The sequence below is a fragment of the Apteryx mantelli genome, chromosome 1 (genome assembly GCF_036417845.1).
Source record: "Apteryx mantelli isolate bAptMan1 chromosome 1, bAptMan1.hap1, whole genome shotgun sequence".
Classification (NCBI taxonomy): domain Eukaryota; kingdom Metazoa; phylum Chordata; class Aves; order Apterygiformes; family Apterygidae; genus Apteryx; species Apteryx mantelli.
Genome location: NC_089978.1, coordinates 34,512,784 through 34,656,962, shown reverse-complemented (window position 1 = coordinate 34,656,962; position 144,179 = coordinate 34,512,784). Strand labels below are relative to the sequence as shown.

The following is a 144,179-nucleotide window of genomic DNA, read 5'->3' as shown; positions in this document are numbered from 1 at the left end:
CATTCCTGCAAGTATTTGGCGTTTCGCTGAAGTGCAATTTGTAAATGGGGCCATAATCAGAAGTGGGTTTTGGACTGATGCTCCACAGCAGAGAAGGGACGAGGACCCGATGGACCATGGGAGCCGGCCGCGGGAGGGCAGCTGGCAGGCAGATGTGGGGCAGACAGCTTCAAAGGAGCCGCCAGCTGCTTCCCGGGGCCTAGCAGCCACCGCGGCAGCCGGCTGCGCTCCCACGGCAGGCGCCGAAATGGGATGGTGAATGGGAAGTGGGAGGGAAAAGGGCCCTCTGGCAACCAGCCCGCAGAGCTGGGCAAGGCCATAGAGCTGGACCTCCCCCGTGCCGGGTTTTTTCACATATTTCATCCAAAATATAGGACAGCAGGAGGATCAGCTGGCCCCCAGACTGGGGCTTGCCCGTCAGATGCAAGCGAGCACATATAATTGCCCTTTGATGCAAGCCGGCCAGGAAGCGTAGAAATAATGCCAGACCTGCGGACGCGGACAGCGGTGATGTCCAGGCGCTGGGTGAAAGCCTCCTGCCCGAGCGGGGGAAAGGTCCTGCTGAGACAGGGGCGAGCGGTCTATCCGTGGAAGGCAATTCCCCCGCGGAAAGCAGGAGCTCATCGCAGTGTGGTGGCCCGAGCTGTCACCCGTCCCCGCAGGGCTGTGGTACCCAGTGCCCCGGGCTGGCCTGAGCGCAGCCGGCTCTTTGTAGCACATTTCCCTGCTGACACCAGGGACGTGCTCCAAGGGCCGTGTCTTTGGTAAGTATTTTTGCAGCAATAAAACAGCATTTTCACTGGGCAAAGCAGCATTTTAATAGTAAGTGGAGAGGACTGTTAAAAGCTGCAGCAGACCCCATTTGGCGCCAGACATTTCTTTTTTTTTTTTCCCCCCCCCTCCATATGTACCACATATGCAAGTACAGCTGAGAAGCTGACACAGAAATTGTTAAAAAAAACAGAGAGGGAGAGAAATGTCTGAAGCTGCTCTGAGAAAGGATGTTCTGGGCCTTTTAACTCCACTTTCGCATGAGCTGCAGAGACCCCAGAGATCACTCGTGTCTGACACAGAGCCGAAACCCACCCTCAGACCATGTTTTATGGCCCCAGAATAGCCCCAGAAATGGCACAGCAGCCCCCCGCACTGCCAACAGGGAAGTCACATGAACAAGCTCCTTCCTGAGCAGTGGCTGCTGAATTCATCACACTTGGATTCAGCAAAGGTGTTTGGGTGGCCTTATCTGTGTCCTTTTTTCCCTGCTGTTCACAAACGATATTAAATAAGTTCCCTTTCTCATGCACTGATGTGAAATTCTCCCCACAATAAAAAAAGCCATGAAATAAACTCTACACAAGTGCAAACACGCCACAGACTCCTTCCTTTCGGGCCTTGAGCACCCTGGGTGCTCACAGAGTTCAGCTCAGTTTCTAAACCGAGATTTGCTCCCCAAAGAGTGCTCTGCAGAGAGACTCAGATGTGCTGGGGAAACCCACCCACCATCATGCCCTAGGAAGAAATGGGGGGTACATTCCCAACACAAAATGCAGCAAGCTTGCCAAGAGCATTTTATGAGCAGGCAGACCCTATGACACCACCACCCGTTTCTGAATATTCGTCTTTTGGGCATTCACATACAAGATTCTGCAATTAATACTTATAGATTCGTTCCCTCCCCTGCTTGCCAGACTCAGACTTCTTGTTTGCCATATCCTCTAGCTTTTACAACTCCTCTAGCATGGTCTTGCAGGTATCTTAGTATTACTTATATTACAGCAATGTTCAGAGCCATCACTGTGCCAGACACTGTTTACATAGGCACAAATCAGGCAAAGCAAGGTGAGGTGTAGTGTTTTCACCCCCATTTTACAGCTAGGCATAGAGAAATTAAGCAATTTCTTTAAATGGACACATATTGCAGCATGAAAAGCCCTTTGTAAGCTGCTTGGGCTCCTGGATGGACGCAGTGCCTGTTTTTTCCCCAGCAAACATCTTCAGGTTTTGTGACGTTTTGGCCCTTGGTCCGTTGTAGACCCCAGAAGGGTCTGTGACTCTCTGAGCACCATGCAGGAGCAAATGAGGGAGCAGGTTTCTCCAGACTCCCCACCACCTTTCCCAGCAAGTCCCTGACCACCCAGGCTTCCTCCTTGCCCAGTGTCCCATGTCCAAGTGCTCCAAGGCAGCAGCTTCCTGTGACATATCTATGATGGGGTCACCAAGGCCCTGGAGCTGCCGCCCATCCCCTGCCATGCAAGCTGGTACCTATATGCCCCTTCACATGTACAGACACACGCCAGCACATGGCCCAGAGTGCTCCAAGTGTGACATGAAATATGTTGTCACCTGTGCCCACATCTGAGCAGCCACCGGGGCTGGCAGCCCATGGGCTAGAAGGCCACCTCTGCCCCAGGGCGCACTGGCAGGCCGCCCTCCATTTCCTCCTCACAAAAAGTGTCGGGAACGATGACTGGCTGCAGGCTGCTCTCTTTTGCAGTGCATCTTCAAACCTCTCTGCTTGTTGAAACCTAACGGGAGGACCATGACATGGACATGAGCCCTCTTGGCTCATTCCCCAGCTGAGAGAAATGTGGAGATGTGTCACCATGTGGGACAGGGTTGGCTACTGGCTAAGGACAGGACCTGATCCAGGACCTGCTTGTTAGGGGCCAGTTCTCATGAGCATCACCGTCTTGCTCAGCAGCAATGTGGGAGAAGAGGAGCAGATGAGAAAAGAAGATGTATGGAGTAAAGGAGTAGGGAGGGAGTAGGGAGCAGAACCGAGAAGTGATGGATTTTGGCAGTGGGCTGGGACAGGGAAAGGTATTTTTTTCAGGTCTACCTATTACCTACCAAAAAGGATCATTTTTGATCCTTTTTTGACCCTTGTTTACATTTCAGTAGAACAGATAATGATACTGTATGATTCTCTTACAAAGAGTGTGCTTTCTTTATAAAAATACTGCACTATAATAAAAACAATGCTTAATGGTATTTAAGTCACTTTTCTGTGGGGAAAGTTAGGCAAAACACTCAAAAACCTACAGCAATGAATATCTTTTCTGTAGCTTTTAGAATCAGAGATACAATTCACCACAATATTCTATAGGCTAGATGAAGGTAACAATTGTTATTTTCTATTAAATTCTTTAGGGCATTTTCTTCAAAACCTCTTTAAAATGATTTGTCTTTTGGAGATCTGAATATATCTGAGTTTTGTTCTATTGCTTAAAATGAGGTTTTAGACTCACTTCAGTGCTGTTAATGCATGTCTGCCAGACAATGGAGCTGATATGAATTCACCATTAATTGGAGAGTGGGTCTTCACATGTACCAGACTAAGTGATTTACTTTCAAAGTGCTATTATTATGGTTGTAGACTGCATTTGGTTGCTTGGTTACCATCCTTATCGATGATTCAAGTTTTCTCCTGATTGCATGGTAAATGGATAGCACCTTTATTTTTCTTTCAGCAGTTGTCAAGAGAAACTATTTTATAAAAACCACTGCAAAAGGAAGCATCCCCTCATGGATTGGCAATAGTTTAGACAGCAAGATGATTCAGGAAGAAGAGGTGCGTTATTCCAAAAGATTTGAAATGATTTTAGAAATCAGCAGAATATTCAGAGCCTGATTGTTCAGCTGGGGGAAGCAAAAGAAAAAAACTTTCCCATCAAGCAGGAAAACATATCTGACAAACAGCACATCTAACCAGCAACAAATGCTAAGAAGAAGGTCTCTCTGTAATGTGTCATTAGAACCACAGACACATTACCAGTGTGGACTTTAGGCTGCAACTCATTAGTAAATGAATTCTATCTGTGACAGTCCTGTCAAACCCAAGCTTTACCGATTACATTTGGCTTTTAGGCAGTAATCCCCAGGGAAAGTGATTTATTTCAGCACTTGATGAGTTACTCCATAGATGGTGGTGATAATGACATTATCTTGACGTAGGTTAGCATTTATAGGCCTCTTGGAAGAAGTGAGTGTTCAAGGGGGATTTAAATGAAGACAGGAGGGAAGCCAAGCACATCAGCGCGAGAGCACTTAGACATGCTTAGAAAGAGTGGTCCACCTGTAACAGCAAAGCATTTTACAGAGCAGGGTGGACGATTTACCTTTTGCCACCCCAGACACAGCTGCTGGAAAGCCCTCAGTTAGCATAGCGGGAAGTCTTCTCCAGCTTAGAAGAGAAATCAAACAGGGATCTGCAGACACTTGACAGCCCTTTAGCAGATCCAAAATGTGTCTACTAAGATCTGCATCCAGCTGGCCCAGCAAGGCTCCTCCTGTACTAGGAGAAACACAGCGAGCCATCCTGAGCATGCAATGGATATAAAATTGTAGCACTGGCCCATTCGAGGCTGGATGCACTCACAGTCTCTAAGACAACGTGTCACACCCTTGGTTCAGCTACGCCACCTTTACAGAATATATAGCAACAACTTACTCTTCTGTAGCCAAGTCTGCAGGCCTTGTGCAAATTTAGAAGAGTTTAAATCTGCTGAAACTGTTCTGTCAATTTTCACTCAAGAATACATCTCTCTAAGTGCAATGAACGTGCACTACAATATAGTGATCCAATATTGCTGTCGCTGTAACAGTGAAAGCAAGAACAGCTTATCTTTTTTGGTAATTAACTCTAATCTGAGAAGAGATAGGTGAGTAACTGCAAATATAAATGCTACTGCATCTCCAAGAAATAACACTTAAGTTGCTTTTCTCAGCTCCAGTTTTCAGTATGGATCTCAAAGTTGTTTCTGTTACAAATCAGAAATATGATATGATTAAATATCAAATCAGCCATTACTGTTTTTTAAGGCAATAATGCCCTTCAGTATCCCAAGCAACATCAAGTGAGTTTGAGATAGGACCTGCAAACTGCAATTGTATTTTCTGAGAGAGAGTCTAAACCACAGGTAGAAAATGATTTCAGAAAAACATGTTGACTTATTTAGGGAAGATCATTAGAGGGGCAGGACGTTAGACTCATGCATAGTCCTGAGAAGCTGTTTCAAAAACAAGCTGCATGTTAAGTCTTATACGTCTTCTTACACTTGATCAGTGTTGCACATGTTATAAAGGCAAAGGAGTGGCCTTTTATTTGCTGAATGACTAAGGATATCATGATTTGTAATGACTCATTAGCTCAGAGAGATTGGCAAGAAGGAGGAGAGGTGGAGGAAATGCAGAGAAGAGAGGAAGAACTGAAGACAGATTTTCTCTGAAGTATCTGGCTTTGACTGGTATCAGAGGCAGTGTATGCAGCAAACTGGGTACCAGTTGTTCAGTTCCCAGGAATATTGTTTAGAGAACAGCTCAGCTTACACTGTAGTGCTGTGAATGGACTAAAATAAAAGTTATAAGGCTAAGTAGAGTGAGTTGTTTAGCTATGAGGCTAAATTAACAAATAATGATGGGAAAAACACTTTTCACCATGTTGCCCATATTAATATTGATTTCCATGCACCCTCGCGAATGTGAAAATAGCAAGAATAGCAAGCTGGTGGCAAGAGCCACCAGCAATATGTGGCTGCTGTGCTATTCCAAATGGCCTGTCTGGACTGAGGACAAAGCAAAATTTGATTTTATTAATCTTCCATTCCCATTTTGAGGCCCTGTGCAGTGCTTGTGATGAGGCACAATGAGAGGCACAAGTCCAGTGACTGCACTGGCACAGGCCGGGCTTCTTCCATCAACCCCAGCGGAGCTGCCAGATTTACAGCAACTGGAACTGACCCCCAATTTCTGCCACAGAAGGATTAAACCTAATTACTTCTTTATGTTCGACCTACAGCGTGGGGATATCCCATCATCGCAAACCCAAGGATGCTCGAGCTCTCCTCTCAGCAGTAGTAAACATTTTCATCCAAGCAAATCTGACTATGGCGGCATGGCAAAAAGCACAAATATCATGCTATAGGCTCAGACCTATTGCCCTGGGACGATTTTCCTTAAGGCGTTTTATGCCAGGGCTGTCGAAGCAGAGTGGGGCACTGGCAGGGAGGCTTTTGGAGCCAGCCCCATGGGGCTGGCTCAGAGCTGGGCTGTGACACCCTGTCAGCCGGCCCAGTAGGCAAAGAGCTGCTGGCACCCAAAAACAAACCTCAGGAACATGCCCTCCAAGGATGGAGGGTTTTGACCTTTCCAAGTGATTCCCCTTGCACTTGAGGTATTGGTCCCTTCATCTGACACACTTGAAAAGAGCTTGGTTGGGGGATTGCCTACCCACATGGATGTTTGTGTATCATCTCTCCATCCATGTTGCCTTTCTGCCAACCATTTCTGTCTCCATGTTTTTCTAATGTTAAATTGCCCTTCATGAAAGCTAGTAGGGAGAAGGCAGCCTCATGAATATATATCTGCAGGTTTTGCAGTGTGCCCTTAAAATTTCCAAATCTTGGACCAACAGGAGGCAGAGAACACTTTCCAGGGGCCTGTTTAATCCTGGGGTCCCACCACCCAGAGACTGCTGCTGTAGAAAGGCCAGGCCCTCCAAGGACGGCAGAAGTCAAATCATTTGGGGGTCTAGAAGTTAAAACTCACCTGAGATTGCCTCCTTCACCAGAGGCAAACAGCAGCCCAGGTCCCAGCATGATGCATCAACCAGGGGAAACGCTGCTGAACGCGGATACATTGCCACACTGCCCTGCACTCCCTGCAAATTGAGAAGTGCTTGTCAGCAGCATCTTACATAGAGCCCATTGTAGTGATCGTGCCCTAGGGCTGCATCCTTTCTTTCCAAGCAGAAGAGGCTGCAAGCATGCATGGAAACTATTTCTCACTGGGCACACTGGTGTGGAGACATCCAGCAGTCTTTTTCCCTGTGCTTCTCCTCAGCCTGCACACGCTCACTCACACTTCTCTCAGCCTTCTGGCTTTCATGACTATGAAGGCAGTTTACAGCACCTGCTGGCGAGCAATTTGCAGTAGAGGGGCTGTCTTCTGGTCCACAGCTAACCAGATTCCCTGGTGATGGGGCTGTGACCATCAGAATAGAGCAGAGCAGAATGGGAAGAAGACGTGACACAAAATGCGCAGCGTCACCCCTGCACCGCCAAAGGCAAGGCAACATACCGGGGAAACCTTACCTCTGTACATGCTTATGGCTGCCTGCCTCAATAGCATTAGGATTTTGCTTGGATTTCTTTTTTTATATATATGAAACTTGGGTACTCTGTTAAAATGGTGGTGGCTTGGTTTGCATTGTAAAGCATAGCCAGGTATCTCATGATGCTTGCCTTCCATGTAGGCACAACCCAGTGGTTTGGGTGTAATCATTTAAATATCTCCTTCAATTGCTAAACTGTGCCTATGTGGAGCTGATTTTATCATATCCCTTTGACTGAAGACTTGCTGCTATCTCTCAGCATCTCCCTGAAACACAGCTGTTACCCCTAAGGTATTTCTCCTTACATCTCTGAAGAGAATACATTGGTTCATTAATTTTGTCATTTCATCGGGGAAGGACTGAATCTGATTGAATCTGGAAACTTTTTTTTTTTTCCTGTTCTCTTTAAATTGGTAATTACACTGCCTGTGAGAAAACAGAGCAGGAAGGAAATTGCTTCTAAAGGACATGGTAATAAACGTGTCATGTATATCACTTAGCTGGGTTGTGTTTATTATTAACTCAGAATGGGAGAAGATTCAAGCTGAGACGCTGGAGCGCTACGGACTGGTTTCCCCAGGAGTGCAACTCCAGACTGCACTGATTATCCCACATTTGCACCGAAGTGACCCAGTCCTTGTCATCTACCTCTCATTAGCCAAGCTGGGGAACTGGGAATGTGACTGCTGCATACTTTTCTCCACAGTTCAGCAGCAAGGAATTCCCTAACATTTCCCCCTTTGCTAGTTTCCAGCCACTGAGGATCTGATTAATTTTAATTAAACCAGTACGTATTGAGAATATCTTTTCTGACTTCCCATTAATGTCAGCTAATAGAGATCAAAATCTGCCAGCTTGATGAACTTTAGTTGTGAATAGCTGAAACTCTAGCACATATACAGATGAGTCCACAGATCATGGCCTGATGTTGAATCTCAGACATGACTCCTAGGATAGTGGGAGAGAAATCCAAGGAAAAGTCTCTTAAACTTCAGCGTAATCAGGATTTCACATTTATCTCTAAAACCTGCTGTATGCATTCAGGCTAGGTTTGCTGTTCTACTGCTTTAGCTCACTCCCAAGGTGTAAATCAGATTTAAATCTGTTAAACAAGTAGCTATTTAGTCTGGTTTTACTGCTGCTTTGCGTAAGTAGAGTGGCAAAAAGTTGCTAGCATATATAGTTGAATCTGGCCAAAGCTTCCCCAGATTTTTCTATTGGAATAATTTCTTTGATATTAAAATCTTGGAAAGAATGGAAATGCAGCCAAACAGCCATTACTGGTAGCTAGCACTGGAGACACTCCTCACATGGTCAGTGAGAAAAGCAGTGCTCTGAACAGCCCCCAGCAACCGTAGGGTAATTGTGAGGGAACACAATTTAAAGAAAAAAAGTAAGGAAAAAAAAAAATCTCCTGGCATGAGGCGGGTTACAACTTTCTGCCTTATGATCCCAGCAGCAGTCTTGCTTCCACTTTATCTCCACAAATCCCATCTCCGCCCCAATGCTCCTCCCATCCCTTCACAAGCGCAGGACATAAATAACCATATGTACCCACCTATCCTCGTAGCTTATGGGAATACCAGACAACTCATGGCGCTTGCCCCGTGACATGAAATATATTTGCTCAGGGTGCACATTTTGAAAGATGTACATTGGCTCTTGTTTTGCTGAGAAATTGAAATGGTGTAATACATCCCCCAAAACAGATTCTGCTTAATTTAAATTAATAAGCTCCACCAAGGCAGTAATTATTCTCCTCTTTGGTTGATGCCTCTATTCATTATGTGTGTGTCTGTATTATTGTTATTTATCACTAATCTCCTTGGAGCTATACAAAGGCACAAAATGAAGATATTCACTGTTCAGAGAGCTTACTATACCAAACACAATCAAATAATCAGAAAGAACCATAACAAATGAGCCGCTGATCTAAGTCAATCTTGGATCTGTGGTTGGTGATTTGATGGGTCAAAAGGGAGGCTCGGGTCGTCAGGACCCTTCAGTTTCTATACGGTCTGTCAAACTAGCTACTTCACCTAGGACATGTCAGATGCTCATTCTTTGAAGAGTGTTAGGACTTTTTCTGGTTTGGAATTTTTTTTTCCCCACACATGGCACTGGTTTGAAAGTATTTAAGTGGTGATTTTCCCTTATTTTCCTACTTTATTGGCAACAGTGAATCCTGGGGATAAGCAGAATATATGCAATGGTGCAAAAAAATAAAAGCACATTTTTGAGTTAAGAAAATGAACTGTTGAGCAAAGACCACAGTGTGATTACACAAGCTTATTCACTGATGGAAATAAGCGCTGTGGCAGGCAATTATTTCCAGATCTTACCATGCAAGAAAGGCAAACTGTTTGCTGGAGAGCATTCACAAGGGTCAGATGATGGAGGGAAAGGCCAGGAAGACAAGAAGGAAAGCTTTCACATCCCTTTTTCAGGCTGTCACATGAAAGAAATGCCTACAGTAACACTCAGCGAATTTGAACAGGGAGATGTTTGCAAACTGCCAAAATGTCCCTCAGAGAGGCAGAGAGAGGAGGGAGAAGAAAATGATCATTAAATAAAACAATAAGTGAATTGTTGCCATTCATGTTATTTTTGTCATCCAGAGTTGAGTGAAGAGAAATGAGTCATGCCCATCCAAGATGTGTTACCACAATGCTGTAATAGGTACTGCATGGACTTCTCGTGCGCTGTTAGCAAGCGGCAACTTGATGCAGTTGCTGGTTATATGCCTTGAGTATTTAATGACAACCAGGAGGAACCGATCATGGTAAAAACAGAGTCAATAAAGGTCTTGGACTTGATTCAGCACTACGCTAAGAAACACATAAGGAGTACTAAAAGCATGCACTCTGTCCCCAGTCCTAACTGCAAAATCACCTTGGCTTGCTCAAAATTCATACGGGTCCCAGGGGCATGTGTGTACGTTCTGCATGTGCACCATGTGCTCACTGAATTCTGTTGAGCAAGGACTTCTGCTCTGCGATTTTAGGCCCTCTCCCGGGAGGGCTATGGCAGCCTCAGTCCTTACCCCACTGATTTATGAGCATGAATAAGTCACTAAGGCTGGGATTCAGACCAATCTTCACCTACCTGAGTTGGCAGCTCGGTGGCTCCGGGATCCCTCCATGAATGATGGGCAGTGAGATCGGCCCCTTGCAGGCACGGACTTGCCCCTGTTTCCCCTTGAGTGCAGGGGGGACCTAAAGCAAATACGCTTTTACCACAGGTGCCTGAGGGAAGTGTTTAAAGACAGGTGGGATGACTCTGAACCTAAGGGTGCATGTACAGCTGTCCCAGGGTTCGTGTGAGCTTGGACTGGTGCATCTGCGCCTGCGAACAAACCAGCTCCATAGCACAGGGGCGCTACTCGGAAAGAAGTGATGCTGCACATAAAGCTCTTCAGGAGACCCAGCCATTCAGGCATAAGAAAGCAGGTCCTGCTATGTATAGATAACTGGCAAAAAACAGGAAACGGAGGTTAGGAGTAAACTGTCAGTTCTCACAACAGAGGCGTAATAACAGTGATGCTCCACAGAGGTCTATGTAGCAACCTGCCTACTATGTTCATAGATGGCCTGGGAAAGGGGTGATGTGAGGTGACAAAGTTTTCTGGGGATAGCAAACTATTTGAGGACAAGGACATGCTGTAAAGAATGAGCAGTCAGTAAAAGGGCATATGAAATCCCACACAAATAACTGCAAAATGATGTGTTTTATGGGAGAGGAAAGAGTCCTAGACTCATGAGCTCTGCACTGACCGTTGACACTCAGAGCCAGATCCCGTGATTAGTATCCATCAAAGCATGAGCCTGGTACTCAGCAGCACTCAAGGAAGCAAGTCAAATGCTAGGAATTATTAGGAAAGAAACAGAAAACCCAACAGAAAAAAAAGATCTAAATCTGTGGGTTTTTCACCTCCTGAACAGTGTGCACAGCTAGTCTGTTCCTCCCAGAAAGAATATACCAGAATTGGAAAAGGGCAATAAAAAAAGATCAAAAATATGGATCTGTGTGAAGAATGGCTGAGTGGGCTGGTATTTGGAAAAGACGTGCTGGGGTTGCTATGGTCTGTGAACATGTGGGTGGTGTGCAGAGGGTGGATGAGAACTGAGAGTTCCCTGTCTCTTCCAGTTCAAGAAGTAGAGACCATCAAATGGGTCTAGTGGGGGCCAAGTTCAAAACACAGAGAAGGAGGTGGCATTCCAGGCAGCAGGTAGCACCTGGAGGAGTCCTCGCTGAGGGCGTTGTAGGTGCAAGCACCTGCCATGAGTTGAAGGGGAAGCTGGGCAAGCAGCTGGAAGAGAGATCCACCGTGGGTTACTATATTAAATAAACCACAGCAGGCTTAGGAAGTCTCCCAAGCTGAAAACACTCAGAGGCTGGTGGAGGAAGTATCACAGGCATTAGCCCTGTTCTCACTCCTCCCGAAACACCTGCCTCCAGCCACAGCTGGAGACAGAGGCTGGGCTGGAGGGACCACTGGTCCAACCCATGTAGCCATGACCGCAGGTGCAGGACAGGAGGTCTCTGCACCACATGTCATCACAGATGTAGCCTTCCTCTCTTCATGATGAATAAATTGGGGAGATGATAGATACTCAAATAATATGGAAATGAGACCTACAAAGACAGCACAGTATGAATCGATGACTGAGGTTCTTACCAGCCCTAAAAGATGGGGTGTAAAATGCTGACACTGAAAGTAAACATCATAATCCCAACCTTTGGGAATGTCAATCAGTTTATTTGTTTTTTCAACTGAAAATTGATTTAAAGAGCACTTATCAATAGGCTTATGACTTTCTCGTTCTTAATAATTACATATGTATTATTATGGCAGGAGTTACTTGGCCATGCAGCTATGCCATTTGACACACTCTGTCGTTTGTCACACAGGTGATGCATTATTCACGAAGACACTTTGTATTCTTACTTTTATGATACAGATTTTGTTGCAGGGCTACTGCAAGCAGCTGGACAGTTTGCCATGCATTTTCCTTACTACAGCTTGAAATAATTCCTGGGAATGTGTTATATCCTGAAAGCTGAGATAGCTCAGGACCAACGGAGATGGAGAGCCACCAGCTTCACCCACTACCCTCGCCAAAAGATATATAATATGTGAAATAAATAAATAAATATATATATATGTAAATAATAGATATAAAATTTTATACTTGCTTTATACACATATTATATATATTATATATTTCCTCCTATGTACTATATTTTTAGTGGGGTTGTTGGGGGTGTTAGCAGCCTGGCCCCAGGGTTGGGGGAATGGGACCTCAGGCTGCGGTGTCTCCAGGCATGGTCTACTCCCCTTGGGGCTGGAGCAGATGTTGTTCTGCTTGTTTTTGGTTTTGGGTTTGGGTTTTTTTTGCTAGCATCCTTTTTGGAAAGGAGGAAAATACTGCTTGTGCACAGCAAAAAGTGTGTCTGCGTTGGTGAAACTTGCAGACAAAGTGTCAGGCCCAACCCCTGGGGGAAAAAAGTATGTATATGTATATGTATATGTATTTTTTTCATTTTCCTGTTGCTTATTTAAACTGTGGGCAAAGCTGAGGCGCTTACAAGGAAAAGTGATTGGGTGTTGCCTCACAGGGGCTACTTGAGCAAACCTTCAGCTGAGCATTTTTCCAACCCCAAGAAATCCAGTGCATGCTTGAAAGCAGTGGTTGGGGGTAGGGTCTTGTTTTACCACTTGGGGGAAAACCCATTTCTTCTCAAGCACAAAGCGAGTCGCACCCAGCAGGAAAAGCTGAGGTTTTTACAGACTGACGGCTCGGCTGAAATGGACCTGCCGGAGCAATCGCTTGCTGACCAGAGAGGGCAGAAATCTCCTTTTTGAGGGGAGAGAGGCAGAGGCCAGGCGTGAGACTCTGGCATCTCTCTGTTGGCGTGAACCAAGACTGGCCACCAACATCTGAGCTGCCCAAGTCTGAATAGTCAAAAGCTCTAAAAATCTGGCTTATGAAGGATTTTTTTTTTTTTAATTTAAGCCTCGCCTGCCTTTAATTAAGAGTTGTTTACAGCTTGGTCTAAATTCACCAGCCAAAGGAGCTATGTGGAAAATGAGGTGTGGGTTTATTCCTTTCTCTCCTCTGAGCAGCCAGCTCCTCCGCTATTTCGATGAGCTGTTTTTCTAAGGGAGAGCAGTGAAACCCATCGTCGGGATTTTTGCATTGCCCAGCGGCTCCGGGAGCTCTCCCAGTTTCCTGCAGCTCTCCATGCCCCGATTTGGGGTGACCCACTTTGCCCAGAAAGTGGGACTTTTGATCATCTAGGTTTGGCTACACTCTAGTTTTAACAGAAGTGAATCACCCTCATGTCTTCGAAGATGGCCCAAAATGCTCCTTTAAAACAAAACGTATTACAGCCCTTGCTGTTTTCCAGTCCTTAGCAAAATGGGTAGATTTGCTTTTTTCACAAAAAATTACTTTTCAAAGTAAACTATTACAAATATTACAAACTAATTTAACACACAGTGTTTCTAGGCTGTTCTGATAACAAAAAGTGAGGTATATTCTTTTTTATGTTTACTTTAAATCAAGTTAATCTGTTTTTCTCTTTTGTTCCTGCCACTCGGTGATGTGTGAAGCAGCATTTCTGGCTGAAGTGCCCGTGACTAAGAGCAGAAGTTATCTCTAGTGGCATAAACAGTCTCTGATTTTCTTGCATTATTTCGTGGTCTCTTTCTGCCTGCAAGCCCACAGCGCTCAAGATTTCACCCTTGAGGTCAGCAGAAAACTCCCACTGATTTGACTGGTGCATGATTTTGCACTTTCCCTTCCAAAATAGTATTTTAAGCTTGGTAATGCCTCGTTGGTGGAAGTCACCTCCTCCTGCCGTTTCGGCACCGGGGTCCTACCCCTGTCTGGAGGAGACCCGTCACGGTGGAAGTGTTTGAGAGAGCAGGTTGGAGGCCAGGTCCAGCTGGGCCAGCATCACATGTTGCTTTTTTTTCTTTCCTCCTGCAGAACTAGAGATGCCTAAAAAAAAGAAAGAAAAAAAAAAGGTAGCTAAACTACAAGTTCAGTTACTCTTCAGACACTGGGGAAGGAGTTCACCTGTTATATCATGTTAATTCTGCCACTGTTTATGACTAAGCTCTAGCCATTAAACAAGTGTAATGAGTAATTATCAGTATGATATGTAAGCTGTTATTGCAGTCCTGCCAGCATCTGCATTTGGAGAGCATCTATTTTTTTCTGCAGAGTTGTAGATGCTATAGTTAACACGGTTGTACTTAATTCTTTTTTTTTTTAATATTCAGCCTGTTCTGTGAGTACCGTGCCAGCGATACACATCAGAATGAAACTCCAAAATGGCCATAAATTTACAAACTTCTCCTTTCTCTGTTCTTCCCCAGCTTCAGAGCCATATGTTGTGGTGCTTCATTGTACTCACTTAAAATAAATCGAATAGAAGTTGCAACATATTCAGCAAAGTGCTGGAAAAAAAAATATATTTTAATGTGATTTGGGGGAGGGGAGTTTTAACAATTCAGCCGGTTGTTGGAGCAGGAGTCAGGAGGAGGTGCCTACATCAATATCTACTGAAGCATCTCAAGAGAAAAAAGGGAAAATACCTCATGGGAGGGAAATGCTATTTAACTGTTGAAGCTTTCGGGTCTCAGAGCATCCTCTATTATAATTACAACACCTCTGTTACTAAATACTACTTTCCTACTACCTTATTGTTTTTTTTCAGTTGGGCTCCTTATCCTTTCTTTGCAGCAACATGACCACATAGTGAACTGTTTTGCTGGGCTTTTTGAGGACTGTTTGCTGTTTGAGGTTAAAAGCTGAAACCACAAAGTTCTGTATCTTGTCTTTCTGCATCTGTTTTTTAATGAACCAGCAAGGCAAAAGAGCAAACTGCTAACAACCGAAATCTGCTTTTTCCCCTCTCCCCACCCATATTTCAGAGGCCACAGGCGAGGTTCCCCACGGGATGTTGGCCACAGACTCATGTTTTCGCTGCCTGCGGATCAGACACGAGCACGTTTCGGCAGGGTGGGCAGGGAGGGGAGGCAGGGGCTGAGCCGGGAGGTGGGAGATAGGTGAGACCCTGCTGCAGTTTCCACTGAAACTTGGGTTTACTGCTTAGGAAAAACCTGTGTTTGCTGCTCTGTTGCTACCTGGAGGCCTTTCAAACCTTGTCAGTCCTTCAAAAGTGTATTTTGAAGGCATTTGGTTTTTACGAGCTCCAGCAGTCATGCTGGATACATCCCAACATGTGCTTATATTAAGATAGCCATGCCAGTATAAATCAGCTCCTATGGCTATCTCCATGTAACATACTGGCATTGCACGGATTCAGCAAAGACTGGCCAGGATGGCTTTGGTACTGAGTTCTGATTTTTAACAATAGTCATTTTGGAGAACTTTTATGTTTTTATCCTTGCCTTTACCCCTGTGTTCCAAGCAGATTTTCAGCTCCCCTGCCCTGCTCCCCAAAATCACCTCATGACCGTAAGAAATGAGTCTCTTTCCAGTTTGAACAGCGCCGTGGTGGCGACGGCAGCGGGATTGTTAGGGCTGCAGGAAATGCAGTTTCCCCTTTCTGAGCACGCACACACACGCACGCGCAACCCCCAGTGTCACGTAATTTTAGCTAGACTACCAGTCCTTTTCCACTAGAGCATATATCTGAATTTTTGACTGTTTGGTCTTTAGCTAAGAGGAAAAAGAAGGAAAAAAGCAAAATGCTTCTTAGATATTGTCATTATCTTCCCATGACAAGATATTAAGCCATTTTGAACACCCTGAGGCAGAAACACCAAGCGGTACCTCCTGAGCTCCTTCCCGGTGTGTTTATTATCCCACCAGAGGTGGTGCCTGCCGAATTGGATCCGCTGCCATGGCCCTGGAGGAAAAAATAGCACAAAATCTGCCCCTACCTCGGACTGCAGCCAGCACTGAAAGGCTGAAGAAGAAGAGCCCAAGACTGAGGGAACTGAAGTATGTCAGGACTGAAAACAAATCAATCATGCACAGCTGAAAAGGTGGCCTTATTTCCTAAAAATCACCATTGGGTTTGGGAGATAACATGATTGTTCTGGTGGTGAATGATTGCTTTGACTGATGGATTGATTCCTGAATAAAAACATTTGGAGAATTGAACCCAGAGCAGTGTTCTTCATTTTCACCCAGCTGTCAGCGAATTACATGGGGATTTTGCCTGAGAAACAGAATTAACTCCATTATCTTGAGACCCATCTTGAAAACACAGCATTGATAATTACCTTGGTTTAGTTCTGGCTCTCAGAAAATCACACTTCTTGAATAAAATAGCCACGGGGGCTATATTTAGACAAATGTTTCCTGCTTGCAGAGATCATTTTCAAATCACTTGCCAAGCTCAGTGTGATCCCAGACAGCTTTACCTGGGGCCCTGGCTGTTAGAAATCTCAATGCAGTCATGTCTGGAGGGACCCCAAGAGCAGGTCCTCGGTTATAAACCAGTGACGGCTCCTGCCCCCCTCTGAGATGACAGCATGTTGTGTGAGCACAGCTCCTGCTCAAGCCAGGACAGGGCAACGTGGTGCCCTCGGCAACAGCATTCGGGGGCTGCATACAGGGACAAGGGGTCCCTGCACATGGTCAAGCACTGGCAAAGCCAGCTGAGATGGCACGGGCTGATCCTTGAATTTTGCAGGACAAGACACTGCTTATTTCTTCTAAACATCTTGATCTGGAGTCCATCTCCTCTGGGGGTAACTTCGCGTGACTCCTTGGCTTGTTGAGAACTTTTTCTCAAAGCCTAACCTGAATTTTTCTTCTTCTTTAGCTTCAGGCCACTCCTCCTTATCTACCAGCTTCTGAGAGTGTAATAACTCCCTTCCTTCATTTCTGTTACTACACAGAAGGCAATGATGAACTTTTTGCATCCTCTCCCCACAAGCTCTTCCCTGTCCTCTCTCCTCCTGGATATGCTTGTGGGGGACCCTTTTCTGACCCCAGAAGTTACGTGCACAGACCTGTGTCAGTACCCTACATATCTGAGCTTTTTTTTTTTTTTTGTCTTCCCTAAGTACCAAGGGCCAGAAACACAAACTGTATTTCAGGTCCACCTCTACAACTTCATTAACTTCCTAAACTCTACCTGTCATATTTCATATCTGGAACCAGCAATCATGTCTTTTCTCTCAGTTTTTCTCTGCAGTGCTATGGCATTTAACCTAATATTTGCCTTGCTGTTTACTGCTTCCCTCCTATCCCCCAGGGGTCTGGCAGACATATGGTTTCCTGGCTCCATGGTCCTAGTTTATTCTTCCTGTGAGTGTGACTGCAGTGTTCACGGCATTGCCTTTTTGCAATCTGCACCAAAAATAGGGTTTGTGTGACTGGTAGCCTTCCCAAATGGAGGCTCCTGACACGTCATATCTGAATGTAAATCTTCTCGATAGCTACTTGTCTCCTAGGTAATGCAAGATCTGATAGATTTGGTAAATAATGATGCACTGTCACTCTTCCCCTTGTTTTTCAGTACTTTTTTACAGCAAGTTATTTGTATCTCTTCAATATATGTCACTATAGTTAAAATATTGCAGTATACCATGTTAAGATAAATATTCAACATATTTTACAATGTACCTTATTAAGCTAAAGGCCTCACGCACCCAAAAAACTGAGGATGATCTGATCAGGCACTATGAAAAACACCGCCCAGCCAAAACAACTTCCAGTGCAGGAGTCCAGGGAGGATATTGCTGGCTGGGCCAGGGCTTGGCACCAGCACCGAACAGCTGCAATTGGGAGCCTGGGGCAGGCACTGCGCAGCTGGAGCTAGTTGGTGCACAGCCCCCAGGGACGGTGGCAGCCAGAGCTGCAGAGGGAACGGGAACCTGAATGTGGGTTTCGGCTCCACATGTCACCTCTCAGTGATGGTGTGAGCCGACCGGAGGTGGGATAACCCTGCCGGAGCACTGCACACTGCCTGTGCCACCATTGCAGTCATGGGGGGAGAAATGAGGGCAAGGCGTCCCATCCCAAGAGGGACATCTAATGTAAATCAGATCTGGAGGGAGGTGGCTCTTCCTTTCCCCTATCTATTGAAGAAGTTGGGTGACCAGCTTGGCTGTAGCCAACTGTTAAATATCTCTGACTAAAGTCAGCAGATCTCACCCAGGGTTAAACTAAGGTTTGCAAAAGCCCAGGAGTGAAAGCCCCTGAATGTGCAATATCACCATTGCTGAAGGTGTCCTTATCTAGTAGCGCAGGACCTGGACGGTCCTGGGAGATAGAAGTAGGTATATGTGAACTGGAGCTGGTCGGGGAATCCAATGACTTCTCCTTTTCTACATTTTTGCTAATCCACTTGTCACACAAAGAGGCATTAACAGGTTTTATGGCATGTTCTGAATGACGAGTTGAGAAGCATCTTTCCGCTGCGGTTACAGGGGGTACGGCACATTTGGGTGTTGCAGGAGTCAGACAAACAGCCAGGAGCTCGTCTTCTCTCTGCTTTTCTCAGGGCTGCCCTCTTAACGGGCCAGCGGGCAGTGTGCTGTGATTTCCTTGGGCAGGCTGTGGGGATGCTTTGCAGTGCGGTGTGAGGCCTCTTCGTTTTCCCCCTCCAAGACTCGTCGTTAATCTCTGCATTGGCTTCTCCACTGTTTGTCTCTGAGGATGCCCAAAATCTGGTTTGGGCAACAGACGTGTGCTGAAGTGAGCTCAGCTCTCCAGCCCTGCTGATGCTTCTTCCTCGCCTTAGCCTGTCCCATCCCTCTTTATACTCACTTCCTCTGCTTTATTCCCTGTGACAAATTCGCCTTGCCCTGTTTGTGGAAAGTAGCTGGAACAGTTTCATTCCTGTGGTGTTTTTCTCCTTCTTCATCCCTCTCAGCAGGCTTGGAGCTATTCAAATCTCCTTTTTTTTTCTTCTTTTCAGTGCAGCTTCCTTCAGTTTCAGCTTTTTGGCTGATGTGAGGCTTGAAATCTCTCTTTCCTCTTCCCCATTTGCTTTCTGCTACTGTAACCCTTTGCATACTGTAGGCTTGCTTCCTGAAAGCAGGTTTACATGTATTACAGAAGGCATGGTGGGACATTGCTGCCTTTTCAAACTTAGGGCTCCCATCGCTTCAAAATTCATCCTAGACCTCCCAGAGGTGGCATAAGAAGCCGCAGCTGAACCTTGCCAAGTGCTTTGCAAGGCAGATAGGAAAGCACGTGAAAGCACAACCAGGGCATCCAATGTTTCCCGGTTTACATCGCTTCCTGCGCGGTGCAGAGAGCAGCAAGGGGGGCCAGTCGGCAATGCTGCGCCGTCCCTGCAGGATGTCACACATGTACAGGCCGTCGCTGCCCTCCGACACCCGGCCAGCACAGATGCCTGCTGACACATTTCCTGGCACCGTTCCCGTTTAACACGGCTTTGAGACCCACAAAAGCCACATGCGTTTCTGGCCATCTTGTGTCTTTTGGGGTCTCTGAGTCAGGAATGTCACTAGGCAGCTGCGCTTTCATTTGGTGCTTGCAAGCCTGTGTCCCAGTCCAGCCAGTAGCCTGCCACAGGCAGACTGATGGGTGCACTGGGACACCAGTATCGTGCCCTGACACCAACCAGTCATGCTACTGGCAGCTGCCCACACGTGCTCAACGCTCACCTCTGCAAGCCCGGACACAGGTCAGGACAAGTTATTGGTGGAAGATGGGAGCTGTCATCTGGCTCTACCTGATAATAAGGAGCTGGTTTATAGGCAATGCTGTAAGGAGACGGGATTGTTCCCGGGGGAGACTGCCCGGCTCATTAAGCACATGCAGCTATGCGTGACAGCACTGCGCAGCCCCCAGGATGGGGCCGATGCCCCAGGGGATTTACCCGCGTGGTGCCCACCATGCTCGCGGCGGCGCCTGCGCGAGCCCGTCCCAGCAGCAGGTGCAGCTGCCTGCCGCTGGGGCAGCTCCCCGTCCTCCAGTGCCGAGAGCAGCTCACCCTGCCCGCGACGGCGGTGGGTCTCAGCTGCCCGCAGCAGCTCTGATGGGGCATGATGCTTTGGGCAGGGTTGGCAGCGCCCGCGCCAGGCCCCTCCTCTCATCCCCCCTCTTCTGCGCCGCCTCCCGGCCATCTGCAATGGGCAAACCAACCCACCTGTTGGTCTCTGCCTACGTCTATCTTCAGCTGCCACAACAGAAAAGGACATTTTTGCTTTTCTATTGACTTAATGCATTTAACCACCTTGGTTAGCTGGCCCAAAGCTGGTCTGCTGATTTCCCCCTTCTCTTACCCAGTGTATTTACACAATGACTATGTGAGTGCTTGTGTCTGGACTCTGAACCCTATATATTATAAAACAATTCTGCTTGATGCTGGAACTTTTTTTAATACTATTACAAATAAATGCTTATGCACGACTGTACAACTTTTGCACCCACCTTCCTAACAGCCATCTCGTGATGCTTTGAGGCAGATGCAGCTTTCGGTACACTGACTCAGGCGCTTACTGGAATAAATCCTGAGGCACTGCAGTTAATGATCTCAAGTTACGCTCGTAAACACCAGACAGGGCAGTTCTTTTAATTTTCATTTTTTGTTTAAGAAATGCATTCACCAGAAATATGCTCTGGCTCATCTGGAATTTTTTTGGCTGTTCAACAAGGCAACAGCAGCAAAGTGAGACTCCCCCTTGTTGGACTGATGATCCACATCTCTCTCTCCTTACACAAACCCGAAACCCAGCGGCTCCCCACATCTAGCCCCGCTCCTGGAGCGACCTGGCCCCACTGGGGCACCATCAGGCACCACCTTCGGAAAACTCCCTTCCCCGTCTGAAAGCGGAGGAGCAGCATTTCGAAATGCGGCTGCCTGGAATTAGGCTCCCCTAAATCCGTTTGCAGACATCCACACAGGAACCTGCTTATTGGATTTCGGCCTACGCTGAGGCCCTTCCCGGATGAGCAGCTAATCCCCAGCTGCTGCTGGCACCCAGCACAGAGGGAAGGACACTAGGCTGCGGCGCCCACCCTGGGCGCGCGACGTAGGTCCCGCTGGGCAGGGCCGCCCCCATCCCCAGCGTGGTTTTAAGTATTCCAGAAAACAACAAGGCATGGCCAGGAAAAGTGCCCTCTAGAAATGCTCTTTCCTCCTTTCACTGTGTTTTTGCTTTGTGTTATTGTCATGGTATTTCACGGCATTTCATTACTACTACGTATTATTTAAGAGTATCTTACTATTTTCTTATTCCATTTAATTTTAAAACTATTAAAACCATCTGCCATTTAGTAAACACTAACATATTTTCTTTTCTAGATCAAAGTGTCTCCTGCCTGCGTTGTAATGGAAGTTTGACTTTTTTTTTTTTTAAACAAGATAGGCAGGAGACACTTTGATCAAGTGCCAAACTGTTTCACTACAACAAACAGGCAACACTGTGAGCTAGAAATGATAAGATGCTATTATGCACTGCAATGATTTCATGACATGTCAGCAGTAATGTTAAAAAAGACCTGCATTACGTACAGCTTTCAAAATATCATTGTGAAATTCCAGATTTTCTTAAATGAAAAATTTCTGATTTGAAAACATTCCTGTTATATTTTCCCCTACATAACTGTGGCATTTTTTGTTAGAATTTTTGACCATTTTTCGTAAGCCTTTTCATTTTAACAAACCAGTATTTTCTGTCAAAAACGTTTCATTGAGAAAAACTCTGGTGGAGTCAACTTAAAAAGCTTTTCTTGAAAGCTTTTTTTATATATGAAAGATTATTGTCCCTGTTAGAGAACAAAAGAATCACCCACTAGCTTTTTTGTCATACCTAATAAATTAATTGCTCTAGGATTATTTCATCAATGTTTCTCAGACATATCATTCTCCATCAGCTGTCCTTGTATATGTTTTCTTTTTATTCTGTGATGCATAATGCCTCCTCAGAGAGCCCACAGGTTCGGAATAACACAAATACAGCAGCTACACGCAGAAAGGAAAAGCACATACATTATCACTTCTGGCCTAATTTGCATGCTGAAAAGGAGAAGCTTCTTACGTAGCTGCACACGGCCCCAGCTGGCCCTCAGGCACGGTGCCTGAAAAATGCTTTTGGGTGGGACAACCACAGCTGAACAAGGGTTCGCCCTCCCCGATGGTCAGAGGGTTTTGGGGAGGGCAGGTTCGGGAAGCGGTGTCTGCAGCGGAAAGGCGCCCACGTGTGCGCAGAGAGCTGTTCTCACTGGCGAGGAAAGACAGGCACGTCTCATCCTAAACTTGCAATTCATCTCACCCCAAAAGAGGTGCCTGAAATTTGGTTCTCCCGCAAGGACTGTAAAGGAGCCATGACTCTATGACTCTGTCATAGAAATCAGAAAAAAGTTGCATCAAAGAAAAGTCTGACTGGACCTCAAGGAAAAAGGGAAAAAAAAAAAAGAAAAAACCTTCACAGACACTGGCACAGGTTGTCCAGGGGGACTGTGGGATCTCCGTCCTTGGAGGCCTTCAAAACTTGACCGGACGTGGCCCTACTCTAATGTCGAAGTTAGCCCTGGTTTGAGTGGGCAGCTGGAGCAGATGACCTCAGCAGCCCCTTCCAGCTGAAGTTATTCTAGGTCTATGCTACAACATGCCAAAAGCTATGTGGGCTGAACCCCAGCTCAGGGGGCAACAAGTCTCAGACCAGTCTCTGGCCTCAGCCCAGTCTCACCCACAGCCCATTGCAGCAATGACATTTGCTGCGCTCTTGGCCGTGCACATCACCGTGTCCTGCACCCGAGATATGTCCTTTGAGGAACAGCACTCTGCCCTTCTAAGAGAAAGTCCTTGGCTTCCCGGATAACTTCGTTTCAAAACATGAGTTCAAGTCAGTCTGGGTTGAAGGACTTGTATCATGCCGGCCAAGGTCAGGAAGAGACAGCAGGCAGCGGCACTTGCTGGGCGTATCTGCGTTAGGAGTGTTTGTAGCAACAGGGCTACATGCTGGTGCAGTGTCAACACACTGAGCACGTCTGCATCGCAACCCAGGCCGCTGCGCACGGGGGGTTGTGTCAGCACTCCGGCGTGCACGCGCAGTACAAACAGACATCACTTTACATCGAGGTCTCTTTTCCCCCTCTGAGGCCTCGGGTCAGCGGGTGTTACTGTCCTGAGAGTGACTTTCCAGCATCTGCCTAGCAAAGGCTGTCCAAGAAATTACGTAGCCTTAGTTCATCTTCTCCCTTTTTAGGCCCAGACCATTTAAAAATCCAAAGCTGTAGCCTTCTATATACTTGTCATTTCAACCCATTAACAAGTATTTTTTTATTTAGGTAGGAAATCCAAAGATTCAGACTAGATGTTTGGGTTGGGCATAGAAGTAAGCAAGAGGAATAAAAGTCAGGCATTTCATTCCCTAGGACTCCCCCAAAATTCACAAAATTCTTTGGGCTTTTCCTCCCTGAAAGACTCCATTCAAAAGTGTGTAAGCACTAGGGAGAGTTGGTTTCTTATAGAAAAATGAGAATTCACTATTTTCTTCCCTATAAAAGGGGACCTGCTTTCCACAGCTTGTTTATTATTTATTATTACTGTTGTCTATTAGCACTTCTTCCCTTTTCTCCCTCTCTCCTTGCAAAAATCCAAGCATTTCCTATCACCTGTGCTGCTTTAATACCTCTTGGGGTTAGTAACTGGGTTGCACTGTCCCTCCACAGTCCTCTGTGAGGGACACCCCAACTGGACTTCACTGCCCAGGGTGCCCACAGGATGCTTGGGATGAGCCACTGCCCTCTCCACCAAGAGAAGGAAATAATAAGCTCTCAAACCCACAACTCCCAAAGAGCCCGTCTCCTCCCTAACAAAAATATTTTGGGGCTGTGGCCAAAATACAACCGCTGTTTGCCAGTGAGTCAAAAATATCCATGAAAATCTCCCTTCTTGTTCACCATGAGGACTCTGTGGTTCACAGGAGCAGGTGAGCATCACACACCTTTCCGCACAGGTCCCGGGGAACCTAGTCCTGCATCAATCACGTCTTGCTGAGAGATTTCAGTGAAAAAAGACTTTGAATTGGTGTAGCAAAGGCGGGTGGGGGGAGATGTATGCCAGGATAAACAGGGTACATGTGCCGCAGCAAAGACCCTTGGAGAAGGACAGCATAGCCTTCAATAGCATCCAGGCGATCCCACGTTCCTAAGCAGCCATCCAGGTACAAGGCCTAGTGGTGCCTGGCTTCCAAAATCTGATACGATCGGGCACACTCGAGGTGTTATAGCCAGCCTGGGATCTGGAGCCAAAGATGGAAAACATGGTACCCCAAGGGAGCAGGTCTCTGAACTGCACCTTGCTTGAAGTTGTCAGAGAGAGAGCTTGAATCTGACCCTGTCCTGTGGCTCTAATGATCTTACAAGCTTTGCACACGTTTCTGGTTTTTAAATAGCTGGGATCTTTAATGCCGACATTTAAACAGTGTCCCTGTACTCACTGTGCTGCACTTTGTGGTTACCGCCCTATTGATATTTTTTTGTAGAGTAGGGCAGTTGTAAACGCCCTTCATCAACAGGAAGAATTTTAAGATCTTGGAGTTACCATACAGAAGTGCATGATACACTTAATATTCCAGTTCCCAAATGTGTCATTTGCCATGTCTATTCTTAAGACACTTTTTCAAAAGATGTCCAAGCCTTTCCCAGCTCCGAAGACATTCCCAGAAGGACTGATGTATTATTCTGAGATCTGTATTTACCCACTGCAGAAAAGACTGTTGTTTGAGCCTTGTCTGGATGCATCTGCTGGAGCAACAAAGCACTGCATGTGCTACTTCTCTATTTGCAGGGCTTAAGGAAAGGGGCTGCCTCCACAACCCTGTTCCAGATGGACCTGGCCGGTATCAACACTGACCTTTGATAGCAGTTGCCAGACTTACATGGTACATGAGAAATGCCTACATGTAATTTCAGGGTTGCATTGTTTGGCTCCATCATTTTGCAGACAGGAATACAGCTGTCCCCTTAGAAACCTCCCCATCCACACACACCCCAAGGCATTTTTAGGACATTTAAGATAAACTAAATCTCCTAGCAGTCTCACAATAAATAGCAGTTTTATCAAGGATAGGGAACAAAAAAGTTTAACTTCTGTTTCTTCAAAGAATCACTGTCTCTCATTTGATATGCTCCTGATTTAATCCTGTAAGGACTGAAATACATATAAAGGACTTGAGATACGATCATTATTGTGGTTGATTATTTTTGTTGGAAATGGGTGTTGCTTTTTTTCAGTCTCGTTGACTTGACCAGGGATTTCAGGAGAACAAAATAGTCAGTGCTTTCTCTTGACCTTTTATTGCAAAACTCAACCTGAGATTTCAGAAACTTGCTGTCAGAAAGTCCCCATTACTTGGTTCTGCCCTCGCTGCTGATGCTGCTGTGAGAAAATGCTGACAATTGTACAGTATTAACTATTATTGCTTATAGCACAATCTCTAAGAGCCCTTTTTCCAGGGAAGTTATCTAATCCAGAGCAGTTGCTGCCCTACAATGTCCGGTTGTAGGTGCTATAATAAAAGCACTCCAGAGACTCCTTTTGGGTGAATGCACAAATGCCATTGCTTCTGAAGCAAAAGCAAAGTCTAATCTTGTGAGGGTCCATACAATTACAGTATTGTGAGACACCAATTTGAACACTGTTTCTTCCTACCTGTTTACACAGCTAAAAGCCAGAGACCATTTGTCTTTTTCACTTTTGGAAAAAAAAAAAAAAATTGCAGTCTTTAGTCCTTCTTTCAGGAACAGATTGAATTTCTCTTTGCAGTCCAGAACACCGTGACCACTTATTCCCTCTTCAAAGCAATTATTATTTGAGTTTTGTTATTTTTCATATAAATGAGTCACTGGACAAAATATTGTGGGTGAAAAAATGCTCCTAGAGAAATTGATAAAACTTATTTAAGATTAAAGATCCCAAACATTTTTAAATATTAGGAAACTGTCACACATGAATAAAAAACATTCAGCCCCACTTTGTCAACCAGGAAGACTGGGCCTGTATTTGCATCTAACCCCAAACCCTTATTTAACTCATTGCCACATCAGGGCACCGCAACATTGAAGGCATCTGCTGCTGCTGTCACACAGCCCAAGAACAAGGTTCCAACACAGTTTCAGAGCTGCTAAAGCACCCCAAATCTTCATAAGTCAGGCCACAATGTATCATCGACCTTCAGAATTAATTTCAGATTTTTTTTTTTAATTTCTTTTCTGGTTTCTGACTCTGTGTATTGCACCTGGTTGGTATTTTCAGCTCTTTTCCCTAGAAATTGAAAGCTAAAAGCTGTCACATCCTTAATAGGAGGTGAGAGTCTCATAGGAGAAACACGATTTCAAGAGCTTAGACTTTAATAGGAACATTAAACATATCTGGCTTTATGATAAATTTGTGAGAAATCAGCAATACCAAAGGTGTATCCTGGGTGTCCTTCTAACACCGATCATAGCTGATGTATACATCTGTACTGATGTTGTCAATAGTCTCATCAGCAAACTTCACAGCTGACTATACCTAGAAACAATGTTTTGTGAAAATTTAGACCAAAAATAAAAGTTGTTTTTCTTTTCCTTCCTTTTAAAAAGAAAAAAGAAAAGGATGTCTGTGAGATCTGCATGCAACATCTCAAAAGCGGGGACACACTTTCATTTAAACTTTCCCTTAGCTGAGTTTGCATCTCGGCCCTGCCGGGATTAGATTTTCATCAAGGAAAGAGAAAGTAAAACTTTGCACAAAAATGAAAGTGACCCATTTTACGATGTTTTGTCTAATGATTATCCCGTGACAGCAAATAAAGTTAATAAGGGATGCCAACACTCAGAGTCTTCGCTGTTTCAGGAATTGAGGATTACTTCATTTAAGCAATCAGACGGTCAGGAGACAGCGGCAAACACAAGGAGACAAGGTCTGCAGAGGACACCAGGAGAAATTAAAGTGACATAGACAACCTGGGAACACCAATCCGCTCTTCCTCCTTGTACCAGGTGCTAAGGGCACAGAAAGAGAGGTTGAGCTGGCTGAGAGAGCGTTCCTCTGTGCCAGGTAGCACCAAACTGTGGAATTTGTCACAGGATGCTGTGAAGGGCAAGGATGGAGATGAATTTAACCACACGCCTGGAGGACAGGTCTGATGGCAACTGTTAAATGTGGGCAGCCACATGCAGCCTCTGCTTTGGGAAGTCCCTAAATTGTTGGCTGCTGGAAAGTGAGAAGATACTCCAGGGAAAACAGCTCTCTGTCACCCCTTGTGCATCTGCTGCTAGCCACAGTCAGTGGGGATGCTGGGCTGTGCGGTCTGAGTCAGTCCTCACTGATGACATGGGCAAGGACATTATAGATGAACAAAGTATTAAAATGCTTAATGCGTACTGAGCAGAAAGCAACATTTTAAGTGCAGCAACATCAGCATCACAGTATTTATCCTGCATAGGTTAGTAGTAACAGCCATTGCTAAAACATGACAGTGTTCACACTGAGAGGTAACGTGACTCCAGCAGCGTACATGTTCTCTAATGAAACCCCAGCCTTTAAGAACATTGTGGTATTTTTTTGTAGCACCATGGCAACAGCTGTTAAGGGACAAGTCAGCAGACGGTGTTCCAGTATCATGATTTAGTATTTTTATGCCAGGCACTTTATGAAGCTGTATGATTTCCAGTGGTGTCCCTGACTGCCGAGGAAAGCACTTTAGAGGTGCTGCTAGATTATAGGGGTCAGGACCTTTTTTTTTTTTCCTTCCTGTACTGGATGGGGGTAAGATGGATGAGGTTTTCACGACCAAAGCCACAAAAAATTGCCATGTGCAAAAATTCCCTTGCTTTCTGAAGTGTGCTTTTTGTTTATTTTGGGTTCTTGGGTTTGGAGCGTGTGTGTGTATTGCTCATTCTTCCTGATGAATTCAAATAGCTGTCTTAAGTTTGCTTGAGAAAAGGAAAAGCATCCAACTCTCCCAGTCATGAGAACTGTGCTGTAAACAAGAGATTGCAGACATAAGAGCTTTTTCTTCCCTAAGTTAATTAACAACTATTACCTGTATTTTCACACCCCAAAATAAAACTTTTTCAAAAAAAAGATGCATTCATATGCCAAAGCAGCTGATGCGGTGAAACGCAAATGGAGCTGTGGCATGGCTTGATTTTTACCTGAAGGCAAACTGCGAGGGGCCACACTGAGATGAAATAAGAGCGCGTCAGCCCAGTTGGAGTTTTTTGCTCCTGGCTACCCCTGTGCCTCCCTCCTTGCCCTGAGCACCTGCAGCCTGGGAGGCAGCTCTGCGCCTGCTGACTCCATCCTCCCAATTCAGTGCTCAGCTAATACTCACCTCCACCTTCAAGGCCTGGCATAGCTCCTCATGCTGGAGGACGCAAAAGAGCGGCACTAACACCAGCAAAAAATCTGGATAAGGTCACTTTCCCCAGGCTGCACAGAAGCAGTCTCCGATTTCACAGGGCTTTCCAGGCAGCTGGCAATGGAAAGGCTTTGCATAGATACATGGACTGGGAAACATGCCCCATGATTTTCCCAAGATCTCCATCCCTGACAACCATTTGAAACAAGTATGGGCCCAACGTTAGACTGCCTTTCCCCTATAAGATTCCATTTCATTTATTAATAATAATTAGTTAGTAGCATTATAAAATAGGAAATCTAGGAGAGAAAGAGAAAGAGCAAAAATGGGGCGGACATCTCCTGCTGTTCCACTGTCATGTCTGTGAGGACCAGGAGAGTAGAGCTACCCAACACCAGCCCGGGTGCTTCACCCCCTGGTCCTGAGGAACCTCCTCAAGGAGGATGGAGGGTAGCTGGCATCTTCCACTGCCCTGTGCAATATCCACACCAAGAGCTCAGGGCACCACCAAAGCGCTGTAGCAGTCTGGGGCTGGAGTAAATGCACTGTTCAGCTGTGACTTTTCCAACACTGTATTGATATCCAACAGGACTCATCAGAATGATCTCACCCGTAGCTTTCCTGTATCCTAAACTTACCAGAGCACCCCCAGCTCTAACTTTACCTTACCATAGATTGGAGCCACTTTGGTTTTCTCCACATGCCCTGGCAACACAGCTACTGCCATGCCCTGGGAAGCCCAAGTGAGTTTATGGCACTTCAGAAGCAAACAGGAGTAACTGCCTTCCGAGTAAACAGGCTGTCCTGGCTCAGATCCTCTACACAAACCCATTAAGTAAATGAGTAGCTGATGTTCATTAAGAATATCACTGAAGTTGATCCACCACTGTTCTTAACTGGATGTAAAGTTGAAGCCTGTGGAGATGGGGAGAAGAGATAGGGAACTTTTTCCTGTGCCACCTACGAGTACCTGCATTTTAGTCTTATTCTCATCTCACCCTGGTAGACACGAAGCACTTTTATTGCCACAATTGGGTTGGAGCCCTTGTGAATGGCAAAATTTTCAGCGATGGAGCCATTTAGCCATGGCTGTAGAGCATTGCTAAATACCTTCATTCAGTCTCCAGTATGCTCTAATTATAGCAAGCTCCTTGTCTTGTTCTTGAACTGCATTTTGTGGAAAGTCCTAGACAGAGAAGTTTCTATTGTAGCCAAGAGAACTAAGCCCACCATCCCACTTGAAGGAAATTGCAAATACACTCCCAAATTCAAAGCAGCTGTATCTGGCTCCTGGCATACAACTACAGTGTGGGCAATAATCTGTATGCTGCCTCTGATCAAGTTGGCATGTGCAACAGGAGCAGTGCAAACCAAGGGTACGCACAATTACAGCAACCCTGATCCATCCTCAAGCTCTCCCAGCTGACTCCTACAGCCCACTGCGCCACGCTTCTGTCGCTGGGAGGGCTTGCAATGGTGAGAAAAGTTCTGAATCGGACACATTCACCAGGGAAAGAGCAAACAGACTGCACAGAACACAGTACAGAAGCATACAGGAGTTGACCACTGTCAAAAGGTCTTTCCAGGTTTAAAACCAAACACTTTTTTTTTTTTTTGAGACTTTCATAGTCAGCTGCATTGTCCTGATCCCCATTCACTTTTCTCCCAAGTATTAAAGCTGCTTCCCTGCCAACCAAAGGGCATTGCTCCCTGAAAGCAGGAAAGCTTGCAGTGAACTGAAAGCTGCATTCACTCCTAGCTCTCACCTTCACTTTTGCTTGTCTTCTGGTTTGGGGTTTTTGACAATTTTTTTTTTTTTTTTTTCAACATGAGAAACCCCCACACACACACCAAGCCTCCCTTCTAACTGCTTTCACTTGTGGTTTTGTGAGTCTTTACAATCAGCTGTTAAAAATGCTTTAGACAAGAACATTAGAGCACTTTTTAACGTCCTTTAGCAACATGTTTAAAGGAACTTGTGTTATGTTTTGAGACCAGCCTGACAACACTTAGAGGGCACCTTTGCCTCCAGGGCACCAGCTCACACAGATAGTCAGGGAAATACTTCTGAAAAGCTGTTTCTCACTGATGCTTGGCAGTCTCTCCAGAAGGTCTGTGGGCCTGTACCTCTGCCACTGAAAGCGAGTCACCAACAGTGAGAAAGATGGCCCTAGAGGCAGGCAAGGCAGGAGGAGAGGAACAGGAATCTGGACCAGCCCCTGGCAAAAAAGAATATGCATTTACAGCATGGGAGACTGAAAAGAAGTCAGATTTGTTTTGGTATGGAAGTTCCCACCAATTCACTCTTCTGTGCTGATGCAAAAGCTGCAAACAGTTTACCACTGTAGCAACTTCGAGCTTTTCCATGCTGCCTCCCGAGGTAGAAAGATGCAACTCAGCAGGAACCAATTTCCAGATGTAATGGAGAAGATTTTGTGGCTCCCAAATAGCATTGAACTTCTAGCTCATCTTCTCCTGCCTACCAAGCAGGAAGAAAGAAACTTAACAGCTTCCCATGAGGAATGAGTTGCCGCAGCCAGGGCAAGCCCATGGTGCGGAGGGCACAGTGTTCCTGCAGCGACTGGTTTCACAGAGATGAGTTTAAGCACATATTTAATTGAATTGCAGATGTCTTTTCTGATGGCTATCTGGTAGCAAAACTTTGATCAAAGCAGCAGCAGAGAGGCAGAACAGGCTTGTTCCCAGTAATAAAACTAATGGAAGGAAGAATGACCATTTACAGCAGCTCCTCAGGGAGCATAATGCAGGCAGACACTTTAAATGTGATTTTTTGGAGAGCTGAGAGGTCAGAACAAAAAAACAGCTTCCAGCTCCTGGAGACAGAATATACATTGTACTGGAAAGAGGCTGACAGTAATTTAAATAACTCACAAATAAATTCATCTCCCTCCGTCCCAAACTCCCTGATGAACATCAGAGACGCTTTCCTTTCTGATGGTCATGTATGTTTTTTCCTCTTTACTTTGTTTTTAAAAGGCTGACAAATTTTATCCTCTGACCTTTCATTATTCCCAAGAATCAGGTGGATTTGCCCTGAATTTGCACATGCCACATCTCAGCCTTGCCATGTTTTCTGATGCCTTTAGAGCACCAAGGAATGGAGTGGGATCTCTAGAAAAGCTCTCACTCAGTCCATCCAAACTAGAAGGCTCTAAATTGGACTGGTAAGATTTTTTTTTTCCTGGCCTGTAGCCACTTTCTCATGACAACTTGAACCACATCCACTATGTGTTACCACATACCCATTGCTAAAATCCACACGCATCCAATGGAGCTGAAGAGTCAAAGTTAAACTTCGAGATGATCTAAAAACTTGACTTAGCTCAGCAACAAAGTTTTAGAGAACTATTTTCCCTTTCCTCCGCTGGCCATTCCACTCTATCCAAACTGCCATTCTGCTTCATTTTGGGAACTTCTTTGTAATCTTGGGGACTTCCCCTCTTGCATCTGGAGCACTGGCAAAGCCCAGCATGACTCTCCTGTGGACATCTCCATGCTCTACACCAAACTGGGACTTCCTTTTGCTGGAAGACATCACTGTTTCACTCATTTTTCCTCCAAACTGCTGCTCTTTTTCAATGTATTTACAATAAAAGGAAGTCAGTTTATTCGCAGTTTGGCTTTGAACTTTGTTGTTGAGCTTGGCCTTGCTCCTTTTGGAAATTGGGCCCCAATTCAGGAGGGCAGCTGCCAGTGCCTGCTGGAAACTCCCCACCATGGGATTTTCAAATACACCATATCTTGACCTAGCTCAGCACATGCTAAGTGCAGGAAGAAGACTCCCACTTACTCATCTTAGGAAAAGGATCAGGCCAGCAGCAAATGTTTTTCAGAGTATCCTCAAACAAGCACTTAAAACTCTTCAGTTTGTTCCAGACTTCCCAGGAGCTCCCTCCAGCAGTCATCCTCTGTTTAGCTTTGCACGTGAAGTTATGCCAATCACTGACCACCAGTGACCGGAATTGGGCTAATTTCCAGCTTAAAGGTTTGGATTTGTAGCTCGTTTCAAGTTCATCCCAGCAGAAACCTCTCCAGAAAGGTAAAATACATAATCCCTATGGGAGAGGAGAAAAGCACGAAATAATTCAACATCCTTAAAATGTAAACTGTTCCTAAAGTATTCGAAATGCTTAACCAGAGGTTTTTTGAATGGTATATGTTAAGCTAAACAAGTATGCCTTCACACTCAGCTAGCTTGAATGCTGCCATTTCACCCTACAAAGAATGAGCAATAATTAAAATTCTTTATACTAATCTGAATACATTCACTGTAACTACAGATATCAAGGGTGGTAATTCCCAAATTGCATTGCTGTCTTTTTTTCTTCTAGTTGAAAGATGGGAGGCTGCCTCCCAGGCATTGATTTATTCCATAAGAATTAGGGAGAGGCATTCCTCTCAAAGGCACTGCATTTACTCCATTACCACTGGGAGGTTTTGCCTGGATACTCTCTGGAGTCTTCAGACATGCGATGGAAGCATATTTCTCTTTCCCAAGTATTTACAGAGCCTTCAGAATCCGGACAATCTGGATTTGCCTTAGAATTCTTTGTCAAAAATTATTGGTTTAAAAAAAAAAAAAAAGTCACATGAGGAAAAAAAAAAAAAAAAACTTTGTGATAATTTGCCTAGGTCAGTTCATCACATTACTGTTTAGAATAAAGCAAGTGTGCAGTTAAATGTCAACCAGAAAGTAAATGACAAACAATCTGAACACAGCCTGAAGAGTTACTGGATTGGAGATTTGCAGAGAATAGAAAGTCTGTCATATAAAAAGGCAGATCACACTTAATTTTGTTCTCACTCTGGATGAAAACCTGAGCATTTCAGAATTCTTACAAAGAAAAAATTGGGGGGGGGGAAGGGATCACTCTTGGCTATCGAAAACATTTGATTTAAAGTGCTCTGAAAAATGATTTGTTCTAGAACAAAAGCAAAAATCAGAACAATTCATTCCAGAAGTATTACAACATGACAAACTGAAAAGGCAACTCTGTTGTGGTCTCAAGTGAGATTTTAGTCAGTTGGAGTCAACTGCACAGAGAGAAACTTCAGTTTTGACAGAACTATCTCTGAGGTAGTCTTAATGACAAAGTTTCTCTGCTTAGCTTTAGCAATTAATAAACAAGCTTCATAGCTTTAAAAAAAAACAATTCTGCACCAAATAATAAATGATCAGATTTGCTAATATTGAAGCACACTGTACTAAAATTATCAACATATTACCTAATCTAAAACCTTCAAACTTCCAGGCACTGTGTTAAAAAACAGTTTAAAAAAATCCTAGATTTGGAACATGCTCAAGCTGTTCTTCAAACAAAGTAAAAGGAATAAACCCAGAGGTTAAATTTTATGACAAAAAAAAACATCTGTGCAAATTTTGGTAAGTAGGTGAAAAAGCACATCTGCATGGTAAGGTTGACTTTTTAATACAGTGAGCATTATGGCCTGGAAGTGCTAGAGACATTCAGAATATAAAGGCAACTGAAGACAATTAAGCCATTTAAAAAACACCAAAATTAGCATGCCTTTTGTCAGATCCAGATAATTCAAGTGCTGTTCTGTTACAAAGGCTATCATCAATTTCTAGTTTTAGCTTAATCCATCAAAAAGCATCCAGCATTTGTTTCCTCATTAAGAATAGCTTTAAATTATGTACTAAAATATTGAGAACAAACTACAAATTAAGTCCATATTCCCACAGAGACATACTCATTCATTTACTTTGATATACTAATCCCAATAAAGGTAATGCAACTACTTGTGTTGCAATACAGCTAAGCAGTGCCTAGAACTGTTGCATGATCAGAACCCAAAAGCAAGAATCCAGCTATGAATCACACAGAAAAGATTGGTCTTTCTGCCTTCAAACTCTCAGCATCCCAGTTTCCCCTGCTACACCTGATTATTCTCAATACTGTGAAGTTCCACAAGCACCTTATCTCATTCTCATTATATGGAAGAAGCCATCAAATAAAAGACCCTATAAAAACATTGTAATTTACCCTACATTAAGTCAAATCCATTCTTGCATTCAAATCTTAAGACATGCAGTTTCCTCAAGGTAAAAGTACTGTTCTGCTACTCTGTTAGAGGACTGATCATTTTATCTCATCAATTCTGAACGCTGTAAGTAGGATTCATATTCTTTCATATCCACAGTAAAACAGAAAATTCCTTTGCTGCCCCAGTTGCAGGCTATCAGTCATGCTGCATCTATATTCTTTCACAGGTAGATTTATATGTTTAGACTCACTGAAGTTTTTAACCATCATTATTGAAAAGGAAAGAAACATTTTTTCAACCTGAAGGGAAACAGTTTGGGAAACAATTTTATCTTCATACTGAACTGAACAAAAATAAACACTCTCAACAACTTCCCAAGGCAGAATTAACTCTATGACCAAGTTCACATAATTTGAACTCACAAAAGTGAAACAATCAGAGATAAGAGCTGTGGGTGTGAAAGTGAGAAATTCTTAGACATCTAGATTTCAGCCTGGTGTACTCACCAAAAGCTTTAACAAGAACGTGGAGTTAAGACTGACCTATTCAGGAAGCTGTAACGCCCTCAGCATTTGTCACACTTAATTCAAAGTGGTTCGGAGCTGCTGCCCAGCACGGGACTCTCCATGTCCAGGCAAAGGTGCCGTTTGCCACCTGGAAACAACTGTTGCACAAGGCTTATACGTTTACTGCCGACCGTACAACAGAGGTCTGTGCTTCTGCTTATCCGTTATTAAAGGCATAGAAGGCACGCAGCACTCCTGAAGTTTCAGCATTACACAGGATTGGACCAAAACAAGCAGCTTTGCTCCAAGGCTCTGGCCCCCGACATTTCCCCCCCCCCCTTCATTTGACTTTACATTTGCTGCATTTTTAAGAAACTGGGGAAAATAGTAGCTACATTTTTAGCACATTTTTATAAGTCTTCGCAACTTCTACGAAGTTCAAAGGTCAACAAAGAGGACCATGCACAGAAATCTAAGCTTCCTCTAACCTTACTAATCAGGTAAAACTGAATTGCAACATGTTGTAGTTATTGCAGTTAACATTATTACACTATACAAACAGTGATTTATCAACATTGTATGCTTTATTGAAAGTTGACAAGTGCAACAGTTAAATACATTGACGTGTTACAACTGTTTAGAGAACATGCACAAAAACATATGCATACTACTATACAGATCATATGCAAAAATCCATACTGGGAAATCCAATTTTTTTATTCTTTGCTAGCAAGGTCTGATAATTTGAGTGTTTTTTCCTGTCTTAAACCAAACTACAATGAACAAAGATTTACTTCAAGATAATCAGCAGCCAGGGAAATTCAGAAGTTACACAAACAGCATAAATCTGCCAAATTCTGAACAGTTGCGTAGGTGCATTCTTATTTATGTAGCATAAAAAAAAAGACTTTCCAAACTTCTTCAGATCAGCCAATGAAACAACTAAACTTCAATCTGTACAACCTAAATAGTTACAGTTTTCTATTTTACAAAGTAATTACACTAAATACACAAATATACAGTAGGCAAATAACCTTCATTGTAATTATCCTATGACCCAACTGTATGTCACCTACCTGCTTTCTATATATAATACAGCTTTATGCACCTGTCCACTGCTTCAGAAAACGGTGCAAATATATTTGCACTTAAGGTTTCAGGTGACAATTAAGTGTTAAACACTGAATTAACTTTCTCCCTCTTCCTCTTAGATCCTATGCACCAGTCCTCACTTTGGAACCCCAGTGCACTATGGGGGATTGAGCCATCACTTTTTACTCCAGTCTATTTCTTCACATTTCCATGCTTGAAAAGCACTTGTGTCAGTTACATCACTGGATGAGTGGAAGATTTAAAAACAAACAAAAAAAATTCAGACATGCAGCTCCATTTCTCAGCCATTTGCAGAAGCTGCTCAAGTCCCCAGTGTACTTGTGCTAATTCGCTGGAAGAAGTTTATTTTATTAAATCAACCTAAGAACAAAGACTCCTTCAAGCCAAAGAGGGAAGGGAGGGTAAAGAGAGATAGATGAGTGCATAATACTGGGGATTAAAAAAAAAAAAAAAAAACCCTCTTATGGTGATGTATGCAGGGCACGGAGTCCTCAGTCTGGGTTGCAGCGTGCATTGAAATGGATGAAGGGTGGCTGCGGCAGATTCCTGCTAGTCCTTCTCACTCTGGGTGCTCCAGAGAACAGCGACCACGACGGCAGCAACGCCGGAGACTACGCGGAGGGCCCCGACCCCTGTGACGCCGGCTGGGCAGGCTGCTGTGCCGTCCCTTGTGACTGGGAAGAGGAAGGTGGGGAACCAGTCTGCAGCTGCGCCTGGAACTGGGCGAGCTGCTCCGGGCTGGCGAGCGTCTTTAGCAGCGTGTTCTCCTGCTCCAGCTGGGAGTTCTTCTCTATCAGCTCCTTGATCTGCTCTTTGAGGACCTCCACCTCCTCCCTCACCGCGTACATCAGGTGGCTCTTGACCAGATCCTGCAAGGCAGAGGGGAACACGCTATTAGCGAAGGAGATGGGCACCAGGGCCGGACCGCCTAGCGGAGAGCCGCAGCCGAGGAGCCCCGCTCGGGCAGGGGCGCACCCCGCCGAGGGGGCAACCCCCGGCCCCTTCCCAGCACCTGCGGGGCCCGAACGCGGGCCGGGCCGGCGCTGCCCCGGCTGCATCCAGCAGCCCCTCGGCCGAGGGAGCGGGGCCGGGCCGAGCCCACGGCGCCCCTGCCCCGGAGGGCCGGGACGGCCGCCTTGCCTTCCCCCCCGCGCAGGGCCGGGACGGCCGCCTTGCCTCCCCCCCCCGGCGCCGGTGCCTGCCCCGCCGCACACGTGCGCCTCCCGCGCCCGCCGGGCCCCGCCCCCGGCCCCGCCCCCGCCGGGCCCCGCCCCCGGCGCACCGGCTGCAGCCAGTTCTCAGCGCAGGTTGCCGCATTTCCCTCCCTCCCGCCGGCCGTCCGCGACCGCGGGTGACGTCAGAAAGCCTGGCCGACCGCCCCTGGCGCGGCTCCGCCAATGAGCGGCCGCGCTATTTATAGCCGCGAGTTAAAGGTTCGGAGTTCGCCTAGCAACAGCGGGCAGAGGCTCCCGTGAGAGCGGCGCCCGGCACCGCTCCAGCAACAAAGAGCGGCCGGGCGGAAATGGGCGCCGGGCGCCGCCGGCCCGGCTGCCATGGCAGGGCCGAGCGGCTCCGGGCGCCCCCGCCGCAGCGAGCAGCCCGCTGGGGATGCTCCCATTCCGCGGAGATCGCCCCGAGCGGCATGCGTTAGGGGAAGGAAGCAGTGAATCAAAAAAATAAAAATTAATAAAAATTAAAAAGCATACCTCAAAACACCCCCCCCCCCCAAAAAAAAAGCAGCGCCGATTTCCTACTCCGCCCCTCCCCCGCCGCACGGGGCCAGGATCAATGGTTTGGGAAAGTCAGGAGGCAGAAGCGGCGGCGGAGCGGCAGCGACGCGCGCATTCCTCCCCGCAGGAAGCCTTTATCAGTAAAACACGCAAAACCCCCAAACTAACACCATGCCCCCTGCCCCCCCCACTATAAAAACGCGTGCACGCAAGGGTTAACCATCGCCCGCCGCATCCCGATATTGTTTACAGCTTTAAACATTAACAGGATTTCATGCCACCATCGGTACGTACCATCGCTTGCTCGATTTTGTTGTCGATAGCTACCACGCTCGCACCAGAGGAGCTGGAAGAAAGACAGAAAGAAAAAAACAAACACAACATTAGCAGCAGCTGAATTATTTAGGAGACAAGAGACGCGGATATTGGCAGCCCGTGGGCTGCGAAAGTCATCGCCGCGCTGCCGCCGCTCGCCTCGCCGCGATGCTCCAATGCAGCAAAGCAACCTGTAAAGCCGCCCCGAGCCCCCCGCCCGCCGCGAGATCGCATATCCGGACATTTTCCCCTCGTAAACCGCAAAGATGGAGCTTAATGACACCCTGCGGCAGGAGCGGCGCGGAGGGCAGCGGCGCTGCGCGGGGCACGGCAGCGCCCGCGCAGCGGCTCCGCGCCGCCGGACAAAGGAGCTGGCCCGGCCGCCACCTGCCTCCCGCCGCCCCCCGCACAGCGGCCATTTACCTGCTGTCGAGCCTCAGGGAGGAGCTGTCGGTGCCCAGCAAGGACGACAAGAAGGAAATTGAGAAATGTCTTAGTTGATAAACTCCTAGATCCATTGCCACTGGTCTACAACATTGGGCATTCATGCAACCGCGGCCAGAAACGCTCCCCGCAGAAACAAGCCTCCCTCTCTAAGATATATATATATATATAGATATATATATATATATATATAGATATATAGATATATATATAGTGTGTGTATATGGGGGGGCTCGGCGGCGGCGCTAGGCTGCGCGGGGCGGGCGGCGGGCGGCGGCGGGGCGCTGCGGCGGCAACATCGGGGCGGCGGCGGCGCCGGCAGGCTCCGGGTCAGCGCTCCGCCGCGCCGCACAAAACCCGGCCATCCCTGCCCCCCGCATAATCTATGCGCCGCCGCCGCCGCCCATTGGCTGCGCCGCCGCGCGGGGCCACACCCCCGCGGCATCTCATTAGGAGCCCCCCCCCCGCACGCACATACATATGGAGCGGCCGCAGGGACCCCCCTCCCCCCCCGGCGCCCACGCGGGGCGGCCCGGCACGCGGGGCCGGGGGGGAGATGGGGAACAGCCCGGCACGGCCACGACAGCCGCCCTCCTCGCCTCGCGCCGCGGTGGGCGGGGGCGACGGAACGCTTGGAAATGCCGCTTTGCACCCGCAAAAATGATAAATAATAAAAAATAAGGGGAAAAAGGCAAAAAAGAAAAAGAAAAAAAAAGCCCCGAAGCAGCGAGGCGGGCGGGCGCCGCGGGGCCGGCCGTGGCCTCGCCGACACCGCCACCTGTCGGCGCAGCGAGCCCCGCGCCGCCGCGCCGGGCCCCCGCTGCCCTCCCCAAAACGGCGGCCCGGCCCCGGCCCCGCGCAAGAGCCACCTGTAGCGCTGCGGGCTCTGCTCACGCGTTGCTGCTGCTGCTGCTGCTGGAGAGGCAAGTTTTAGCATGGGAGGATGGAAAAAATATATATTGGATAACACGCTGTGCTTAATCCATAAAACAAAGCAAAACCGAGATCCATGTACACACAACGAAGCAAATGAAACAAAATTTTGAAGTCTCACAAGCTTGCTAGACCATCGAGGATCTGTGCTAAACCTTTATATAGACAAAAATGGACTTCCACCTTATAGCCCCATAAAACCATTTATGAAGATGCTCAGCAATCAGATCACTCAGAAAATGCAGGCACAGCATAAACCTGCAAACTTGGAGCAAGCTGTTGGACATCCTTGCACAGCAACAGTGGAAAGGCCTATTCGCTCATCTGCAGATCACACCGCACAGCATCCGTGGTTTTAGAAGCCATCACACACCTTAACTATCAGGGAAAAATTCTCTTCCCACTTGACAGCAATGTATTTCTCAATAAATGTTACGGCTCTACTATCTGCGTTAAGGAACACAGTCACTGTTGTCAGCGTGATTCGAAGCGAGCCTCTTTCTATCGGTAACAGTTGAGCAATAGGCCCAAGGCTGAATTTGAACTGCACAACACCTTCTTAAGAAACAACCAACCCCTGAAAACACTATTTTCTAGACCTGCACCTTCACCCGCCATTGTGGGACCTGAAGGCACAGAATAAAGTCGAAGCCCCAAACCTCTTCGATTCTCTGTAGCAAACCGAAGAGCTGGCAGTCGCAAATATGCCACAGGTGTTGCTCTCACAGAAGCAAGAAGGCTAGGAGGCAAGAAATAATCATCTTAGAGCTAAATTTAGCATTTGCGTATCTGCATCATCCTTCTTAGCTTGTTTTTTTTCTTCTGTTGTCCTAGTTTACTATTCTTTCATTCAACAACGCCAGCTGAGTAGTACAAACAAATTAATCCTATTCACAAGAGAGGTCACATTTAAGGATCCAAGTATCACACACGTTTTCCCAGCACGCCCCAAAAGGGCACAGCTCTCTTCTCGCCCTCTGGGCTACCTGGGGGAGCTGCATACAATACTGCCAAGTGGGCTGGAAAGTAATGGAAGTTTTCAAAAAAAAAAAAAAAAAAAAAAAAAAAACCTGCTTGTTTTGAATTGCGAATTTAATAGCAAGTAAATCAGTGATCAAGCAGGCCCTTTTATACGCAGCTACAAGAAGCACATCAGCTGTATTTGCAACCTGTATCAACTTCTGCCCTAGACTTGATCTAAATTAAACCTTTCATGAAGGGCCCTGAAAGTCAGTAATCTCTCCAATGACTCCTCACCACAGCCGTTGCTCAGGACAGTGGAGTTAACAAAACTGCAGCTGGGCACAAGCCCAGAGGAAATCTTGATCCCCCGAAGCTCTGAATCAGAGAGAAGATTAGGCAGCAAACAGGGAGAAGACCCATCTCTCCTCTCATTAGATCGTTATAAAATAATGCACTCGAAGATGGCAAAGTTATAAAACCCACATGCACGAACAGACACACACCTGAAATGCCCGCTTTGCTTTTGCGGGATAGGAGACAGACATTTCTATCAGAATACACCCCAAAATAAAGCCATGGATGCACTGTAGGATGATTGTTGTTTGCTGCCATAACGATCGAAAAATCACGAAACTATTAAATGCCAGCATTCCTCTTCTGACGGAAAGATGCTATGATTCACAGACTAAATTAACAATAATACTGCCCTCATGTAATCTATATTAATAATGAATAAGAGATACAGATTTGATCCTAAATCCAATTCCCACTAAATTCATTAACCATCTTCCATTAACTTCAGTGGGCTTTTAGCAAATTTCTTCATTTATTTTTAGATGCCTACAAGCCCGAGTTGTGATTCAACAGAAAGCTGTCAGCTCCGTAACTAGGACTGCATGTTAATACAAACATTCTGCTTTGTCCACCCTACAAAAGAAAAACAGAAAGGTCCCTTTATGTCTGAAAAACAAGCAGCCTTGGACCACTGAGCCTTCAGACCATCTAGAAAATAAAACGCATTCTTTCACCTCAAAAATCTCAGCAGGAGACGCTCCTTTTCCAGTGAGCTTGCTACCAGCAGTCTCCACTGAGGTTCTCGCTTCAACATGCCTTCATCTGCCTGACAAGGACAGAGAGGGAGCATCACGTTTAAAGGTTGGGGTTTTGCTGTTGTTTGGGTTTTTTTTTTATACTATTTATGGAATAAAACAGTTTACAGAACAGCTAATGACAACACTCCTTCAAACTCCCTTTCCCCTTTCTTACTCATAGGGTTCTCTCCCCTCTTGCCTCCTCCACACCACAACATTCAAAATGGGCTTCACTTTTGTCAGACTATGTAGCTTTGACTCACTAATTCTCCCCTACAGCACTAGACAGGAGTCCAGGCATGACTACGGTGTTACTTAAAGCAAAGCCTGCAAACGGTCGCTTTAACAGAGCTCTTCAGCACCTTGTTAACAGGCACTACACAGTATTAGACATGATCTCTTCCTGCAAAAGATGCAGTTTTGCATTCCTGGTAGCAGAAGTGTGAAAGGCTGCCCCTACTCATGCAGCAGGACCCCTCATTTGTGTACAGCTGCTTTGGGTCTGGACCACGGTGGCCTAATTCGTATCTGTGTCAGCCCTGAAGTGCAGTGAGCGACATTTCGCCAGAGTCCACTTGCACGTGATATCACGCACTTAGGAAAAGCGTGCGTTTAGGGAGCACCACAGGTGCTTCCAAAAATGCATAAAGTAATACAAAAAGACTAAAGATGGGTTACTGAGAAATGAGCACAGCAAAATACAGCACAATGCTAAACAAGCAGCTCACACACATGCTTTGATCTTCAGAGGTAAATTAAGTTGAAACATATACCATAACTAAAGACTTTCAGCAAGCTTTACCTTTTGAAGGGTTTCAGTTCTTAAATGCTGTTTCTCCTATTAAATAATTTCCTCTTGTCTCAATTTAATGATGCTAAGCACTTTAAAAAGTGCTTTTCATCTTAAGTGCATATCGAGGTAAGCTGCAGCACACAATCATTTTGTCTATATGCAAGTCTGTGGTTTGGCATATTTCTATGTGCCTTTTTAAAAAAAAAAAAGAAGAAGAAATCTTTCATTTCTTCATTTATCTTTCAAATATCTTGTCAATGTATGTTCCCTTTAGATGCCAGCATTAAAAACCCTAGACAAGCATTTCCCAAACTGGAAATACATCTTATCTTTTGACTATGTTACAAAGAGACCACACCAGAAACTGTAACACGAAACAGTAATTTCTGCCACAGCACACTTTAATCTTACACTGTATAGACAGGCTCAGATTCAATAGATTTCAGCTACATTTTTTCAACTATAAAATGTAAGATTGAAGGGGTTAAACTACCACAAATTTGTTAATTGCCCAAGAATTGACAAAAGTGACTGCATTCTACAAAACATCTGATTTCACACCTCACTTGGAATCTAAAAAATGGTCAATAAAATGACAAAATATTATGCTGCCCTAAAATTCATAAATTCAAAATTATTTGCATACTGACAGCAACCTCCACAGTATCAAACTTCCAGAAAATTGCTCAAAACTAATAATCTAAAGGGGAAATGCTGGCTGAAGTTGAAATCAAGGAATAAAACATTATTTATTCAAATAAGTAGTGATTCTTTCCTCATCTCAATAAAGATACAAGATAGACTGAAGTTCCCCCCCCCCACAGTAAACCAAAATTCTCTTATAGACTGAGGACCAAGACAAATCACATTCAGATAGTCTGATAAAGACCCCAGAAACTCCATCAACTTCCTTTTCAAGCCCAAAATGTATAGCTATCATCTTGATTTAAGGACACCAAGCCAATGAGAACTTATGGCTCAGCTCCGAAGGCCAATACGCATTCTATTTCCTGTGTGAATTCTGCAGATTCCAATGTATGTACCTCTGCTTAACCAAAGAACCTCTTGGTACCAGATATTTCTCTAACAGTTTTCTTAATTGTGTGCTTTTCCTCCCTAGTAATAAGGTTATTTGCATCCACAGTTTGGCTTGGTAGGAATTGGTTTTTAATTTTATGAAAAAGCAGAAAAAAGGGAAAGCTATGCAAGACATACTTCTAGTGAAATGAAGTGCTATATTTGTAAATCTATTTTTGCCAGATGCACAAACAGAACTAAATATTCAAAGAAAAGAACACATACACCCTACTAGGGCTCCAGAAATAACTTGACAGTATCTCTAATTGCAATACGTACAGTAGCATCATGCTGTGTATTCGGCACAGGGAACAGAAGGATGGATTTAAAAAGCAAGAAGATAACCATGTATGATCAAAAGAAAAACAAGGAGTTCTCACTGGCTCCTCTGGGGATATCCTCTTTCTCCTTTAGAAGGAACTGTAATTGCTAAGTCAACCTCAGTTGTTTTAATGAGAGAATTATGATTCTACCAGTTTTAATGAAGACAAAATAAAACTTAAGGTCGGTATCAAGTACCTGGATACAGGCCAACAGACAGGATCCACTCCTTACCTGGCTGGGAGCACTCTGCAAGGAAATACGAGCCATCTTAAAACAATCTTGATGTTTGAAGAGGGACCTCTGGCATCTCTTTTCCTGGGATCATCCACAGATGACTATCTAGCAATACAGCTGGGATTAGAGAACCTGGTCTGTGTGTATTGACTGGGTAAAGTTTCCAAGTCTCCTCACAGAGTCAAGTGAGGTTTATAACTCAGCATCTGGATGCAATTCTAGGGACTACACCACCTTAATTTAAAAATTTATACATTTGGAGTAACACCTAGTTTGGAAATTGCAGGCTTCCCTAACTTCATATCCAAGCTTAAAACAAAAAAATATAAAATATTTAGCTTTAACAAAAAGTGAAAGCTCTCCTCAGTACCCTTTAAACCACCCTTGACCAAGGACTGCAAGTGAGAAAGAATCCAACAACTATGTTAGTAGCCTGCACATTTTAAATGAGGTATCTGAATCAGTTGGGAATCAGTTTTCTTGCTTTCAGAAAGCTGTACACAACTTCACTCTCTACGTACTGTTGGTATCGCCAAGATGGCAGGAGGGTAAAGTGTGGAGAAGAGTGCCATAAAGTAGCAGATGTAGAAAAGACTGGCAAAATGTTACTTTTTAAGTTTCACAACACCAAGCACGGAGCTGAAATTTGGTTTTCCCTTCTGTGAAGCTTTAAATCATTTTAGATTTCACTCATAAAATGAACATTCAGCTCCATGGTTTTATCATCTGTAGCTTTAATGTGCACTGCTTTTCTTGAAGCCAAGGAGAATATCTTGGAGTAAAAACCACTTGCACTAAAAATTGATCCCACTTGTTCACCTAACTCCACAGCAGCGGATTTTCTGACTATGTACTCTGAAATTATATGGAGAGAAGAGGAAAGTCAATCACTGGAGCATTTCTAGTTACACCTACCATAACAAAAGAAACACAGCAAGTATAGGAAGTGGTTTGGCACAGTGACACAACATGCATTTGGAAAGTGCAAGTTCTCTATATTAAATAGCATCTCTGATCCACAGAGGGCCACAGAGGCACAGACAGACAGGCCAGGAGGGACTCTGGGACAGTGGCATGCACACACACCAGCTTGCAGAGCACGCGGTGGGATTTCATCCTCAAATGAAAAAATCAGAAGACTTAACCTGTAACTGAGAAGGGTCTTTTATTGCCTATTGCCTTTTTTTTTTTTTTTTTTTTTTTTTAACTCTTATTATTTTCTGACGATTTCCTGAAAAGTCACACGGCTGTAACCAAGTCGCATGAAGTGCAAGCACTACATCTTGCTGCCTGGTGCTAATTGCAGAAGGGGTGGGGGGGAAGTGGGGGACCTTAAATCCTTCCATTTCCCCTATCCTCAGCCCCCTGTAAAGTCTAGGTCTGTCATGCATTTTTTACTGCTAATCCCTTCCTTCCTCTTTTTCCTACACCTCCTCCCCTTTTTCTAATTGTTCCCTGTGAAACACCTTGAATTAGCTAATAATTTAGTCACACTCTCTCTCAAAAAAAAAAAAAAACTATTGGTTTGGCATAACAGCTGGCCTGCTCTTTTAACCGAATACTGTTTTTCCTTTGATGGCCACTCTTTAACACTTGAAATTAAGCCCACATTTCACATGAAAGTATATCACATCAGAAGCCAAATCAGCGCTTCTAGGAACAAAGCTGAAATCCCCTGCAACTAAAAAGCATGACCCTATGGTCTTCAGGAACTTCTGAATGAGGTTCCAAACTCCAACTTCTCCAGAAATGACTGAAAACAGTCAACGATGGTCAAAGGAAAAATAAATAAATAAATAAAGAGGGGGGAAAAAAACATAAGATCACAGTACCACAACGGAGCATGGGGGAAGCGGACTCCAATCTTCCAGGAAGGGTGATGAAGGTAAACCATTGCTCTGCTTGTGAGACAGCAGATCACTTATTACCACTGCATTAGGCAGAACCATTTTAAAGGCCATTCAACTAAATAACAATAAACCCACATCACCACCACTCACTTACATGTGTACTAGAATAAAGCAGACCTAACTTAGAGGTTTGTATTTTATGATAAATTAACTTTGGCCTCATGATGGCACAGATACCAATTAAAACTTTTCCTGCAACTTGTGCATATATAAATACCTCTCTTCTGTGCAGATGCTCTGAAGACAGTAAGGTGTGAGCTCAGATGCCACCTTCCTTCCTCAACAGAGACGCTAATACAGCAGATCTCTCTCCTTTATCCAGTTGTCTATTACACTTCTACAATTTCAGGATCTTTGCAACCACTGGCAAACGACTATTAGACACTATCAATGAACAACCAGCTTGATCTCCTAATGGAGATGCTTTGTAGGAAATAAAGGGTATATTCAGAGTTGGAAAGGATCCTTAATGGAGAAGTGTTATTTTAAACTCTTCTCTGCAATTTCTTCTTATCCTCCTTACAAAGACTTCATTAGGAAAAACTATCGCAGAACACTCATTTAAAACAGGTCTTCATTTCTTAAAGTCTTAAGCTCAAGCACGTATGTTCCAACCACAGGATGCACCTCAATAGCAGTAAGCCATGCCAGAGCAGGCGTTGGCTAGTTGCTGTGAAATTCCCAGCCATTATGAAGAAAAAATTCCTCTAACTTGTGTTTCAGAATATCCCCTGAACTGCGCAGCAAGAGCTTACCAGTTCAGCAAGACACACATGGTAGTGTGCTGCTGTGGTTCCTCCAATGCAAGGAGATAACAGTTCACATCGAGCCTCCAGAAACATGTCCACCTCCTTCTCCTTGCTGGGCCACAAAATCTTAAAGCCCTATCACTGCCTTTAAAAGAGTTTTAATGAAAATGCTTCAAATTAACTCCATCTCCTGACTCTAATGCGTACCCAAGTTTATAATAGCATGTTTGTTCAAGTCACACTAATTGTGCCTGAATGTGTCCTTTATCATATTTTGAAAACTTCTTAGAAAAAAATTTGAGAAAATTCGAGACCTGCTATTCCATCCAAGCAAAAGTACACTTAAACAGGCCAAATTTATTTTTATTCATTCAGTATTAAAAGGTATTTTTATACCTGAACAGAAGTTTTCATTAACAGGAAACAAAGACCAGGTGGCTCCACCCAGCCAGGAGGCTTTGCGGGAATTTCCAGCAGCCTGGTTTACCAGAGTTATTGCACAGCACAGTGCACCCCAAGGTCTTGCTGCTTTTATCCAGGCATTTGCTGAACGATGCCTTTTTCCTGCTCAGCCAGTGCTTTTGTTTTTCCTTCCTGGGGAAATGAGGGTATGAGGGGAATCTGCTGTCTGCCCATGCTTCAGCTCAGTAGGGTGTTGAGAAACAGGTGGCTACAGCTACACTCTTGGGTAGGAAAGTACTCCCAGGTTTCTTAATCTGGGCACAGTTTAAGTGACTTAAGTACACAAATCCCGCTGACTCACGATTGCAAAAATCCCAGTGGAGTATCTGCCATTTAAAACATTTGAGCTTTCTTCACATGAGGAAGAAACTGTAAAGCAATACTGATTAGAAATAGAATGCAAAACACTTAGTGCAGTTTATAAGACTATAAAAGGAGAAGTGCTGAAAGAATTACCTAAAGATATCTAGATATATAGATATATATTTTTAAGATCTGACTTGACTTTTCATTATGGCTTTAAAGACATATTACCCACTTTAACACAACACTTCTTCCTGCAGTCCTGCCACACTGCACACCAAAGAACAGTGGGAGCAGAGATGTGCCAGCTCAGCAAATTTTGAACACGTCCCCAGAGCACCTTCTAGCCCGGAGACTGCAGACGGCTGGCACAGGTCCACACCAGCTAGAGAAAGCCCATATCCCAAAGTCCTTGCTCTCCTCCAAGCAGGATTCGGCCCTCTCTAGCGCTCCACTCCTTTGACTAAAGGAGCCTTGGGCAGCAAAGCATACCGGGTCAGAGGGTCCCCATTTTCCACAGCACCGAATCTTGCTTACGAACAGCAAGTAGTTTGAGATCGCAGCATCTGGGGTGGCCATGCTGGACAGACAGCACTGATATTTAGCTACCCTTGAGCCAGGCATTCTGCAAACAGCAGAAGATACACCCTTAATGTTTTAATATGCAACTTGCGAAGGAAAAATTACAGTGTATTATTTCATTTCTATTCAATGTCTGGGTAATCATCTGTAGAGCACACAGAGCTGGCTAAATTTATGAATGGCGCCCTGTTTACGAAGCAGTCTGAACCATTCCCTTGTACTGCTGGTTTCTGATGAATATCCACCTAAAATACATTTCATGAGCTATTCCAAGAGTCTTTCATACACAACGAAGTTTGAACTTGCATAGTACCTACTGGGTCAGTCACACAACACTTCTCGAAAACTATTATCTCATCATCCAGAAACCGCTGCCTATAAGAAAACACTTCGAGTCTTGATGGCTAAAAAACCCCTAAAAAACAAAAAAAACACCACACACCAGCCAGAAGTCCCAGCCGAGTAACACATTTAGTAATGCATAGGAGTCCAAAACAGCTCCCAGGTACGTTTCCTCATTCTCCAGTGGGGTGTTAGCTTGGGTGCCCAATGGCAACTACTTTCAGCATCCCCGCGGCGAGCAGCCACACCACTGTAAAATTAAAAACACCAGAAAACCTCTGCAACAATATAGCATTTAAAGCGCTGCCTGCAGCTTCACCAGGGGACTAGGATCACAGCACAGGGCCAAGTCTCCTCTCCTCAAAACCTCCCATCTGCAGAGGCTCTGGTTAGGTGCTGGGCAGGGGAATTCCCCTCCGAGTCTTCCCCAGCGCTAAGCACCCAAGGCCTAGGGCAGCTAGATGGTAAGAGCAGTCAGCGGTTCAAGTACAAGCAATCATGACAGCTATAAACAAAAACACTCGTAGGGGAATGTTTAAGTCACATGGCCGCACCGATGCTACTGAGATAGGCCCTGGTGTTTAATTAATTTGCCCAAACCTGTTTCTCAGCCCCACTTCTGAAGGCCTCAGCATTTTAAAACAAGCTGTTGGGAAACTGAAGGGGGGGGAGAAAAGAACCATAAAGGCAATTCAGAGCTTGGGAGGGAAATTACTTACATGGACAGACTGAAAGATGTCAGGCTTGCAAGGTTTACCAAATTTCTGGTTTCTGATTTAACTAGAGTGAACAATTGCCTTTAAAAGGAGAAAATACTAGGTTTAAGTAGCTGTCAGGCTTTGTTTTCATTTTCCATATTAGAGTGTATCTACTTATGATTTGTCTAATGATGAATTAAAGTCTGCCTCCTCCAAAAAAAATCACTAAGAAGGAAAATCCACTATTTTCATGGGCTAGTCCAACTCTTGATATCTTCAAAAAGACACTGGATGCCCTTCCCTATGGCACGTTTTAACAAGCCTGAGTAACTGGACTCAGAATAGGTATAAACTAAACATAATTGCCCAAGACAGAAATATTTGTCCTTGCCTTCAGTACCATTTGTGTATTTTAACCAACTACAACCCACTTTAACCATCCCAGGAGCTGGCACTTGCAGCCAGCGCTGCCTTAACCAACGGCATGTGCCAATGCTCAGGAGCGAATCCCAGGTACCAGATCTCAGGTGAACGCAGCTGCCTTTCCACGGTCTTGACTATGAGAGAAGAAGTAGGAGCTCATTCACACCAATGCCACCGCTACTTCCAGCTGTCTAGCACCGGCTGGGTCCCCAAGAACATACAGGTATTTTTCAGGTCACTTTTCAAAGGCACCATAGAGGAGCCCGAGTACCTAAACTCTAGGTCTTGGACTCCATTCGGGCAGCCAAGCATCTAAAATTTTGCGTGTAGTTAACCTGGAGAAAGTCAAATGCTTCTTTGGATTCAGTAGGATTAGTCTGGGGAAAAAAATAACAACGGCCATATGCTGTATTAGCCAAGGACAGCAGCAAATGAGGTGAAGGGTTTCTCCTTAGTTTACAACCCACGGTGACATGACAATCATCCCATCCTAATTCATAGGGAAGCACCTACAGTAAAACCAAGGTCTTTTCAAGAGAAACCTAAAGCAAACAAAAACAAATGAGAAGTAAACAGGAAGTAGCTGGTTGAAAAAGAGAATATAGAGAAAACATGTGAATCCTCTTCATAAAATGACAGGTGCAGTTTTTGTAGCTGAGGTGTCGTATCTAATAGGGCTACATGTATCAGTAAAAAACAATTAATAGCAAGCTATCTTTCAATGTGCAGAAAGGTTAAATAAAATCCCTCATCCTCTCTACTTCATCATACGTTTTTCATTATATATCTTGTGGAATATATTGGTTCATGATAAGAAACAATCTTCTCACTACTACATTCCTTGTTTGGTTATACATGACGACACAGGACATTGCAGAACACATACGCTACTCAGGTATAAAATGCTTGCTATCTTTCATATATTTCAATTGCAATTATGATAACCATAACCCTGGTTCCTCATTAGAGTGCTCAGATGAATGTGTTTAGTATAACATTTAATATTCACTGGAAAGTTCAAGCATTTTATCAAAAATTGTTGACTGAAGAGAATTAAAAATAATTTTCATTTTGTAAGTCTTCCAATGTATAGCTTATATTATTTTTAAAAGCAGCATTCATAGAGGAAAGTTATTCTTCACAGGCATTACTACAAGCGTAGCGTGAAAACAGTATCAATACCTTAATTACTATTTGTGAGAATTTATGGAACAAGGTTTCTTGACTTTATGGGTGTAGCAAAGCAAATGCAGCAGTTCAGAGATTTGAAGTCTTCAAAAGCAATTAATTCCTTATCATTTACCCCTCATTACACCATCAACACAATGCCTAAGAGAGAAATGTTTCTGCATAAAAAGCAGGAAAACAACTCTTACTTAGATTGAGGGTGTAAGGGAGAAAAGAGTTGGCAAAACCTGTCTCCTGAATTATCTTAGTAGGAAAATACCACATTTCACAGGATCTCTTAAAGAATCCTAAGAGGAAACAGGGGATACTCTGTTACCATGTTTGCTCCCACAGAAGGGTATTTGCCTTTTGAACACAAAACAATAACTACACATGAAGAAGTCAAGGCATGTTTTCCACTGTCATATTTTAACTCAGCTCTGTAATTTTTTTCCATGTTCATCAAGTTATTAGATATTTCTTTTAAACATTAGAAAGGAGCCAAATCAAAATAAAACATACATTTCATATTTCACTGTTTATATGGAAAATGAGATGAATAAACATCGCAACTTGCACTAAGCTGCATTTCAAGGCCTTTCCAAACACACTTAATAACAGTGATGTACTCAACTTTTCTTTAAATGGATGAAAAAGATGGAAGACAGTATTATATCCTGTTGCTTTTTATGTATGGAAAAAATATTTGAATGAATACAAAGTTGTTACCAAATATTTTAGAGGCTCCAAGTTCTGTTAAAATTCTCAGTTTTGGTGTAGAGTTACCTCCCTTAAAATTCGGAATAACAGGAACAACAGTTTTTGAAAAGAGTAAAGAAAAACACTTCAGTGGTAAACAGTTTATAATGGGGGTTATTTTAAATATTGCATTAAAGGTTTAACAGGTGTAGGTTTCAATGAATAAACAAACCAGTACTTGTCTCTGAACCAGTATTATATTCCAAGTTTGAAATGGTTTTAACAAGTACCTCAAGAGAAAGATTTAAGTAGCTGCTCAAAGCAAAATGTTTAGAATCCCCCCAAAGAGGCAAACAAACAAAAAGCCACCCAGAAAAGTAAGTCGAGTACTTAAAAATTAAAGGTTTATAAGTACCTCTTTAGGTGCTATTCCAGTTCCAAGAATAACACTTTCATGGTTATTCCTGCCAGAGCCTCGCTCCTGGAGAAACGTCACTGTCATTGATATATCTATTCAGTACCTGCTGACTCGTTGCTCCAGACCGCGAGCCTGAAGAAATACCCTGCGATCCTCGGCAGCAGCACGACGAGCATTAGCGTGCCACTACCAACCGTGAGGCCTGAGCGCTGCAGCACTTTCCAGCATCGCAAAGCCTTGCCTGCTAAAGATTCCCCCTCACTCCCATTCATAGTTTGCAGAGTTTGACAGCAGTTGGTCACGACCAACACAAACAAGAAGGACAAACACTGACGACACTACAGCTCTCGAGATCACATGATGCTCTGCTACATAAAGCATCAGGAGAGATTAAAAACTTTATGATTAGGTTTTCAAGTCTCAGAAGCAAACGCGACATCTTCTTTCAACAGTGCCAACACTGCCAACTCTAAAGCTAATTCAGCTTGCTCCTGCTTTTGGTGAAGCATATGATAATTGCTATAGGTAGTTGATTCTGCTTAAAAACAGACAGCTGAGTTGTGCCACTTCTCAAATCAAAGATCTGACACTTAATGGCAACAGTTATTAGATACAAAACTGACAGTACTGGGTACGCCAAGAAGTATTTTGCACAGGTAAATCTTATCCCTGACTGCTACTGTCACAAGAAGCAGTGGTGAGAGTTTCAAAGTCATCAGATCCATCTCTCAGCACATCTTCCACAGGTGAGACTGAGGTGACAACATCCTCTGCACTCATTTGTTCTCATAAATCATGTATCAATTCAAAATTCAAGACAAATATTTTATGTTCTTCCTCATAGAAACACATAACACCATAAGAAATTTTTAGTACCTTACAGTATATATGTATCACCAACCTACCTGCATAGGTGCCATTATCCTGCACTGATTTACTGTAAACACATCATGCTTTCCTCTGTCACGGAGAACCCTTTCAGTGAAAACAGAGGTTCACTACTTACAGCATATTGCAGATAAGTGAATGAACAAGATTCCCCTTCCTGGTGTGTACATGGGCTAGACAGCCAGCGATTACCTCTCATCTTGGAAGCAGCAGGCTAACTATAAGCATGTTTGCAAGATCCCCTGTGCTACAGGGCAGTGTGTGTAGCAAGGCGCTGTTCTTACACACTTCCATCAGACCAAGACCACAAAAATTCAGAGACAAAGAAATAAAACCTAGTAAATATTACTTGGGCTTACCTCTACTTACTACCTTACTCCTGAAGTGGTATCAAATATGTTTCCTCAAGCACATTTTTCTTATATGACTATAAAGAAAAGAAACAAAATGGTAGGCCAAACAAGTTGGCTTGGAGCAAAGCCATCTATTATTTAGCTGTATTTCTGTTGCATCTTGCTCAGGTACTTACAAGGTGACTCAGCTGGCAAGAGATCCAGGCTCTGTATGATGGAAAGCAAAGCAGTCTGGCTTTTTTTGAGGGGGCTGATGGTAAAACCACTCTACCTATTCAAACCAGCAAATCTAACATCACAAAAAGGGAATACTGTAATTAAGAGACAGAAAGCAAGCAAAGATAACACATTATTCTTTGGGGGCAGAAGGTTACCTCCCCATTGGCAGAGCCAAGAGAGAATTCAGATGAATTCAGCTGGGCATCAGATCAGCTGCGAAGCAGTGTGGAATATTTCTAACTGCTCTTCACAGAGCCTGGTAAGCCTTGCTTGGGAGGACAGAGCATCATATTGCTTTTAGAGCATCCATAAGGAGATTTGAACAAGTTACACTTTATTATAATTTTTTTCCTCATTCTATCAAGTCCACTTCCCTCAACATAGCATAGAAATAGGCAGTCATGGATCATTTGAGCCTTCTCCTCTCATTCTTACAAGAAAGCCACTGAAGTGGGATCATGTGGATCACAGAGCAGCTGCACTCCAGTATCTTGATCCTTGGAGAAAAGGGAGACGTATACCAGCCCTACGAGACCGACACTGGTTCTGAAAGCAGATCTGCTCTTAAAAGCTTCAAATGGAAACTAACATCATGCAACTACATAAAGAGAAAGAGGATGAGATGATTAGTAAAAGGAAGGGGACTTTCAGAAAGCCTTCAAGGAATAGGAAGCTAGAAACAAAGAGATCAACAACTGTTACGGTGGGTGTGTTTGACCCAGTATTACTGAATGACTTGAATATTCAAAATAAAATATTACTCATGGTTCTTGCTTATTTTAAAGAGCTGAAACTTTAAGCTGGCTACAGAAATGTTCAAAACTGATTCCAGAAAGCTCTACTAAGAGAGAAGTGTCATCCTTACAAACCCTTTCCTAGTCAGAGACCTAGTACAAGAATAATCCCTAGGGAATCCCATTGGTAACATCATTTTATATCATTTATCCTACAACTTCTCATGGCAATTCTGTAAACTATGTGGCTGACCCATAGGATTGCCATCACTAGCAGTCAATCTCAGGCAAGCCTATACCCCACGGGAGTGTGGCAACCGGCCTGAAGGCTTCAGACTTTAAGTTGCCTCTCTCCCAACTCTAACATCCTTTTTGCCAGCTCTGTGTTGTCTATATTCCCCTCTAAAACTGCATTGTCTCTTTAATAATCAATAATTTTTCTCCATAACTATTGTATAAACAGTACAAGCACTGGTCACAGGCATTTTCCAGGGTGCCTAAAACAATGAATAAGCATTAAAAGGATGCTGGGGTGGGAAAGGGATGAAAGCAGCTAAGGACATTAAAATCACACTTGGGCAGTCTTTGCTTTCTCCTTTCCTGCTCCAAAATGCTCCCTGAACAGGAGCTCCCTCGTATTAGGTGCTACGTCAAGACGATTGAAAACAAGGTCCAGTAAGTCGTGCACATCTGACCTATTACCTTACTTAACTCCAGCACTGCTCTGACCCAAATATGAATTTTCTTTATACCCAGAAGAGCCATAAATCTTAGACTATATGGAAGAAAAAACCATTTTTAAGAGACACAAAGATCTATGCACTGAAATTAATTTTTGAAAGAAACAAAAAAGCACTGCCTATCAACTCAAGTGCATGCACATATATAAAAAGATCCTGTAAAAATCAGTTTTTTCCAGCATCCTCCTCAAGAGCTTACACTAAAATCACTGTAATCTGCTCTGCTTATAAACGTAAGTCATGTTAAAGTCAGCATGGAAAAGAAAGGTGAATATACATGTATATATACACATATACACACACACACACATATATATATACACATGCATGCGTGATGCAGGACTACTGAATATATTCAGCTGCATCACTGCAGTGACGCAAGGTCGCTGCTGGGCTCCCAAAGAGGACCCACAGGTAGCCCCCATCTCAGATAATACTATGTGCCTTCCCCATGCTTCAGTTCCAGCTCTGGCAACTTCCTTACTGCAAGGCAGCAATTGCCGACTTCATTTGATGTTAATTCACCAGTTACACTAAATAAAATGGTTTCTATACCACTGATCTAAAAGCACATTTTTGTAATTCCAACCCACCACTTTTTTATTCAGCAGTTCTGTGCCCTAGAGGACACTTATCAGCTCCATCTATCACCTTCATGGAAAACAGTGAAGGACTGAGAAATGTTTGGCAGTTACCAGATTGAGACCAAATTAAAACATAACCACTTCAGAGACAGCTACTCCAGTAATTGTGCAATTTTTCCTGCAAGCATTTCCATAAATTTGCCAATTCTGGTTACAATGTGCTCCAGTAATTAAAAATATTGCTCAGTTATGTGTAGGTCAACAATTTACAGGTAATAGAAACCACAAAGGAATCTTAAATCAAGGACTAAGCAAGTGAAGGAACATTTTTACTGCTTTGAAAAATAGCCTCTAGCTGTAACTGAAAAATGCCTGAAGTACAAGGATCTTCTTTCTTCTCCTGTCACATTCAAGAATTCAGCACCAGGCTATGCTTTCCTTCCTTTGTCCTGAACCATTCTGGCTGTTATATAAAGTGACAGATTGTGCACAGATGAATTATCACTGTGGGTACACTAGAATGTCAGATATGGGTAAGTTTTAGCATTTAATGAAACAAAAAACAACAAGATTTCATGCGTGATAGCATCAGGGTACCTAGTGTTTTTAATTTTTCCCCCCTCCATGGCTCTTATGCCCAAAGGGGAGGAGGGAGAGTATTTTAAGATACTTAACTTGCTGTACTCCTTGACAGTTTTGCATTAAGAAAAATAATAATACAACAACCCCAGTTTGAATTTAACCTGCTAAGTGAATGAAGCTGGCATTCAGCCAACAAAATTTACTGTTTATGTCAGTCTGAATGAAGTCCAGCACTTGGGCATTAACTCCAGAGTGTGTCACACATCACTGAGTGAGCTGCAGTACCCTGCTGGAGTAAATGCTTAGCAGGGTCACTTTCCAGGTACCAGAGTACTTCAAAGACAGCTTCTTGAAGAATCCAGCAAGCCAGTCTTTAGACCACAGACTTAATGAGGTTCAAGCCCTATGGTAAAAGTGTCAATTTTGATGCTGAAGTGACAAACTAGGAATGAATTTAAAATTCTGACGTGAATACCAGTGCTTGACAACGCAGAGCGTATACTGAACAAAACATTCGAGCTCTTCTGGAAGTTTTAAAATTACAAATATACAATCCTTAACATATTTAAGGGTTAAAAAAATTATTAAAACAGTGGTCTGGGACTGATATAAGCCACCAGTACTTAGAATCTCAACGTTTATTTTGTGATTATAGCATGGTCTCCAAAGACTACTACTCGAAGGGGTGGGAAGGAGCAAATACACATTTATATGAAGCTGCAGTGCTGATTGTTATGGGAGATGCCCCAGATAACATTTGCATCCTAATTTATGTATCCTTTTTATGCTTTTCTTATTATTAATTTTAACCTTTATGGTGTACTTCAGCATAGAGTGCTTCACAAGGCTGGTAGTCAGAGATGGCAGCACACAAATTTCACTTCAGAAAAATATTCATTAGAAGTCAGTGGTGGAGCATGCTGGATAATCAAAAGGAAAGCTGACAAAGAAAAAAGTGAACACACACTGACAAGTATGCACATGTCAAGCCCGGGAAGTGCTCCATTCTCAAATACTAGCAGCAGAAGTCACCGCTGCACCTTTGCTATCCTTGTATTTTGAGCCAATGTTATGAAGTACAGTTACCTAAGATAGCTTTATTTCAGTCCATCAAGATCAACTCAAAAGAGGGGAAAAAAAAAATCTTAGCTGTTAGTGCCCCAGCTGGGTGACTTAGGAATATTCCTTTAAATCCTTTATAATCATCACCAAGCAACATATAAGGTAAAAACATGTTCAGTTAAAGATAAAATGAAAATTTCATTTTCAACATTTAAAATTTCACACAGTTAACCTGCTATATACTCATTTTATATTTTCATCTTGGCACTATTACAGATACTGTCAAAATGCAAATTCTCCCTCTACAGATTCTGTGGAAGATAAAGAAATGTGCAAGAATTACATCTGTTACAAGCTCAGAAAAACCCAACCAGCCTGCAGGATCCATCCCTAATCGCAGCCAGAAGCAGAGGCCCAGGGGAGATTAAAAATAAGTAAACAAATAAATGAGGCAGGCAGACAAATGCAACTTCCCCGCAATATCCTCCTACCTGTCAGCAACATGCAGCTTACAGAGTTCCTGCACAAGAAGAGATTTCTTTGAGTTTAATAACTCTTGAGAGATTTCCCCCTTTTCACCGAGAAGAATTGGTCTAATTTTTTTTCTCTTTTACAGAAATTCACATCACATAATTCTGAGTCTTAGTAAAACTCTGGTTGGTAAATTCTGAGTTAATTATCCAGGGAAGAGACAGCTTTCAAACAACCAAATATGAAGCATCATCAGCCTTGGTTGCTAAAGAAGTAGGAATTTGAATCTCTAGGGCAGATCTGATTTAAGAGTACATGTTAGAAGCTTTTGGAAGACACCACAAACATGACAGAAGAGCTACAGGGAGGTAACCCACACAGACAGCCACCGCGAGTGCCTGCACACGGGTGGTTTACATTCCACCAAGGGAAGTCACCGAGCTTGTATCATTAAAACCATGCTGAAGAAGAAAATGCCTCCAAGTTTATCCAAACCATGGAACTATGTTAATATCAGGAGAAAAAAAAATGTTGAAAATTTTGAGTAAATCCCCTCCCCCTCCCATGGGGGGAGGTGATTAAGAGCACTAGGACTGAAGATGCATTGCCAATTAGTATATTTACTGATTAGCACCACTTGCGCTGCAGAGTTCAGTTGCAAGCTGAAAATCAGGTGAAGTCACTAGAAGAAGCAGCTGCTTCTAGGTTAGACATCTTTACCCTTGCTATGCTATGCTATTCTAAAGGAAGTTTGCTTGTCCTTTGCTACAGAATCTAGGAAATCCAAAGGAGCAGAAGCTCTGCTTAATGAGGAGCCTGATTAACTTGGACTGACACAGCACAGCAACAGCAGCTCAGCAGTTTTTGCTGCAAGGGATTGTCAACTTATCTTGCGTGTTTCATCAGCTGAATACAAAACGAATAATGTAGAATTTATGGATATTTGGCTAGAGTGGAGGGGAAGGAAAACTCCACCACACGCATGTATACATTTGGATTTTTTAACCCACGGATGTAAGAAAACTCTAGAGTACTTATGAAGTTGCCAGTCATGTAATCTATGAAACGGAGCCTCACAGGGTAGGTTAATTCCAACAGACAAAGATGACATGAAGCCCTTCTGTTCAGCCTTGCAAGTCTTTTGGTTCAGCAGAGACAGCTTCTTGACCTTTGAAGGACCAGTGGTTGCACCTCAACATCCCAAACCTGCACAGGACAATTCTAAAACTATTTGATGTCCTGCCCAAACAACCACATTTTGAGCTGCATTACTAGATGTGAGCTAACAGCAACCAATTACAGCTACTCTTGGATTCCACTCCTCAGTAATACAGGAACTTTATGAGACTGAATTATAGCTGACATTGCTTGGGCAGTCAATGATATCCTCCTTAAAGGAGCAAGATACAAAGGTTTACAACACTGTGGCTCTAATCATTATCAATGATGGAGTTTTCAGCTCTACAGCTCTCTTTTTCCCAGATTTTTACTTTCTTTCAGATTCCAGAAAGCAGTCTACAACTCCCAATCATACACTCAAGCAGCTGTTCAGCTCAAAAAGCTGTGGACTCTGTGAGGCTAGCATCATACCTGCAACATGCTAACCTGTCTTAAAAAGGAGGCAAGTAGATAGAATAATGCATCGCCACCTCTGAGACACTACCTAAGCACAGACTCCTGCAAGAGAAACCCCTCTTTGATATTGTGAGCACAGCAGGTGTAATATGCCCTTCAATATTCCCAAGCAAGCTGCTGAGATCAGAGAGACTGAAATTTCTCTGCCATTTTCACAGGCCAGTGGTCTCCCCACAAAATTTCACCATCTTGATTCTGTCTTCTTCATATAGGCCAGAGGCTCTGCAAGGCAAGATCTAGCTAAAAATGATTCTGTGATGTTTAGAATGAAGTCCTACTTTTTTCTGGTACCTCCAGGAGCCTAATACTATAAGTGACAAGGCCACATCCCCAGGCCGGAGCAGTCAGCTTCCGGATAAACATGACTGTAGGTATTGCAGCAGGAATTATCATTAAGAGCACACAGCACAATGAAAGCGCTCTGCATGTAGGAGGAGGAAGGGTGTAACTTGCTGCTGAAGCCGAACCTCCAAGTCGGACTATTTTGCACAAAATCTGTACTTATATAAAACAACAACTTTCATGGTTCTATGAACCTTACTAAAATATGCTGATTTCTGCAAACATATGCGAGTTCTTAAAGAGGTTTCATAGGAAAATAACAATAAAATAACACCATGGATAGCAAACTGAGGAGTACCTTGCCATTTCAAGCCCCTGAGACACATTAAATTTATTCCTGCAATGAATCAAATCAGTGGCCCATCATGAATGATTAAACCACATTAGCTGATGTGTCAGCAATACCAATTATTTCTCTTTAAAAGTTTAGCATAACATTAAATATGAGTTACTTTAATAGCTATCAAAACAGTGCTAATCCTATACCTTATTATTTTTACTGTGAACATCTACTTCTTACTCAGCTCTTACCTTGTATCTGGTTTCGGTATTGTTCTAAATTGAATGTGTTCAGCAACATTTATTTCAGAAAGACTGAAAAGTCACAACCTCATATTCTTATGTAACAAAAGCAAGCAATTCTGAAATTAGTTTCTTCTGACAAAGCAATCTCTTCAAAGCCCGCCTGACTCTATGATCATTTCCTCCCTTATCAGTAAGGAACCAGAACTGACAATTTCCAGATATGCTGAAATGCCCCTCTTTTAAACCAGGAATGGGGACTTCAATTCCATAATCATTAAATTAGCAGTAGTTTTCTTGAAATTAATAGCCCTAATCAAGTAAGAGCTATGGGGTTTATTTTGGAGTCCAAAACGCATGGAGATTTGGAAGAGTACTATCTATCTTATAGAGGCAGATGGATTACTTTATATCGACTATTACTAACGAAACTGAGAAGTGAAAGAGAAAGTATTGATAATGAAACTGAATATTAAGTAACAGTATCATAGGAAAACAATCTAACTACAGATTTAGAGACTAGAAAAACACCTCAGTAAACTAAATATGTAAAAATGGGACAGAAGGAAAAAGAAAAAGTAGAAGTGAAAAGGCAAGTAGAAGCAGGGAAGGAACAGGAAGAAAGTAGTCAGAGAAAACAGCAAGGAGAGGAGGGCATTGAAGACAGAAGGGTCAGGAACCACCTGAGGGATAGAAGAGGATAAAAGAATTAAGGTATAAAAATACCCAAGGAAACGTAAGAGCAAGTGTTATTTCCAGTACATTTGAAACATCACCTGAAAAACAGAGAACATTTCTGGAATTTCCAGATTTTTTTAGAGAAAAATTTGAACATTTGGGAAGTGAGAAATATAGGATATGCATAATATAGAAATACAGGGAGGGTGAAAAAACTAAGTCTACTGTGAACCGTTGCCAAAACCCCACAATTTCTATTGACAGACCAAGAATTCAATTCATTACCCAGTGCAGTGACATCACTGTCTTAGGATGACAGCTCTTGGATATATAGGAACATATCCAAGAGAGGTGCCAGACTCAAGTGCTCTCTTCTCTGTATATATGAGCATAAATATCCAGCCTATTATGGCTCCTAGTTCATGCACAGGATATCATGTAGTAGGAAAAACATTTTAACCTGTTGGAGGTACCACAAGTAGCACAGTTACAGTAGCCAAAATCTTTACACAGCTCAGTTTACCCCCCTGGAAAGGGCTAATGCAGCAGTGAGAAGGTAGCTCTTTCCAAAATGATTTATACATCTGTGAACTGTGCTGTCTTGCATTTTGTAGCTGTACAAAGACCTCTCCACCATGCTAATTCTGCTGCCAGAAGCACTGCAGGTCGGTCTCTACACTGGCAGCCCTTGGTTTAACCACTATGGTAGCTGTCCTGCAGTGGAGGTGAGCTAAACACTGCAGTGACTAAAAGCCAAAAGCTTGCACCTGTCCTTGCACTGATTCAGGCACAATAAGCATGAAAATTTTTAAAAGAATGGCACTCTCTGCTAGCTCCAAATAATACAGCATTATTTTCATTCCTGTTTAGAGCACAGAGAGCATGCATGCATGCACGGCAGGAGGGAGGATGGATAGATGGACATAACTCTAGTTAAGATACCTGCATTTCTGCTTTAGTTAATAATGGCTAACATCTAACATGTTCCCTGAAAAATTACATCAAAAGAGGTAAGGATTATAGGTTCTAAATGTATTTAGAAAGGTCTCTGTACTTAAAGACTCAAGAGTTTCCTGAATATCAATTTATCAAGTTATAAGAACTATGAGTTCTTTTTTCTAAGGTGCCTGAAAAAATAAAAGTGTACTATTTTCTCCTTCAGTGAATAGTTTAATATCCCATTAAACATCTGTTGTGATCCCTGTTGGTAGGTACATACTGATCTAAATCCAAAGATACAACCTTCTCAGGCATTCGTGTCAGTAGGCTTTCCACTGACAACCTGAATTTTCCATGTTTTAATAAAAGACACAAACATAGCTAACAATACAAGTTAAATAACGTTCTTTTCCTCTCATCCCATCATATGTATTCCACTATTGTGTGCCACCAGGTGCTCCAATTAACTGCCATGAAAGGTTCTCCTACTTCATCCTGCCCACATGTTGTTGCCTTCTATTTTGCATTGGGTCTGATGGGAAACTAACCTACCAAAAACTATTAACCTGCTGGACCATATGAACAGTACAAAGGTGGAGACAGAAATGAGCGGCTGGCAGAGGGGAAAAACATGAATATATAAGCATTATGCATTCTAGCTGGTTTCCCCTTCCTCACATGCACACACTAACTACGTTATCACCATGAAGTCTTCTAGGAAACACTGGACACACAGCACTAGCACCAAAAAGCAAACAAATGCTCATGCCTTTGTTGTCTGTCTGGGTATTTCCCAGAGGAGAGGAATAAGAAGAACAGATAGGAAGGCAACTTTCAGGCCATCTTCCTGGCTAGTCTTCTTTCCTAATGATATCCATAGCACCATGGCTGTGGGATTGCCCTTTCCCAGTCCACAGCTAAGTGTGTGGCATGCCTGGTTAAAGATTCATTGCACACTGCCAAGGAGAATATGCTCAGTAAATACTGATATAAACAGACTGATATTTGCCTGTGTCAGAAGTGTATCAGAACGGTTGAAGAACCACACTCCAAAGAGGATAAGCAGGCAGGCAGAAAGGACAGCAAGAAACAGAAAGATAGAAAAAATAATAATAATCCAAGCTGTAATATTATGAGACACAACAGAACGTACAATTAATACTCAACCTGTTAAACACCTCAAGCCTCCTTGAAAAGTGGTTTCATCATTTGTGCCTAGGAATGAAGAGGTATTGACACAGATACAGCATTATCCAATTATTTTTTCAAAAAATATATATATATATAAAGTCAGGTCATGGATTGCTCACTTGTGACACTGATCCATTCAAAGGAACCCTCCAAGAAAAGCACATAGTTAGAAAGAAGAAAGTCTGCTTGTAATCTTACCAAAACAATTTGTATTGGATATGAAGAGGTGTTTCCCAAAGCTTCCTTTAGCTAGGGAAGCCTAGATGTCTAGAAAACAGTACCTAGCCTAAGGTACTCTGTCCCTGCCCTTCTCTCCCCTAGTAGGAAAAGCAGCCCAACAAGATTAATTTATCTGTACTAAGGTTAGCCTTTATGAATATCCTCCTCTCCTATAAAGCATTTTTTCCAGTGGCTAGCATAAGAAAACTCAGAAAGGGATGCTCAAAAAGTCAATTCAATGGGCTAAACGAGAATTCTGGTACCTAGAAGCCATAGGTACAGTACCTAATGGTGCTCTCATTTCACAAGGTTACCGAAGATGATGCCCTGACTAGGAAGGAGCTTAGCCACACACCTTTTCTATTTCCGTACTTCATTCTCCTGGTTTCTGAGCCCATCCACTTCTCCGGCCTCGCCTCCCCCAAACTCTTTCCTCTATCATTTCTGCTACTTCCCCTGCTGATTTAGCAGGCTGCCACACAGTAAACTTTCCAGGTGTTCTTTCCACTCCAGCAGAGACACATTTGGCAATCGTCTTACAAGCATGAAGAAATTGTAAAAAGGAGAAGGAGGGAGGGCAACAGATACCAAGTGTGCATAATCCACCTGAGCTACAGATGTCTCTGCAGAGAATGCAGAAAAATTATTTCTTCTAGCATACCCACTGAATAAAAAGATAAAATCCACAGCATAGATAGAAAAGATGAAATACTATAGCATCGCACCTTTAACAAAGTCAAGGGGAGAAAAAAAACAAGAGAAAAATTACGTATTACTCTACACTGTACAGACTAACCCAAAGGGACACGTTAGATTCAGATTGTTTACACTCAACAGCCATCTCAGCAGCTCCAGAAAGTCCCCAAAATCTAGTAACTTCCATTACTCAAGAGGAATAGCTGGATAAAGATATTTTTTAAGATCTGACCCTTTGTTTAATTGCACTACTTGAAAATTTGGAACCTTAATGTCTTACTTCTGTTTCATTATTTGTCTCAATTTTTTGCCCAGAGCTAAAAGAAAACTGGTTAGCTTCCAGTCTCACTTTGGTTCTCATGCACCAATACAGTAGTGTTGTATTCACAGTGGAGCACGCAACATTTTTAAAAAGCTTTTACTGGAATTAAAAGGTATTCCATAAAACACTTTTCCATTTCAACTTTTAAAGTAATTGGTTACTCATGCTGACTTGCAAGACTACCTTTATGCACCAGTTTTGTTTATTTTGGTTTTAAATGCTCATACGATATAATAGTTCAGTTGCCTATAAAACATTTGTGCATCTACACAAAAAAAACATCATTTGAAGATGAAAATTTTCCAGTTTTGCTACAGAAGAACTCTCCTAAATTAATAAAAACAACTTTTTTGGATTTCTTATTCTACTTCTGCATCAACTTAATTTTATAGATAGAGAAAACTGCCACTGATATCAGTACTAGAAGGCAGCTAAAACAGTAATGCAGCTTTTAAAAAAAAACAATTACCATTTGACCACGCATATGATATTTGAAGAAAACCTACAAGATAACATACATTTTTTTGACGCTTCCCATATAGCACACTGCACACACAGTTATAAATCAGAGCTGCACGATGCTTATGGAACCAGAAAGTCACCATTCCTGCCGCAGGAAGGCCAAACATCCCTGTAACTCTGCCTCTGAATGACTCCTCATACTGTGGAAGTCACTTTTACAGTCACACAGAGATAGAAAAGCCTCCTTGACACATGTAAGTAAGGCATGGGAATAAGTACGGAGTAATGAAAATGTATGGAATAAGGTATGGGACCACTCACCTACTTTTCTCCCAAGCATCACATAATTTGAGAGTGTTATTCCACTGCAATAATAATTAAGACTCTTTCCCAAGAGTACCAGAGAGTAATTAAGAACTCTGTTGTAATACACTACATGACTGGTACCATGGCCTTAGCCAGAAATAACCCAGTTACTGATATTTTTGAAGCATTTTCTGCCTTTCCCTCCTTTGCTGCTTCCAGACTTTTGGGATCGATGGGCTTGGAGAGGCAATTACTCCTCTCCTCAGTCTGATATAGCTGGTTCGCAGAGGCTAAGCAAACCACTAATGCCTTCATCTCCCCTTCTTCATCTTCAAAGTGAAAGCTGAATGTATATAAAATTTAAACAGAAAACCCCAGACCAGGACTCTGCGGAATTAATCTATAGAAAAATAAAAAAGTAACTATCATATATAAATGTTAAATATCAAGACTTGCTGTTGGAAAAAAGCAGTATTCATGCCATTAGCTACTTCCACCAAAATCCGCTATAAGAACCCATATATAATCTGATTGGAAAGCTATGTCCAACACACTGTGAGTAACATTTACCAAATTGTCATATGCCAAAGTCTGCACCCATCTCCATCCTGTAAGGAAATGTCACCATCTCTTCCTCTGATCTACCCCTACTAAATCTAATTGTTATTAGTGTGGTCAAATGTGGACACAGCCATATTCCTGACTACCAGTATGTACAAGACAAATTATTCTCGACTCCAAAGCAGGTCTGCTTTTACTGGCTATCAAATAGTCTTCAGATTGAAACTTGCTCTTATTAAAACAAGTAACTTAATATAACCTAAATCAATAGTTAAGAATATTAACATCTTGTGGGGAAAATCAAGACCCCAAACTGTGCAAATGCATCATTTCACTCTGCACTTTCACTGAACTCCATAGTCATTTTTCAGGGAACCAAGGACTTCACCTTCTTCCCCTTTAGAAGGCCTTTCCTCTGATACCACATTTGGTTGTAGTTGAAGTCGCGAGGGCAGCTTCTCATGACTCCTGAGGATGCTGCTTTCACATAAGCATCATTTCTGTTGTTTAGAAAAGGATAATTCTGTTCACGTTACCTTTGCAGAGCTTCTGTTTACAGAAACAAAGTCTCCAAGGCAAAATGTCCTTTTATTGCTCAAATTGCTTATTTAAATATATCAACTACTAACTGCTTATAAATAAGCCACAAATACTTCTCCAAAACGTGTTCTCCAAAAATAACTGTAAAGGCAGAGGTCAGGAGGACTCTATACCCGCACTGCGGTAATTCACTCCTGCCACCTTGTGGTCACTGACAAAGGCAAAACCTGCTTCCTCCACAACTACTCTCCCACCACCTACACAGCGCGTTTTTTTCCAAGTTGGCTAATATTTAGACCTACATCCCTCTTTCACAGCCTTTGCACATTTCTGTACCATACACCATGAGATATTAAACCCTGACCTGTTCTCTGGATAGCCACAGATTTGGGGAAAAAATAACCCTCCAAGATGCTTTAAAGCACACAGCACTGGGCTCTGCAGCAAGTCCTCTGAGCTTGGTTCCACGTATAAATCTGTCGTCCCGTGGGCCCCTGAGGAGCAAGGCACAAATCGGAGCTTTTCGGTGGCACTCAGGGTTGCTCTCAGCTCTGCAACTTGCAATTCAACAGCCAGCACTGCAGAGACCACTAGGTAGCGCTACTAGATAAGCTTCAACACAAGGGTCATGCTAAAAAAAAAAAGACATCCTGACTTGATTTAGTTTATCATTTTCAGCTTTCTTAACCCTAGGAGTTAGGATATCGAACCCTAAAAGTCTTCTTTCAGTGTCAGACAAAAACACTATAGCGTTCAGCATTTCCTACAAACACTCTTTTCAGTAATCTCTTTGTTCAGAGCTACTCTTCTGCATCTCTTAGGCCCACTGAAAACAGTTGCTTTACAAAAAACATTTCCTAAGAAAAGAGATAACTAAATAAAATGGCATGTGTTGGCTTAAGCTCTCACTCATTTCTCCAGAAACTGTTCTGTGTGATTAAAAACAGCTTTTAGACTCAGTTGAAGATAAGGCACAACAGGCCGATTTTGCCACAGGTAATGAAACAGAGGGGAAAGCTCAAAAATATCTCCTCTTACACAGAGGCTGGGGAGACGCATATCAGCATTGGACCACATCACAAACAGTGTTTTTAAATGCTTTAAACAAAACTCAAATTACAGCAGAAACCCATTCTCAGATCGCCTTGGAGCACGCTCCCTGAGATGGGGAACTGAATGACACTTCTTGCACATCTGTCTCCAGACGTGCCTGCGATTCTCCCCCAGTCTGAGACACACATTTCCTATGTTTTTATATGCTTAGAATTAACTCCTCAGTACAGAAGAAACATTTCTGTCCCAACAGAAAACTCACAGGCACAGGCAGGTATCAGTGAACTGCAGAGAAAACCTGAAAGTAACTCCTTGCACTTTGTTGCACTCCTTCAGTCGTCTCCTCTCATTAATCGGTCTGAGAAAGGGGGTATCCCAGCATGCGATGACGACTCCATAAACCAGCCATTTTCCTACGACAACGATCAGAAAGTCGCTCACTATTACTTTCAGCTCTACAAAGAGCTCAGGGCCAAAAACTGTGTTGGTTTTCTCTCTGAGTGAATATTTAAGCCTGTGTGCACACAGGGAAAGCCTGGATAAATTTCACCCTTTCCATAAGCACAGAAAGCAATCGCAGCTCTGATTCCTCAAATCCGCTTGTGAATGAAGGTGGAGAGAGTGATCCGAAACACACTCAGAGCACACTATGTTTTTCGTGAGAGCCTTAACCTCCAAAATGCCACACCACATAGGCCAGAGTACAACCGACTGACAGCTCAGTCAAGCTACCAAAACAAAACATGCTCCTTCAGTCCTCTGAGCGATGGGCAACAGAGCCATAGGCAAGGGTAGGAAGTTCCTGGCGCCACACCAGGACATCAACGACTGATGAAAAAGAAAAAAAGAGCATTTCAATTGACACAGGCATAACTACGTAACAGACATCTATGTCTTCCTTTCAAAGCATTTGAATGACAAAATGATTCTTTCTCCAATGTAAAGCCAATGTCCCTCCTCAGATCAGGGCAACCCCCAAATCAACAGAATTACTAGTTTCCTTCCAGCGCCTTCCTGAAAACTCCTCCAAATTTAATACTTTCCATTGCTAGGGGGTCATTAGTTTAGCCATGGCAAACACAGCTACACATGCCTACCGTGTTGCAGCTTTATGGAGAAGTGACCTTTATCCTTTGTGCCAGATTCACAGGATATTCACACACAAAAAACAACAACAAAAAAACAACAGAAAAACCTCACTTTAAATGGAGGTGTCAAAGGGTCGCTTTGATCTTTCCCCCATCAATAGTGAGTCTGCTCACTGGCAGTTATCTTCAAGCAAATTATTAAAGTAGCAAGACATTGGGCACTGGAGTCCTGATCAGTGGCTGTTGGGAAGAAATAACTCATTGGTGAACACAGCTTAAAAACATACAAAAGCGTATCTGTGTGTGTGTATATACATACATATATACACACACATATACATGAATGAGGCTGTTATGTCAGAACAGATTTTAGAAAGTCTTAACTTCTACCAGTTTTTAACTGCTAGAATACTAGAAAATATTATTTAAGTCAGATCTCATGTTTTTTTTTTCCCCCAAATGCTTCCTTACAAAACCCAGAAAGTTAAAAAAAAGAAAAGAAAAGTAAAATAGCTTATTCAAATGTATCATCATTTTCACCGTACTGGTGAATATCTGTTCAGTGTTTTTCCTTTTTATGAGCAACCAAACACTCGAGGGTATTGTTTTTGGGGTTTTTTCCTTCTTTGTTTTTTTTTCCTGTTTGTTTGTTTTAATAGAGCATTAGCCAACATGGCAAAGACTTGTTCCTCATCTGCCAAAAGCATCACTAGCATAAAAGTGATGTCAGCACTGTTTTGTTAGTGAGTTGGCCTTCTCTCTGAAGAGGCAGAACATACACATTGCCAGGTCAAGCATTAATGGAAACTATTGTTAGTTTACTCAGCCCAGCAGTATGAAAGCCCATAAGACAAGACAGCATCATTTAAAATACACGCACACACACACACACACACACAGGCTCACCTCAAACTTAATCATTCCAACTCATTTCTTTTTGGGATCCACTCGCTCAGAAATCCAACTCACAAAATTCAAAGGACTGAAGATGTAGTGGAAGCCATCACAAAAGTGTGAATAAGACTTTTTTTTGCACGCCTCCTCTACCTTCCCCCCCACCACCAGCAGACTTACCTACACATGCAGTGCAACGTGGTATTCTGTAGAAAACAAGGTGCCTGCAAGATTGCAAACTCAACAGAACAAAAAGCCATTTTATGAAATCTGCTCTCCCAAATTTAGTAATGCATCAGCTTTCATAACAAGATCTGACACAAGAGTCTGAATCTTTTGTTACTGAGCTCAGCTGAAGTTTCATCTACTCCAGTATTTTTAATACTGCATATAGCCTGTGGGAGTATTTTCACTTTTAATAATCAATCTTTTACTCAATTACTTCAATAAATTGCCTTAACCACCTTTTCTTGGTCACTTGCCGAAGTAGATGAGTTCTTACTACTATCGACTTCGTATGAAAATACAAATGAAAATTCATTCCAAAAGTGGACCTCAACTGGAATACGTGGGACCATAAGAGCTCCAAGAAAGAGGAACACTGATGTGCAAATGTTCTTAATTGACTCAGCATCTTTTGCTATGAGTTTGCAACTCGGAGAGAACTCAAGTTTCTACTGTACCCTTCAAAGTACGGGAACAAGTATTGTTAAGGTAGGTCCAACAAAAATGCAATCAAGAAAGCCACCTAAAATTGAAGTTTAGAAGCCAATTAGTAAAGCTAACATACTGTACAACAGGCTGGTACTACCAACCACAGAATCATAGAAAAATTCAGATTGGAAAAGTCCACGGAGTTCATCTAGACCAACCTCCTCCTCAAAAGAGGGCTAATTTCAAAGTTACCTCAAGTTGTTCATGGCCTTTTTAAGCAGTTGAACAAGAACAGACAGAGCTCAGAATTCAAAAGCACCACCCTGACAGATCACCACAATCTGGAAAAAGCCATCTGAAAGACGCAGATGCTAAACATCAGTAAAGAGAAAAATAGTGCAGAGCTTATATGACCCTTGTGATTCAGACCAGCAAAGGCCCCGTGCTTGTCATCACCCACCATCAGCTGCAACAGAGCAAGTTATTCTCCGAACCAGCAGAAAGACCAGAACATCACAGTGACCAGCAATTGGGTCCCCAAGTACCCCAAGCTCCAGGATAGGAGAACCAGAAGGAACTGCCCAGGCCTTCAGGAGCACAGCTCCTGATACACCAGGCACCTTCTCAGAACATCCTTGAATTCAGTGGTATTTTAAAAAGTTACTTCAGCTATTTGGCTTGTGCACTCTTGACTGGAAGCCAAACCAGAATTGCAGCTCTCCAGTGGCCATAGCCTTTAATAGCAGGCACACGTTTTATTTCACTAGTTTTTTACTTTTTGTTTTTCAGGCTAGTGTCATCTCTTAGCTTAAGTAATTCTTCTTCCTCCTGGATGTTTAAGGAGGAAAAAAAAAAAATCACATTCCCCTCAGTCTTCATGCATGTGCATGCACACATACACACACAAAAAAAGACAGGCACAAATTAGAACATCTTGGCCCTAATTTTAGGTTAAAAAAACCTACCTATGAATCTGCATAAGTGTTATGCACCTCATTGCTGTTCTATAACGGTCAAATGGCCACTTTTTACAGAGTTTGACAACCAGCAAAACTTGAGACTATTTCCTTCATAAAGTATTAACTAGATGAAGCACTGTTTCAGTCCAAATGCTCAGATAATGGCAGTTTAATTCAGGCAGCCTTAAACATTTTGTTAAAGTGTGAGGATACATATTTAATGAATGACTCATTGGGTACTGCTCTCTATGGTTGCTTCTGAAATTCAGAAGCAAAATAAAGGAGAAAAAGGGAATAGAAACACTGGAAATTAGAGATGCATCAATGAAAGATTATCCACATCTATAGTTCAGAGGAAAAAAAAGACAGAAGAGAGACTTAGAAGAAAGCAGGAAACGCAGTATATTATTATGCCTACATGAATGAGCTGAAGACATGTCTTAACCCTGTAGCACCACGTTTAACATTCTCAAAACGTCTGTGTTAAGCAACGACCATTCTGAGTATTTTTGTAATCTATGAGTCAGGTACTTTTTGAATCCTAAACTCTTGACCGCACAATACAGCCAATAGTAATCACATACTTAACTGAATTCTGTAGTTTCTACACATCAGAGAAGACCAAAGTTTCTACTGTGACCATCAAGTTATAGGACAAAGTTATGCCGGAACTTTCATCTTTTTTATGCCAGAAATTGTACTCCGGACTGAACTCTAACAGGAAGGTTAGAGATATACTAGAAATATTTGCAATAGATACTTGCTGAAGTTAAGAATAGCCCAAAGATAAGCAGTTGCCTAAACTTGGCAGTTATGAACTGGGACTCTACACAGGCACAAAACAGTCTTCTGATGCTCCGACTCATTCGCTCTCAGACAGACTGTCCAGGCTCCAACCTCATGCAAAAGTTTAATGAGGTGGCAATACCCTGCTGTCACAAAGTTTTGAGAGACTCAGGTCATTGGCACCGGGGGGGAAGGGGGCACCCACACCATAGGTGATTTGACACAACAGGAACTCACTGAAGTGAATTAGACAGGTGCTGGAAGCTGGATTTTTTCCATCATCAAGATAAAAATCCTCCCCCCTCCCCAAAGATCAAATGAGAAGGTTCAGACCTGATATCAGAAAATTTAGGTATATTTAATCCTTAGATCTTGGGAAGGTTTTAAAGAAAAGCTTTGATAACAAATCTACCCTTGTCAGGGAAGTGACTATTCTGAATAGTTTCTTTCCCATGGCTCTCAGGAGCTAGAAACATAATAAAACAGCAATACCTTTATCTGCATCTATATTTAGAACTAAATTTGGAGGGCTTGGTAGGGAAGGCAGAGGGAGTAGTGATGCACATGACCTATGGTCCATGGTGGCGGCATACGCCTGCCTTTCAGCAGCAGAGCCCGGTACCCGGACTCTCCCTTTGCTGGTGGTACAGAACATCCCAGAGCATTTGTGAGAAACACCAGTTTGCACAGATTTAACATTATTTGATCTCATGTGCCATCTTAATCACATAACTACTGGAAAATAATCTAAAGTCATAGCAGCAGTAAATTCTCTCGGCCCATAAAATATCCATTTTGTTCATAGTGAAACATGCATCTTATTTTACATTCTGCTTTCAAAAATGAAGTATACTTAAGGCCTTGTTTATACTAATAGAGACCATCAGATTTATTTAAAACTTGATCTAAAGAACATTCATAGACACCCTGAATACAGACACATTAACAATAATTTAAATAGGAATAATTATACCTACCTGCTCTGCATTAATTTTATTTATTATCAGTTAGCCTAATACGTAAGGATCCATTCAGGTTAGATGTTTCCATATTAAAAAGCTGTTCTGAATCAAAGTCATTTTTCAATTGTGTTTAATTAAAACTCTTTCTAGAAGAGATGATCTAGGCCTCAGTGACAAAGCATTTCATGCACATTTAGTTGGATAGATTCTTCACTTATAAGGTAATCAAATACATTCAAAATTCTTTTAATTTCTTCCCTTTTTTTTTAAAGTAGATTCTTACCAGTAAGTACTCAAGTTTCCATTAGTTTTAAGAAAAAACAAACATCATTTTTTAAACTAAAAAGTGATTTATGAAATGGCGAAGGAGTTTGCTGCTTCACATCAAGATGCGAGAACATTACCTTGGTGTTACATTTCACAATCATTAAGAAAATGGAACTTCCAGATTACCGAGGGATATATCCAGACTGCTGTGCCTGAGTATCCTTATCACATGTAACATAAAAATTAAACGATGAAAATTTCAGAGGCAAGTTCTACCATAACAACTGCCTCTTGACACTCAAACTGAAGATTCTTTTTTCTTCTCTAAAATATTTTCATCTCTGAGAATTAGCTTTCAATGGAAAACTATACTAGTTAGTGATAGATAATACCACTATAGTTACTTCAATTACTTGAAATAAAATGTTGAATTAATTAAGTTAGATGCAAGAATTGTTTTTCTTCCTCAGATTGTTTCACTGTCTTAATTACTCACTGACTCTCAAATACACTTGTTATAATCAACACTATAACTATGATCCTCAAACATTAGTTAATAAAAATGTCAACAGAAAATACAGGAATTCAGAAAATAAAAATTAGCAAAGTTGAAAAGGCAGAGCTAGAAAAAAATTCAATATACACCAAAAGACAGGAAAGCATCACTAACACTAAATAGTTAAAGCCTTATTTATAGCATAAAGGATCTCACTGATTTTTATCCTAAACAGTATAGAAAAGAGCAAGAATCTCATTCAGCTTCTCTTCCCCATCTCATGATACACAAGCTTCATGCTTTCCTCTAGATAATTACAGCTTTTGTCTTTTGTGAATTATAGTGTTAACCATTTCCAAATGAAATCAATGTGTTCATTAACTTAAGAGGGAAGGATTTGGGCTTTAGGTCATTATGTATTTTAGGTCATTATATTTCAGAAATATAGGTTAGGCTATCTGTAATTAGCATTCATGGTGATTTAAACAAGGTTTGATGATTACTAAATTCATCATCTTTAAATAAACACTTCTGACTCAGCATCAGTAGAATAGAGACATTTTCATCAATTAATTTAGCTTAAGACTTTTTGGCAAGCATGAATAGGAAAGAACTGGTAGCTTTTATGAAGATCAGTAAAGGCAGGAATAGGCATGTATGTATGTTAGCAAGTAAAAGGGAAAATATTATCATGAAACTGAATACAGAATCATTGCAGACAATAGTTCCCATACTCCAATGTTTTGCATTTTAAAGTGAGCAATCATTAAGCAGACACTACATAAACAAAAAAGTCCTTATCTAAATATTCAGGTGAGGGATCTACTTTTTTATCATCATGATTAAATACTAACATGCTTTACAAGTCAAGTTACATCTTGCAGAAGCTTGCAGAACATAAAATGGAAACCATTTATTTCAGTACTTAGTGGTCAAAGAGGATGAAGCTAATGACTTCTGAACCATAGATTTAATCCTGTCATGGAGCCACAGCGTTCAATGGCTGGAGATGAGCAAGAGTCATCTCAGCAAGTCACCTGCCAAGCAAGCCAGGAAACAACATAAAAAGAAGATGCCATGTATCCAAAGTACGCACAGAACAAAAACTGAAAGGACATATACCCAGGCAGAACCACGGCAAACGAAATAAGGTATCAGAATTATTTTGCCAGTTCATTATTGTCTAGAACTGAGACCTTCCCAGGGCTCTCAAAGACCTGACCCATATTCAGAAGGGCAGATATAGAAGTTTACAAGTTACCTGCACCACCAAATCATCTTATTTACAATAGTGTCACACATGGCTGAAAAAGCCAAACCTCCTATGTAACCACAAAAAGAGATTTTTCACCAAAGATTCATATAATCATCTAGGCTACTTTGTTGACTATCTATACATACATACATATATATATACACACACACACACACACACATACTCCCCAATAACCACACTAGAACAAGAGCCATTTTGCATCTTGGAGCTTTAAGGTTTTTGTTTTGTCTACAGACTCCTTGGAAACATGGTTTGCATAACACATTCTTTCCAAAAGGCTCCTCTGCTGAAATTAATATATGTTTTCTTTTTCTTTATTAAAGATGGGGCACTTTTCTGTTTTAGTTTCCAAAATTCAATCTCTCTAAATCTATATTTGTCTTAAATTTAGCAATCACCTTTCCATCTTCACAAGGCAGCCAGAAAACACCTTTCCATCCAGCAGATTTTAACTGAACCCAGTTCTTTCCAGATTCAGACTCCACTTTTACATATCTCACTGAGTTACTTATTCCACAGTGCACGTTAAGATAACAGAGACCTTTAACTCTCTTTTCTCGTGTGTTACATCAGTCTTTAGCTACCAGGCTGCACACCATTTCCCAGATGGCAAGAGTCACTCAGGTTTTTCAGCAGCACATAGGCATGAAGCAAACTGAGTCTTCCCCATTTTCCCCTTACATCAGTTGCTTTAAAATAGGTCAGATCTTAAAATAATGCTTGAGCATTCAACTTGGGCTTCTCCAGAGACTTAACCATATTTAAAAAATAAATAAATAAAAATAATAAAGATGCTATAGGTGTATCTGTACTGGGTACAAAAATATGGCTGAATACAATAGCAACCTAATCACACAGCGCTCACGACATTTTGAAGCAGCCTTGCAGCAAAATATCTGAGGACACAGCACAACAACATCAAGCATTTATTCGTGCACTTACTCTGAGCAGCTTTCCACCTTCCACGCTTTTTTGTCTGGTGGTTATTTCCTCCAGCCAAATAAGTGGCTGACAGTATTCACCAAGCAAAGTATTTCTAAAAAAAGATGTCAACTTGCATAAAATTAAACACGATATTACTAAAGAATAAACATCTGGAAGGTTTTATGAATGACAGCTTTTGTTCAGATTAAGATTTTACGTCATTAAGGTGATACTACAGGTTGAATAGGCTTTACCACCTCTGCTTACTAAAGCAAAAGAGAGGGCTATCCCAGGAAATGAAAGCACTTAGTTATATGCTGTTCTTTTTTAGATTTAGTTTTTTCTTGGGGACTGTGGGGAGGGCAGGCTTCAAGGTCAGGATTGAGACCCTGAATTTTGCTCAAATACTTTAAAAACCTAAGTTTAACAATAATAAACAAACAACAATACGCTGCCAAAAAGATTTCATTAATACACTTAGTCTAGCAGGGGAATAAATGACGCTGTTGAACACAGGATGCCCATTTAAAATTTTACTTTAAAACAAACTTTCTTCCAAATTAAGTATGTTCAAAGCAAGTTATTAAAGGTGTCATTTCAGACTTCTGACTTCCTACAAGGCGAGCCACAGCATCTGTAATTCTTTACATTAAAATAATTTTCCATTATTCTATTTACATAACATTTTAAATCACACTATTAAGTTTCTTATTCTCTTTGTGCTTTTCATTATCATAGTATATTTGAAAACCAGAATCAGTATCTTCTGAAGCAGATGATCTCAGATGTCCAATTTGAGATTTTGCAAGAAGGAGCGTGCTTTCACAAAGCCTCAGCGCCTCTTCTCAGCCTCAGGTGCCTTTGCTAGGGGCTGCCAAATCCAGCAGCCCAACAGAGGTGAGGTGCTGCAGCTTCAGCCCCCCAGGTCCAACCAGTAGCAAGGCTGACTGTGTGTTCCCTATAGGCACACACACAAACACATGTATACAATACATACATAGAGATATACACAGCCGGCCACACAGACTGACACATACACACAACACTCACACAAATACAGACAGCACCAGTGGCCTCATCCTTTCCCCCTCTCTGGCTTATCAGGATGAAAGTCCATTAGTGGGAAACATATACATACACACACATATATAAAATATACACACACACACACAGTGTGGATCCCTCCAGCAGCTGGGCTTAGGCACTGTCACCCCAACAGCTGCACCTGGATCCTGGCTCTCCCCAGCCGCTGGCCCCCAGGTGATGCACAAGCCCCCAGGGCCCCTCTCCAGCTGCTGGTGCTCAGAGCCCCTTGCACACACCAGCACATGCAGACACATGCGCTGGGCATCCCACCAGTATCTGGCCTTAGACACCCAGGCTGCCCCACAACTGGCCCTTGCAGCCCTCATCTACCATTACTTCATGCACGCGGGTGTCCGTTGACCCCGGACCTCCCAGCCTCCCCAGGAGGCAGCCTGGACCTCCTGTCCTCTCCAGTAGCCCACTCCTGCAGCTGCCTTAGACACACACAAATTCAGCCCAGACTTACAGCCGCTTAAGACACATGGTTCCCTGGCCCCTGACCCTACCTGCCAGCTAGTCCAGCTTGATATTCGCTAGCCATCACAGCTGCCACACACACCCTCACTCGCTCCCGTTGCTGGCACCCCAGACACACGGCCCCTGTGGCCCACGGTCTGATACCAGCTGCTGGCACTTCAACCTTCACACACACTCATCTACGCACAAGAGCACCCCTCACGCTGGAAACCAGTTAGAAACGGAGTTTAAATGAGATGATGCAGCAAGTCCCATGCCTGTAGGCAGTAACAGCTCTCGGTCTGTAAGGCGAGCTGGAGCACCGTCCTGTTCAGCCATCAGGCAGGCGTCCCCCCAGTCCACGGGGCTGATGCTCTCCCAGGCCGGGGCTTATGTCTCTGATGAGGTTAGTGGGGTTCCCCCGCCTGCCACTGTGCCTCTGGGCTCCTTCGCGCGTGTGTGGGGAGGGGGTCTTTTAATCACATAACCCACACCTTTAACATTTTCAGACTGAGCATCCAAAGCCATTCCAAGAGTATTTATCAAAACCATGAAAATAACACTTCACGATTCAAAGCAAATGCTTTGGAAAACCACCATGGACACACATGTCCTGCATTGTGGGGCTTTAGATTTAATAATAAAAATTAATAAACAGAGAACAAAAGCACATCTTTTATCAGATTTACTTACTCAAGTTGCTGCTCTTAAGTGTCAGGTGCTTGCTCATGTCTAATTCTACTAAACACTTTTCAATAGTTATCGGGACACTTAAGTAATACAAAAAGCACCACATACCTTGTTGAGCATATCATATTATATTTGTTTTATAAGCAATCAAGACTGTTAACGTTATTGCTAAGCAACTGAACTATCTGCCATACAGTATTTGCATAGTGCTGTGTCTGTCAGCAAACACATGATTTTGAACTGCTTTAATACATGATTCACACCAGAGAATTACACAGTGTAATTAATATTAAACTTTGATTTTTGTCATCAGATGATTTAGCAGAAGTTAAAAAATACTCTTGTTCACCCTTTACATTTAAAGGGTTGACACCGTGAAGAGATTAAAAAGCGCAGAATGTTTGGGTTGTGTGGGAGATGACAAGCAAGCTGAAGTTTTAATCACATAGTAACTTTGCAAGGCAAAGAAAACTAAACCAAAAACATTATTTGGAATTTGCAAAGTGGTGCTTTATGTCTAGAAGGTGAGGGGACTCGGCCTTCCTTACTAGCTGTTATAGCAGCTGCAAAGATGCAAATGTCTTCATGCACAAAAGCAAAAAAAAAAAAAAAAAAAAGTCATCCAGAAAATGGAAGAGGAACAGACAGGGAGGAATGCGGGCAGCATTCCCTGTCTTAGAACTGAAAAGCTACTCTCTTCCCTTGCCTCCCACACACCGTCTTCTCCGGTCACCCTCAGTCTGTGCATCTTTGCTAGCACGTGGGGTGACAGTTCTTTCAGATCCCTCTTCCTTTCCAAATTTTTATTTCTGAATAGCAGAGGGATTATTTTGTTTGTTTTCTTGAAATTAAAACCCCAGTGTTTCCAAATTATTTGATCCCAAAGACAATTTACAATCTGGCAAGACAGCTATTATGGAACCATAACACCCCCCTCCTCAAGTTTCATTGATGTTAAAAGATATATTCCCTTGGTCAACAAATACTATAATAATTTATATTCAGAGAGAAGCGAGTTTGACCAGCCATGCTGAATGAAGAAGCGTGGCCAGCCAGTCCCACCAAAGGCAAGCACACCAGGGTCTTATAGGGTTTTTACAGGGAGCAAGCTCTTAATGGCTGGATTTTAGTCCAAATCCAACTCTGACAATATCTGACATAAAAGCTGTGCTCTTATCTCTGAAACCCTGTCAGTCACAGCTATGGTAAGGTCAATACACAGGAAGAGCCAGCACAGCCTTTTAAATGCTCCATTCTTCTGTGCAAAAGTATCATCTCTGATAAATGGTGTGAGCATTGATATGCTGGCTGAAGAGCAGCAGGAGCAGCTCACGTATTACTGTTAAGTCAGGTCAAAACAGTAAGAAATTTTAAAATTACTCCATGAGAGATATATGAAACAGACAGATGAATGATATGCATCCTGAGCGGTGAATGAGACTACAAAAATTTCTCATTACCAACCGTCTGGAACTGAGTGCTCTACTCACTAGAGATTAACCCAAATATTAGTTAGGCAGGTTTTCTAAGCATGGAGCTTCAGAAAGTCTATGGCCACCCACACAACCATATGCTTAGTTTATACCAGACATTCCCAACACAACACACTGCCTTATTTTTGGTTTGATCTTTCCCTCATCATTATTGGTTTTCCATCTATACTATTATCATAGGAAGTGTTGCATCACTCTTAGCACCCTGCAGCTCAACATGGACATAAGCGCAGTAAAAAATCATGCACAAGAGGAAGTTATATACAGCATATTTAAGCCACTTTTGTGCAGACATTGACTTGTTAGCATTGCTTCTGTAAAGTTTCTAGGACAGAGACTATCTTTTCTGCATTGAATATGAGAAAGGAAGTTCTAATTTATTTATAAAGTTAACATCACAACAGTTGGATATAGGGAAGAAGTGACAAGAGGGATGTCATACCCACCAAGTGGAAGTGGGTACCCAAAACAGAAGCATCATTACCCCTTTAAAAGGCAAGCAAAAAGCTTGCGAAAAGAAATTTAAAAACACAAAACTAAAAGCAATAATTAGTACTAAACAGAGGAAGAAAAGGGCTGAGGAGAAAGCACACAAATCCCTACTTCTCCAGTCTTAAAAACAGTAAGTCTACTTAACATGTAATATCATAATAACAGTAGAAGACTCTAGTAGAAGAAATAACTTGCTTCTATTAGAAGAAATAAATAACTGCTCCTTCAAATTTTAGAGAGTCTTATGTAACAGTATGTATTTAATATTTATACCACCACAGTATCTGAAGTCCCCAAACAGGATCGAAATCTCTATTTACAAAGCACCTACACATCAACTCTGTATTTTCCTAAGTACACATGTAATGTATTATGAAGGCTACGGCTCTGAACTTTTCCAACATGAGTGGGGGAAACAGGCGCAAGACAGAACACAGAAAGACCATTTGAAATGATTTATATATGCTGGCACAGATCAACAGAGCCATAGCTTTTGAAATCATCATTATCATAAACCCATGTTATTTTTCAATAACCCAATAAGAAAGAAAGGAGAAAGGAAAAAAGTGCACATCAGTATCAATGTAGAGCTACATGTACTGATGTACAGGACACTTTCAGTATTAGAATGTAATCATGTCAAATCTCTACTGGTTTAATTCCATTGCCAAAGAAGGTTAAATTGGGTCCAACTTGTCAAGTCCTGGCACATCCCACTATGTTAGAACTTGAGTATCACAGTAATTGTAGCAACATGAAGGCAAGAAAACTGTCAAATAGGTATCTTTAGATTTACAGAACAGTTATACTTGGCCTAAAATTCTCAGAATGAAATATTACAGAAATAATTAAAAGAATGTCATTATCTTCAGCACTGTTCATCAGAGAAATGTGACCTTAAGTCAAAGTGTTATGGTTTCACCACTCAGGTTGCAGGGAAACTGAGTAATTTAATGCAACTAAGTATCTGACATACTTGCATCAACATTCTTTTAATTCATCTGAATGCAGATTCTCCTTCCACATAAAATCACAAGTACAGTACTCAGTCCAAAGTCTATGTATGATGGAAGGAAAACAAAGGCTTTGTGACTCAAAGACCACTTCTTATTCACACTTTCAGTCCTATTTTAAAAGCCAGTGACATCAACAAGCACACCTAAGTAAATTTTGGTGTCTTTATTGAAAGAATTAATTCACTAAGAATTTTTACTCAGTCTATATAGCATCAAAATAAGTTCCAGAAAAAGGAATAAGAAAGAACAAAAACTCCAGCCCCAGCTTTTGTTAGTGCAATTAAAAAGTTACAATTTTTCCAGTATGAGATGCTCCCAAACTAATGGATCTGCACAAGCAGAAAGCAAGTATTTCTGCACACTAAGCACCATCTGCAAGCAATAAACTTTTCTATCTTATTTTGGCCTCCAGGAACATGAATAATGGCCTTTCACACCAGAGATACAGGCGCGGGGGGAGATAAACCTGGAGTACTTGTGTTTGCTGTATCAAGTCCTGTGCAATCATGAAGAGTCCTCAGGAATATTCTCTCCATGAAGCCTCAGTCCCTCTTCTCCCTACACAGGCCACAAACTGCACTGCCCTTCTGGCACTCTGTAACAAAGTAATACTCTTTTATAAATCAAAATCTCTAATATGCCCCAGGAAGAGAGGAGAGCCCAAGGACCTCCACTTGAGGAGAGACCAAGACAGCTCCCCGCAATGGCATGGGCGGGAAGGCTGCTTAACACAGCACTGGGGAAAACATGGGGCAGGTCAAAGAGCTGCTGCCCTACCCGCTGTCATCCTGCTAACAGCAGCAACGGCAAATAAACCCGCTCAGAGTTCAGAAGGTACTCTAGTTTACAGGACAAATATAACAGGCAACCAAGTCTACCAGAAGTCTCGATAAGCCCTTCAAGGGCACATCAGCTCACAGAGCACAAATCTTAAGACAAAGATTCCTAAAAGATAAGATACCACAAGCTGGTAACAGTACTAGATGGTGCCTGCTAATCCATAAGGACCACAATTTGCCTACGAAAATTCAGCAGCCACGTCTCAAACAGTGGCTCTATTGCAGCAATGGGCCCTCTGTTAATGCTATACCAAGAATTAGAGGTTTAACTGTTCTTATGCCCTCCCCATGCACAGGAAATTAAAATGGTATTAATGAATCCTCTTGAGTTCCTAGCTGAACGAAAGGTCTCCATACGAAAGTCTTTTTATAGATGGCTTCAGGACTCAAAAGCATCTCCTCAAACAGAAATCCTGAACTGATGTTCCTGTAACATCAATTCTGTAACAACATCAAACTGTAATGACATAAAGGAGCAAGAGAGTCATTTTGGCATTCAAATCCACTTTTAAAGTCAACAAGTTTAAATAAATCTCTTGGTTTGGGGGAGGAGGGGGGGAAGAAGGGCTGTTTACTGGGGATCTTTGGTCTTATATACAACCAGGGTTGTGACTGACAAATAATCAAGTCCATCATATCAGAACTTTAAAAACTTCCAAAATATTAAGTTGTGGCTCATGTTATTTACTTCACTACCTTTCCTAAAGGCCATAATTCCACCATCTTCAAGTCTTAGTCGACTTCACTCCAAGATGCAGTGGGCTAGCCCACTCAGGTGCTAAGTGACCAGAGTGGCAAAGTCACCTCTCGGTAAATAAACCTTGTGTTGTTACATAACCAAAGAAGTCCCTTACGTAAAAGAAAAATTCGCAAATTCTTGTTTTGAACCAAGCTTGCGCACTTTTGCTTAGTCACTCATGACACCGAGTTTTGTCTTTAAACCAGTTAGTAAAATATCTGCTTCACAGCACTGCAACAGTTACCATGAGCAAGCAGATTCCACAGCTTTTTGGGAGAGTTGTGTTTGTATTTTGTTTAAAAAAAAGAAAAAAAAAAATTCACAATTTAAAATAGATATGGCACTGAAAGACACCAAACACCACAAAGGGGGTTAACAATCCATAGGGCTTACACAAGCCATCTCTTTTGCTTAAAATGCAAATCAGTGACTACCAAAACCATGTTAATACTTTATTTAAAAATGAAAGAATTAAGTGACTTAATGCCTTGTTAATCAGTCTGTGCTCGGCATTTAAACCCCACTGCCCTTACAGGGCAAGAGCATCCACGCCAAGTCAAAAAAGCAGCATGCAGGAGTAGCAGATGGCAAAAACAAAAAGCTTCTTCCCGCAGCCACGTCTAGTGACAAAGGAGCCCCATAGCTGTAGTGACAGAGCACGGCTCCTTGAGGTGGCAAAGCTATTAAATTAAACATTAGTGCCAAATCATTAAAAACTAGATAAATGGGATATAACAACTTTTGAAAGGCTAGGTAAAAAGTTATTCTAAAGCACTTACCTGTTTAAGGATTATATATGGGTTTTGATGTAATTTAAAGCCAGAAGGAAGAGGTTAAAGCTCTGAGCCCCCAGGCAAAGCTGAAGTGTTTACAAAAGTGACATTCTGCATCAGTGCTAAATATCTAGAAAACCCACCGGGGGGGGGGATCTCCAACACTCCACCATGCTTTCATAGGATACAGGAGTTTGCACTGATATAATTTTATGTTTTTAATCTCCTGAGCAATTTAGAATATAACACACAGAAGAAAGATTTTTGAAGCTGTAGAAAACAATATCCTCTTTCACTGAATGGCCTTACTTCAAAAACAGTCATCCATATCCTTAACCCTACTGCCTCACTCACTCTCAGAGGTTTAACTGCAGCGGGGAATCCTCACAGAATCTGTCAGCCGAGTCTGCTTCCTGCAGGGAATCACGTTAGTTGCCTTCGCTTCTGGGCTTTTTTGGTTTCAGCTTTCATTTAAAAAAATTATATATACACACACACACACACATATATATATATATATACACACCCACACACAGTAAGGGCATCTAGGGCTATGAAGTGGTTCTTTATGTAAATTCAAGACAGCAGAATTTTATCTACTATTTTTCTTTCACCTGCCATCAGTACAAATTTCATGCAATAAGCAGCAGCATCTCCAAAACTCTACTTTTCTTTAGCGTAAAAAATACACAATATAGTGTTATAACTGTAGACTCTTTGGTACTCTAATACATGTTTTTATATATACACACACTTGCATAATATTCATGGATTAAAAATATACTATTCTGATTTTTTTCTATAAATAGACAGTAGCATGAAATTTTATAAAAAGCACTAAAAATATATTCAGTTCCTTTCCCTGTATGAATATTTTTAGAAGTCTAACACAAACTCGAAGCTGAAGCTGTCATTACCAGTACAGCAGAGTAAAATACATACAAACATTTAAAATGTTTAACTAGAAATCTTCCTACTGCATTTACAGGAGGGGGAGGGGGGAAGTACAACCAGAAGAGTACCACAAACCCAGTCAAAAAACAAGGTCGGTATGCTAAACAGACAGAAACCATGCAACATGGGGAGAGGACTTAGTAAAGACTTTTTACTTTTAATATCAAAGCCTCACAACACTCAAAAATACTAATTATTCCTTTATGAAAAACCCTGGGGGGGGGGGGAGCAATATAAAAATCTCAGGCTCTAAAGATGGCTCTCTATGTCATGGTTTAAAAAAAAAAAACTTGATAGGTAGTACTGGTTGATTTTAATTTCTTCTCCTCAAAAATATTTACTTATTGAAAAAGGAACAGAAGACCCGAGCAAACCTGAAGGGGAACCACTGTATGTTGTTGTCATCTATGCTATCTAGATTCCCAGCTCCAGCTTAGCAGAGTTTTTCTCTTAATGAAATCCTTATCTGACTGTCTTTGCCATTCACTTTGACCAGAGTTTTGAGAGAACAGTTTTCAAATGTTGATAAGAACAAAAGACAAGTTGATTGGGGAGTAGATAAAACAAAATGATTTAATATTTGTAATGAAATATTACCCATAGATCTCACACAATAAGCAAGGCCTCCTTGGCACAGAGTGAAAAAGGAAAAAAGTCATTCTGAAACATACTGACTTACATAGACTAAACAGAGCTTTAGATCTGAGGGAGGAGGTATAAAGAGCATTTGTAGTACATTACGGTCAGCCTAATTCTAGGTAAAAATTAATGTATTTGGAGACACATTGTGGCTTTTTGATATATCAAAATTAGAGCATACCACAAATTAGGTCATTGATCATATTGAAAGCGATGAGTTTTCCAGGGTTGTCTAAGCTGGGAGGATTCTCAAGGGGTGGGGAAAGGACCTGCTAAAGGAAGAATTTCTCATCATTACACCAAAAATTAATTAGACAGGAAACACAGGAGGGAGGAAAGGGGAAGGAAATATGGAACCCTGGCAGTTTTATTATATTTGCTTTTAGTTAGAGCAGAAAAAGGTCCTTCAGGCAACAAGAATACTCTCCTTGCAGAAAGCCAGTCACTGCGCAGCTTACTCCAGTGCAGTTCACATCATTTTTCAAGGAGGATTCTCCTAAGGACAACTGAATATCCCATGCCAATCAAATCTGTGAGACTATTCACTAAACTAAGGCATTGCACATAGCTGGTCCTCAAGTATCTGCAATTTAGAATTTTGCTCAGTGCAAAGAAAACACATGCAAACAAAACAAATACAAACAGCTTGACAAGTCACAACATGTTGCATATATTTCACCACTGAGGTAAAGGCAGAAAGGAGAATTTTGTTCTAAAGTACACTGATTCACAGTGCTAGCCAGATTTTGAAACAGTAGGAGCTCCAAGGGGGACAAAAACAGATGGCAGTTCAAGGTGACATAATGTGGCAACACAAGCCATTCGCTGTTTACATGGAAAGGCAAGCAGAATCTAGATTTATCTCAACTATCCCTATACGGTGTTAGAGCCCTTAGAAGACTGTTTAACTTGCAGCAAAGTCAAAAGGGAAGTAGCATAGGCCCTTGTATCATTACTATGCTGCCACCAAGTTTACAAAAAAAGACACACACATACACAAGACACCCTGCCTCTTTAAGGAGGCAGAAAATTTATCTGAAATAATGGCTAAGTTCAGCTACAAGCAGGTATTTAGGTGCTAAAGTTACCTGGAGAGACAAGTGGAATGCCCTGCAGCTGAGGTTCTGCATGGCCACACTGGAGACACTGGTTTGACTCCAAGCCACAGAGAAACATTGGAGGCTTCCGAGTAATATGTATTTCTGGAGAACAATGTGGGGATTGACGCAGGAAAAAAGTTTCCTTGATTTTCTTAGGCATTTATTCCCTGGACAAACATAGTATTACTGTTCATCTTTCTCATTTGCATAGCTGCTTAAAAAAATAAATAAAGAGCTAGTTAAAAAGAAAGCATTTCAGAGACCTGGGCTAATGTACTCTTAAAAAGGGGAGAGGTAGGAAAAGTCTCCAAAGTGGATGCAAGTATAGGGGGAAAAAAACTCTGGAAAAAAGTGAGATAAAAGTAAATTTTAAAACCCTTAACATTAATACAGGAAAATAGGTACCAAAAAGATACTATCAATACAAATAGAACTGGAATTAAAATGTCAGTACTGAAAGCACTGCTTGGAATTCTCCTCAGCATAACACATAATAAAGGAAAACATTGCTGTTCCCTAAAATATCCAAGGAAAATAATGTTACTGGCTGTTTTGTAAATGCTGACTGTTTAAAAAAAAAAAAGTCCAGGGACTGGTTCAACAAAGTAGGAAAAATATGTCATGTTTAAGAATGCTACAGAAGTAAAAAAACTGAGAAGAAATTTACACACAGAAAGCTAAAGAGTTTGCTATAGCGCATCCACATTTTTACAATAATTTATTAGAAAAGGAGTTGATACAAGTTCTCTTTCTGTGAATGTCTCCATTCTCATGTCCTTTAAAAAAGTATAAACTTTTTTCTACCTATTTCTAATTTCAACTGGATCTGACAGAGGGTTACAGCTTCCAAAGACATAACAAGCTGTTAAAAGCTGCATAAAAGCAGACTGACAAATCAGGGAGCCCCTATGCACATCCCTACATCCCCTTAGAAGATGTTGCAGCATTAACTCATCCACTTTCAGACTCCACCAGGTGACAAACATGAGTGATCAAGGCATAGGGAAATCCTCAAATCAGAGTTCATGCTTTAGCAGACACCAGAGAATCTAACCACAAGAGCCAAATCTATAGAAATCCAGACTTCACTAGCTCCATTGCTTACAGAAAAAAAGTTCAGTTTCTGTAAGTGATTTTCTGTCAAGACTAGTATCTGTTAATGGAGAGTTCCTACATTACTTGGCTGCTTGTTATTTCAATTCCTGTGCTACTCCAGTACCTAAGCCAGCCTGAATTTCTTTACAGTCCTGAGGTTACCCAGGAACACCCCACTGGCGCACAGCAACTGTACTGATTTCAGCTCTTCACTTACTTTTATAGGTGTATCTCTCCATCTTCTACACACATTTTCAAAAATACTTTGCAAATCAATTTTTCCTGCTTTCTGACCTAAGGTAAAGTACTACCACAGATCAGGAAGACTTTAAAATATATTTCAAATTTTACTATTCTAAGAAGTTATAAACGCATACTAGCAGCAGGTATGTGAAAACTCCCCTGAAATGCTTTAATGGATAAGGATGCTTTCCCAAATTATGGCCTTCTGAACTCAAGGTAATTTCCAGTCTTTCTCAGAGACTCATATTTCATGTTCTCATACTACTTACCTTTTATCCCATGTTCGACTTTATTTTCTAACCTTGCATAATGCCCTCTCTCACTGGTAAATAGCAGGATATACACTTATAAGACAATATAATGAATGAGAAGAGGATTAAACTTCTGGCTCAAGGAGATGAGATTTCCTGATTTTAGGCCATATGGCCTTCCACATGCCATATCAAACCAAGTTTTGAGAAAATAAAAATCTGTCATTCGTCAATAATTTCTGTAAAATGACAGGTCCAAGCAGTCTTCCCATTCTTTCTGCAACCCCATGAAAAGAATACAGAACAATATATTTTACTTCACTTTTTCACACTGGCTAGCCATTTAAATGAGTTTTAATCAAGATAAAGTATTGAAAAAGTGCAATGAGTTGCAGAAAACTCAATCATATCAACAACCCTAAAAATTCATGGCTCATTCTCCTATGCTTAATTCTAGTAATACCAAAGAGTACATGAAGTGAATGTCAGATTTGCTAATAGCCTTTCTGCATTAATATTATCACCATTTTTTACTTAGGCTGTAAATGAGTTAATTTTATCCTATGTGCAAATTTCAGGTCAGTGCAGAGCTGAATTTTGGGGAAGTCAAGTCACAGTCCAATCTTCAGAAGTAAATTATGATCATATTAAAAATATTTATAGTTATAAAAGGGGTTTTTTTTTAATTGTTTGTTCAAATGCCATTTACTTTAGAATCACAGATGAAATACCTTTCGCTGAATTGGGCAAGAGGTGGTCAGACACTGATAAGACTAAAATTATTTAAGTAGTTACTAAGAAGGAAACAACCCCAAGCCATAAACCTCTTTAACCATTTGCACAGTCTCTTACAACATTCTGTCTGGATAAATAAAATTATTTTTCCCCCTAGAAGAGATATCCATTTGTGCAAGACAGATTTCTTCACTTACTGTTCTGTAACAGAAGCCTAAAACCCACATATTTTCCTGACATCCATTTGATTGGTATATGGAAAAGGCAAGAAACATCAGTTTCTACTATGGAGAATCACCGCATGAATGAGTGCGGCACAGGGAAGTGAAACAATATAGGACAGTTTATCAGAACAGTAATTTTACATTCTTCACAACATAGTCAGCGATCAAGGAAGTAAAAGCATCACAGCCATCAGTAAAAAAAAACCAACCTAACAAAGACTTAAATACATTTTTAGTAGTTAATTTGTAATGCCTTTCATGCCATTCAGACAATCCAGTTTCCTAAGCAGCAAAGAACAACCATTCCTGAAACCACCCACCTACAAAAAGATTCCAGACAACCTGATATCAATGATTTATGCACCTGGTGTAGGAGCTGTGCAGCTGCCAGTTCTTCATGAAGCCCATGCAGGAAACAAAACTGGAAGGATTCAACTGTTTGTTAGCACTGCTGCTTATGGAATGCATTTTCCAGGTTTCAAGTAAAAAAAATTATTTTTTTTTTCTAAACTAACTCTTAAATTATGTTCTGTCTTTCTGGGTTCACCAACAGAGGTTCTCCAAACCAAGGTTTCTACTTTCCTCAAGAAGCAGGAAAAAAGGAAGAAAAAAAAAAAAACACTGAAAAAATGTTCTTCATCCCTCTATCTGAGCAAATTCCCATGTCCTGCAAACAGGATTGGAGAAATGAAATAGAGAATCTAATCTGATTTACAGCATATTACTGCTGATTGAACCAGTCTGGTTTTCAGATGTTCATAGTGAACTGCTGATGGTTTTGACACCTGTCTCCCTCACTGTAAAATGAGGGAATATAATAAAAACACCATAGAATCTATGCTGTTCATTCTCATTGTCTTGTCTATAAAGAATTACTTTTCAAAGTAGGATCATGTTTTTGGTCCTGTCTCCCTTCCTTAAGTAACTACTCTGAACTGACAGAGCATCTCTCACAAATGAAAACGGTTTAGCTCTGGTTGAAGTAGCAACATTGACAAGATTTTTCCTGGAATTTCCCAGTCTTTACTAACAGTTCCATCACTTCCAAAGCATCTTATCACAGAGAAAGAGTTGCAACATAAACCTGAGAGGCAGGATAGAAGGTGGAAGGAAGAAAGCAAATCTTTCAGGTAAAAAAAAGATCGCTCTTTTGGGACAGGAAAAGAGGAGAGGTCAACAGCCACGATTTTATTGACTGGATATGGAGCTGTCAACACATCACAGCAGTCATGATTAAGAATTGGAAGGAGCAGGAATGTGGTAAAGAAGATAAAGGGTTATGTAAAATGAGTTGGGTAGCTCAAATGCTCAAGGAATCTTAAAGGGAGTAAAAAGAGGAAAATTAGGAATAACACACAAGTGTCTCTTGCGAAATTCTGTTAGTACTTGGGTTTGAAACTCTAAAATCGTATGGCGCTTTTTCTTGTTTCCTGGCATTCTGGAGTCGATCAGAAGAGAGTCACTCTGTACTCATACAATTATGTTAAGTATAATATAAACAAGAAGAAAATGGTTTTAGACAACTTTATTAATATTTAATAACACAAAAGGCAAGAGTCATCTCTCTAAAAACATATCAAGAATCCAGGATTCCAGCTGCAAGACTCAGAGCATGATAATATTATGCTACACAACGCTGATACACAAGAAGTATCAAAATATTGACTTTATAAAAGCAACAGTCAAAATTTTTTATTTAAAAATCATGACTATGGAGGGGAGGAGGAGCAGTAAAGTTATTTCAGGTTACCCTAGAGACAGCAACTGAGACGATACCATTAAAAGCAATTCCCAGTGCCCCTATTATTCTACCATAAGTATTTAATATTCTTAAATTTACCTTGTTCTACAGAATAAAATGACCAAAAGCTGTGGCTGAGGCAAGTATACCAATAAGGAAGGTACAAAACACGGACTAGGAGCCAGACACAAACATATGTATTTTCTTCAACTAAAAGCACTACTAGCACAGACCTCAAGCCACATGTTAGTATTTATTTCTGCAACTCACGGATCTTTAGCTTGTAACTTCTAGGTTACTCCTGTTCAGCACAGTTTGCCAAAAGACCTGTACCTATAATAAATGGCTACTCAATTTTAAAGTCACCACATACATATTTTCACATTTTTTAAAGCCATAATGAATTTGATACATCAAATAAAAAGAGAAATCAGTTTAACTCTAAGTCTCAAAGTTCACAAGTGCTACTGTGGTTACATCTTTTAAAACATGCATCTATCAGTTTTCTAAAAATAGCAGGTTATAAATTTAGCATTTTAGTCGATAACCACAGAAGAAGCAAGACAACAAAGACGTTTGATATTTAGGGGGAGGAGAGGAGGGAGACATTAAAGCCATCCAACAGAGAGCCCAATTTCTGAAAGTCCAATGAAAATGGCTCACTACATAGGTATGTACTTAAACAGCACCATCTGAACAATTATTTTTAGAATGTACTAAGACTGCAATGCATTCCAGCATAATAAGAAATCACAACTGCCATGCAGTGGTAGCCTCAGGGCTACATTAAGACTCTTAAACAATTTAAATGTGCCAGTGAACTTAAGGAAAGATCTAGGCATTAGCTAAAAACAGTGTTTCATAGTAACTGATTTAAGAAATAAATCGGATTCAAGCACAAGCATCTGACTAGTTCACTCCAACTGCCAGAAGCAGAAAATAGGAAAATAAAAGTTTTCTCTACCTACTGCCAGAGGGTCCAGTTCACCCTCCTGCCACCCCTTCTCACTCAGCTTCAGAACAAAGCTTTTCCTTTTCCTAATCTCAACATTAAAAACAAGCCCTATTCTTCAAAATTTCCTACATTGAAAAGAACAAAAGTAAATGGGCATGCATGTGCACTGTTCACTACTGCCAGACATAAGGTTTTTATTTCACAGATCTCACAACACATTTAATTAAGTTTGACTATAGAATCCCTTGGGGGGGGGGGGGGGGAAGCCTTCTGCTTTCTAACAAATAACTTTTCACTCTTGAAGAAAAATCTAAGTTTTTCCACTTTTGTGGCCCTCAACACCTCCAACATACCTCTTCTCTACACAAACCACGAGAAACCTCAAAAGATGCAATGCTTTCCACATTGCTATTTTGACAGTTTGGGTGCCTTTTTTTTTTTTTTTAATCTTAATTAGGCTTCCACCTCCCTTTTCAAGTGTTATATTCATAAGCTTTATTGATATTCTTTATAATCATCTAAAGGGACTACAAGTAGAAAAGGTTTTATAAAGACAGTCTGAAGCACAAAAGAATCCTCTTTCACTGATTCACCTGGCACTTCCTATGCAGGGGATGGCCAGGTGTGTTCACATTATTAGAACTGTAAACTCTTAAACTCATATTTATTCACTTGATCTTCAGATAGTAAGATATCAGGTATAGGTTCGATTAAAAAAAAAAAAAACCTTCATGACATTGTAACAAAAGGACCATGGGGAGGCCAAACAAATTTCCTAGAGAATAGTGCATTAGAAGTAATTTTCTGTCTAGGCCTCCATTTCTATGGTGGCTCAAAGGCTCTCTCTGTGTGATGGAAAAAGAAGTCATTTCTTTCCCAATCCCATTTTTGTCAGGAGATCCTGCTTAAGGAAGGCCAAGATCCAAACCCAGTCATCTTCCAGCAACATAAATGGTTCTCAAGATCTTCTGCTGAAGGCTTGTGATGCAGTATAAAGGTTAGAAGGTGTCCTGAAGCAATTTGGAGGGAATGAAGAGGGAGAGAAGAGTCACAAGATGCACCAAAGCAATAATGCACGTAACATAGTTCCAAATGACTTGACTCAGCATGAAAGAGGAACTGGTAAAATCTCCTTAAAATTTCATTGCTAGTTCTCAGGTGAAAGGAAATTTAGGATAAACTTCCTGTATCAGCAATGACATAGCTAGAGAAAGAAAGGTCTGACTTTGGGCTTCTGATGGTTGCAAGCAAGAGGTTGTTGCTCTGTACAGCGTGAAGTGAGGAAAGCAGAATTTACCTGAGCTGCTTCTACTGATATCGCTGGCTGGGCCCTGGGAATTGCCGATTGCATGGGTTAGTAGCACATCCCCTCAGAGCATCCAGGTCTACTTCCTTCGCATGGACAAAGGAACAGGACTTGACAAACCCAGCAGTCACAGACTCCTCCAGAGGAACATACTTACACATTTAGAACTGGGGAACCTGTTCTGTGCTGGGAATCAAGTAGGCTTTTCAAACCATTTGATGGTCTACACTTCACTGGTTATCCAAAGCTACCACTGGTGGAGAGAGAACAGGAGGGGACGATAATCATGTGGCTATGGGCCATATACAATCACTGGCCTTTACTTAGGCCCTTAGCCACCAGATTCTGCTCTTATTTAGCTTCCCTTGTAGAAAGGGTCAGAAAATACCATTCTTCAGAGAACTGAAGTGCAAATATGACCCCATGAATGGGAAGTTTACACAGAGGTATAAAAATATTATTTCCAAGTACCCAGCATATTTTCTCCTCTCTCCCTCCCCTCCTTTTTTTTCTCCCCTCTCTTCTTCTTTAAGCTGCTCATACTCTCTCCCTCTCTCAGCCTAGAGAAGTGGAAGACAACATTAACAAAAAAAAGCATAAAGAAACAGCATAAAGTCCCTCCTCCACACCTGAGCGGATGGCAGTTCAAAGGGGCCCTACCTACCTGCAACCCTGTTGTTTGCTTCAAGAACTCTGTTTGCCCAAGGAAAAAGAGACGAGCAAATCCTGGAAGCAGATCCTTCCCCAAAGGAAGTTTCTTTCTGAGTCTGCAACCTGGAGCTTTTTGCTTGAGACTCAGTCCTCTGAGTGGATTCTTTCTTCAACCTTTCACACTGGTTCTTTACTTTTGTGGGCAGCTGGAAAAAGAATGAAGCTGTAGGCTGAGGCAGGGACTCCATACTTCCAGGATAGGGAGGCAGAAAGACTGGAGGGGAAGGAAAAGTGCTAGTTGGTAACTTCTTGAATAATGATCTGCATTCCCTCATTTTCTGCCACACAGAGACATACACATAGAGTCACTGTAATAGGGGAGGATGAGAAGGGATGAATACTAGACATGCAGTTTTTTTTCATGCTCTGATGCCAAAAAAACCCAAAGTTTTGGACTGTGAACTTTCAAGACACTTATGATATCTATAATAGATGAGACCAATCATAAGATGTTTTGTCCAGAAAGTTCTCTTTCAGTCTGTTCCAAGTAGATGTAGGTGAAAAAAATTTTATGGGCTCATTTCTGGAAGAAAAAACTTCCAAATCTCTCTTCTGTCCATTTTCTATCAAGAAAATTAAAAATGGTATTTATTGCAATGCAATGAACATCTCCCCATGATCCTAGACAGAAAGTCAATTTAAGAAGAAATGATCATACTTACCTGAAGGTTTCCCTTTCCACTGACTTCCTAACCCCATCCCCAACTTCTCTGTAGAGGCCTAAATCCAATTTCAAGTCTTCTACTCGCAAAATCAGATCAAACACACAATGACAGCAGTTTAATTATCTTGTCACTGTCTCTTACTTAATACAAGGCACAGGTATGTTCGCTGGGGAAGTTAAGAACCTATCCACATTCCTGGATTAGGTTTTTGGATTTCTAGAATATTCCTCCTTTATCCTGAGGACCTAATTTCCTATGAGTTGTTGTTATTGAAGTGATAAAAATTAACAACAAAATCAATGCTTAAGAGAGCATAAGTTTTCCTCTTCATTAATCCTGAAAGCTGATAGACTTTGGTGAAATTTTATCAGTAGCATGGAGCCAAGATGCAACAAAATAGGATAGGAAAAGTCACAGGACTTGAGATACACATATATGCACAGCCTCTTGTGTATAATAATTACTGTGTTTTTATTCATTGCAATATCTTTTGCGCAACAGCAACAATGTCTAGAGCTTGCATATGGGGCAGCTGCTAAGCTATGTGCCTCAGATGAGGCGTGATCATTTTATATACAATGCTGTTTATTGCTCTCAACAAGACACCAGGTAGAGTATTATTCAATAGTTAACCAAGAAGGTGTGCTAATTATTGCCTTTTATGTTTGATGCAATTTCACTTAATCCATTTTGGGGCAATTTTGGTAGTTTTCTTCCTCCTCTCTTTTAGAACACCTGGCCAAAACATCTTTATAAAGTTAGGTATTTGGAGTGTCCTTCATCATAAGCTTGTTGCCCCACATCTACCCCAAAGAAACTTCTCTTCATTCTGCTCCAAATAATCCAAGAAGGTGGTGGAACAAAAGCTAGGTTTTGTCATTAAAACCACCGCAATGACTTTCTATATATTTTGAATATACTCCTTCACTTTTAATAACTTCTTCACTTCCCCATGCAGGAAGATACTTTGTTTCTTGGTTCCTCTGAGGACACTGAATATGGTGATGGTATTTCAATTTAATGTAAGAATTTTTGCTCTAAATAGCAAGGCTATTTCATAGAAATTTGAGCATTAATTTTTAGTGGAGCTTCATGACTTCTGTCCAGGTATTTCCATTTCAACAACAACACAGAGCAAGATGTATTGCTACTCCTTTCAATTTGACAAAGCATCACCTGTTTATTGTTTAAGATGAACTTTTAAAAGGTTAGAGAGCCAGGTTCAGTCTTCTGGACCCACATGCATGCTTTTGTTGAAGAGGGTCTGCTCTGTTCAGAAAGAATAATAGCTGACCAGCACATACATTAATGTCATTAGCCAACAGATGTCTCTAAGATGATGTTGATACTCTTCCAGTAAGGCAGATCATACAAGATAAAAATGAAAGAAGAAAAAAAATGTAATAGGACATGTTCAAGGAAAGAATTTCTACTGCTGTCTGCTTGCTGGCTAGAAAACTATCATAAAAGGACAAAATAATTTAAAGCATGTTCCTTCTTGGATTCTCTTGTGAACAGAAGGTTCTTTCTTACTAGATAACTTGCAAATACCTTAATTCTCAGCAACTCTTCAAGCAGTTAACACACATTATTCACAAATACGCTTCACGTAACTACAATGCCACACACAGCATTATAATCTTAATTTCAGGTGACAGGTGCTGAAGTCTGCAAACTCTATTAACACTTCCAAAGTTGATATTCTTTTTCAGCTCTAAGCAATAGAACACATCAGAGCAAGTCAACCCAGGTGAAGCAGCATAACCCAGCTTCTTGTAGGTTCCTTTCAAACAGTAACCTGGCTGGGCCCCTCTCTCATGTCAAGAAAAGGCTCCCTTTGAGACATCTTCTACCACAGGGGAAACATCCCTATTCACTGGAAAAAAAGACTTCAGATCACCTTCGCTATAATACATCATATGAAATCAAGAATTCCCACCTATTCAGGCTGGGGGGGGGAGGGGAATATTGGTTGGTTTTAATGGACTCAAGTAGAAGTTCAGTAGAAGAGACAAAGATCCAACATAAAACTTAAGAGAAAAAAAGCTCTTAAGAGGACTTTGTCCATCGCTGTTTTCCTCTTGGAAATGGATTGGCAACAGAACTGTTTCTGGAAGATCATTCTGAAGCATGCAGTTAGGAATAACTTGTTTATAAATCTCCCTTTCCTTACATCAAGGCCAGAGTATCTCCTCTTTTTCCAAGGAAGGGAGAATCCTTTACTTCCAATTTTTATCCTTTCATACATCTTTCTTCCTTTGTACAGACTTGCTCTGAACTCTAAAGCTTGTGATTTTGGTGTTCTAGCTATCAAAAATACTAGCTTGACAGATTCCTATACATGGATATGCAGCTCAGGCTGAAACGACTACATCTTTTTGCATTTTGAGAGGAGTGCTAATTAGTACTTCTTCTGCTCTTCTGAGATTTAGAATAGTGGAAAAGAGATTTCAAATAGATCATCCAAAGTACCTGAATCCCTCTTATGGGAGTTCCAGGGAGTCTCTTCTTGCCTTATATCAAACTCCAGAAGAGATTCACATTACTGAGATGGGATGTCAGGCCAACTTAAGGAGATGAACACACAACAGCTCCTTTCTGAGTCACCATACAGACTTTGCCATTTTACCTCAGGTGCAGGCTGTGATGGGATCCTTCTAGCTGGAGCAGGGAGAAGTTCTGGCTGTGATGACAAAAGAACAACACATGTAGATGATCTTCAGGTCAAGACGAATTCAGGAAAGGCACTGATAGCTCTGCTTGGGGAGCACACAGAAGATGGTAAAAAATCCTATAATCAATGTTCTGATCTTCTTTGGGTGAAGAAAGGAATCCCTGTAGTGTCTTTTCCATAGTGAACTGACTGTTGATAAGAGACTCTGGGAGCAGAACTCCCTTTAGTGCTTTTTCCATGCTCTCTGCATGGCAGGTATCACTGCCACTCAATAATTCAAGAGATAGTGAAGAGTGATCCCCGTTTTTCTGCATCAGTGTGGTTTTGCTCAATAGCCATCAAAGAAAAGTTTAAACAATTGTGAGTAAATCCTGTGGATGACCATCTGCAAAATAAGCAAAAAACTGAATCCAAGTATTTGGTAAGTGCTGTAGAGTATAAGCAGTAATGATTTTTTACTTGCTATAGTACTGCAGATCCAGTGTCTGTAACACTACTGCAGGGTCTCAGTGAAAGAGTACAGAAACAAAAAGTAAACTCTCCCATATGATTCAGGGTACCTGCAACTCAATCAATTCTTTCTCAGCCCTCAGACTGAAATTTTAAAGCATCATGTAGTTATTTTAGTTTTAAAATGCTACGGGCCGTATGGAGGATCTATAGCTGCTAAAATAGAACTTGTTCTAGATTAAGGAGTACTGGTTGCCCTGTTGCCATTCATTGGTTTAGTCATAACTCCCAAAATATGTGCAGGCTGAAAACCCACTGCAGGACCTATGCAACAGCATTTGGTTGAACCGTTATTCAAAATAAACATTACTAAAATTTGTTCTTCTTGTTGTAAAGTACCATTCTCCTGGAAATTAGTACCAATATAACATGCACATTCAAGTAGCAACAAGAGAGATGTAAGGCTGATTGCTTACATTCCAGAAGCTACTGACACAGTTTAAGAAAAATTAAGAAAAATTTTCCAAAACTTCCAGATTTTTTTTTTTTTTGGGGGGGGGGGGAGGTGGAAAAGAAGCAGCCATTGAACATTATTACAACAGCTACAAAAGATAACATTTTCAACCTCAGGAAGAAAAGGAGGCAAAACAACTGATCAAAGTGTTGATTTTAAGAGATCAGATGTCATGCAACCCATCATTAAAAGAAGCTAACCTTCCATCAACTCTGATGACAGGAATCTTGACTTTGTGAATTTCAGAACTAATTTTAAAGCATTTGGCAGCTCTCCAGCAAAGTTTTTTGCTCAACTTCTTTAAGGTCTGCTACACACCAATAAGAGCCACAGTGTTGTCTAGATTATCAAAGAAGGGGGTCAAACAATACCTACGAGACTGGTCTAACTATCAAAACATGAAAGACCCTTCCTATTTCCAGTTAAAAAACAGAAAAAAATGCTCTAGGCTTTTCTGAACTCAGCATGACAGAGAATTCCAAAACTGTGTAGAGCTGTCACAGCTGGCACATTTGAGAAATATTTTAGTAGCTCTTGCTATTAAGAGAACATACAGACAAGCAGGAAAACACTAGGGGACTAAAATAGAACCAATGGTTAATTATAATAAATAGTATCCTGTAAAAATAGTTCTCATTAATATATGCAACTTAATAACCTGGAGTTTTAACAAAATTGGTACTTGTTAAACAGAATGTCATAATGATTTTTTCATTTTTTATTTTTAAAACTAAGTTGCAAGAATATTTAAAACATCTTTATTATGTGTTCTTTTGCTTCTTTTCAACTTTGTATGCCAAGTACAGTTGAAAGCAAACCTTTCATAGCCTAGTTGAAACACATTTTTAAATCAGATTAATAGACTTGATTGGCACTAATATAAAATTCTGTCGCAAAGACAAACCTTCATTTAGCTTTCAGAAAATTCTATGCTTTCAACTACTGGGCAGAATGTATGAACTGATATAAAAAAAATCAAGATTTTTTAAGAAATATATATATATATATATATATATATAAAGAAAGCCATATACACTACAGCAATCAAAGCTGCAGTATTTACATACACCCTGAACTTATTTCAAGAAGTTACAGAAAGCTTGTAATTCCTTCATACTAACAATGACCTTGTATTTTCCTTTTCAGCTCTTAGTGTTTTGTTTGATTTAATTTGATGCCATTTACATGCAATTAGCTTACATAAGTTTACCTTACTTCCCCCCCCCCTTTCTCCCCCCTTTTTAATAGCCTCATATTTCCTACACTTCCCTTGTCAGAGTCTTTCAGCCAGTCTATCTGTAGAAACCTGAAAGTTGAAATACTACAGATAAGCAATGTTAAAAGAAATTATTCCAATACTGCTCAACAGCCACACCAGACTGGATGCCTGCATTTTTTCAAACTGAATTTTCAGGTGAAAATATCTCTAAGACTTTTCTCTTTTGAGAAGGAGAGGTTTGTTCTTCTCCTTCATGACTCTCCTTTGGTGCCTGGAATCTCTGGAGAACTCAGATACAGCAAAAATATCCCTTTCATACAAATATTTGCTTAAATATCTATTCAATATGTTAATGAAGAGTTACATGAATGCACTAAAAAAGAGGCTGAACAAAATTTGCTTTTTCAGAGTCTTCAGTTTAAAAATGTTTTACTTTGACAAGTACTCAAAGCATGCATTTCAGAATCCAGTGTTTTAGCATGTTAATTTCCATATCAAATAATTCCCATCTCTTTTATGTTAAAAGAACTTCCCAACTCTTGATTGTGCACACTTAGCCTGTAATCTGACCTACAGGCTTGATACTTTTCTCATTTTCTGCAGCAATAAGAGCTCTACAGACAAAACTCAGCTCCCCAGTAATTTACTCTTACTGCTGGGGCACGAACTGATGTTAAATGCTCCTGTAAGCTATGTTAGCTCTCCAGCACTTAAAAGTAGGATGACGTAGCTAAGGCTTATTTTTGTCTAGCACGAACTTGTGACAATGGAGACAGGAACCAATTTAAGGTCCTGACTTGCAAACAATGCGTAGGCACACCATCCTACCTCTACAGCAGGAGGCCTGGCTTTTCAGTTCAAGATCCAAGCAGCAAAGTTTCATGTGCAGATAGTTATGTTTGATAATAGAACCAGAATAAGAATTTTTGATTATTTTTTATCTAATAGGTGCTAACAGTACATGAAAAATGCATTCTAGATTGTCTTCTACAGCTAATATCACACAAAAAAGTTCTTCCACTGCTGTCTTTAATTAGGTGATTAAATGTTTTCTGAAGGTTTGCCGATTTAATCACTTCCCTTACCTGGAAAGCATTCCAGATTCATCTGTATTTTAGTATTAAATTTAAATTGTATAGTTCTCTCCAAATACGTCTTGGAATAAGACGACAACAAGTTTTTATTATAAAACGTGCACATGTCAGCTGAGGTAAAGACTATTTCAAATGCACCATTTGGCTCTGCTTAAATTGAACTGTGTTTACAGTGAGTTGCCCCTGTAACTCTTCTCCATGCAAGCACCTTCACCTACCTGCTTTGATCAGCCAGAACTCCCAGCTTTTGCACTAGACACAATTAACTTTGGCAGTGCCTCTTCATAGGCATACCAGTGTGCAATGTTTGATTGTCATTCTGTATCTGTTGAAATATTAGCACTTATTTTAGCTTGCTTGCAACAAAGTCATATAACACAACAAAAATAAGACATATGAACACACATGGAGACCTACTTCAAGTCTAGGCTTATTGCTTTTGCAAAACTATACAGAGGAGAAAAAAATCCTAAACATCCATACCAAAACAGAAGCTTAATGTGCTGACTGATCTGGGTTGGACGGTGTTTAACCATACCTTAGTCTCACAGGACCCTCTTTCCCTTTGAGCCAAGGCTTCATTGACAAAAATTAACACAATCCAGGGCAAATAAAAAGAGCTTCCCATACACTCCTCTCCCAACACCCAGACAAACATGCAAGAGACTATGAGCCCTTCTGATCATAAAGACCACCTGAATCATTACTGAACACCTCTGTACATGACTATTACATAGAGCACTCATGCTTAATTTTGAAGCGAGTTTGACAGGCACATGCACCAGGAGATGCTCTTGCCATGACATTTTTTAGTATGAAATTAGTTAGTTGCCTGATCTATCTAATTACAAACTTTCTGTTCAAGAAAATATAAAGGTCAGTGTTTACTCAAAATAGCTTTTATACTTAATAATATGCTTCTGCCACCAAGTTCCTAAGAGCAGTCCTCCTATAAAAGGGTAACAAGACTCAGTTCACTCTATCACATTGTCTTTTTACAGCAAGATTCTAAAATTAGTTTGCACCACAACTGAGAGGTCTGCACTAAAGTTGTCAGATTTTGGTTGTACACTATATGCAAACTATTATACTTTCTGCTTAATGGCTTCCTAGCTATCAAAGGAAAACAGAAGTCAAAATCTCACAAGCATTCATGCTGCTACCATTTCTACATGCAGAAAATCTTACATTAGAAATCTATCTCCTATTTTATACACTCTTAAATTAAGTAGAACTCCATCTTACAGTTTAATCAAAAAGTAGAAAAGGTAAAGCATTTCGCATGTGACAAAGCTTGACATTGCCAACTTAAATGAAACCACAATGCAGATACCTAATAAGTCATTATTTGCATACATTCGAAATCCACTCTCTACACACTGTAAAGTTAAACAATGTTATACTGCATAGAATTCAATGGAGAATGATTCTTATTTTTTAAACTAGAGTTACTCTTCCAGATAGCTGTTTCCAACTTTTAAATAATTCTTAATCATAGTTTAACATTTATACAACTGAAATCCCCTTAAACATTTTGCCAACTAGACCAGAGTTTAATACAGTATAACAGCATTTTTCCCCCCTTCCTTTTTAGCTGGACAAACATTATACTGAGTAATTTTCAATGTAAATAATTTTATATATGAACATCAAGTACTTTTATATTCTTGTATTTCTTATTTTTATTGTAGACCTTAGCCCAACAGAAAAATTCTTCAAATAGAACTGCCAACTTCATACTTCAAGATGCAGCCTACTGTAACAGACTATTTTTCTGAGCTTTGGCAGTCTCTTTTTTCAGGTTACCAGGGAATTAATTACCTTTGAACAGTCAAGTTGCTTCTTTCATAAAACAGAGCATGTATACATATTTAAGCAATCTGTATGACAGAAGAATCATATGTGGTGCCTGCTAAAATGCATTCTAATGATGTTTGTATAGGCAACTCCATAGTCGTTATCTGTCATTGAAGAGAAGCTGTAGCAAGTATTTTGGTGAGAACTAAACAGCACACTGCAATGCACCAACAAAGCACGTTCCGTCTTTACCATATGAACTGAACACAGTGTTCAAAAATACCAAAACTTTTCAACTCTTTGCTATACAAATCAAGAGTTTGTTTTTCCAGTAACATATCTTGATATTATGACCCAACATTTTGATTCATGAATTAACATTTTCCTCTCTTCTGGTACATTTGAAGTATGCAGACTAGGCAGGGAAGCACGAGGAAGAAGCAAAGCACTAACAAAATACTGAGAGTCTATCATTACCAAAATAAAGTACGAAGTCATTTTCATACTTGCTGCAATTTGTTACAATCAACATCTAATTTAGAAAATTATGAATGGATATCAGGAAGAATGGGGACAAGAGTTCCCATGTGCTTACACTTCTGCTGTGAACACCCAGAAATAGTATATAAATAAAAGGATCACATCACAACAGCTTTTAGCAGCATATATGTTGGCAGACAACTGTCAAAAAGAGCCAAAAATTTAACCATGGCAACCTTAGCTTTTAACAAAGTGAATCATTAACTGGACTGAACAGACTGAACAACTGTTTTTAACTTTGGCAAAATAATATTATCATAGGCTAAAAAAGTATAAAACATATGATGAATCTTAAACTAACTGCAATTTAATAAACTGATAAAACAACATTACTGATAAAGTGTAAACATTTTAAAGGAAAGTGAACCTCTTAAAACTCTTCCCTCTTCTTCACCATTTATATTCTATGACAGCAATTGGTTATTCTGAGCAGTCTCCTAAATATTAACGTAAAATAAAATGAAGTCTGTTTAGCAGCTGGCAATGAGAGAAGTCAATACCATCTGACAACCCTGCTCTTCATCTACCATAAAGCAAGTGTGAAGAACTACTACTATGTGCTAATTTAGAGCATAAATACATAGTATGAGCTAAAGTTAATCTGAGTTTAAAAAAAAAGACACTATATGGACAAGAATTCAGAATAATCCATTTCCTCATTGGCTGGACATAAGGCACACAACTCAATGGAAGAAACCTGAGTTACCATCAAGACCACAGAAATTCAAACATGCTTAACAATCCACTTCAGAATTGCAGCTAACAAATAAAAAAAGTTATAAAAAAATATGGCTCCTAACTACCACAACTACAAACATTTCTGCATATTTTATAATTATACTTCTGTTTATTTTATTATAATTATTCATTTTGTTTAGTAAATAACTAAAAGTTGCCAGGAATTGATTTAGTTTGGAGTAAAAACTGCATAGAAAATTTAGAACTCCATAAACTTGTACATTACTAGTTTTTATGCTTAACTAGTTCAAAGCGATAAACCACCCGACTCCACAAGATTAGTGTCCATTACACATAGTTCTACCTCAATTTTTGACGCGGTCTCCCAAGAAAAGACAACAAACCAGATACTTCTGCTGCATCACCCCTACAAAATAACTTTTGAATCCACCATTCAATTTAAGTCAAATTTGACACTGCAGACACCTCCAAGATAAAAGGAAGGTTTCATGCAAATCCAAGATGACCAAGTAGACAAGCAAGGCCCTCTTAATGCCTCCATGGACGCAAGGGGAGGGATATCAAGGGGAACTCCAACATTACTCAGACAGACAACCACCAGTTCAGTCTGAACTGATCCAGCAGCACCACAGACAATCTCTTTCACACAGCCAGCATGCCAAAAGACACATATAATAAAGAGGGAAATTACAGCACAGAAGGAGGTGGAAAGAGATACTAGAAGAGCTTTTTTTTTTTTTTGGGGGGGGGGGGGGGGAGGAAAGCAGCACAGCAATAGGAAAGGGTCTGGGACTACCGCAGTGCCAGAGAAAAAGCAGCATGAGATACACAGCCCTTGAAGGTCTATCTTTGTTAGCTCTAATCCTCAAAGAACATGCTGTTTGTTTCTCAAATAATGAACAAAAACACCCAAGGAAAAGCAGAGAGACACAAAAACCAAACCTTTAAGCTCAGTTGCTGCATCCTACACTCCCCCTGTAACAGAATGCCTGACGGGAGGGAACTCCGTTGACTTGAATGCTCTCACAGCACTGAATTTCTCCATTTGTGAAGCTGTTTGCAGGATCGGAGCCTGTGTCATGGGCATAATACTTAGACTTGAACATTTAGCCTGAATATTGCATCAGTCATGCTATTTTTAAGTACAATTCAGCTTTTCCTTCATGACCTGATGCAAGCCTGTATGTCTCTTCTGCCATTCAAATGCAGTTTGTTCAACACTCCCTTACTTGCCAAATATTTAAGAGCCATTCTAACCTCATACAGCAGTGTCTACCAGAGAAAACATTCATTAAAAGCAAAGATGATTATGCTTGACAAGACAGCTGCTCTTTTAAATTTATAATTTGAATAATATGCAAAGTTGGCAAAACATTTTTTGTTATTACTTCCATTTTACTACTTCAGATTGCATAAATGACAGTATCCAGAAGTCTGGCATCACACTACAAAGGAAAGAAAGCAAAAAAGCCATCACAGGAACTAAACTCTGAAAACAAAGCTCTTAACCCAGAAAGGCACACTGAACACAGACAAATAAAAGCAGCATGACAACTTAAACTTTAAAAAAACTAGATTACCAAGATTTAAATAATCACAGCAGGAGACTCTGAAAGTTGGTTTTCAATCTTCAAAATTTATAACCAATACACAGTCTTACTTGTGCTGGACTTCGAAGAGCTCGAACAGTTTGTCAGATTTTTAATGCAATTTTAATCTGAAATTTGAACATGCATCATTTTATGGGTGTTCAATGCACTCATCAGCACTTAACAGAGCTGAAATGAAGCATTTAGAAGAAATTCGGCCCTTTCCAAGGACATTTTGTAACAGATATAATGGCTCTCCCCACCCCTTTCAATTGCACATATGGGGAGAGAAGAATGCGAACTTGTGAGTTTCTAAGCACGCAACATTTTAGGAATCCCTTCCCCTTTAACCAACAGCAGTAGAGGTGAATGCTTTGAAAGTGTCCTACAAGTGCAACTGGTCCCGAGTGCCCAGTTTGAAGTGTCCTTGGCTCACTTTCAGAAGCATTCTTCCTTTGAGACCACCAATACAAGCACGCCTGAGAAAAATATGAAGCAAGACTACTCTGTGCTAGAATAAATACTATCCAAGAGACATAATGAAATAACAAATTAACTAGAAACAAAAAAGGTTTTATAAAAACGCAAAGCTACAACAGAATGGAATGCAACAGATGAGTCAGAAGTACAAAGAGAGCTACATCTGAAAGTGTTTCTCCACAATCCTTTGGGGGAGAGGGGAGGACCAAATTCCCTTTACTGTATAATACCTTATGTTTATCTACCTAACACAAATCAAAGTTCAAAATATTTCTATAAGCAATCATAACCACATTTACATTAGCATGTGTGAAAGGTGGTGCATATGCTCTTAGAAAGAATGCAACACATGCCTTAGCTAAAAAGCTTAGCTGAAACAGAAAATTTGACAGTCACCTCAAGCTAACTTTTCTGTAGAAACGCAGCAGAATTTTATCTTTAAACAATTTGCTGTGCTTTCCCTAGTTATGCTGCATATAAAAAAACCAGTTTTACAGTTTTCAGATAGTTTAGAATCTCAGAACTTTAAAATCTGTGTTGTTTGATAATTTAATTCAATTAGGAGGCGACAGTCCCCAACTTGTCTTTTATACTGACTTCACCCATAGACTTGCTTTCATTTCCATCATGGTACATTCAGGCTGACACTTGGAATATATGAAATACCAGCCATAACACTGATAAGCCTAAACCTGGTTTCCCATGATCCATTTTTTAAGATTTACGATTTGTGAAACTCTTGCTGTCATGGTGATATAATCAGACTCCAAAATACAAGGCCTGGCAAGGGGAAGACAATTGCAGATATCAGCTTTCTACTATTTCTTTTTATAATTTAACATCCTGGCCTTTTCAAAAAAAACTTTACGGAAGTTCATGAAAAAATAATCATCAGGTGTATGAATAAGGATATGTAGTTGTCAATTCCTCCACCTTTGTTTTGCCTTGCATTATCTGCCAAAGCCATTCAGACAAATTTAACAAACAGGAAAAGACATACTTTGGATGGATCTGAACAAGGATTCAATAGCATATTCCACTTTCTTGGCTCCAATATATCCATTCTGGTCTGCTCACTGGCCAAAGGAAAAACCACAAGAAAAAACTAACAAGTTCTGAATTGCTGGTACAACTAGAGTCTGAGCACATGATTGTCACTGCATCACCCAGTTATGCCACGTTCTCTACTAGTTCAGAAGATACAAAAAAAGGAAAGGAAAACGGCCTTTCCAGCACCGGCAGACCTGAAAACAGTAGGTCCAAAGTACCCTATGCCCAGCCTATGTACTGATCCCCTGAAAGGCTCACCTCGGAGCATACAGCAAGTCCAATGCACATGCCTTTCCACACCTGTGTGCCTGCTCTATGCATACATGGCTGCAGCTTCCTCTGGAAGAAACTCCAGTGCCTGCATAGGTTGATAGCTGTCTAAAAACTTGTAGGTTGCTGCCTAAAGCAATAGGGTAACAGCATACCATGAAAAGCGGAAGAGTTGGCAAACAGACAAAGCCAGGACAACAGGTTCGCGTAAGGCACTCTGTCACACTTAGTGGTTCTTTACTTCAGACTTCTGTTTCTCCTCTACAAACACCGGTGAAAAATAATTACAGTAAAAAAGAACAAAACCAAGACTTTCTTTCCTTACATACCTCCCCCAAAATGAGCATCTAAAAAACAACATACACAATGCCAAAGAGTTGAACTCAAGGCAGTTTTGTTGACTGCACTGTGAATCCCAAGACAGAAGACGTCAGGAAGGGGGAAATGATATGGCTAAAAGGATACAAAGGGTGAGACAGACAAGCATTAGTTACAGAACACATGAAACAATAGGTGTTTTATGGTCTTTCAAGAAATTTTAGTTTACATAAAACTAAGTGGTCTCTCTCTCAAACTACAGAGTACTAAATTAAAAAGATAAAATCAAAAATACAGCATATTAATGCTTAAGATATAGAACCGTACATAAATTCCAAAGCTTGCTAAAACTTACTACTTTTAGGTAAAACTTGAAGTCAAATACATTATCGAATTTCACTAAACTAAATATGGCCAATAATCAGAACCACAACTGTGCAGCTTATCAGAGACCGGATACTGCAGTAGATTGACCACACTTGTCTTCCTTCCTTCTCCCCAAAAGGTTGTCCCATTTGAAGCTTCAAATAAAGAGAACAAACAGGGAGAGGGGAGAGATGCAGACAGCAAGCAGAGAAAGCTAACACATAGCCTTATGAAGAAGCAAGCTGTTGTTCAAAACGAACATGTGATTGAAACTTAGAGCGATAACTAAACCAAATTCCTTGAAAATGCTTTGGGGTGGGGGGGGGGGGCACAAAACTAAAACAAACTGTAGGTGTGCACCAGGAAGTAAACTGAAGGTGTTCTAGAGAAAAAAAATAGAATTAACTGCAAGCTTAAAGAGAGCAATACAAGTCAGGTTTGCAGTCTACATATCAACCTAAGATATTTAAGATTTTCATTTCAGTTCTGAAATGGAGAAAGAATACTACCACTGTTTTAGTGAGGCACCTCCTTGGGTTCCTATTTTAACATCACAGGTCCCCATTTTTATTTTCATTTCTTTTTAAAAATTGCTGAATGAGTAGTCATATTTTCTTGCCACAGAGTAAAACACTTTTGTAAACAGTTCTTCTAAAAGGTGCTGAATTTATCAAATGAAATAATAAGGATATTCCAGAGTACCAATTCCCAAGTCTCTGATGCAACCAAGGCAAGGAACTAATGGATTTCCTCCTTCCTTCTCCTCCTCCTGCCCATTTTGCAAAGGTGGGGAACAATGGTTCTTCATTACAGGAAACAGCAGCTGCATCTAAGAGACTTGTATACTAATTTTTTGGAAAAACAGGCTTTTTCATTGCAGGAACTATGACACTTTCATTAACGCACAATGCACTACAAGGCCATTCATACAAGTAATTGTATATTTAACATATCATTCTGACATCTCATTATCAAAGCAAGAAGCTTTGTTTAAACATGTGTCACAAGTCGATTTTTCCCGGTTTAGGGGAAGCCTTTCTCTGTTACTTGAGAACCTCTTCTGGGCAGTAAGCCATACCTCAACCGATGGGAAGAGTCTGTTATGGATCCATAACTAAAAATCCATATACAGCAAAAACAGGACATCACATAACAAAACCTGTATCTTCAAGTTTGTTTCAAGGGTGCAAAGTGGATAACGATGGTAAATTCTTATCCAGCTGATACAATCCTGAATCCGAGCATGAAACGCGTTGTGTTTTTGTTTTGTTTTTTTTAAATTGATAACTACGGTTTTGCAGCTGGAGAGCCAAGAGAGAGCTGCAGAAAATGTCTGGATTTTCTTTTATCCATCTGTGACTTAATGCGGGAAACATGAAAAGACATGAAAAAAGAAAAGGTGAAGAGAAGCAGAAGTTTCAAAGAGCCAGTTCCAGAAGGAGCAAAGATAGCAAGTAATATTCAGGAATGCTATTTTTTATTGACTTCAAGGGAATTTCACCAGGACGCTTTGGAACACATTGTGTTTGAAGAGAGTACAAGGCAAGACTACTAAATAAACTAAGAGAAGAGAAAGTAAATAATGCAATACCTCTTGAAGCAAGAATATTAGAATAGGAAATACAAAAAAAGTGCTGGGTTTTCAATTACCATTAACTCAAATGCATAAACAAAATTAAAGGGTTTGTAAAGCCGCAGAAGATTACATAGCTCCTTCCTAGTTGTTAAGTAAACGCTTCTAGTCACTTGAGACTCCTTAAAGACAGCGATTTACGTAAACTGGGCCAAGAGTTTGAAATTAGCATGAGCATTTCATATTTAAAATTTATAATATGTATAACAAGGTAAGGTTTTAAATATAAAGGGCTTTTTTTAAACGTCATGAAGTCCATTTTAGTTTTTACAAACTAATAGTCACATTAATGTTACAAAAAACACTATATTGCAAACACAATAGAAGAGATGTAAAATGACTCACATGAATAATCCCACTGACTTTAATGAAAACTCTTTAAGTACATGTGTGTTTTAAGCTAGAGCTACATTATTAAAAACCTTAGGGATATAGAAAATTTCAGCATTAAGAGTGAGGTGTTAATTAAGTGTAGAATAAGCAGTAGTGAGAACCTACTTGTACACAAAAGTCAAAGTTGTGAAAAATCAGAAGCCTCAAAGGGAAGGCACCCAAATTCCTATTTCTGGTGTTCATTAAAGGATTTTCAGTATGTTAAATGATCTGGCACAAAAATATCCTCACCTTAAACATTATCACATGAATTAAGTGTTTCAGCTACCTTAATTTACGGAAAATAAACTGAGATATGGGTTGTGAACAGCCATAGCTAGAGCTATTTTATATTCTATTGAGGCAAGGTCACTTAGAATAACTCCTTTTATCCTTATCCTTTCCTATCCGCCCCCTCCCCTCCAAAAGGTTTTAAAGTATTTCCTTTGCCCCTTCTCCTTTATCAGCAATTTTGGTTAATCAGCATAGAAATACCACACCAAATCAGACCAGAGCCTAAGCTTGTTCATAATAAATCTCAGATGGTAAATTCTAGAAAACAGACCAAAAACATCTCTGTAAAAGCTCCATAACAGCCTGAACTACTGTTAATTTTGCAAGTTCATAAGTGAAGCTTTTTCAAAACATCATTTAAGCAAAATCATATAGAGAAAAAAAATTGTCAACCTTGAGACTAATATGAGTTACCATAAGGAAGATGAGCAGAGCACTTTGTTTTAAGCCTGGCTAGGACTGAAACATGTTCAAAAGCTCATGATGCTGGAGAAAAACAACCAGACTATATACTGGGTGATACTATAAGGGATTCAGTGTACAACATTCAAATACTCTTCTGCTTTATGCTGAATGATATTATTAACAACCAGCTGGTGCAAGAGCTAGGTGAGAGGTTCAGAGAACAAACGTAATCAAGTCAGTACTGAACTACAGCAATTCACATCTTTCTGCCTTCTGTCAGTGTTCCCGTAGAAAACTTTCAGACAAAAGCAGAAACATACAAACAAGCAGTTACGATATAAAATACCAATGAATTTTTTTAGATGGTTAAGAGTAAATTCCAATAGAAAGTTTCTTCCACAGCTATAGCAACTCTTCCTTTTCCTCAGAGGAAAATGGGTTCCAAATATCTAGAAGTAATAAGCACTTATCAAAATGCTTTGGCATTAAACCTACCTAGATGCAATACAAGCAATATAGCTATATCACAAATCATGATCATCATCTTTTAACAATCCCTTTCCTAGATTTATGCAGGATTGCAAGAATAATCAAGTATCAACTAAAAAGTTAAGCAAAAGATTTTTTTGTTGATCTCTCCTCCTACCTAAGCTTCCACACATTAAACCTCAGGTGCTGGGGTTTTTTTTAATTATTAAGTAAGCTTTCTATTAGAAAGCTAATTATTTAAACTGATTATATTAACCTTTAGAGGACAAATAGACTATTAGTACAAACAGAAGAATTTAACAGCTTGTTTTGATCCCAGAATGCAGCATAAGGTCCTTTTGTGCAATAACTGAAAAGCTTTTAATAACATAGCGAGGATCAGATGATCGTAACCAAAATAGAAAAACAGTGTTACACAAGTACCTGAATCAGGTTCCACAGTCCTCAGAACAGTTTGCATTTTCCATGTAAATCTCAAACAATGCAAAAGTATGTTTCAGTCTTATCCTAGATGAATAATACATTTATTAATAAACACAATCACAGAAATTACACTTGTGCATTTCCATTCTTTTCCATTTGAGAGCTTCTAAAGCTGTTAAGTATTACCAGAGTTTATATTTTGAAAGAAGTCGGATATTTACAAGAGTAACAAGGTTTTAGTTGAGAGCTACATAATTTGCAAGTGTTTATTTGTTTTTGCATTTTTAAGGTATTGACATAGGAGTCACCAATTTCAATGCAATTTACATAGTAAGAATTAGGCACTGGGCTGTTCTGGCTCCCTTATCTTTTCCTCTGCTGAGCTTTCTCTTCTTCCTCACTTGACACACAGTTTAAAGAAAAAACACCAAAGTGGTACCAAAATTCTTTGATGGCAGGGGGAAGGATCTAAGTCATGCAAATTAACCAAGCCAAAGTATTTAAATATAGAAATTTAGCAAACCTCTTTCATAATTTTCTTCCATTAGTCTCAAGCCTCTAATTACACATACATGATCATTTCCCAAATGCAAACAGTTCTTTTCAAATGCAAAATGGAATGAACGCTACTTTTTCTCTTTAATGACTTAAATTAACAAGTTTACCAGGAGCACCTTACCTTAAATTCTCATCTAGCAGCAGTAACAATCCATCCATCCCCACAGCCTATTAACCAATACTGCATACTTCAAGCAAATATTGCTCATAAAAATCATAGCGTAACATAAGCTTTTGCTGAAGATAAAAAGAAAAGATTAACGCTCATCAGTTTGGGGGGTGTGGGGGGGAATCCAGTCAACAATCATGTGGAAAATGCTTCTGAAAAAACTAGCCAATCTAACATAATGAGCAAGTATGGCAGCTTGAAACAAGGTTTTAAACTTGAAGTAGTACATTGCACTCAATTAAGCTCATTTGGAAGCATCACCAAAGCAACCCTCCTCTTGAGCAGGACTTCTCAAAACCGCTTCCTCCTCCTGTATCTCGCTCCAGGTCTACAAGTCCTCTTGCAAAATTAGGACATTATTTGTCCACAGATATTCCAGAACAGCTCTCTCCAAGCAGTTCTCAATAGTATAGACCTAATCCTATTAAATAAAGATTATCAATATTTCCAAATGAACAGGTAGAAGTTTCAATATTATTCTTTTCTACCATGCTCTTGAAGGCTGAAACACACCAGAAGCAAGTCTTCAAGCTGTGTCTTCCAGTAAAATGGTGCAATTCTCAGTATCGTTTCTGGAACTGGAGTGATTTGTTTGCACTAGTCATTCCAAAATTTAGAAAGCTGTTGCTTTTCTGATTACAGAGATGCAAAGGTATGCACAGTAATAGGCACAACATTGTGTGCGCACACCCATACACGATCCTGTCAGACCCACTCACTGAGGGAGCCAAAAATTACCCATTTTAAAATATGATCTTTGATTACTTACAAAGTCATAGAAAATACAGTTATCCCTTTAGCAAAACTGAACAACCAACTAAGACAAGTTTTATATATGTATATGTGCATATATAGTTTTGTTTTGTCTGGAGAAGGGAGGACTTAAACTACCAGAGGTCTGTATTTTCTTTCCTTCTCTTTGTGAAAGCCCTTGAGGCTTTTTTACTTTTTAGTATCACAAATTCAAGAACCCATGGTTAGGAAAGGTCTGAATGAAGCTTCCCTGACAGAAATTACACAATAATACACTGCAAATTTCAAATGCAGACTATCTGGAATGAGGAATAGATATACAAGTCTAATTTCACAAATAGTAGTCAAAGTGTAAGTAGAACACACTTAGCAGCTAATCCTATTTTTAGTGTTACACAGCACTTTCTAATCACATATTCACTATGCTTCATGGAAAGGTTATGGAAATGGAAAAAGGTTAGCACTAGATGAACAGGTGTTCCCAACCAGGTAAAAAAGTTTACAGGAGGAAAAAAAAAAAAAAGACAGACCACCAACTGGAGAGCTTCATGCCAAAACAGTAAACTTATGTGCAAAGAACACATTTGCTAACTGGTCCTATACATTAATTATAAGGCCATGTAATGATTTGGAGCATATTATTTGGTGCTTTTACTTTAGTATTTTAAGCCAAACAAAATAATTTCCGCCAATATTATCCATTGTTGCCACCCACAGGTAACATTCCAGATACCTTAACATTTTCTAGATACCAAATGCAAAGTAGTTTTTCAGCTTTATTAACTGGGATTAATTTAAAATACTTTTGCTAACTTTTTCACATTAAAAAAACCACAAGATCAATAGGCCTTTCTGAATTTTTAAATTTATTACTCATTCTACCACTAACTTGTGACATAATAGTTTTATGTTTGTATAACCGCCTCCTCCCCACCCCCTCAAAAAAACCCACTCCACTTTAAAGTCTTATCTTCCTTCTCTGAACACCAAGTACGCCCCCTGAAAAGTGTGCAGACTCCTCCAGCTTCTAAACCATGATTCCTGGAACAGGTGCTATAAATCAAATACAATAGGAATATTTATCTGATGGCTACAGATAAGGAAAAATAGATATGGTACTTGGGACTTTTTTTAACCCAGGTTTTAACTTAAGTCTTTCCCACAACAATATTCTTTTGGGACCATATTCAGATCTTTTCCAAGCACAAATTCATTAAGCAAAACATTCATTTCCACAGGATGACCAGGCAAGATATGCACATTGTACTTAACTTCATAAATATTCTACTGTCAGATGGCTTAAAGCAGAAATACAACACAATGAAAAGAAAGCTATTTTCAATACATCACAAACTAGACACTCTAAATAAAGTCACAGAAAAACTAAGTGGATTAAACTTCTGAAGCACGTTTTTCAGGACTTCCGAATTTCTAGAATTGCTGACATATCAGATGCTCAGCAGATCTGCAAACATATCAGAGGTCACCAAACCCTAAAGGAAACAAGTAGCTTAAAGTCAAATTCTTCCCCAGTGTGACTCACTAGGATAAGGCATAACATGAGAACGTATAACTTGGATTTTTTTTTTTGTTTTGAAACAGTGTAAATGCAAATGAAAAAAAGCACTCCAAGTGAATGCTTCGAAAAAATTATGCCAAATCTCACAGAATCCTAACACCATTCTTCAAATAAGCATTAGTGCTCTGGCTGCAAAACTGACCACGCAGTCATATATCCAGTGAAACTGCCTTGCTGTCTTTTTTACTGTGAAGACAGTTCAGAGCAGTTTTGGTTACAGCATTTACCTGACAGAATTGGGAGGGGAAACAAGGGAAACATTTCACATCTTTTACTCAGTCCTTTGCAGACAGCTATAACATTAAGGACATGATATTTTTAAAATGCTTGCTACCGCCTATTTATTCATTAGCAACAGCTAATGGAGTTACTCGCAGAAGCTTTAAGAGGGAATATCCCAGCAGAAGGTATCCTTCCTCCCTTGAGGCAGAACGTAACTACCGAGTGACTGGCGGAGGAGAGGGAGACAGAGGCTGTTAGAGGCTGTCCCCCTCCTGGTGTGGGCAGTGATCCAGAAGAGGGTAAATGACAAGCCACACGCATCAATTCTTCACATAACCACTAACCATGCATTTATATAAAGAAAAGCTATCCTAGAAAGGCCTGAAGCATCTTTTTCAAACACTTGCCTGCATAAGAAGGGGAAAAAAAGAAAAAATTCAAGTGCTAAAATTTATTCTTTGGACCTTATTGTTGCAGCTTCCACATTACTCCTTACAACTCTAGCATTTCCTTGCAGTTAGCTACCCTATATGCATTCCTGTAATAGCATTAAAGTTACTTTGTTTTTCCAACAGGAATGGTTGTTTTTAATGAAGTGACTCCTCATCACAGGATTTCAAGTTCTCTCTCAAATGTTTTGTTGAATAGACATATACTTTTAAAAGTTCAAAAAAATCAAACATCTGAAATTGTCTTTTGAAGCTTAGCTTAATATAGCGTTTAAAGTATTTTTCTTCTTCTTTTACAGGCCTCTTGGATGTTTGCCAGTAGGGCTCTAATGTCAGTGCTGTAGCATCCAAAGTGCTATTTTAAGCCTTGCTGTGCTGACCATTACATTTTTCAAGCACGAGAACAGCTTCCTGAAAAATAACGATTGTGAATGAGTTTTTATTGTTAATATATCTTGGTTTTGCTTACATGACACATCTTCATTTCTGAACAACACTTTGAAAGAGCATCGTAGCTGCTATGTCTTTCCTCTACCTTAAAGATGCAACAACCTTAAACTTTTGTTATTCCATAAAATCAGTAACACATCATTGCATTCCCACTAGCTTTTAGCAGCCACATGATCAATTCTGATTGCTCACATTTCTATAAACAAGTCAAGGGTATGGTCCTCTTCTGTACCTCCTTTCTTCCATTTGACTCCATTAGTTTCCTCCTTTTACTCAGAGTCCTTTGCAGACAGCTATAACATTAAGGACATTCCTCCTACTTTGGAATTGTTTCCAATAAAGTTAAAATAAGTAAGGACTCATACTGTAGCTTATTTCTAGTCTGGAAGAAGAAAGTATGCAGGAGTATCCTGTCTTCAACAGTTTCTAGCACCTGATACTCCAGAACAAAGTCACTGCAGAAGGTAGCTATGGCAAGCCTGTCTCAGGGAGATGCATTTGTTTCCCCTGGATTAGCTAGCAGCAGTCCTAGAAGCTGAAGCCAAGAGTCATTTACCTTTCCCTGAGTACTATTATAACTCCGTGTACTTCCCTAAATAAACATACATAAACACACCCACAGTTTTTTCTTTAAATGCTAACTTCTTGGTCTCCACGATATCTTGCGACAATGAGTTCAATAGGCTAACCCTATGTTATAACAATTTCTTTTCTTTGTCAGCTTGGTATCAGCCAAGTTTCAATTTTACTGGTGTCATCTTGTTCCTGAATTATCTGAGGGCACATACGAAGGGCCAGATCTGCTTCTAAGCTAATTTTCATTTAGAATAAGTTAAAAGAAGGGGGGGGGGGGAAGGGGAGAGTCGTATTATAGCTTTAGGCTCCTTATGAGTCATTGTCTCAACTAGAAGTCCGATTTACGTTTACCATTCAGCTTTAGAGATTTGTTTTTCTTGTTTTAGGTATTACTTCATTATTTCATTTTAAATTCCTTCTAATCCCTGTAGATCATACTTAGTCATTAAAAAAAAAACACTATTATTCTGAAATGTTCTAGTAAAGGCTTCAGTGATACAGCAGGCCTTAATTTATATAGCATTACATCTTTAAAGACTCAAATTCAAATACTTGCTTAAGTTACAAGACAGCCATTCGGGATTTTGTATTTGCCCATACCAAAACCAATTGATCATTTTGATACATTTGGCAGCAATTCTGTGCAACAGAGCTAGAACTCTAAATTAAACATATTAATCCAACCAGGGTAATACTGGTTAAGACTGGAAAAACAGGAAGGCAAAAGCAACCAGATAAGATTCTCCATAGTTACTTGGGGAACGTATGTGTGACTATAAGACAAAAGGAGAGCCACCTGTCCTAACAGCGGCTCTGCTTCCTGTTGCACCAAACATTACAAGCAGCACAAACCCAGCCCAAGAGGACAAGACCAAAGACTTCTGGCCAAGTAAGAGCAACTCTCCAGGAAGACAGAAGGGAAAAAAATACAAGAGGAGGCCTTCCCACTGTCTGAAGAGATGAACTAGCAACACGCAAACTTCGCACTTGGTTAATTTTTCATATTATGCTTTCTCTTACCTCCTTTTGTTGTTTCTGCTGCTGAGATTCACCAACAGTCTAGTCTTCCTGAACCAAAGCATGAATTCTCCATCAAGTGTTCTCAAGCAGAGAACAGCAGATCCTGAACTGAACTGGACCAGACCAACAGACAAGCCCATGACGCAATGTAGAAGGCAAAACAACTGCAAGACTATTCCAGACTTAAAACAAGAAGGCTGGGACTTCATTTTTCTTAATGCATTCTCTCAAGCAGCACAGGAAAGGAGCAGGGGCAAGTGGTCAAGGCAGTATTTAAGTACATATTCAGAACGCTGAATATCCAGTGAAGCTGGAACACAACCAGTTCATGTCATGAAAAGCAAACAAATCTTAAAATGAAAGTTACATGTACATAAAATATGCTAAACTGGTAAATCTACAATTAAAGTAGACCAATTGTTTCCACTATCTACAATCCTGGTGAATGTTGGCCTCAATAGTTAAGGCATCAATTAAAACAGCCACCTCCAGGAGCACACAGCACCCCCACAACACTCAGCCACACCAGCCAGGCTGTACTAAACTCGCTCTACCTTGTCAAAAGCTTCTCCACAAGTCACTTCTCCCTGTGGTGGTGGGCCTCTGTGGCTTTAGATGTCTGCTGCCTTATATTTTAATGCAATTTTTGTAGTTTAGTTTTCAGAAAAGTCAGCACTCAAGAGCTAGTCTTAGTTTTGATGTTTCCTACCTATGCAATCTTAGTTCAGCCCGCTAACATCCATCTACCACACAGAGAAAACTGCTTACTTCACCAGAAATAATGACTGCAAATCTCTCCTCAGCTACTGCATTTCAAACAGACCATTTCTTACCAGTTCAAGATTACAATAAACCTTTTACTACCCAAGAACAGCCACAGAGAAGCTGGTTACATTCACTGACAGACATTATAACTAAAAAAAAAAAATTCAGATGTGGCTGGATTTTCTTTCATAAAAAACAACAAAAAACAAAACTACCTACTTTTACCAGTGATTACATTTGGTACATTTTCTTTGTGGTCTCTTAAGCCAGATTTAACTACCAATGGTAGTTACTTCTTTTAACTCTATGTGAAGAAAAGCATTGCTATTTCCAGCAACTTCATGATTTAGAAAGACTTGTTTCTTTTATCTCGCATCTTCTTTAGACATGCGCAACTTAGGTCAACGGCTGACAACACGCAACTGATAGGCACAAATTGAAACATCCAATATTCATCAGCCACACTGGAAGAAGCATTATATAAATACTACAGAAAAATTACTGTATGAATGTATAAAATAATTTTAGTGTAAATTTATCCTGAAGTACAGACAGTAAATTCACTGAACTGAAAAGTATTCGAACAAATTTGCTTTTGAAAAAAAACAGAATCCAAATTTGTTTTACCATGAATTCTTTGCCCATCCTGATATTCCTGTAGATAACAAAATGAAGTTTTATAATTTGGCATATTGGTTACATTTTAAGAAGAGGTTATATTTTAATGGTTTAAGAAGTTCTAACATTGAAAGAAGGTCTACATATACATATTACAATTTACTACAGAAAAATATAAGCTCTACCCTTGAACATTTCTGAACAACATGGACCTGACATTGCCAACTTGTCTATGCCAAATTCTGCAAAGCTACATTGCAATATTATTATACTAATGCAATCTGTGTGACCGTTCTAACGGCCAAAGAAACAATGCCATAGGAAGATCTGTCTACACACCCTAAGACTATAGTCTTAAGCCAGAAGCTATTAACTTTCCTCTTAAGTCCCAGAGAGCATGCATAGTTCCTACCATAAAGCACTTCTGTTCCAAAGCTATATGACAGCAACTCTGAGAAAGTAATTTTAAAAAGTACCTATATTTTCATTTAATTACAAGATTTTTAAAAGCCAAAAAGAAAGAAGAAAGGAGGATTTGGATTTTGAGTAATTGTTAGGATCTTGCATTGATCTGACTTGATCTTCTGATTTAAATTTGAATGGAATATGCAAAGTCTGTCATTGAACAAAGGATATCTAAGTCTTCAATTTATTTTTTGTTGTATATTTTAAAAGTAATTTTTTTTTTTTTTTAAGACATTTATGCTTTATGTTCCTGGAACATAAAGGATGGTTTAGGCTTTTTTTTTTTTTTTTTTAATCAAGTTTCCTTATATGCTTCTCCAATTAACAGGTGTAGCGCTTAGGTGTAGGGGGAGGGTTGCACATTTTTCTTAAACACTTTTTAGGTCAGTAAATCTCAAGGCAGTCTTCTGTGTGAAGATACATATGAACACACACTGAAGCTGTTTAATGTTCCTTACAAAATTCTTGAGAGAGCTGTTTCAGCAACACTTTCAGACAAAATACCTTCATCTAATAGCTCCACATCCACTAGAAAAGCATGTTCTAAGTATTTTAAATATCATCTGGGTAACAAAAATACACATTAAAGATTCTCAGAGATTGGATTCTGAGAGTCTGACAAATGCAAAAAGTGAAGATAACTACTGCTAGTCACAACTGTCTGCTATAACATGTTAATATTTATTTTTCCTCTTCTACAGACTACAGTGCTCTTCTAGAAGCCAAAAATATCCTCCCCTGCAGGTCCTTCTTCCATTTACATGTTAATTTCCAGTGCACTAAGATGACTGCTCAATGACATCTCTGTGCTCCACCATAAGCAAGCAGCACCAGGAATATCCACATCCCAAAAGCAGAGAAAGTAAAACCTTACGGAAGCTCACCCATGCCCTGACCATGACAAAATGGCAGCTCAAACAAATAATTAAGTTCCAGTGCAGTAATATTCCAGAGACTGTGTCCTTCATTATTAACAAAATATATCTCTGCAGCAATATACAGATTATTATCCTGCTTTGCTGCTATGGTTTTTTCCATAGATCACTGAAAACATTTAAGATTTTGCCCGCTTTAAAGTACCCCTAACCCCAAATCAGTTCAGAAATAATATGTACAGGAGACACCAAGTCCTTTTGAATAAAGATTATATTTCCTGATCTTTGTTATAGAGCAGTCAGCAAAGTGGAGCCCCAATTCAGGACCAGCTCTTTTAGCTACTACCACACAAATAATAAGAGGCTACATTGCCAACAACTGCATATAGTTAGCTCAAACACACATAAGCCCAATGCCATTTCACAAAGAGAAAGCTTAAAAATGCTCATATACCCTTTCCCCACTAAAAAGAAAGAAAAACAAAAACCAAAGCCATCATCATACACATATTTCACGCCTTCTTTCCTCCCTCCTCCATCTCCAATCAAATACGCACTGAGGAGCTCCTCTTTTGCAAGGAATTGTGGAACTGTAAACAGGCTTACAAACTTGGAAAGAAAGACAAGAACAAGGAGGCACACACACATCTTGCACCATTCCCTAAACAGTTATTCACAACTTGCCATTTCACCCAATTTAGGATATTAGGCCTACTAAAGAACACTTGGCAGAGCAATATGCTGATCCATCCTTAACATCATAACCTCATTCAATAGATTAAAGAGGTACATTTATACCTTGAATTCATCTGAATAGTACAGTAAATTTAACAAGTACTTAAAATATGCAGTCATTAACTCATGGTTCCTTTTATTTTATTTTCACTTGGTTTTATTTTGTAAGAGTGTAAGAAATGGAACCATAAGAGCAGCAACTGCTCCTTTTAAGTCAGCAATTTAAAAAAAAATAATAATAAAGCTTTAAATATTCCCATACACATGTGTACACATACAGATAAGGTAACATACTGAATTTTAAACCCAAAAGTTTCCCCCGACATTGAGTCAAATAGTTCAGTAGATATTTCAAGTTAAAGGTAGATCAAGATTGTCACTGAATGGCTTGTAACAAAAATAATAATAGTGCTGAATACAAACTACTGCTATAAAATCCTCCCTCGCCAGATTTCAGAAGTATTCAGAGCTTACGCCTATGAGTTTATAAGAATCCTGAATTGTGACTGACATCAAGGGATGATGACAATCAATACGTTGCAGAGGCTTCCACACACGACTGAATCAAACAACCTGAGTCCTTCTGCTTCCCCCTACATGCCTTTCTGTAAGGCAGGCATTACTGCAGGAACCTGCATCAAATCCGGGTCCACTTCTCCCATTCCTGTCTGTAAGTGTTTGAAACTAAGAAATGGAAGACTGAAAACATTTCCTCTGCTTAATCAGATCTTAATTTCACAACTATTTTGTCTTTAAGCCTAGCACATAAACAAATTTAGGACAAAACACTACAACCATCAGCAGAAATGAATATTCAGAAGAAATCCTAGCACCATTTGTCAGAGGAGAATTACCAAGCTGAAAGTAATCTTTCAGAAAAATCTGTAGAAGTTAGGTTTTTTGACTAAGCTTAGCCCAGTTCACTTGCAACATACACTAAACAAGCAATACATGATTCAGGTTCTGCCAGCATTTTTAGCTTGCTCTTCTTTAAAAGAGCTAGATTTCAAAATTGCAGTCAAAACAAAAGTCAAAGCAATCACACAAGAGGTACTGAATTTTATTTTTAATCACAATCTTTCTTCACTCTTCTGATTTATATTCTCTGCAATCCGAGGGTGGAGAATAGAATAAAATAAGGTTCTACATTAAATTCTGCACTCTGTTGAGATGTTACATTTTGACCCAGGCTAAGACAAGGGCTTTTCTCAGAGTAGTTTGGAGATAGCTCATACAGGGAAATTAATACCGATACTCACTTCTTTAAACGACTTCCTAAGACCTTATTAGTTGCAACAGCACTGTGTATTTAGAAACACAAGTTTAACATAATTAGTTCTTGTCTTCATTTCTTCAGTTCTTTTTATATAAATTATGATTGCCAGTCATTATCTCTCTTTCACCCATACACAACTGTGACAGAGTTGGGTGAAATGAAGGTCAGAGGAAGCTTAAAAGGAGTTTAAGCTCTCTCTCATCTTGACAGGGATTTCATCCCTCTCCATTGTGCAGCTGGACTTCAAAGTTACTGAAAAAATATTAGAAGGTATTTCTATCCCATACATTTATTTACAAACACTTAGAGGAAAAATATCATTTCTAAACTGAGCACAGGCAACTCACCACAGATACCAAGTTCAGATACTTACAAGATACTTACATTGCCATTAAAAGGACTGCTGACTAGATACACAAGCACAGACTTGGCTAACAATAATTATTTCTGTTACTATTACTGACCAATAAAACATCAGTTTACAAATAAGAAGTCAGCAATGCTTGCAGAAAACATGGTAAGTTACATTTGGTTGGTACCTCCTGATCTTACAGGCATGAATTGAGCGTAATACTCAGGAAACTGAGATAAACACATACCAATACCACTTTGTGTTGAAATTATCACATCTACATACTCCATCTTTAAGAACTATACTACAGTATAGTAGTATAAAAAACAATTACTAAAGGCACACAGAGACATCTGTGTTTTAAGCTGCTTTAAGTACTGTCTCTAATATTTAACACAGCACTTTGATATTGTTACTTAAGCAACAGATACAGAAGCTCAAACTCTTCATTACACATGAAGAAATCAGAGTCCTGCAAAGCTCTTGTTGGATATCTGCACTAATTACAACAGCAACAAAAAAAGACATATACAAACAGAAAGTTGAAAAAGTACTTAACTCCAGCACAAACTCAAACAGTTTGCCTAGCTCAGTAGTTTAGAAAACCTAGCAGCAGCAGGTTAGGAAACAGTCTTCAAATTTATACCTTACTAGAAATAGTCTGCATCTTTTCAGCAGACTGTGGGCCCATCTGTATCTTTCAGTTAAGCCTAAACTTACAGAAGATCTTCTGGTGTTTGTTTTAGCAAATTATAAATCTGTACACCTCCACTATACTCAAAAGAACAGGTCATTCAAAAGTATATAAACAGATTACCAAAATACCCCTCAAATTTTAATAAAATAAAATACGAAGTGCAGTTCTCAGTTTTCTTGAAAAAAAAAAAATGAACATCTGTGGTACCTGCATTTGTTGCACTTCAAGGATTATGGTCAGTTTTAGAAATGTGTTAAATTTCTAATCCTTAATGATGAAAAACCTTAAACTGTGTTACTTCCTGCTCTGTTCTTAAATACTTTCAAAGTTCTGCCCCCAGTTCAGTTTGTAAAAAACCTATAACCTCAGCGATGAAGATTAATAATAAAGGATAATTTGTTTAGGAGGCAGTTCTATGTTGAACAAAGAAAAAACACCTTGACTCTTTTGGAGCACTGCTGGCCCTGCATTGCAAGAAGAAACACAAACTGGGACAAGAACTTCAAGCCTGAATGCCTACAATACTTAATTATGCGTCCCAAATATCAAAGGTACTCAATATGTGAAGCTTTCCTGGTGCTATGCACCTCATGAAAGCAGCATAGTAAGCATTTACTTAAGAAGAAAAAAAAAGAAAAAGGTTTTTTTAACATACCACAGCACAGATTGGCCTAAGTCCCCAAATTTAGGAAAATACCTAAACATATATTTTACATGCTTAGCTCAGTGGTGAGAACTTGACTCCATATATACACATGGAGCGATACTTATACACTGGAATTCACTGCCATTCACGACCTAATTTAAATGATTTCCACCCCTCCTCAAAAAGAATTCATGTAGCAGTTATTTTAAATTTACAGTAGTATTTAGGCTCAATAGACACCTTCTCTAATTTTAAATATTATGATAAAAAGACTAATTAGTAATTCTCCAGAGTTTCACTAAACAGTAAAAAAAAATAGTTAAGTCACCAACAATATGAAAATAACTTAGATGAAGTCACAACCAATAAATGTAAGTTAAAATTGTGGAGCAGAAAAATTCACAAGTCACCTCTGAAGTACAAAAATAATAAAATGCCAAAAAAAAATTTAAAGTGTTATAACAGAAGAATTGCTGGCTCAAGGGAAAACGCTAGAAGAGTTTACTGTGACTGTTCTAGTCTACCTAAACATGCATCTGATTCTACTTTGAAAGTGTTCAATTTTATGAAAATATTTACAAGTCCAGTTAAAGTGTAATGTTATATTTGTACTGTGATGAGTAACATTAAGCTCTGCATGGCACCAAAGTCAGAAAACCTCATTTAGGAGGCACTAGCAAGCCAGTTACTCCTTAAGTTAACTAACAATGATAAAATATCCAGTCTATCACATGCAATACTCTTCAGCATTTGCATGTATAGGATTGTTACAATCCCTGCCTGTCAAACTCTGTAACCTCTAATTCTCTCTCAGAAAAATCTCTCCAGCTTCAGTGGAAGATGGAGACTTTTGCATATAACTAACCACAAACAAAATCCTGCCTCAAACACTGATAATGCATAACAGATGTGGTGGCTCACACAAAATGAGCCGATAAGGGCTTCTGTGCCACAACAGACTGCGCCACAATTACTTTGTTAGCAAATTGCAAAGACAGGCCAAGAGTTAAGTTGTTATAGAGTAAGACGTTAAAGCCAGAAAGTTAATTAGCTGCCCCAGTTTGATACACATATTATGCAGCACTCCCACCGTGCAATTCCTAACTCTATTTTAGCCTACTCTCAAACATTCACAGAGAGAGTGGTATCTCCAGTCACTCTTCCTGAGTCACTCTTTTCCATTTTAGTTTTAGACTATGGTTTCTTTATGGTACAGTTACACTGAGTAATTACCAGTTCTCTATTTAGTGACTGTTACCATGAAATAATTTACTGAATAATCACAATTTCCTACCTGTAGTCCCTGCTTAATGTGCTGTTAAAGTATGCTTTTGCTTAATAGTGTAGTCTTGGGTGCCCAAAGTGCAGTAAAGGAAAAGTATAGGCCCACTTAAGTCATTTGTAAAAGTGTAATAGAATAAAATGTGCTATGTGTATAATATGTAAGTTAATCAAGAACAGAAAACAACCAGAGCATAAAACCAATGAGAACAAAGACGCATTACGCTTTTCTGTTCTTGATTGTGGTTTACCTATATCATACTGCAAACCCAGATCACATCATATTACTCCAAGAAGGGTCATACCAAGAATCCACTTGCTATTATTGCACTGATATTTGTGTGCATAATTTCTTCTCACAATACTATGCTAGAAATATTAGTGTTTACAACTTTATCTACTTCCTAAGCCTTTTTAGGCCTGTCCCTATACAGCTCACATTCTGCATTACCTTCTGTAAAGTGAAGAGCTTAGTTATTATAGTTTTGTTTGTAGCACAGCTGCGCAAGTCACACATCTTTTTACTCACACTTAAGCAAGGCACAGCATAATGGCTTTTTTTTTTTTTTTTTTTGTAGCTTACCAGTTAACATTACAGTCATTACTCTATTGCAGCATTATCTAAATCATGGTAACTTGTCAAGCCTGAAACGCTCCACTGCCCATACACAAACTGAGGAACAGATGATTCTAATTTCCAGTTTAGCCTGCAATTTTAAGAAAGCAAATCCTAGAGAAAGCAAAGATTTAATGCTTTTCAGCATTAAAACTCAAGGTGTTTTTTTTTTTGGCATACACATACATAGATGATTTAGCCTGCTTATACATTGACAAATTCCAGAGAGCAGCCAAAACTAGAGTGGTAAAGAACATTTTCTGGAAATCAAGTTATCAATTGGACAAGCACATTTCTCAGCATCTCCAACAGCCTGCCTTGTCTTGCTTACAGCATTAAATTACTGCTTTTACAATCCTTAAAATATGCTGATTCTTCCTGTCCTTAAAGACAATGGAATACCAAGCACTGTAGCAATCCTTGGTACGAAATGTACCATGGCACAGAGGGACCGTGTCTGTGAGACCCCAGAGAAAGGCCCATCCAAACAGGTATCATGGCTTTCTGCCTCTGTCAAGCTCACTCATTCACCCTTACTACAACCACATAGTGAAGGCAGAGCTATTGCTGTCATTACATACACTGAAAAACGTGCTCATTTGGGATAACTAGTGTCCAGCATCGCAGAATTCAATCCACAAGAGTCACAGTGAATCAAGACTGCTGCAGAGATGTATGGGAGAGCCGCTAACTCGTTCAACTAGAACTGGCCAGTAGATATATGAAACACAGACCCTAAATTCCTCCTTATTCTTCTTTATTTACAGTAGAGAACTAACAAAGTCCCTTCTTCCAATGGAGGAATTTTATTCCATCAGATGAAGTGAGAAGGTGAACCTGGCAGAATGACACAACAGTAACCATACTTTCTTCACCAAAGTGCTCTCTCTATTCACTCATTTGACCTACTATTATTGAGGATAAATGCTTTTCAAGTTCCAGAAATGGTCAAATTGAAGATACAGACTTAAAAAAAAAAAAAAAAAAAGAGTCTGGAAGTCAAATTCTGTGATTTTCAAATTGGTGGCAAGTCTGCAAAGTGAATTTAACTTCTGAAAAATGGAAGACAGTAACACTGCTGCTATGGGGACTAATGATGCAACTCACATAAACTACCATAAATCCATGCAAACCCCTGTTGTGAAGTACCTTCTTAAAGTATCTTTGTCCTCTTTCCCAAATACGCAGCAAATGATAAAATCTCCAAGTCCATATAAATGCCAAAACAACTTATCAAACAAAAAGCAAAGCTTGCAAAACAGTTATCACAAAAACATATGTAATTGAAACTTGCAGTTCTACTTTCAAATATGTTAATTCACCACTGCTTATAAACATCTTCAACAAATATTAACCTACATCTATATAAAAAAGAAGAAGAATTTCATTTGTACCTGACAGATCTTCATACAACATACCCATGGATACGATATTTTACCCAATTTCCTGAATGTACTCTCTTCCTTTACAAGCTACTACTAGTTACTAGAGATTACTACTAGAGATTCTTGAGAGTCTGTTTACAAGTGTGTCAATTCACATGTTCAGCTTTAATCTTCCAGGCTTTCCACAGATTTAATAACAAGCCAAAATACACATGCTATACATAAAATGTCTTCCAGAATTTTTTTTGCTATCTGTCCAGTTGTAAGGAGATTTTAATAAAACAACTTCTTATATCTTTTTCTCTTTGAAGAGAAATTAAGATAATAAACAATACTTCAAATTTCCATGTCAATTTTATTGGTTTATTATCTTTTCCTTCTTTCTCTTTTGCTTCATTGCTGGATGAAATGCATAAACAGGTGAAAACAACTCATATCAGATGAGAGAATGAAAGCAACTCTACAGAAAATGCTGACAAAGACAGAAAGTTGTTAGTTCTCTCATCTTTCATTTATAAAATCTGCTTTTGAGTAATGGTATATGAATTTTAAAATTAAATTGGTTTTATATTCACTTACAGCAGCCCCTATTTAAAAAAAAAAATCCATGTATTTTACTGTATTTAAGTTTTCACTTTACCGGTAATTTAAGAATTGTTCTTGTCATCTGCACAAATTTGTCTTGAGAGTATCTGTAGAATAATGAAGCATTGTCTAGAAAGATATAGAACTGACTCATTTTGCAATGTGAAGTATAAATTTACAAAAGAATTCAGCACAATGTTTTCCATACTTAAAGATTTCAAAAGCATTAGAGTAAAACAAATGAAATCCTCCTCTACAATTTTAAAGATTAAATACTGAGCTCAGAAGAACATGTCTGAAATGGATTGGATTTAATAACTGAACTGCATAAATTGAGGTAACAGGCACAAGTCTAAGGAAATAACTATATGAAAATCATGTGTTTAAAACAAAACAAAATCCGTACCATGACTCAAGAAAAGAAGAGAGAGAAACACTTAACTTCAAAAGAAATGGCCTGTATTTTTGAAGACTGAAATATTAAAAGAGACGGTGAGTCTACCAACATTTAAATACCTAAGGCATACCTGAGAAGCTGAAGGAACAGCAGTCAGAGGAACTAGTTTCTAATACAGAAAATTTAATAGTACTGTTTGCATCTTCTCTTTAACAAATGAGTTTTGCAAATTAATCTTCCATAGGGCATTCTGTTAAGCAGTTCATTTTTCATATCTCTTATTTCAAATTGTAGTAGAGATTAAAAAAACTCATTCATACTGGGGAAATAATGGTTACTGTTTTCAAAACAGATGTACTCTATGCTGTCTACATTTAAAAGACAATGCCCTAATAACAGGCATAGAAAGGACTGCAAATAGTATTCAAAAAAGTAGGACAGGGCTGAAGACTTAAAGATGTTGCCATGTCTTTATACACAATTATATATGGGTTTAATGAAAGCTGAGAGTTAATCTAAACAAGATATTACATGGTTCAGATGTTTCTTCAAAGGCACACTAAATGGAATTTTACAGCTTCTTCACCAGCCCAATTATGTCATCACTTACATGTTTCACTTGCATTTTTTTTTCCTCCTTTTTCCCTGGCCAAGTTTAGAACCACTTCAGATGTATCAATATCTATCTCGAACAATAAAAATATGTATTTCACCCTCATTTCACTTGTATGCATATTTGCAGTATATCTGCTCTTTAAACATTTAGGTACTTATATAATACATTACCCTCTGCCTCCTGCAAAAGAGGATAATCTAACGGCCAAAAACTCTCAAGAGAGTTCTCACCAGAGACATTCAATGGCACGAAGATAAGAGAATAACAACATATCTTGCACTACTTTTAGGAAGTGACAAGATCCAAGCTCCAGACCAAAAGCAATTCCAGAGCCAAGAGGACAATATATACAACACCTTGACATGAGATTCCCTGAAAGTGCAAATCGCAGTCTCACTAATTTTTTTTTTGTTTTAGAGGGAGATACATAGAGAGAAGGTGCCTCCATAAATTCTCTCTCTCATTATACACAGAAGTGAATTCATCACAACTGCAACACAAAAAAAAAATCTTAATAGTACAGAGCCATATCCTGCTCTATGTAAAGCATCTAAATGATTTTCCAACTGTAGTTAAACAAAAGTAAAGTCTACCTGGAGATGACAGCTAGAATAAAGACACAACGTTCATGGGAGAAAAAAGGATGTGATCTTTGGCCAGCCAAATAACAGAGGAAGAAGGCATTTCTGGCTATTGTTACACTCAGAGACTTAGACATTCTGGGAAAAACTAGCGATCACGACAGACAGCTAACACGTGCTCTTAAAATCTGGGTACAGTCACGTGCTAGATGTGATTTCTCAAAACACTTTCAATACCAACAAGCTTATGATTCCCTTACTCAGTTGGAACCTCTTGGAAGCTTTATATATATATTTATAAAAAGCCCCAAGGAAAAGGCAGATCAGTGTTCCAGTTTAGAAAGACTGGAGGAAAGAAAAGCAAATAAAACAAACTTCCATGAAAACTGACTATTAGTAGCGCTATGGTGACATTGTGGGCTTTAACACCTCAATCTGTCTTCTACCACCTTCACATACTTATTGACTAAAAACAATCAAAATGGAACAGTGTTGGAACTTGTCTTCTAGCACTCCTGGAAGACAAGCTGCTACTCATTATAGCTCTCTGGCATCTTAGAAAGAAGTGATGAAAGCCACTAAGACAGTCAACACCTCATGATCAGCATAATCAAAGGCTGCTGATAGAGTTAGCATTTTCAATATTAAGAATCCAACCTCTACCACAAACTTTTTTTTTTTTTTTTAAAGTTTGCCCACTGTTTTTTCTCCTGTTTTAAGTTATGGCACCAAGCAGAATTTAAGTGCCTCCCCTCCCATTGCTATGACATTCTTTCCCACCTTGAAAAGCGTTCAGTGCTTTATTTTGTTTCCTTCTCTCAATCCAAGTTTTTCTTTTACAGTGTTCTTTTCTATCCTCCCCTCACTTTCAAGGTAAATTGTCTTAAATTTTCTGCTTCTCTCATTAACATAGGTTTTTTTTTTAGACAATAAGTTATTTGGGAGAAGAAGCACAATCTTCCTATTCATTTGTCATATCACAACAGGTCCTCAATAGAATAAGGAATTTACAGACATAATTAATACTAAACAACTGCACTTTAAAAACCACTGTTAAGACCACTTTATCCTGCACGTGCAGGAGCCTTTGGCAACTGACACAGCTTCTTTGCGCACATTGTCAGAGAAACCAGAACATTCACATGCATGTGCACACACCATTAAGACCAACCAGTTCTCATTTATTTGAGAACGTGAAGGTGGGAGAACGTGTACTGTTTGTTACTCTGACAGCATAGAATAGGCACATCAGATACAAAGCCTCACCGCCCCCTCCACAGGCCTGAGCTGCTCTCACAATGGATTAATATTTTGAAGCAAAACCACCAAAACCAGAAGTGCCCCAAGTTCAATTTAAAGAGCCACAACAGTGTTGCTGAATCTCCCTTTTCCCACCATACTCATTTGCCTAAAGCATCTCTTGGCTGTCAAAGAGAAGGCTTCTATGTATACACCACAGGCTTGCAACTGGTTCAACTTGAGTAAGATCAATACTTGAAAAGAGAAGCTGAGGCAGGATGAAGTCTAGGCTTGTATAAAAAACCTACCTAAGAATAAATATTAATTATTTCAGTATAATAAATAATCTAACTTACAATCACCACTAGCATACCCACATTCCACAGTATTCTTTTGTCTTCCTCTATACGGTGGTAACACACACATTGTCACAGATTGTTAAACACAATTCACCCACGCAGCAGTTCCAGAGGATAATCAATACAGCCCACCCCCTTAAAAGAAAAACAAATATCTTAATATACCTACATGCACCGTAGCCTGAGAAACAATATTTGTAATTAGACAAAAATATCACAGCGCTTCATCTCACAGAACGGCTGTAATAAGAGCTGCAAGTTAGCGCATCTCAAGCTATCGTACGGTGTATCTTTTAATAAAGTTACAGGCAATCTTACCTCTCATCCTCACCATCAACAAGATGTGTTGTCAATGGCAGTACCTTCAGTGGGAATAGGGAAGCAGAGGATGGCATGTTGCTACCACTGCCGTCTGAAACAGCTGATGCTCCAACACTGCTGTCACCACCGGCAGCTTGAGGTAAACCAACTAAGGAAGGTTCTGTAGGACGTCTGCCATCTTCAATTTGGCTTACAACTGACTGAGCTACTGACTGTGCAGGGAACTGGGTAGAGCTTAGTGGTATCTGCTGTGGCATACTCTGTGCTACTGGCATACCTATACTCGTTGATATCAACGGAGGCTGACTAACACTTTGAGACAAATTCCCATTGTGTACAGCCGATGCTTGCGCTATGTTCTGCGGCTGTCCCAAACCTATAGAAGCAGAAGGTATGCCAGGAGGTACAGCTGAACTAGCTTGACTTGGTGCAGGAACAGTAGTGGCAGAAGGTATAGGGCTAACGGCAGGCAGCTGCTGGCTGGTCATTCCTTGGACTACGGACTCCACCGCTTGGGCCTGCGGCTGTACAGGTAACAAAGTATTTTGTTGAGCAATGACCATTTGCTGAGGAAGGCCTGAAGCACTAGCCTGTAATCCCTGTTGCATTATTCCTGTCTGCACAGGCTGCACTACTTGTGAAGATGGAGGAGCAGCTGCTGACGGCATAACTGGGGGTGGAATTTGGTTTGCAGCAGAAGGTGGTTGCACCACAGTGGCTACACTTCCTTGCTGCCCAACACTGAGCATTTGACCACTGGCACCTACGCCAGGTATTGATGCCGGCGCATGTGCAACAGGCTGAGCTGGGGCAGCAGCGGGATGTGCTTGTACTGAAGGCTGCATGCTTGGTGCCTGAGCAATGGGAACCGGCGTGCCTGCTCCCACTCCTGCAGAACTGGGCTGCATGGCAGGCGCTGGAGTCTGAAGGATCTGCTGATGTTGAATGTAGTCTGGCATAGCCCCTGTAACAGAGTTTTGGTTCACTGGTTTCACATGACCTGCGGCCATCTGCGTAGGAACCGTTTGTTGCTGCTGCTGTTGTCCATACTGCAACTGCTGCTGTTGTACAACTGGCAAAGTTTGCACAGGCTGCGCTGGCTGAGAATACGGGAGCTGCTGTTGAGCCATGCTTTGAATGGCAGGTTGTTGGTGGCCCAGAGATGGGGATACACCTAGTATATTAACTGGGGCTGGCTGAACCCCAGTAACAGTGGTTAGACTGGCCTGTGCAGGAGGCTGGACCCCTTGCTTCTGCTGTGGATAGCTGACTTCTTGAGAATGCAGCTGAACTTGTGCAAGCTGTGATTGAGAAACACTCTGTGGTATACTAGATGCTGGAATTGCTGGAGGAGCAGTACTGCTAAAATCCATCTGCTGTGGACCCACACCTTGAAATGCTTGCTGCTGTACCACAGTAGGTGCTCCCATTTCTCCGCTTCCCACACTTTCTGTATAGTGACTCAATGTGCTTACACTGCTGCTAACAGAACTCCCACTGGTGCTCTCCCTTTCAGAAGTCACTTCAAGCGGGTTTTGTTTTATCGTCTCTACTGCTTTGTTTACTGCTACTCCTTCTGTAACTGCCACAGTGTTTTCTTTATCATAGAATTCAGTGCATGTCCATCTACCTTTTTTGAAAGGTTCAGAACTAGAATCTAATTTTACAACTCTAAACCTTGATGTGCCAGCTGCGGGTTGCTGCTGGCTTGATCCCACTGCCATTCCTGCAGTTGGATTAGTAACATTGTTAATGACATTAGAGGAAGCACTCGTACCATTGCCAACACCACTCAAGATATTCACATTAACATTGCTGCTAGTTCCAGACAAAGCATTTACATTACCAGTACTTGGGATGTTACTTAAATTTATAGTACCAAGCATGCTGCTTGCCACACTAGAGCTACCACCACTCATATTATTTAAGGTACTAGTTCCGGTAGCAGGACTTACACCTAAATTGCCAGGAGTACTTGTAGTGCGGATATTAGACATAACAGACGCAGGAGAACCAGTGGATGATGCAGCAGAAACTGGTGCAGTTGATATAACATTGTCAGAGCTTCCAGTTGTTGAGAGTTTTCTAAATGATGGACTGGGTGGTGGTCCTCCAGAAACTGGTGTACTGCCCATCCCAGGATGCGATGGATGATGGTGTCCATGATGGTGGTGGTGAAGATGATGGTGATGGTGAACATGATGGGGGTGAACATTTCCATTGATCACAACACTCTGCTGGGGGTGATGTGGCAGAGGAGGGTGCTGCTGAGGAAGATGAGGCTGGTTTGGAGAAACAGCCCCAGGAGTCTCTGCCTCTTGGAAGTTATTTAAAGTCTCTTCAGAAGAGCTCCGCTCCGGTTCTCCCAAGTCAGTGGCCCTGGATAAAGAAACATCCAGGATTTCTGAAGACGACAGGTCTTCAGTGTGGGACTCATCCAGGTCATCGTAGCTTTCCGTATCCTCAGCTATGCTGTTATTAGAGCTCATACTGGCCGATATTTGAGCAGGGGTCACACTGGTAATTTGGAAGCCACTTTTCTTTTTCATTTGAGCTCCAGTCTGTGCCAGAGGCTGTGGCTGGAGCTGAGACTGTGAGAGGAGGTTCAGGCTTTGTGGAGGAGGGGGTGTCGGCTGTGGACCTGCCGATGAAGATGCTGCAGCAGACGGAGGCAGCGGCTGGACCAGCAACGGCGGCTGATAATCCTCGGCGGCGAGGGCAGCGCTCCCCACACCGGTACCTGGCGCATTGGGAGCGGTAACGCAGCTGCTGCCGCTGCTACTGCTGCTGCCCCTTCTAGGAAACATTGCCGGGTGCGCCATCTTCCTAGCACTAATGTCTGCGGCTGAGTCAGGCTGGTGCATTGTATCGGGTGTATTTAAAGAGTGCAATCCCCCGGTATGGAGAGAGACAGACACACACACACACAGTTAGCTTGGCGTTCACGGCAGGGCAGCGAGACACCACACACAAACCCCCCCCCCCCCCCGGCACACACGCAGAGCACGGGCTGAGACGGCTCGGCACCGCCGCCAACCACCCCCCTCGCCGCCGCCGCCGCCTCCTTCTCCCCGCCGAGACAGGGGCAGGGAGGGGGCGAGCACCGGCTCTCCGCCGCCTCTCTGAATGTGACACTTCCAGCCCTTCGCCATTCACTTTCTCCCTCCCTCCCCCCCACGCCCCCCTTTCGGGGTCCCCCCCCGGCGGCTCCCCCCGCCCCGCCGGCCCCGCTCCTCCGCCGGGGGCGGCGGCAGGAGGAAATGCCCGCGGCGGCCGGGCAGCCCCGGGCCGAGCCCCTTCCTCCCCCGCCGCCACGCCGGCGGGGCGCGGGCGGCCCCGGCGCCCCCCGCCATCCCCGTAGTAGCGATAGTAGCGAGGAGGGCGCAGATACGTACGGGACCGGCACACGGCAGGGCGGCAGCAGCAGGCTGAGCCGGGCAGGGACATCCCCGTCAGTGGCAGCCATGGAGCTGAATCATTTTGGGTACTCGCGAGGCGGGATGAGGAGGGGAGAAGAGCCGCGGCAGCGCGGCGAGAGAGTCCATGAAAGGGAAGGAGGGAGGAAGGGGGACGCCAGGCAGGCAGCCGCGCTCTCCTCCCTCTGTGTCTGGCTGTCTCTAGAGGAGGCTCCGCTCCACACGCTCTTCCTTCCCCCCGCCGCCGCCGCCTCCTCCCCCTTTATAACAGGCGGCACCGGCTCTTCCTCCGCCGCGCCGCGCCCGGGACCAGTCCTCCGCCCGCGCGTGTGCGTGTCTGCCCCTTCCTTTCTTCGCCGCGGGTCTCGCCCCGACTCCGCCGCCGCCGCGGGTCCCTGCCCGCCCGGCCGCCCCGGCTCCTCACACGGCGCGGGAGGAGGGCGCTGCGCGCGGCCGCAGGGGGGAGGGGAAAGCTCGCCAAAGGGGAGGGCAGGCGACAGACAACGTAAGATGGCGGCGGCCGCGCATGCGCGCCCCCCTGGCAGACATAAAGCCCGTCTGGCCCAGGCCGGCGGAAATAGGTTCGGCTCCTGCGGCGGAAATTGCCGAGCGGCGCCGAGCCCGGCCGAGGGGGAAGGCGGCGGCGGCGGCGGCCCCCGCGGCGCGGGCAAGGGGCGCGGCGGGCGGGCGGGCGCCCCCGGCCCCGGCGCTTCTCCCTCCGCGGGGCCGCAGCATGACTCTGCCTCACATGACCCGCCGCCTCCTCCCTCCCCCTCTCCTCGGCTCCGCCGCAGATTTATTCAAGTTATTCATCACCTCCTTCCTCCCCCCCCTCCCTCGGTCCAGAATATTCCCGCCCCCCCCCCCATTTCTCCTCCTTCCCCCGGGAAGGGGGGAAGCCTGAGGCGCCCGCCCGGGGGCTGCGCTTCCCTTTGTGCCGCCGCGCCTCCCCCGGCGGCGCCCCGAAATGGCCGCCTGCCCCCTGCCCGGCGGCCGGGCCCCCTCGAGGCCCCGCGGCCCTGCTGGGGCACCGCCGGAGCTGGGAGCCTCAAAAGCCACGTGGAGCCGCAGGGAGCGCAGGCAGAAATGACCTCCAGTGCGGTGGCTTTGCGCGAAGCTCTTCGCCTGGGGCTCACGGGCAGCGTGGACGTTGAGGCGCTCCCGGCGCGAGCTCAAGCAAAAGCATGTCAAAGCACCATTTCAAAAATGCTGCCATTAAAAGCTGTTCTTAAATTACTAAATGAAATGAGGTGAAATCCATCAGTCTTCCCTTGCCGTTCCTGTGTCAGCATCTCATGAGGGAAGCAAGACCTTGTGGTCCTCCTCGGAGTCGGGTGACAATGCTCCATGCGCCCCTGGGCTGCTTCCCTGACATGTTGGTACCTACCTGCTGCTGCAGCTCTTCCCAGTCCAAAATTTAGATTCTCCTCATCCCTCCTTGGCTACCACCTTCCCTCTGAAGGCACTAGGTGTTTCCACGTCTGCCAGGAGATTTTCCTAAGTGCCCCGTGTCTGTTATTTAGCTTCCACAGAGATGCCCAAGGTTGGTGAGTGCCAAGCAGGTAGATATCTTGTTGCCACATAAGCCCAACTGAAATTCATGCTGTCGGCATTGCCTCACCTCTCTCACCTGCAGGACCCTGTCTAGGACCATTTTCAGAGCTCACTAAATGGTGTGTCCTGCTCTCCTACAAAGAGAGAAAAAGGTTCACACCCTCTCCCCATTTTCTCAATAATCTGGTGGGTAGGAAGTTCACCTGTATCAGGAGGACAGAGGTTCACATTTGCCATCTTCAGACAGCACATCCTAATCTCCAGCTATAGACTTTCATGAGCTGGTGGAGATGTCTCAATCACTCCTTTGAAATTGTTCCAGTTTGCATTGAATAATTAAATGTTCACAGGACTTGAGAGATGCTGTCTCAGACTGATTCTATAACCTGGTCATGAAACCTGCTGGTTAGGACAGTCAACAGGACAAGGGGGGAAGAACCTGAGTTTGGTCTTTACTGCAGTGAATATTTAAGTATGTCATGAGGAGTGGTAGATATCCAAGGAGAGACGTTGTGAGAATCCAACCTATTATTATCATACAGCTGAGTCATTAGAGAGTTCTTATGGGAGATGTAAATTCTAGTTCCTCCAGGCAGAAAGGAGATTTGAGGCTCCCATATTCAGTGTGTGGGGTTTAATTATTAAGATTCTGGAAAAGCTGTTTTACTAGCTCCATTTTGTGAAAAGGGAGAAGATTCAAGGTCATGTGGAGCTGGGGCTTTTGCTGCCTGATCCTGAAACAGAAGATCTGAATTTCACCCCTTCACCTTGCCTTTTCCTGTTAACTAGCTCATCTAGTTCTCCATTTAGTGTGAGGCCAGGGGTGGCTTTGAGAATCCCACCTTTTGCAGCCTAATTCCTTTTATATCTGGAATGCAGACATTCAGCTTGGGTCTCTAGGTAGATTTGCAACCCTTGGTCCTTTCATGACTCTAGCCCACTGTCTATATGCAGGCAGTGCAAAACAGTAGGAATAGTTAATCAGGATTCTGCCTTTTATGAGAACTTTTATTTTTTTTTAAACTGATAATCAATCAGATCTTCTAACATAACTAACTTCCTGGTATGCCTGGGCCAGTGCAAGACAAAACAGCTTGAATACCCTACTAGCTGAAACTGTCAGGAGCTCCCTACAGGAGGGTGTCTTCGTGTAACCCCCACAGATTTCAGCAAAGCATCACATTGTGTTCTGTCTACATGAAGCGTGTTGCAACACTGAGGCCTTATGCATGTATTTAATGAGATACTCATATGCCGAAAGTTAAACATGTGTAAACATTTTTGGGATGAGAGCCCAAGGTTGCAAGCCAGCTTCCATTATAAATTCCTATCCTGACTGCTATAACTTTCCCAGAACAGTTTCCTTGAGGAATTAATCTTCCATGATTAGTCCCAGCTCAGAGATGATTTTTCTGAATGTTTGAACAAAGTCCAACTACTTTTAAAACACATTGTCTATGAATATGGGTACATCTTTTCTTTTAACCTTAAAAATCTGTGCTTGAGTGGCTCAAACATGATTGAACTGTAAAATTTGTATGCAACTACTTTCCAAAGAGTAATAGACAACAATAAGCTTGAAAAAGAATTAAAACAGTAGTATTATAATTGGTTAAACATTTACTTTTTCACATGCTCACTAAATAACTTCTGTTCATTTTTAAATGTGGGTAGTTACCTGTTATTCTATTGGGCTAATAAATTTATCAGAACAACATGTGAAGCAGATCTTTAAATTGGCTCCACATAATTCTGTTCTTACATAACAGAAACTGCGGTTAACAATCCAACTGACAGTCTAGCCTGGACAAAGCACATCTGAAGTAGCCTGGTTGAAATATTTTTACATGTTTCTTACAAATATTAATGTCATGTTACACATCATTTTTCTTCACTTACCCTTTTTCATCAAATATATGTTTACACTTTTTTTTGTATGCTGTAATCTAAGCATGAAGGTGGGATTATCAAATTTAAGATTTGTATTCCTTTTCATATCCATCAAGCTTTATAAAATTAAAACATTTTGTTAAACAGTTGAAATTGACAACTTGCTATAAATTACTTAGTTGTTCAAAGTGGGAAAAGGAATTTTGTTAAATAATTCCTTTAAAAAATACCAAATATTTCAAAGTTCAGCAACAACAAAATTGACCACGCTCAACTATGGGTTGCTGAATGATAAGTGAAATTACTCCATAGTTATTTCAAACAAGTCCATCTGCTGTTTTTTAATAAACTGTATCAATCAAATAGCTGGAACCAGAGGTGCCTCTGTCATCGCTTGCTGGATCCAGCACCTTGTTCACAGTGGTCACTGCTCATGAGTACAGGGCAGACAGTACTGCAATACCTTCATTACCTCAGCTGGAGACTGAAGAGTGCTGGAGGGTTGCCAGTATAGAGGAATCCCCTTGGATTGCATCTCCTGTATACATGCTTCCCCAAATGAACAAGCACAGATGGGCTTGACAGAGCCCCTGCTGTGAGGTAGGGAGAGTGAGTGTCTGGAAGAACTCTATCTGTTTTAACCTTACAATCTTATGATTTAGGTTAGTGCAAGAGAACATGACACAGTCTATGTATTTAGAGATCTGTCTCCCATGTAGGTAATATTTCTTCAGATGGGAAACAACAAGCTTATTGCCACCACAGATTCTCCAAGGATACCAGAAAAAGCAATATTCTAATCTTTTATTTCTAAGGTGCCTTTGCTGTGGGACACAGCGGTATGCATTCATCCTAGTTTATGTGATAGTTTGTGTAGAGTAATTATAAAACCAGCAGGAATACTATGGTTTTTTTACTCAAGACAAACTCATAATCTTGGCAAATCAGTCTGGGGTGTGTTTTAAATCCTGTGTGACTGCTTCATAAATAATTTTTTAAACTAATGAAACGTGACATTTTTATGTTATGAACCTGCCATTGTTACTTCAGACAGAAGGTTTTTCTGTGTTCATTAATATTGCTGACTGTAGTTTCTAAGTTGATTTGCAAAGGTGTGTGCAATTATTTTTCTTCCTTCTTAGAGAAGTACTCAAAAAAATTTTCTCATCTTTCAGCTCTGAAAAAGTTGTAATTCTACTTCTGTATTTTCCTAGAAAGTTCAAGTCAAGTCTTGATCTTCCTTTCTTGTTTTGTTTTTAGTTGGCTGGTTAGTTGGTTGATTGGGTTTACTGACTGATTCCAAAACGCCTACTGAAACATTTTTCAGTCCTTATTTTAATGCTTATGAAATGATGTTAAACCTTTTGGAGAGGGAAGTTTTCTCACAAGCTCCTATTAAATAAATGCTCGCAGAAATTGACAATCCTAGCAATCTTTTTTTTAAAAAAGTCAGCCTCCTTCCAGTTATTCAGGTCTCCAGTGCCAGTCTTCTCAAAGTCCTATCCTTCTAGGTCATCTGGAAAAGTGATCTCAAAATATTCTTTATTTCTCTCTCCCTGCACTAGGGGAATGTGGCCAAGCAGCTAGTCCTTTTCATGAAGATTGTATTCAAATACAGATTTTATGAAAGACTTCTAGAAACTTTGTTTTATCATCAGTTTAGTCTGCATAGAGTATAAGTATAAAGACTGTATGCATAGCACTCTACCACAGGAGCAACAGTTAAAAGTAAATCCTCTTCCATTCCATGACTAATGTATTATCAACCAAACCAACACTATAATTTTATCACTGTTATCGTCTTCCTCTTCTTTACTTCTCCATTTTCACTTGCATTTGTAGTGAACTGATGAAATTGCATCTTATACAAGAGCCAAGCTCTGGAAAGTCTTTCTCAGATACCTCAACCTACAACTGTAATGGATGCACTTCTGTTGTAGCCTGAGATCATTTATTTAATTAGATGTTTGTGGAATGCAGGTCTTAGATTGTTAACTGTTTGATCTTTTATTAGTTAGCCAAGTGGTATATATAATTAAGCTGAAGATCAAATAAAATAGATGATCAAATCATTGGAAAATGGTCTGACTGTTAATAGACTCTCCCTTTTTTTACCTCTGGAAAACCTATGAGCAAACTGGGAAGTCAACCAGTTTTTTAGATTAGTCTTAGTTTTTATGAATTAGTCATAAACATTTGCACAGGGGTATTTAATAGTGTTGGAAATCTGAGCTCTTTTAGTTTGTAGTTCTCAGTCACAAAGATTGTGTGGTATTTTCTTTTCACTGATCCTAAACCTGATAGAGGAAAGCACTTAGGAAAATGCTTCATTTAAGAATGTGCTTTGCTTCCATTGACTAGAGTGGTAATTTTGTGATGTCTAAAAGTTCTACAACTTATGTATGATTTTCTTGAATGATCATGGGTGAATCTATCCTTTGTAATGAGGAAGAAATCTTATAATCTCAGGCTAGGAATAAATAAAGAGGATATTGGATTTTTTTCCACTGAACCACCAGGCTTGTTCAATGCAGAATTCTTTAGAAAAGCAAAACGTGTAACTAGCTAGTATTGAGCTCAGCCACATATTTTTTGTCATTATATTATCACAGAGTAACCAGGGGTAGATAGGCTGTCCTAGCTGTGAAGGGTACAGAGAAATCCTCCTTGAACTCATTTAATTGTCCGAATCTTGTGTATCTTCTTTTCATCCCCTTTTCTACTGTGTCAACAGTATTTCTCCCCATTTAAAACATATTCTTTGGAAGCAAATATTTGTTTGTGCAAATATAAAAATTTCTATTGGACAGTGCTTGAGCACACTTAAACTTTGCTTTGTATATGCATTAGTCGCAGTACAACTGAACTGGTTACTGAAAGCAAGCACAGACTGGTCAGGAACACATCAGAAGCAAACACATTTTATGAGTAGTCAGTTGGTGTCCTTTCCCATAATTCCAATAATAAGGATTACCTATATTATATTACATCTCTCCTAAAGGATGTGCAAACTCATTTACAGTAATAATAAAGCAGTATATTTAATTCCTCCATTTTTATGAGTTCCTTGGTTTGTTTCCCTAATTTATAATTATTCAGGCATCCTCTCTTTGAATTTCTTTAGCACTGGAAAGTGGAATTAATGTCCTTGTGACAAAATACAGTGGAAAGTAGGTTTGAGATTTCCAGTTCAACCACTAGAAAAAATTGCCTGTGTCAAATTTGGTGGACTAAAAGATGTGTAAAGCCCTGACAGCTCAAACAAGTAGTCATAGGCTTAACTTCAGTCATGTGAATAGTCTCTTTGGCTGTTAACTTTTAGTCACTAGACCCCGAAGAGCTTAACATTCAACATGTGTAAATATTTGCAGGCTCAAAAGACAAAAAGATGAGGTACGTGCTACGGTGCAGTCATATGTAGCCTTAGGATGATGTTGATCTTTAGCTGGTAACAGTGTGAAGCCCTTTTCACAAAGAAAGTGATGTTATTTCATATACTGCCAGACCAGGGCTTCTCCAATATTTTTTAAAAAGTAGTAGCACATATATGAGCTTTTGGTCTTAGCTTAAAAAGCAGCCCTGCAATATTTCACTGCTTCAAGATCAAGTCACATTATTATCTCATTTCCAGTTTTACTGTTCATTAAGGCATTTTAACTGTTGTTAGTAAGAGGCTATTTATGAACAGGGCATCAAACAAAAAGGCGTGTTTCTATTGATCAGAATCTGCTTCATTTCTGCTCAGTTTTAATACCTTTATTAGTAATTCAGCATGGAAGCACTGACGAAATTTAAAACACCTCAGCATTACTTGCCACATCTCTCTGAAAAGTGAAAGCTCATAAATGAGGAAAGGCAGAAATAGTGTCAAAATGCTCCTGCAACTGTGTTGATCAAGTGGCCTGTCCTACCTGAGTAAGCAGCAGTATGTTAGCGTGCCTGTCCTGTGAGACAAAATATGGTGTCGCCGTAGCTGAGGGAATTGCTTCCTGCAGCAAACGTCCCCTGCCCAGTGACTCAGTTGTCTCTTTTAAACCATCTGTAGGAACCAAGAGACAAGGTCAGCAATATACACTAAGTCTAGCTCAGAAACATGCAGAGCACTTGCTCTCTGATTGACAGCTGTCTTCTCAGCAGCTAGTGAGGATGGGCAAAGGAGAAGACTTCATGCGAAGACTTTAACAACTCCCTGTTGGTGTGGCCTGCAGGAGACAATACTTTTATACTTTGTACAAAGAAAAGGAAGTTAATAGGATACAAGTGAAATGCACGGACACTAAGATGAGAGGTGTTGTGGGCACCGGTCTGGTCCAGGAAAAACACAGGGGGACTGAATATTTCCAGAAAGAAGTACAATGGCTTAGTACACACATTTAGTAAACAGGAAATTAGATTTGATTTTGGAATACAAAATGGATGCAAAATAACATTTTGAGTGACATATACAAAGATGCTCTGTTGCCAAGCTCTAATGCCAGTGCACCTAGAAACTGTTATAATTTCAGGACACAATGTTACCAGAAGTGTACTGGAAAACCAGAAATAGTCCAGAGAAATGCAACAGAAGTGATGCTGGAGAAGGCTGGAGTTTCAGTCTATGGATAAAACATCTTTGTTTTGCATGTGTCTGCAGGTCGAGGCATCAAACCACAAGAAATCTCTGACTGCTTAAAGAGGCAAGAAGATATTTCTGACCCAAATTCAGCTCCCCCCAGATGAGGTACCTGAATTAGGAGTGTGGTTGCGTTAAAATTACTGGGAGAGAAAAGGAACCTTCACCCACAACCTTTACATCTTCTGAAGCTGATCATTTCTTTCCATTGACTGTTGGGGGAGCCCAGAGTAATTAGATGTCTAACTTATGTTTCTCAGTAGGAACCTAGAGAAAGGTGGGAGGTGGGGAGCTAGTGGCATAAGAAAAAAAATATTTAGATTGAACATCAGGACGAATAGTTTTGAAGATGCATTGGACAATGATAGTGAAATATAACCCATGAGAAAGTGACAGAAGGTCAGTCACAGAGATGCTCAAATTTAGACGGGATAAAATACTAAAAAATTGCCTGGGGAGAATAATCCTACATTGACCAAGAGAGGGCTCATATAATCTATAAGGTTATTCCTACCATTAATATAAACAATGATCTTATCTGGGAAAGTACAATAAGCTATAATTTAATTTAAGGTTCTTACATGATACCAGGATTAAAGTGACATGTAATTATCCAGCACAGGAAAGAATATTGATTTTATTCCTCAGCATACATGTATATATATAGTAATGCATTTTCTGACTGAAGCTCTGTGGTGCTTTCAGTCTGCTAATCAACACTTCTGCATCCTGCTGCTGTCAGGTCCCATAAGCTGTGGGTGCTCTGAGTCAGGTTCAGTCTGGGCATCTGAGAGCTCCTTCCCAATTTTGTCCTCTTCATTCACACAAACCAGGACAGCTCCCTACAGTCCACATAAACCTAACCTCCCGAACCAGACACTGGCAGGTAGATGAAAACAGATTTGCGGGCTCAATCCTGACTCCAGTGACATTGACAGCTGCTCTTTGCTATGGCCTATGCTGTGTTTCAAGGCAGTGATGCTTCATGTTGATTTAAAAACCATTCAAGAGAGCAAATCTGCATTCTGCAAACTCCTCCTTCATTGTTTTGCCTATATCTACTGTACTAACATACCTTTAACCTGTCATATAAATTATTTACCATGTTCCTGAACACACTAAAATAAATTCATTGCTGTGCTGATTCTGTTTTTTCCTTCATTTGTCTTCTAGGCTACTTCTAACTTCTCTTTTTTTAACTCTTTTTTTTTTCCTTTCTGACCTTTGGATTATTTTCTTTCTCTGTAAAACTTCTCCTTAACTTAGAGTGACTCTAGCCCGTCTATTCCTAGCTGCCATCACTTTCAAAATGCTGGTTTCAGACTTCCAGTTAGACCAGCTTCTTCTCAGATAGGGTCACAGAGAGGTTATGCTGCCTCTCAGCTTCTCAGCTAATCCTCTGAGGCCTAGAAACAGGTTCTTCTAGCAGAATAAATAACTCTGCTGAGCCATTACACTAGTTACAAAGTGTTAAATAGCTGATTTCAGTGGGTTTTTTAGACAATGATGGGTGAATACTGTGTTTGGTTTCTTTTTTTAGCCTGCTTTCCTAAGGAAACAAAGCTTACACAACTGTGCTGCCTGGCTGTCCATCTGCTTGTCTGTCAGTCTCTCTTTAATAACTTTAAACCTGGTGGCTGATTTCAGGCTGGGATAGAGATCTCAATGTTATGAAGGTCGTAAAGTTCATGCAATTTTATAGCTGGGTAGAGGACAAAGTCTTAACATGCTGCTGTCACTGAAGAATGGGCATCCCCTCAGCCATTCAGGACAGCAGTGGCCAGCTAGTCCCAGTGGAGCCTGCACACACTGACCTGCCAGGACGTGTCCTACCCCCAGGAGCAAAGAAGTTGAAGAGGGAAGGCACCCTGGTGAGGGGAAAACAGGCAACAGAGTGGGAAGGAAGGAAGCCTGCTACGTAGCAAGGGATATGGGGCAAGAATCTGTAGAAAACCAAGCTTCATTATTCCTGCTGTTCATGGAACAAGTTGTGTATTTATGGCAAAAAAGAAAGAAGGCAAAAAGAGTTTCCTTCAAAGTAGTCTTTCTCTCTTCTTGGAAAGAGTTTATGCATGTAATAAACTCACAGTGTGCATGCGTATTCATTTTTCTTTTTTTTTTCTGTAAATGGTGGCTTAATCTTGGATTTGGGTCACTAGGTGCCACTGAAATGCAAACACTAGCTGTTAATAATATTGCAGCAGGAATGTTAGACTCCATCCTTTGGTACCCAAGAGATAAAGTCTACTGCTTGCAATTTACAGAGTTCTCCTGGGCATTCAAGTTTCCAGCTCCTCAGAGTCTTCTGTTCAGCACTGATACAGTTCTAAGCTGTTTATTCTTGCAGCAGGCTAGTCTGCAGATATCCCCTATCCAGATAGTCAGTATGTGTCCTCTGTATCTCTTTGTGCTGTGGAAGATGAGACTTTACAGCTGCCAGTTAGCAGACTTCACACTCTAGCTAAGATTTTAATATCTTCAGGCTTTAGCTCTGGAGGTCATGGACTGAACTCTCAGTCATGCCCACAAACAGCAAATATGATAAATCATCTGATTCACATGTTAAGCAATAAAGATGCACATAATTATAATGTCTGAACACCAGTCATGGTGGTAGCTAATACAAACAAACTAGGGAACAAAATATGAACAGCTAAATGAATGCTAAAAAAAACAACACATGCATCTGGCATCCAGGGCTGAAAGTTGCTATATTATATCTGAAATGGGTTGCTTGTGGGAGTGAATTCTAAATAAGGTGCCATCAGCTAAACAAGTCATTCTGTGAGCAACAGATTTAATGAGGCCCGTTTCCTGGGGATTTGCGTGTCATGCTTGGATTCTCCAGTGTCTCATATGGTGTCAACCTTGATCCAGATTTTCCTGTGGATGGGGCACTCCTAACACCTCCTCTGTGGAGATCCTCTGTCAGTGCCTGTACCTGTGAGTTAAACAGTCCTAGGGAACATTTCTGGCCACTGTAATTCACTTAAATGTGCTCTCAAATCCTCCAAATATTTCTCGGCATGGTATTTGCCTGTGCCCACTGGTAGTCTCTCAGATGATCCTGAGTGCAGTTTGGGAGTGAGCATAGGCCAAGGT

General features: G+C 41.1%; 1 protein-coding gene across 4 annotated transcripts; it reads right to left on the bottom strand.

The window, feature by feature from the left end:
* Positions 1 to 35,528: 35,528 nt before the first annotated feature.
* Positions 35,529 to 133,086, bottom strand: TSC22D1 (TSC22 domain family member 1). Of its 4 annotated transcripts, none has more exons than XM_013948360.2 (4): positions 133,001 to 133,086; positions 129,603 to 132,460; positions 38,104 to 38,155; positions 35,529 to 36,948 (listed from the first exon to the last, which is right to left on the bottom strand). In XM_013948360.2, the coding sequence occupies exons 2-4, from the start codon at positions 132,425 to 132,427 to the stop codon at positions 36,691 to 36,693; spliced, it is 3,135 nt and encodes a 1,044-aa protein (XP_013803814.1). In that variant the 5' UTR covers positions 132,428 to 132,460; positions 133,001 to 133,086; the 3' UTR covers positions 35,529 to 36,690. The 4 variants fall into 4 exon arrangements, 3 of the variants coding, with proteins under 3 accessions (XP_013803814.1, XP_067148468.1, XP_013803816.1); XR_001293355.2 differs by lacking the exons at positions 35,529 to 36,948; positions 38,104 to 38,155 and adding exons at positions 89,485 to 91,672; positions 92,633 to 92,893; XM_067292367.1 differs by lacking the exon at positions 133,001 to 133,086 and having other exon boundaries at positions 129,603 to 132,469.
* Positions 133,087 to 144,179: the final 11,093 nt, after the last annotated feature.

Coding starts and splice junctions, on each gene's coding strand:
- TSC22D1 (XM_067292367.1), bottom strand. CDS start 132,469: ATGCACCAGCCTGACTCAGCCGCAGACATTAGTGCTAGGAAGATGGCG. Junction 38,156..129,602: donor GTTGATGGTGAGGATGAGAG/GTAAGATTGCCT, acceptor TCTTTCTTCCAG/CTCCTCTGGTGCGAGCGTGG. Junction 36,949..38,103: donor ACAAAATCGAGCAAGCGATG/GTACGTACCGAT, acceptor TCTGCCTTGCAG/GATCTGGTCAAGAGCCACCT.